The sequence below is a fragment of the Kogia breviceps genome, chromosome 8 (genome assembly GCF_026419965.1).
Source record: "Kogia breviceps isolate mKogBre1 chromosome 8, mKogBre1 haplotype 1, whole genome shotgun sequence".
Taxonomy (NCBI): Eukaryota; Metazoa; Chordata; class Mammalia; order Artiodactyla; family Physeteridae; genus Kogia; species Kogia breviceps.
In genome coordinates, this window is record NC_081317.1 from 112,154,858 (window position 1) to 112,299,036 (window position 144,179).

Below are 144,179 nucleotides of genomic sequence, written 5' to 3' on the forward strand. Positions count from 1 at the left end.
CAGCAAAATTTCAAGAAAAATTTTATGCCAGCCTTTGCAAAAGTAAGATTTACAAGATAGAATCAGGTAAGGAAGGACTAGGAGAAATTAGCTATATCAAGCAGATACTAATTAATTCAAGGACCAAATTATCCTTATCATTGCAAATTACCAACCCTCCAGAAAAGATGAAACCAGAGAACTTCATAAATTGCCTCAGTTGTTAACAGTGGGATCGGACACTAGATTAAGCTTGAGACAAGGGTGGGGCTTCCAGCTTGAGGAAAAATGTTGATATATCTCTTGGTATAGAGTTATTTTGATTGATTTTCGTTTCCTTAAGAATATAAGGGGACTTCCCTGGTGGTGCAGAGGTTAAAAATCCACCTGCCAATACAGGGGACACGGGTTCGAGGCCTGGTCTGGGAAGATCCCACATGCAGCAGAAAAACTAAGCCCGTATGCCACAACTACTGAGCCCACATGCCACAACTACTGAAGCCCACGCGCCTAAAGCCCGTGCTCCGCAACAAGAGAAGCCACCACCATGAGAAGCCCGTGCACCTCAACAAGGAGTAGCCCCCGCTCACCACAACTAGAGAAAACCCGTGCACAGCAACGAAGAACCAATGCAGCCAAAAATAAATAAATTTTTAAAAAAGAGAGCCAATTGCTCCACCTCCTATTTAAAAAAAAAAAAAGAGTATATAGCCTTAGACAATGAATGTACTCTGATCTATGTGGTAAAATATTTATTATTATAATTTGTTTCAATTTCTTGGAATAAGCAGTTCTCTGAGAAGAGATGATGAATTATTTTAAGTAGTGGTTTGATGTCAAAATGGCTTAGTATTTATGGAAAATGAGGCTTGCCTTTCTCCTAACGTAATTTTATTAGTAGCCCAATCATCTAGGCACCTCAGGATAGTGGTAAAATCTCTAGATATAAATATATTAGGGTTTATAATAAAAACCTTTATGTTATTTTTTGACAGTATATTTTTTTTTTTTTTTTTTTTTTTTTGCGGTATGCGGGCCTCTCACTGTTGTGGCCTCTCCCGTTGCGGAGCACAGGCTCCGGACACGCAGGCCCAGCGGCCATGGCTCACGGGCTTAGTTGCTCCGCGGCATGTGGGATCTTCCCGGACCAGGGCACGAACCCGTGTCTCCTGCATCGGCAGGCGGATTCTCAACCACTGCGCCACCAGGGAAGCCCGACAGTATATTTTTAATTTATTGAAACTTGTATGTATAAAGCATGCCAGTAAAATAAAGAAACAACAAAACAAAGATTACACACAACAAAAAGGAGTGGATTAATTCTATTTAATTACATTAATTTTAAGGAAAAAAACTATACCAACATATCGGTCTCTCACAGTCATATTATGTCACCTGAAAAATGAGTTCATCAAAAACTAGGTTTGTCCCTTGGTGAGTGTCGAGCCAAGAGACACAACCAAACCAAAGACTGGGAAAAGGAAGGCTTTATTACTTGCAGCAAGAAAGAATATTGGGGATCTTTCCTAAAAGCAGTGTCTCCAAAAATCTTTGTTTTATTGACATCTGATTGTTTTTTTCAATCAGGTTTTACATTTAGTACTATAATAGTCTTTGAAAGGTCTCTAAGCTTTCAGTCACTCACTTTGGCTGAAATAAATTTTTTGAAACACAAGACACCAATATGATCACGTCCCTCCCCTCAACTGTGCTTTGAAAACATTTAATCTGCTTCCCATTGCTAAAATAGAGTCTTAACCTTGCAGTGAGGTTGCAGCTTTACACATGCTACATGCAGGTGTGTAAATAAAGCAGAAGAAAACCTTTTTTTTTTTTTTCTATTAACTGCTCTTATCTTAAAAATTCCCATCCTGAGAGGTAACAGAGGAAAAAAGAATCTGATGGAGAAGATGTGGTACATCTATACAATGGAATATTCCTCAGCCATAAAAAGGAACAGAGCTGGGTCATTTGTAGAGATGTGGATGGACCTAGAGACTGTCATACAGAGTGAAGTCAGTCAGGAAAACAAATACCGTATATTAATTCATATATGTGGAATCACAGCTGAACCAGTTTGCAAGGCAGAAATAGAGACACAGCTGTAGAGAACAAATGTATGGACACCAAGGGGAAAAAGCAGCAGTGGGAGGTGAGATGAACTGGGAGATTGGGATGGACATATATACACTAATATGTATAAAATAGATAGTTATTAAGAACCTGCTCTATAAGAATAAATAAGTAAAACAAAATTCAAATTAAAAAAGTTAAAGATACTATTAGAGCAAAACAGAGTATCCGAAAAGTCAAATGATGGGAAAATGTTGACACATAGGCCCAAGTACGCAGTTTCCAGGCAACTCAGATTTTAGATGAGCCAGCTAAATGCCAAACCGGACTTTTATCTGTTCCCTTAACCTGCCTCCTGGGTGACAATCAAGTTTATGGAGGAAGTAGAGGTAACCCATGACATGCTGGGGGTGAAGGGGACCTGGGGATAAGGTTGCTTAAAACCCCTCAAGGTTCTCCGGGCCCTGGCTGGTCTGTGCCACGAAGCGGCTGCTCTGGGACTCTCTCAGCACTGAAAATGAGTGCTCGGCTCTCATCTGTCTCCTCTACAGGTTCTTTGCTAGCCTCATCCATCCTACGTCCCCATACACTGTGCCTTCTTTGGTCCATGCTGGGTTCTCCAGGCCCCCCAGCCTTCAGCACTGTCTCTTACCCTTAACGTAGCCTATGGGTTCTTCTGTGTCCCTTGCCTGTCACATGCCACCCCCAGGTCGATGATGCTTTAAGCTGACATGTCCACGTTTGCACATGAAAGGGCAGAAAAGAGAACGGTGCATTAATATTTTTTGAAATTGGATTGATACAGTCGGTCCTGCTTGCTGCCTGGAGAGGCCTGAACAATGAGAGAGACGTCTTTCCTCTTCTCCTTAGTCGCCTCCTTCTCTTCTTTCCACAAGTCTTAAACCGTTTTTAATGTGCCAAGTACTGTGCGTGGCACTGGATATGATAGTGAACAAAATCAAACGTGTCTCATGTCATCACGGTGCTTGGAATAGTAATGGAGACGAGGAATCTATCACATAATCACCTAAATAAAGTGAAATTATGTTTATGATAAGAACAGTAAATGGTTGGTATTCGGAGCTGCAGCACCGTGCAGCTGCGGGATGAGGTCTAGTTTGGAGATCAGGCAAGTTTTCCCTGAGGAAGTGGTGATAGAGATGCAATGGAAGACAGAATAGCTTTCAGAGAATGAAGTGGGAGAGGAAGAGTGTTCCAGAAGGAACAGTATGTGGTACTGAGCAGGAGACAGATGGGCCCTCAGGGCAAACGGTTGGAGTTTGTCCCCCGTGGACCGATGCTCCCAGAACAGACTATCAGGACAATTGAGAGAGGAGGCTGGGCCCTGCCCAGAGAGAAGATAAGAGACCACATATTCCTCATTCTCGAAGTCAGGAGACCTCCCCGACTACACATGCGCAGAAAGGCTCCTTGGGGGTCAAAAGGGGAGTGATGTTAAGTGGCTAAATCTACCCACAGGCCTCTTCGGTAGAATCCACCTTGGCTAAGGGATGCATGCACGCCCATGGGAATATCCTGAGATGCACCAAACATGGACTCCGAACTAGGCAAAGCAAAATGATTGTTCAAAGGAAACACGGAAGAAATGCCCCCTAAAAAGTGATTCAAACTGCCATGAGGGTGAGACACCCTCTCTGAGCCCACCCATATGTCTATCCACATGTACTGTACTTCTTTTTTTCCTAATAAATACTTTACTTCTTTCACTACTTTCCGTCTTTGTGGGAATTCTTTTTCTGCCGGGGCCTTGTCACCGACCACTGGTCTAGTGGCTAGGATTCAGTGCTCTCACAGCCACGACCCAACCTCAATCACTGGCCAGGAACTGGAACCCTGCTTCAAGCCGCTGCAGGCCGAGGCCACCCAAGATCAGCAAGGGTTTCTGTTCAGAAGATACTCAGACATTGCATTTTTCGTCTCTAGCAATTTGTCTTTTTTTTTTAATGTTTAAACCCAGAAACATTATATATGTCATAGAGCAAATCCAAAATTGCAGACTTTCAAATTTGGTGGCCCAAACATACAGATCTTCCCCCTCTTGCACCGAGCTGATCTCCCTGTGCTATGAGGCTGCTTCCCACTAGCTATCGGTTTTACATTTGGTAGTGTATATAAGTCCATGCCACTCTCTCACTTCATCCCAGCATACCCTTCCCGCTCCCCGGGTCCTCAAGTCCATTCTCTACGTCTGTGTCTTTATTCCTGTCCTGACCCTAGGTTCATCAGAACCTTTTTTTTTTAGATTCCTTATATATGTGTTAGCATACGGTATTTGTTTTTCTCTTTCTGACTTACTTTCATCTAATATTCTTACCATGTGAAGCCATTTGTGGTGAGGTGGGATAAGGGGTTGGCAAAAAGCTCATCTCGAAATATGAAAATTTCTTGTTTGCTAGGAAATCATCCACTTTTACCTGACCGTCACATTCATGGTGTTAAACTTAATTTAAAAATAAATCTTCTAATTTATTTGTAAAAAATTTTAAACAGAAAAGAAAAAAACTCAAAAAACAAATATACAAATCTTGATTAATATATAAATCTTGATAAGAAAAAGACAAGTTTGGGGCTCTTCTTTAGCTATAGTACTCAAGAGACACATAGAATTAGACATCTGGTTCTGACACAGATATCCCTCATCTTTACTCCTATAGGAATACAATAAAAATTGTGGAGAAGTAATAATGACATTAAATGCCCTCTATTTCCCATATTAATAATTGCACTGGGGGTTTTCTGAAATGCTAAATACACTTGCCACAATGAAGAGAGCAGACAACATGCAAGTGTCACAGAATGCCATAAGAGAAACCTCTATATAACAGTTAAAAATAAATTAGTTCCAACTGGTTTAGCTTGAATAAAACTATTGAAAAAAATATTTTACAACATCAGTGGGATACTTGCAGGTATTAGATCTTCACTGGCTGCTTTGATTTTAGTTAGGACCACAGATGGTAAGTAGTAGGGAAAGCTGGTGGGGCCTCTAAAATGCACTGTTTGTAGCAATGAAAATTGAACCAATTATATCCCCAATTCTTGACTGTTATGGCGGCTACAATCTCAGAATATCAAGGCAGAGAGAGAGGGTGCATAGTTCTGGGCAATACGGAGGTAAGGCCAGCTTCTTCGGTTTATACCGTGTCTTCAGGCAATTACTTTCTTGAAAGATAATTTTAGTAGGTCTGATTATTGTCGAAAACCCATTTTCAAGAGATCAAATTTTGTATGATCATAAATTGAATATTCAAATGGGATGAGCCTAATTGATTTTAGGGTACATCGTCTTTTTGAGATAATATAACAGCTGCCAGTGTTGGCTCTGCTACTTAAAATGTATGATTAACGGAAGGATTCAAATGTTTAAACACTGGAGTTGGAAGTTAAAGACGTATTTAAATTAAGCAAAGACAATATCTTGGGTAGTCCTGAGTGTCCCGTAAGTGAAACGTCATCAGTTAGCAGCATGAAATTTTAAGTGGTGACTTTTTCCTCTTAAGATAAGACAGTCCCTTTGATCTGTCTGTCATCTGATATGCCAGCTAGAAAGATGGGTTGGTCCCCTCCTCTTTCCTAGCTGTAAAGATGATCCCAAACTGAGAGCCCCTGACTGTCAGAATACACCTTCTCCATCTTTCTGACACCGGGAAGATAAAATTGCTGATATCTGAAAAATGAAAGTGTGTTGTGATGTATCTTGTGCAAGTCTTTGTATTAGTTGAGAGAGGGGCCGTTATGCTAAGGTAACAAATATTACACATCATTTTCACCCACAACTATTGGCCACAACTAGTCACAGAGTCCTGGGTAATCGCAAAGAGGCTGACAAATGTTAGCACTCTGTCTCCAGTACAATCCTTAACACACTCTGTAAGGACAAGACGCGTTCCTTAAAGAAGGATGCCGGAGGGCTTCCCTGGTGGCGCAGCGGTTGAGAATCCGCCTGCCGATGCAGGGGTCACGGGTTCGTGCCCTGGTCCGGGAAGATCCCACATGCCGCGGAGCAACTAAGCCCGTGAGCCATGGCCGCTAGGCCTGCGCGTCCGGAGCCTGTGCTCCGCAACGGGAGAGGCCACAACAGTGAGAGGCCCGCATACCGCAAAAAAAAAAAAAAAAAAAAAAAAAGTAAAGAAGGATGCCGGAAATAGTGTGTGTGTGTGTGTGGTGTGTGTGTGTGTGTTCACTTGCCCCTCTTGAATTACTCTCTCGTGGTGCCACAGAAATCAGGAACAAGGTTTAATAAAAGAAGACTAGTGCCTCAATGGTACTGCTAAAAGATAAACTGAGACATATTAACATTGCTAAGAGTTTATTTGAGCAAACATCAGTGTGAACGGGGCAGTGCCGACCCGGAACTGGTTAGGAGTACTCCACAGAGAGGAGCTGGGGCAAGGGATTTGTGGAGAAAATGCAGAAGCAAAGTAAATAACTCATCTGACCTGCTACAGCTTCGCACTTGCATTATTTGGGAAAGCAGAGCTCGCAGGTTGCGAATGGTAGTTCTTGCCCTGCAAGCATTCACAGGAATTGCTGGTGGCTTAGGTCTTGGTGGCTTACAGAGGCTGCTAAGGCATTAGACACCCTCATTCTAATGGTTTCCTTGTTTAATTAATTTAACAGTACGACTGGAAGGAATCTTAAAATGTCTGGACAAATACTTTTTAAAACATTCTTTTTTTTAAAATTTAAGTATAGTTGATTTACAATGCTGTGTTAGTTTCAGGTGTACAGCAAAATGATTCAGTTATATATATATATTCAGTTATATATACATATACATAACTGAATATATATATATATATATATATATTCTTTTTTCAGATTCTTTTCCCTTATAGGTTACTACAAAATACAGAGTATAGTTCCCTGAAAAAAAATTCTTAGTTTTGAAATAAGAAAAGAAAACTAGAATGTGCTCAAAATAAATAATCACACTTTATCTTATCTTCCCTTTTATAAATACACATATTTTATATGTTTATAAAAATTAGATTCAAAGTTCTCTGTACCACACAAGCACATGGCTGTGATACTGAAAATCCCTACTTGGATAATGGAAATCCTTTTCCAGCAAGAATCATAATAAATGAGAATTCTGACATCAGCTTTTGTGGGTGGGAAAGCAGGTTGCATATTTTCTCCACAGTATTTAAAAAATGAATTAGGGCTTCTAGATACTCAAAAAATCCCAGATAAAATTCTTTGCGTGATTCTCTTCTTGTTTTTGCTTTAATTAACCCTATGGCTTTTCCTGAATCATCCTCTTTCAGTCAGACTGACAGTGCTGATTCCCTGCATGTAGTAGGAGTTCAGAGTTAAAAATAAGATGCTCTTCATTTTCGAGTGTAAACCAATACCTTAAAATTTCTCAGGGGAGTTAATGAAGATTCCATGAGCAATGACAGCCCCTAAGACTTTCCCACAGCAGAGAGAAAGAGAGAGAGCGCGAGTGTGTGTATATACATGCAGAGGGCAGGGAGGATGTGATACATGAACAGTAAGTTTGGGAAATGTTTTCACAGGGTTTGTAAATTTATTCCAGAGACCAAACAGAAACAGAATGACCTCTCCCCAGCCCCCTTGCTCCTCATTGACTGGGTGATATAGAAAAGGTCTGGACAGGTTCTCTGTCACTAGACCCCGTGTCCAAAGATTGAAGGCAAGCAGCCATTGTGAAGGGCTTCCTTTAACAAACAGACAAAGGGGTGAAGATGTGCTTGGAGAGAATTCATTCCAGTTAGTGTAGAAGCAATCTGTTAAAAACAGACCGCTAGGATTCTTTTGGGTAACTGGGCCTGACTTCACAAAAGAAGGGCCTGAATATGTATATGTAGGTGTATTATATATACATAACTGAATCACTTTGCTATATACCTGAAACTAACACAACACTGTAAATCAACTATATTTCAATAAAAATAAATTTTAAAATAAATAAATAAAAAGAGAAGAAAAGAAAGAAAGAGAAGGGCTCTGTGATGGCGGAGAGGCAAGCTGGACCCCAGGGATCAGCCGCACCCGTCCTCACCCACCTCCGGGTCACCTCAGTGCCCCACTCTCACCTCATATAGGTAGGTTTTTCCATGTGAGACACACATGCAAGTTTCTATTTGAGTAGCTTGGAAATTGTACTTTGTTAATTAAAGGTCTTTAAGTTCATGGATTTTGTTCATGAAGAAAAAGCCTAGCCAAGAAGGAACACCCAATCAAAATGACAGTTTTCCAATAACAGTAAATTAAGTGAAATGTCCCCAAACTGGCACTGTTATGGGTTGAATTACGCACCACCCCCCAAGTTCATATGATGAAGTCATTGTTCCAAGAGCTCAGAATGTGACCTATTTGAAAACAGGGAGGTTGCGAGTGTAGTTAGTTAGAATGAGGTCGTACTGGAGAGGGGTGAGCACCACCCAATGTGCCCGGTGTCCTCACAAAAGGGGGAAATTTGAACACAGACACACACAGGGAGAACAGCACGCGAAGATAAAGGCAAAGATTGTGGTGAGGCTTCTGCAAGCCGAGGGACACCAGTGATGGCCAGCAAACCAGCAGAAGCTAGAAAGATTCTTCCTCTCAGTTCTCAGAAAGAACCAACTCTGCTGAAATCTTGATCTCAGACTTGCAGCCTCCAGAACTGTGGGATAGTCAATCTTGGTTATTTACGGCCCCTGATCTATGGTATTTTGTTGTGGCAGCCCTGGCAGACTAGTGCAGGCCCTGGGAACAAGCATGCCATGTGTCTGCTTTAATCCTGTGTTTTCCACAAAACAACCTACATCCCAGAGGATAGCCGCAGACACGAACGGCTGACCGGAGACACAGCCACTGGGATCCCTCAGTTTTGGAAGACATCTCACTTAAATACATCTACCGCCATCAGCATCGCACCCTAGAGCCATAACAAGGGTGTCGTGAAGAAACATGGATTTCTAGAATCCTGGCAGGTTAAAACAAGGTGGTTTTCTGAGACGATGTTATCAAAAAGAAAATCGTTAAGGAAAGAAGATGTGGAAGAGTCTTGGGAGAAAAGAGTCTTGTCTCCATGGTTACTTCACTACGTACTGTCTCTGTTGCACACGTTTTCCTCCATCACTGACCCCTCAGTCCAGACGAATCCCTTCCCCTACCAGCTCATCCAACAGCTTTGGCTCTGCAGTCCTTCATACTTTCACCAGCTTTCATACACTTCTTGCTTCTTGTAATCGCTTTGTCTTCCTCCACTATTCTCTCACACAGTTTTTAAGCAAACGCTTTTCCAAGGCCGCAGAAATAGCTGCTATTAACTTCGGAGGAGGTCAGGTGTATGCAGAAGCGGCTGTAGGGTCAGTTTCGCGGCTCCCATTTAGCTACTGGATTTCTAGCAGGTCGAGGAAATGATGAAGGAGATTTGGGGCTTGGTTTCTGGCAGCAAACTCCACAACCATAACTCTTGCTGCATTTAGTGGAGCAGAGGAGCGTGACTTCGTTAAGTCAGGCTGCGATCAAGTCTGAGGAAGATTAGATTAGACCAAGAAAGAAGTGGATGGAATCGGGAGGAGGGGGTGAGGAATGAAGGTATTAAAGATGTTAGATTCAACTATAATGACGATGATAACTAAAACTGACCTCTGTCATGCTTAGTACATTGTCTCCATAAGAACCTAGGACATCAATAAGTATGTAAAAAACATTGGTAATATTATTTAAGGGCGTTTCTGCAACCTCTAGAAAATGGTTTAAGTATGGACACGAGATTATTTTATTTTCCTGATTGTTCGATAAACATTTCGCTAAACAATTTTTTTAAGGTATTGAATTTCCCTAAAGTGATCTCTTCTAAACACTATTCTACTCATCAGACAAAATGCTTTAAAATTTCAGGCATTATCAAAAATCTTTTTCTTTTTCTTTTTTTGTATGAGATACTTTGATTACATGCTTCCCCACACTGATGCAAATGGAAGGACACCAAAGCCATGGCCTTATTTTCAAAATTTATTTTAGAAGTACTTAACGGGAGGACGATGAATTTGACAGTAAGGTTTTTATAAGCTATCAGCCTCTGCTTCTGTGCTATCAGCCTCTAGCTCTTCCAGGCATTCCTGCTTATATCAGAATTCTCCCACCACAGCAGCTCTGTGGTCGATGTGCCGTAGTCACAGGGAGCTAAACTAACCAGGGATGTCTGGAAGAGGGGGTGTCTGAGCAAGCTGGAAATTCCAGGAAAATTACCAAAAAAGAACACATTAAGTGCTCGTTAATTCAACCAATATTTCATGGACACCAGCATTCTGGAAGATTCTTTGTTGTGCTTGAGGGTAAAAATGAGTAAGATACCCCTCCAGCCCTTGAAGAGCTGATACTCTGGTTACAGCCCAGAGAGGGTGAGCTGCATTCCTTAGAGCACGCTCTAAATCAACACCTGAAAATACTTCTCAGAAAGAAAATGCTGATTTTTCTACTCAGGGCTCACTCTTTTTTTTTTTTTTTTTTTTTGCGGTACGCGGGCCTCTCACTGTTGTGGCCTCTCCCATTGCGGAGCACAGGCTCCGGACGCGCAGGCGCAGCGGCCACGGCTCACGGGCTTAGTTGCTCCGCGGCACGTGGGATCTTCCCGGACCGGGGCACGAACCCGTGTCTCCTGCATCGGCAGGCGGATTCTCAACCACTGCGCCACCAGGGAAGCCCAGGGCTCACTCTTTTATATTTTTATTTCTCGTAATTGAAGAAGGTTCATTAGAAATTATCTGGGAAAAAGAACAGGCTTATTTCTCTGGACATGTTATCCCTCTTTAACTTTTACTTAGCAAACCCGTAGCTCTTACTAGGTTCCAAGCCTTATTATAGTCACTTTTTGAAAATTAACCCATTACTTATGATAACAATCCTGGGAAGGTATTTATTATTATTTTCTCCTATTTTATAGATGAGGAAACTGAAGCCCAGAGCTAGTAAGTAGGCTGCTCAGGTTTACATAGCTAGCAAGTAGGTAACCTTTAAGTAAGATAATCAAAGATTAAAAATTGTAAAACTATCAAAATAAAGAGGAAAAAAATCATATTCTATATTCAGGATTTAAAGTAAATCAGGGGCTTCCCTGGTGGCGCAGTGGTTGAGAGTCCGCCTGCCGATGCAGGAGACACGGGTTCGTGCCCCGGTCCGGGAAGATCCCACGTGCCGCGGAGCGGCTGGGCCCGTGAGCCGTGGCCGCTGAGCCTGCGCGTCCGGAGCCTGCGCTCCGCAACGGGAGAGGCCACAACAGTGAGAGGCCCGCATACCGCAAAAAAAATAAATAAATAAATAAATAAATAAAGTAAATCAGAACAAGTTTCTCTAACATTTTTCAGTGCCATACTAATTAGGACAAAATGGTCTGTCCTTGATATCTAAAGATGTGTATGAGAGAATAATATGTGGAAAAATAAAATATCCTCCCCCCAAAATCAGGTTATCTTATTGTCCTTTTCAGACTGGGTAAAGAGCAATTAATTAATCTATGTGAATCTTTCTTGGATCTATTAAAACGTTTGGCCTATGCACTCTCTACTGGGGAAAATATTTAATCACAAGCTCTCGTGATAAATACCATTAGGTATGGTTTACTCATCTGAAAAGTGTAGATAATACCTCTGATAAGTACCTACATCAGAGGATTATGAAAGGATTTCCCCTTTTGTGATGTGATGGTATGACATCCAGGTAGGACGCCTGGATACTGGAAAGGAACACTGCTCAGCACGGCCCTTATGCTGTGCTATGAACAAAGGATAGCTATAAAGTAAAAGGAAACCTTAACATCCACACAATCCAAAGTAAACGCCAACATGTAAATCAGCCGGTAAACCAATGTAGGCTCAAAGACAGCTTCCCAAACTCCGTCAGCCCAGCAAAAGGGTTACTTTTCTCAGGTTAGCAAATTGACTTCCTGATCACACTGATCTTATAGGCCTAAAAACAGCAACAACAAAACTTCTTGCTTCAAAGTAATATGAGACAAGGTCCTACTTATTTTGGAAGACCTTACAGAACTCGTTATGTACTTCTGACTTCTTGGTAAAATGACTAACTCAGTCCTTCTGGGATAAGAGATTGGGCTGTCAGACAGCAGAACAATCAACCCAACAATCACATCTACGAAGGAAGCTCAGGTTTTTAGCTTTATTACATCTTGGAATGGGAAAGTCATCCACAAATCTGTCTGATTATGATGTCCTGATAAATAAGCAAACCCGTAGGGATTTATTTATTTGCTTGCTTATAAATTAGCAAGCTTCACTTTAAGAGTTCTTAATTCCAGTATCTTAGCACAGATTAGGACAACAAGATATAAACCGAATCCTCTCTTGAAAAATTGATGAGTCCCTCGAGCTCATCATCAAAGCACACTTAATCCAGACCAAGATTCTTTAAGAACTGAGCCAAATGACTCAATTGATAGTCATCAGATTCACAGGATTCCCCAAACCCACGGAAATATATTTTTAATTTTAATTTTATAAGACCTTAACACTGGCTAAATTAGATGATCTCTTTGTGTTGAGCTCCCTACCTAATTGGCTTTCCGGTCCACAGTTCCCCTTTTTGGACACCCAGACTAGTCTGCAGTCCTGTTTCCGGGGGGCCTGCTGGCTCGGCCCCTTCCCCTGTCCCAAGCTCTTGCTGGCGGTGCACACAGGGCCTCCTCTTGGATACTCTGCGGTAACATTTCTTGGTCACTGCTGGTGTATTAAGGTGCATACATTTGTTTGTTATGTTTTGTGTCGATCCTCAAATCCTAAAAAGTTAAGCATATCGCCTTCTGACACACCTACTTATTTTATGTCTGAGAACGATGGTCCCAGAAACTGTAGATATCTACAAAGATGACAAAAATCTTACTAGAAACAACCTAGAATTACAAGGCCATTATGGGAAACATTCCAATTAGACAAGATCCTTTACTTAAGAAGTGCACTCAAATGCAAGGACTCCAAAATCAAGCAAACAGAATGGAATGCCTGTTTTAATTGGCATACAGAAGCCTCCAGAAAGGCTTCAAAATTCCAAAATAGCTTCATTAAAAATTTTGTTGCTGGGACTTGCCTGGTGGTCCAGTGGTTAAGACTCTGTGCTTCCACTGCAGGGGGTGTGGGTTCAATGTCTGGTTGGGGAACTAAGATCCCACATACGTCGCAGTGTGGCCTAAAACATAAATAAATAAAATAAAATAAAGTAAAATAAAAATAAAATAAAATAAAATTTTTGTTGCTAAAGGCTCATGAAAAATGAAAGACAAGAGGTTCCTAAAATGAAAGATTAAAGACTGACATAACTCCTACTGCACCCACTCTATCCTCTTGTGTTTAAGTTCTCATCCTAGTAATTCTCTGTCTGAATTTTCTTTCCACTCTGAAGAGACTACATGACAATAAACAGAAGTCCGTCAAGTTAGCGGTCTTACAGATGCCCCTAGATATACCCTTGAAGGAAGGCACTCATATGGGTCTCTCCCAGGGTTGATGGGACTCTGAGGAATTTTCTGGCAAGCTGTTACATTATTCCCTTAAATAGCCAAAGAAACTAAAATTAATGAAAAATCTTGCATATCCTTGGAAAGCTAGCAGAAGCCAGGTAAGGTTAAAATTCTTGCCAAAGTCAGCTCTCTCAGATGTCTGTCTCAGTGCCCAGTCTAGAGAGAAAAATAAAAATTTCCATTGTCCCTTCCTTTCCAAGTCCAGACCCATTGTGCAACTGAGTCCCCCTAAAACCGAGCTCCTCTGCTGAGTGTATGATTAACCTCTCCTTCTGTTATTCCCTTTCTTGTCCAACACTTGCTCTCCTCATGATTGATGAGTATCAAAGAAAAGGGGGGATTGAAACCAGACAGGACCCTGTGGGTCCCTCCCAGGTACAAATCCTTTCCTTGTCCCCCATTTCTTCTTTGGTCTGTTTTCCTCTCTCTGGCTAACACCCCAAACTTGGTGAACATTGCCTCTAGGCTCTATAAAAAGAAAAGGACCAAAAGACAAGAATAAAACTGCCTGTGTGGCCTACAGACCCTAAAATTTTGACTGGCATCCATGGCTGTCACTTTTTCAGTCCTGATTCCAACAGGAATTACCAGGAGGCATTTGTGATTCAGGACTCTCTTCCTCTGGCTGGGCCCTACTTCCCTGACCAACACCACCTGCTACTCCTGGATTAACATTTCTGGGGAAGTTGAAGCTCAATTACATAAGATCACTGAGCAAGCCACTGGGTTTAAAAAGGTGACTCCTACAATGGAGTCCTTCTTGGACTTACTTGATTTAGATTAGTTTGGGTCTTGGAGCCTATGTCTCTGACACGCACTCCAGACATTGGGAAATGTCCTACCTATAATAGTCCTAGTATTCTCCTTGGCATGCTAAGTACTCTCAAAAATTTCCAATGCATGTCCACAGCCACTAACCACCAAGCAAGTGATCTCCCTAAGACTGGAACATCAAAAAAGGAATGAAGAGAAAGACCAACTTAAAAATTGTGAACCCTGATGGTCCAGTGATTAAGACTCCATGCTTCCAATGCAGGGGGGCGTGGGTTCAATCTCTGGTTAGGGAACAGCCCACTGCAGGGAGAAAAAAAAAAAAAATTGGGAAGGATCAATAAAAACTGCAAGAACTTCAGAATGGTAGCTGGAAGTGGCCCTAATGCCATCTCTCAGTGAAGCTGAGAGTCTGATCAAAAGGGGGGAATTGCTAAAAAAAAAAAAAAAAAAAAAAACAGAAAGAGAAGCCCAGAATGAGGCCACTTACTCCACAACAGTAAACCAAGATTTAATATCCAACCTAATTACAGTTTCAGCCCCTCCCAGAAAAGTGACCTTTAACCAGTCAATCTGGAATTACCTGACCCGTACTGGTGAGGTCACCGGCAGGATAGAACCCTGCCTGTCTCCCAAAGGAAGGTGACCTTGCCTGAGACGATCCACTCTCTGTTAGAAACTTCCTCTTTCTATCCCCTTCTGCCTGCAAAAGGCTTCCATTCTGTACAGCTCCTCAGAACTCCCTTTTGCTTGTTAGATGGGATTGATTCATGAATCGTTGGATAGAGCTAATTAGATCTTCAAATTTACTCAGTGGGGTTTCATTTTTTAACACAACAAATACCTCAAACCAGTGCACTACAGAAAAGGCAGTAATTTACTTCCTGAGGAATACTATACTAAGCACTTCAGATACGTTTTCTTATACCACACTATCTTTATTCATTCATCTGTCAGTAGACACAGAAGTTGTTTTCATACACTGGCTATTGTGAATACTGCTGCAATGAACTTGGGAGTGCAGATATCTCTTTCAGATACTGATTTAATTTCCTTTGGATATGTACCCCAAAGAGGGATGGCTGGATCACATGTTAGTTCTATTTTTAGCTTTCTGAAGTATCTGCACACTGTTTCCCATGGTGGCTGCACCAGTTTACATTCCCACCAACAGTGCACAAGGGTTCCAAAAAGGGCTAGGTCTTGAGGCAGACAAATCAGGGTTTAAAACCGTGTTCTACCTGCTCCAAGCTATGTGAACTTAGGTCATATCACCTTTCTGAATTCCCGCTTCCTTGTGTGTAAAAAGAAATTTACATCACAGGGTTGTAAAGATTTGATGATAAAACAATCATGTACTAGGTATTGAAACAATTTTAGATCTTTTTTTTCTTTCTTCCTTTTTTCCCCTACCTTCCCTGATTTCCACCCAGTTGTGAATTTGGTAGCACAGATTAATCGTCTGCTCACAGAAGTAAATGGCACTTTGGTATGTATAGCCAAATGCTTCTCAAGGGTTTGGGAACCATCGACCCCAGCACCTTCTAACTCTCTGGTTTGATGCTGGCATTCATAAAAATGGAGTATCTACCTCTCGCTACCCTGCTGAAGAGGCAGAGATGAGGTTGAGTGTGTAATGCTGCTCAAAACCCGATCTGAGCAATTAAAGATAGTTTCCATGTAAACCACAAGTGATGGCAGTCAGGTCACTCTGTGGGCATGCTTGGAGGCGAGGACTGTAACTTATCTCTTACTATTTCAAAGCGTAAAGTATTGAAATTTGCAGTGAGATTTGTTCCCCAAAGCCTCTTCTTTATGATGCAGTGGACAATTTCTTTCCTACAGGACTGTGTTGCTTTGGGTATCAATGCTGGGCACATGACCCCAGTTCACTCCTATAATAAAACATTAATCGATCCCCCTGGTACTTTTCCTAAAAGTATTAAAAAACAATTCACTTAAGAGCTGTTGCTAGAAGGTTCTAGAGACCCACTTCAAGAAACAAAATTCAATTTCCAATCAACTGGGTAAGGTCAAAGTTTTATCTGAATGTGATGATATTTTACCCTGACAAGTTGGATATATATTCATCTTCATAAAATACAGCCCCGAGATTCTGAGCTCCAGGGCCAAATTCTCTGAATGCCTGTCTGTCGCTATCTGTATTACATATATCCTCCAAGAGATTTACTCGGATCAAGGATAGATTTTTCAAGTGGAAACATCATCAGCAAAGAAAAAAACAGAAAAATGCAGGGATTGAAAGGATTGGAGACAGTAGAGTGAAGAGAATTGAAAAACACATTTTATGCAAGATTATCAAGTGCCTTAGACTGTGTCACGTTTTTGAGAAAAATAAAACTGAGGGGAGACATGATAAAAAGTATACAGCCCAGTGGATTTGTAAGAATCACTATTAATTATTGATCTCTATGCATTAGCCTCAGTAGCCCCAGAGAATTTTCTTCAGGAAACATTCTAATTTCAAAATCCAAGATCAAAGCTAAAGAAAAAGTAGAAAACTGATAAACGTTGAAGGGGTGATGACATTTTAAATCCTTCATTCATCTCATTATCAAACAGCTGTAGCAAACTCACTCATATTATTCAAGAATTAACTATTTTATTATTGACTTACAGAACTAAAGAGAAAATAATCTTATTCTTCTACTGAAATATAGACCTTACAGACCCCCACATTCCTTGGAAAGCTTGTTTTGCTATTTATACCAAAGGTGGGTATACAGAAGTACTACTATGTCATGAAAATCACAATTCTTAAGGTTTGTTGATGTAGATAAAGTAAATGAGAGAATGTTAGATATTTCCCTCTACTAAGGCATTAAGAATACCTCTTTAGGGCTTCCCTGGTGGCGCAGTGGTTGAGAGCCCGCCTGCTGATGCAGGGGACACGGGTTCGTGCCCCGGTCCAGGAGGATCCCACGTGCCGCGGAGCGGCTGGGCCCGTGAGCCGTGGCCGCTGAGCCTGCGCGTCCGGAGCCTGTGCTCCGCGACGGGAGAGGGCACAGCAGTGAGAGGCCCGCGTACCGCAAAAAAAAAAGAAAAGTTACCTTTGAGGGCTTCCCTGGTGGCTGGTGGCGCAGTGGTTGAGAGTCCGCCTGCCGATGCAGGGGACACGGGTTCGTGCCCCGGTCCAGGAGGATCCCACGTGCCGCGGAGCGGCTGGGCCCGTGAGCCATGGCCGCTGAGCCTGCGCGTCCGGAGCCTGTGCTCCGCAACGGGAGAGGCCACAACAGCGAGAGGCCTGCGTTAAAAAAAAAAAAAAAAGAATACCTCTTTATTTTTAAACAATCTACTGTGTTGAGAATCTACCATGAATTAACATCATCTGATCTTGCCCGGGTTCACAGCCAATAGGATTTAGTGATCACCTGCTCTGGGGTGGGAATGCCAGCCCTTTCTTTCCTGGCACTTTCACACTCCAACCCCACGATGGCGCTGTCCTTTGTTACCATCCCTGTCTCACTGTGGATGTCTCATTATAGAAATTTCACTCCTTCATCATCTAGCATCCATAAGATTTAGGTGACATTGTAGCAGGCAGACTAAAAGCTGCACCATTTGTTTGTAGAAATTGTTCTGATTCCTGACTCATGTGGAAATTTGCTTTGACACTTCCGTGAATATTCCACCAAGATTTTGAATGTGCCTCTCCTACACAGAGAGTCCCAGACATAATACACATTGTTTCATTTCATCTGACATTAAGGTGACACAGAAGAATAGTAACATATGCTAATAAATACCTCAGAAATATCTAAAAAAAAATTTTACTTATTTATTTTGGATGCCCCGGGTCTTAGTTGCAGCACAGGAGATCTTTATTGCAGCGTGCATGTGGGATCTGGTTCCCCGACCAGGGATTGAACCTGGACCCCTTCAACTGGGAGCACGAAGTCTTACCCACTGGACCACCAGGGATGTCCCCTTAGAAATATTCTTGATGACAATATATAGTTAGAATGAGAGGCATGAATGGTGTTAACGCCACCAATTAACCTCTAGGAAGAAAAGCATAGGATCTCTCTCTCTCTTTTTATTTTTAAACCTAGAAAACCTTTAATTAAAGACCAGGATGGACAGCTCTGGGGTCCCCTCTGCCCCCTCCTCCCCACGTCACTCCCCCCTCTCTTGAAACTTGATATTAAGTCAATGTTTCCATTTGTCTCTAGCAAGTAAATTTCACAGAAAATCCAGCAAATGATATAGAGATTTTCTCTCAGCGTTACCAAGATGAAAAGATATTGAGTATTTTGAAATGTGATAACAGAAAAACAGAATTTTGTTCTTCTGCCTCATACGGCTTTAATCTGTAATCTAAAAAAGGAAGACTTTCCCAGTTTAGAAATGATGGGGGGGGGGAATAAATTAGGATTTTAGGATTAACATACACGCACTGCTATATATAAAATAGATAATCAACAAGGATCTACTGCAGAGCACAGGGAACTCTACTCAATGTTCTGTAATAACCGAAATGGGAAAAGAATCTGAAAAAGAATAAATGTATGTATATGTACAACTGAATCACTTTGCTGTACACGTGAAATTAACACAACACAACATAGTAGCTAATCTACTATACTCCAATATAAAATAAAAAATTTTAATAAATTAAATCAAAAAGAAATGATGAGCGGCTGAATTTTGTGTAGTTATTAGTAGGAAGAGGCAGAAATAAAAGAGTTGCCTAAAATTTCTGAAAGCCATTAAGATTTTGAACCAGGAAATCCCAATTGCCATCACAGAGCTCAATGGCAAACTTTTTTTTCTCTAAAATTGTTCATTTTCATCCAGACTGTTAGCCCAAGATTTATTTAACAAAGTGTACTCAGCTCATGGTCTTTCACAGTGTGTGTTATTTATTGCAGGTTTTATTTATCTTACACCAACATTGATTTTTTTTAAATGATTGTATTTGCAGCTTAAACCTTGCTAATCACCAATAATGTCTATCATTACAGATTTTTTTTTTTTTTTTTGGTTCTGAGAGCAGAACCAAATTTGTCCCTTATTTTCTCAGCCTCCCCCAATCCCACCCTCCCAAAAACAAAAACAAAAACAAAAACAAACAAAAAAAACCACCAAGGGAACAAAACTACGAACCTCTACTGCCATCCAGTGGTGGCTCTGAATTTTTTCAAATAAAACATCTCCGGTGCAGCAAGCTATGACTAGCAGTTTAAAAGGATTCTTTCCTTTAAATTGCTAGAATGTTTTAGATATTTTAATCTGAAACAACTAGAGATAAAAACTTTAAAAAGCAAACTCTGCATGTCTATTATATGTACATTATTATCAACAATATCATGTTTACCACTTCAACAAGATAATGAATGCAGTGATGGCCTATTCCCATCTTACTATGTTGAACGTGTGGCTTCTTTAATTTTTTGTCATGGAATAGAGATTCACGTGAAGTTGCAATAACAGCATATAGATTCCCATGGGAAAACTGCCAAAATCTTTTCGGAGTGGCTGTACCATTTTAGATCCCTACCATCAGTGTGTGAGAAATTCAGGAGGTTCTTGGCATTCTGGCCAGCATTTGGTCTTAGTACTGTGTTTTATTTTACATACTGATAGGTGTATAGTGATGTCTCGTTGTGGCTCTAAGGTGCATCTCCCTAGTAGCTAACGATGCCAAATTTCTTTTCGTGTGCTTACATGCTATCTACATCTTCTCTTTGTGAAATATCTGTTTATATCTTTTGCCCATTTTCTAACTTTTCTTTTTTTGCTGCTGACTTTTGAAAGCTCTTTGTATATTCTAGATGTAATTCCTTTGTCAGATATGCAGTTTGAAAATATCACCTACCAGTGTGTAGCTTGTCTTTTCATTCTATTAACAGGGTCTTTCAAGGAGCAAAAGATTTTTAATTTGATGAAGCCCAATTTTGCAAATAATTTTTATGTATCATGCTTTTGATGTCATGTCCAAGGGCCCTGTCCAGCCCTGTGTCCTGAAGATATTCCCCCCCTGCTTTTGTTTCTAAATGTTTTATATGCTTACATTTTATATTTAAATCTCTGATCCATTTTGAGTTCATTTGTGAATGAGGCGTGAGGTTTAGGTTGAGCTTCACTTTTCAGGATGCTCGATTGCTCCAGTACCATTTGCTGAAAAGAATATCCTCCCTCCATGGAATTATTTCTGCACCTTTGTCAAAAATCAGTCAGAGTATTTGTGTATAACATAGGACTTTTATTTTGCTTTAGAGTTAAATATATTACATGAGGACTCCCAAGCACAATCTTTCGGTGAAACTAATACGAAAGAAGTGAAAAGAGACAATTTGATAAAAATGAAAAGGGAAGCTCAATAACATTGAATGACCTCGGCTAGGAATACACAGAAAATTATTCAAGATGAGGAATGGAATCTTATATAATCTTAACCTCACCAGCTGAATTAAAACCTAATTTTAAATGAAAAGCTGTAGAACAAAACAGCAGAGAGTGGGGCTTTGCAATGGCTTCCATAGTTTTAAATCCTGTAGAGGCCCTTTACCAGCAACAGGACCCTGAGGACCCAGCAACTAAACCTTTCAATTTCTGCATTTTTCATCTTTGAATGATAAGTAATAATCCACATCTCTCCTTGTGCTGCTGTGAGGCTGAATGAATACATGTGAAACACTTAGAACAGCATTTGACATACTAGGAATGCAGTCAATGTCAGCTATCATTAATCAGATCTGACATAAAAAGTGATTATTCTAGTAATGGCATGAGTCAAATCTATCTTTCAGGTTGAGCTGTATTAATCTTAAACCTAAAGCAGTTTCCCTACTCTGAGTTCATTTCTTCCTTGTAAAGTGGGATGGTTGCAAGAAACAAATGAGCTAAAGTAGCAGGAGATTGTATTACCATGGTCAGTTACTGCTTTAGTAAAGACTACTCCTAAGATTTAAAATACTGGTTATCACAATGAGGTATCACCTCACACCAGTGAGAATGGCCATCAGCAAAAATTCTGCAAACAAATGCTGGAGAGGGTGTGGAGAAAAGGGAACTCTCTTGCACTGTTGGTGGGAATGTAAATGGATACAGCCACTATGGAAACTAGAATGTAAGTTCCTTAAAAAACTAAAAACAGAACTACCATACGACTCAGCAATTCCACTACTGGGCATATACCCTGAGAAAACCATAATTCAAAAAGAGTCATGTACCACAATGTTCATTGCAGCACTATTTACAATAGCCAGGACATGGAAGCAACCTAAGTGTCCACTGACAGATGAATGGATAAAGAAGATGTGGCACATATATACAATGGAATATTACTCAGCCATAAAAAGGAACAAAATTGAGTTATTTGTAGTGAGGCGGACAGACCTAGAGTCTGTCATACAGAGTGAAGTAAGTCAGAAAGAGAAAAACAAATACCATATGCTAACGTATATATATGGAATTTAAAAAAATAGTGGTTCTGATGAACCTAGGGGCAGGACAGGAATAAAGATGCAGACGTAGAGAATGGACTTGAGGACACTGGGAGGGGGAAGAGTAAACTGGGATGAAGTGAGAGAGTGGCATGGACATATATACACTACCAAATGTAAACTAGATAGCTAGTGGGAAGCAGCCATATAGCACAGGGAGATCAGCTCCGTGTTTTGTGACCACCTAGAGGGGTGGGATAGGGAGGGAGACACAAGAGGGAGGAGATATGGGGAACATATGTATATGTATATGTATAGCTGATTCACTTTGTTATAAAGCAGAAACTAACACACCATTGTAAAGCAATTATACTCCAATAAAGATGTTAAAAAATAAAATAAAATAATAAAATACTGGTTATCATCATTTACTGTTATCAATAATATCAAGTGCTTCTGGAGCCCTGATGTGTATAGAAAGTACTGTGGTGGCTACTAGGGTTAAAAAGCAATAAAAGCAGTCATTATCCTAGATTGCATCTTACAGTTCACAAGCAAAAGTAGGCCATTCAAAATAGAAAAGGGAGGGAAGCTACAGCTCCCAGAGGCTTAGGAGACTAACCAGGTTCCGTATCCATCAAGTCCAAATGTGGCTGGAGGGCTGGGGAATTTCAATTCCAGCAACTCTATTGACCTAGTTTTTAAAGACAGGGCCAAGTTTGTGCAAACTCATGCAAAGGCAGTTTCTCTGCTCTCCTAAGAGAGAGGAACACAGATTAAGGAAATCTCCAGCTACAGAAGCGCAGCAGAGTTTGATCAACTTAATTAGCATACATGAGAATTAATCATCGACAAAGAAAACTCTGTATGGCGCGTTCAAGCACCGCAGATACTTATTTCTCATGAAGATAATGACCTAATACATAATATTATTTCTAAAATATATCATTATTTTGAAAGAAAGGTAGCCCAGGCTGCTTGTCTGCAAGTTCCTGGAACCTCTGGTAACATCCTAGTGTGGAGCTAAATCACTGTTCCCACAAGTGCTGCCTCCTGACAATGCACCAGTTTTCAGCAAATAGAGAGTGACATCTTGTCGATTCAGCCCACCTCACTGATGGCAAATACCTCCCTTGTCCAAAGAAGCAGAGCAGCCAACTGAACTCATTGTAAGCAAAGCCATAGCCCGCTCAGGGGAGCAGTCGCTGCAACAAAAGCATAAGTGGCTTAGCAAGTTTAGATTGAAAAAAAAAAAGTTGTTCGTATTCTTGCAATAAGTAGATTCAACTCGGAAATCAATGTCTCCTCTTGACCTTATAACATCACTCTCTCCATCCTAGTCTATTAACTTTTTTTGAAAAATCATAATAACACTGTACTTTTTCCTATGGATTAATTTGTTGTGTATTTAGTATTTTGAAGACAAGAAGTTTTAGCATTGTTATTTATTTATTTATTTTCAGGATCATGTCCATGGCTTTTCAAAAGAAAGTCCCAGTAACATAGCCAAGACCGGAATGGCTCCCTGAAGCTGAACCATTTTCAGCATGGGAGCAGGAAAGAGAATTCACTCAGTGGTGCAGTGCAGACCCTGAACTGTCCCGAAACACTTTGGGAGTGACCTGAAATGCCCGTGCATCTGTTTCCTTTGATCAGTGACAGCCTGTCTCTCTTTTTCTTTTCCACCTAAAGATAGTTTATGGACCTGAGGAAGCGTGATCATAACCAATTTGGAGGGAGAAGGGATGTAGGAATTGGATCCAAGATTGCTGTTACCCTGTGGGATGAAGGGGTATTGTTTGTTTTTGGCATTTTGAAAATAGCTCGTAAAGCAAGAGAAGGGACCAGCTTCAGCCAAGGGCCTGTGGGCGTTTTACTGCGATATCATCACAGGACTGTCCACGGGTAAAGGTTGCTCACGGCAGTAAGACTTACACTCTTGCAGCTGGCTCAGTCTGGAATTGCTCTGAATGTGAGCTTCTCCCACACCTCCAATTCTAATTACAAAGACTGTCAGAGAAGGAATCAGGAGCCTGGAGCAAAATTCAGCGGGGAGATCTCAGAGAAGAAGGGAGGAAAGCAGGCTAAATAAAAGACAGAACATCACTGGATGCAGGAAGAAAAGTTTTCCCTGAATGAAATGACAAAAGTTTTCCCTGAGGGGCTTCTCTGGTGGCGCAGTGGTTGAGAGTCCGCCTGCCGATGCAGGGGACGCGGGTTCGTGCCCCGGTCCGGGAGGATCCTACATGCCGCGGAGCAGCTGGGCCCGTGAGCCGTGGCCGCTGCGCCTGCGCGTCCGGAGCCTGTGCTCCGCAACGGGAGAGGCCACAGCAGTGAGAGGCCCGCGTACCACAAAAAAAAAAGTTACCTGTGAGGGCTTCCCTGGTGACTGGTGGCGCAGTGGTTGAGAGTCCGCCTGCCGATGCAGGGAACATGGGTTCGTGCCCCGGTCTGGGAGGATCCCACATGCCGCGGAGCGGCTGGGCCTGTGAGCCATGGCCGCTGAGCCTGCGCGTCCGGAGCCTGTGCTCCGCAACGGGAGAGGCCACAGCAGTGAGAGGCCCGCGTACCACAAAAAAAAAAAGTTACCTGTGAGGGCTTCCCTGGTGGCTGGTGGCGCAGTGGTTGAGAGTCCGCCTGCCGATGCGGGGGACGCGGGTTCGTGCCCCGGTCCGGGACGTTCCCACATGCCGCGGAGCGGCTGGGCCCGTGAGCCGTGGCCGCTGCGCCTGCGCGTCCGGAGCCTGTGCTCCGCAACGGGAGAGGGAGAGGCCGCAACAGTGAGAGGCCCGCGTACCGCAAAAAAAAAAAAAAAAAAAAAAAAAAATTTTCCCTGAATAAAATAAAAATGACAACACTTGACTTTATAGTTGAAGTGGCAAAGAACAGACCGGTGAATTATAACTTTAAAAATACCTGTGTGAGGATGCTGCAAAAGTAGTTTTATAAGGCATCTCCATTTAAAGAACATTATATCATCGTGATCCCTGGTAGAGCAATTTTACTTTTCTGTTCTGCAGACCATGTAGGCGAGAATCATAGATCCACTGGGATGTATTTGATTTAGGAAAGGTCAAGCTGAGGTAGTGTAGGTGAACAAAGAAGATCTGGAGTACGATTGATTTAAGTGGAAGGTTTCTAATTAGATGTTAAAAATAACTGGCCGGTAATGGAGCCAACTTCGAACCAATGTGAACTCTTTCCTGGTGTCTTTATAAATTGGTGTAAGTCGTGTGCCATACGGGAGTTCATCCGACCCTTGGTGAGCTGGGTAAACCTGGCCTTGAACACTGCATTTCCACTTGTTGAAGAAGTCTGAAGTCATTCTATGACCGTTGGCAAATGTCTGGACGTTTGCTCTCTCGTGGCTTCCTGGGCTCTTGTTCTGCACAGGCTGACTGGGTGCCCCCTCTTATTGACCTGGATATCAAACTGCTCCTGTATTGTCTGCCTCAAAATTTGAACCAAAGCATTTGTAAACGTGTGATTTTACTGATGATTAGGAAGGTTGGGGGACAAAAACACATCACTTATTATATTGCCCTGTTCTCCAGGTCCATTTTTACTGCTCAGCACCAGAAGTTTCTCTCCTGGCTTTTTCTCTGCACACCTGCTCCTCTGTTTTGCCGGCTTGTCTCTCCTCTTCTGCCCACCTTTTTACTCGCTCTCTCCCTGACCCTGTCCCTCTCGGTAGGAAACAGCACATTCTTCCCTCACCTCATGCATAGCAACCTCCCTGGCCTCTGAAGTCACCAGCTGGAGCCCTCCCAGCGTTTATGAACTTGTTTTCTGAGCAGAAAGGGCTCTTAGAGGCGAATTCTGGACCAAATGTTAGGATTATATTTTCTAACTGTATTGTGTTATGTCTGTATTTGAATGAAAGACATTTGGTGTGGTGATGTTGAAAATCATTAGAATGGAACACATGACTTCTCAACAGTTTAGCCCATTTAATCCTTAGCAAGTGTAAGGAAGGAAAACCTTTTCCTCTACCCTCCTGGGCTCAGTAACTGAGAATCTGTAGTGCACTTACTGGTTTAGACATATTCGACTACTGGACTGTAATCTTCTCGCACAATTGTTTTTTCAAAAACTATTTCTGGAATAATGAAGTAAGTAGCAATCTTATTTTAGTGAAATCACTAAAGAAAGTTCCTCCGTTTTCCTCTATAGGCTTAATATTCAACCAAAGTTGTTGGTTGAATGAATCAGAATGAGTTGATCTTGAGTCCAAATGGAAGAGGATGTGTCTATCTCACAGTCTTACATTCATGTTTCATTAAGTGGTATCAACTTACCCCCAAGGAATGTGAATCCTCATTATTTAGTAATAATTTTTCCCTAAATTCTGTCATATGCTCCCATAGCCACAAAAACTGTCTGTGTTGGTTGGGTTCGACTAATTTGTTTTCACAATAATTTCCTTGATCGATGTGTAGCTCAGAGAAGTAAAGTGAGCTTCCTAGTTCATCACTATGATTATCAAAATAATGCTCAGCTTTTCTAGAAAGAGCATCCCTGGTGCCGGCCAGAGTACCTGGGACATAGCTGATGATTACTTAAAATGCATTGAATGAATAAATGAACAAATTAAAGCACAAGGGGTTTAACTCCTAAAAATACAAACACTTTTTCATTCATTTAAGCCAATCTGGCCTCATCCTCCCTGAAACAGTGATAAGAATTAGTCAAAGTCAATCAGAATCAACCCCAAATCTTTGACCAGCTATGAAGGAGAGGAATGGGCAGTTCTCTGAGTAACTTTTTCTAAAACAAAGGCCCAAACAGACCAATTATCTACCTGGGTCTTTTTTTTTTTGGCTGCATCTCACAGCACGTAGGCCCTGACCAGGGATGGAGCTTTCAGCCCCTGCAGTGGAAGCCCGGAGTCTTAACCGCTGGCCCGCCAGGGAAGCCCCAAGCTTATCATTTCCTTAATTTTGACTCCAGACATCTCATCAGTGAACACTTGCCACTAAGTCTCCCTCGTGGGGAGGTTGTTCCTCAGTGGAGGATGTGTACTTTCTCCATCATGCCGCAGGGCACCGGACAACACCTGGGCCATCCCGATGCTTACAAAGAGATCGCAAGGAGCTCTCTTATCCTCACCTGATTTTCTGAGCTGAACTGCAAGGGTTGCAGAGCAAGTGATGAAAACGGAGAAAGGCTGTTGATTAGAAACATTCAGCCCCACCTCACACACAGGAGGCAGAGCTCAGCCTCCTGCCAGCATCCTTGCCTTTTCCCCAGGTGTGCGCTTCGTCCGGGGAACGCGCCCCTCTCAGAGCACCACTGGGAGGAAACGAGTCAGAGCAGGTTGCTGGGCTGACGTTCATCACTAACTTTGATGACCTCTTTCCAAGGCTGGAAAAGACAGCCATGAACAAGGCTTCTACGGGAAAAGAGAAGCTGCCGCCTTCTGTGCTCCCCATGCAGACCATCTTAGCCTAATGCCTACCTCTATTTTTTAAGGATAGGAATGAGGCTGATTTTCTCCTGCATCAGAATAATCATAATAGATACACCAGGGACTTCCCTGGTGGCGCGGTGGTTAGGAATCCGCCTGCCAAGGCAGGGGACACGGGTTCAAGTCCTGGTCCGGGAAGATCCCACATGGCGCAGAGCAACTGAGTCCCTGCACCACAACTACTGAGCCCGCGCTCTAGAGCCCGCGAGCCACAACTACTGAGCCTGCGTGCCACAACTACTGAAGCCCGTGCGCCTAGAGCCCGTGCTCCACGACGAGAAGCCCGCGCACCGCAACGAAGACCCAATACAGCCAAAAATAAATAAGTAAATACATTTTAAAAATTAAAAAAAAATAGATACACCAACAGAATAGGCAGAATTTGGAGCAAACATTTGGATCTGCGGAGAGAAGTCACATTTATGATAACTGGTTAACAACTATTGGCCACTGGGGTAGGCAAAGAACTCAAGTGAAGAGCCGTCGTGGGATGAGGTTCTGTCTGCCTTTGACAGGAGAAAGAGGATGCTTCAGAGTCTGCCGGGAAAGAAGTACTGTGCTATCCGGCCTCAGGGGCCACCCTGGCAGGTCCAGACACATGAGCAGCTGACGTTTGGTGTGGTGATCAGTACTGATCTTGATCAGTACCTCCAGCTGTCTCCAAATGCGTCCTCTTCCCAGCTGCTGTGGCTCCAAAAGCTTCAGTTTTATGTATTTCTTTAAGGACAGATCCCCTGTTATTATCTTGAAATGGAACACCAGAAACACATCAGTTTTATGTCTCTCACTCATCTGGAGTTCAAAGTATTGCAACAGTTCTGTTTCTTTTCTGTAAGAAATCACGGCAGGTGACCCTGAGGTTTCCCGACTTGAAGTAAGTGCATTGAACAGTCAGGGGTTTCGAAGATTTAGCTCATGAACTAAAAGTCCACACTAACCATGTATCAGGTCAGAATGACTTGCTGTTGGAAACTAAACTGCTATAATAGCTCAGAGCGAACACTGAGTTTTGTCAAAAATCTGTCACTTTCAATGACAGTGAAGATTGCATTTAAGAAGTCACTCTGCCTCTGCCTTTGCAGATGTGGTTTCCTACATGTCCTATAAAATGAATCTGTGGGATTAATCAAGGAATATCCACTACGCAATGATGAAATAAAAAGATCACTCAAGAACTATTAGCTTATTTTTTTGGTTAGATATTAATCAAAAAATTCCAACCTGCTTTATTGATCATTGATATCATCTATTTTGACTTAATTCTTTAATTTCATTTCTTGGAAACAAGGCCCGTGATTTTCTCTGTCAAAGTTCAAGTACCAGTTGAAACTGCAATAAGTTTTTAAGCTACTGAATTAAATTAGGTGCTTTGATACAGTAATTGACTGAACAGTTTAATGTCAAGCTATAAGAACACGGAGACATTCACAATGAATCAGTAGGATTGGCGGAGCCACCTCCCAGCTGACCTGCAAATAGAAAAGCTCAGCTCCCATTTTGTGAAAACGGATGTATTTCCACACCTAAAGTTGGCTCTTTTTTTTTTTCTTTTTTCCCCAAATGTTCATCTTAAGGAATTAAATCTGAGAAAGGGGGGAGGGCTGTGTTTTGAGGAAAGAGGTCACCAAACAGACTCCAAACCCTGAGGTGGGGCAGTAAGGCCTCCTTTGCTCAATTCCTTCTCTTCACCCACAGTGTCCCCTCATCTGAGAACAGAAATCAGATTTAAAACAAGACAAAACACACAAACAAATGAAAAAACCAGGAGAGGGAATTAAAATAGCTGCAGCTAAAGCAATAGGATTTTTGAACAGTAGAGAGAAATCACTGGGAAATATTATTATCCTTGTTGTCAGAAACTTGGGGTCGCATAGGAAGTTGTATCAAGGGGCCTCTGGGCTCCAGGGATAAAGCAGGGCTAGAAAAAAACATTTGGCAAGAATGTGGGAGGAATCAGGCTGCCACTCAAAAAATTACTGTCCTTTTATGACTCAAGTGGCCCAAATAGGAAACGGATTCCTCTGATATGTGATAAAGACCTTTACAAGGTTGTAATAGCGGCCAGGTTTCTTGGTTACCATTACCGTACCGAGTAGAAATATTTCATTTCAAAGATATTTTTCCGACTGTCTTAAATCCTGTGTGTAAAGAGGAAGCAAAAAAAGAAGAGAAAAACAGAAAACGGTAAGCTAGGCCACAAGGGTAAAAAAGACAACAACAAAAAAATGATCTGTGTATGTACAGAGCACACAGTCTTTGGAGGAAAATATTATAAAAATAAATTAAAATGTAACATGGTAAATGCTATTACAGAGCTGCAGATAAAACGCGGATGGAGGACAGGGCAAGGTCAGAATCCTCACGGCATCTGAGATGGGAACTGAAGAAATAACAGCAGTTTGCCAAGAAGCAAGAAAGAGGCAAGTGTGGTATTCCAGTCAGGAAGAACAGTGCTGAAGCCTGGCATTTCCAGGATGAGATAGTCAATGAGAGAAGAGTATACAGTGCATGGAAGATACAAACGCAAGAGAGGCTGCCAAGTCTGCGAGGAGCCAGAACCAAAGGCCGATCTCCCAACCTGCCCAGGCAGTGCTTCTCCCGCTGTCACTTGAACCTGAATCACCTAGAGGAGGGCTTCATCCATCACAGGGCAGGGGAACTTTGCTTTCAGTAGGTCGGTGGGAGAGGGGGGGGGTTAGATGGGGCGTTTGGATTGGAGGTGAGGACGGGGGTGAGGCAAGACTTTGCTAATTCTGCAGAGCCAGGGGCCACGCTGCCAGGTAACACTGAGATAAGGTGCTCTGATTTCATCCAGAGGGCGCTGGAGCGACCACAACGACGGACCACAGAGCTCTACGAATGGAGAGACACGCGTATCGTTGGCTTTGGCTTACAGTGTGGCGTTTTACCCAAGCATGAAAGTCTGGTAATGGGAAAATCAATATGGGATTACTAAATATTCTAATCGGGAGGTAAATAAAAATCTCAGTTCCCTGACCAGGGATTGAACCTGGCCAAGGCAGCGATTGTGCCGAATCCTAACCACTAGATCACCAGGGAACTCCCGAGAGCTTCCTATCCTGGTAGAAACTGAAATAAAGAGGAATGGCAAAGAAAGATGTCTTAGGTAGAAGCAATAGGATTGGACATCCTCTTGGATTTGAGAGTCGCCATAAAGAAAGAAATGAGGAGGGACAAAATAAGTCTTAGCCCAGGAGAACAGGAGCATAATAGAGGCATTAACGGTAGCACAGGTCTCAAGAAGGTGGGGTACTGTGACTTCTATTTCCAGCAGTATTGCTTTGTTTTTTAAAGATATTTTTTGATGTGGACCATTTTTAAAGTCTTTATTGAATTTGTTACAATATTGCTTCTGTTTTGCATTTTGGTGTTTTGGCTGTGAGGCATGTGGGATCTTAGCTGCCCGACCAGGGATCAAACCCGCACCCCCTGCATTGGATGGCGAAGTCCCAACCACGGGACCGCCAGGGAAGTCCCCCAGCAATACTGCTTTATAGATAATTTTAAAAACATCCTGTACAGTGCTGGATTAAAAAGCAAATCCTTTTTAGGGCAGTGAAAATACCCTACATGATATTATAATGATGGATACAGTTCACTAGACATTTGTGCAACCCATAGAATGTACAACCCACAGAGTGGATCCTAAGGTCAACTACGGACTTTGGGTGATTATGACATGTCGATGTAGGGTCATCCATGGTAAAACGTACCATATGGTGAAGGATGTTGATAACAGGGGAGACTGTGCATGTGTGGGGCAGGGAGTACATGGGAATCTGTGTACTTCCCTCTCAATTTTGTTGTAAGCCTTAAGCTGCTCTAAAAAATATATAGTCTTTTGAAAAAACCAAATCTTTTTGACATTTAGGAAGGCACACAGTGTCTGATGCTGCTCAAAGATTAAATAAGATTTAAAAAATGATTAAATGGAATACAGAACAAATCTTTTTAGATTTGGCAGCCGGAGATCATTCATTATCTTCCTAGTGAAAGTAGCTTCCCTCAACGGGGAGAGAATAAGCCCAACGGTAGTCAGTTGAGGGGTGCATGGAAGTTCAGAACATGGGCACACCAAGTGTGACTGCACTCCTGAGAAACGTGATAGCGAAGAGAAGGGAGGTTACACGAACTTGGTGGAATGTTTGGATCGAGAGAAATTGGTGGTGGTTGTTTAAGGATAAGAGGAATTGTTAGCCTGTTTGCAGGCAGATGCCAAGGAAAGGAAAGATCCAAAATTCTTGAGATTGGCGATAACTGGTGAAGCAAGGCCCACAAGTAGGCAGGAAGTATTAAGAGATGTCAGCCAGAGGATGTTCCATTTTCCTCTTTCTTCCATATCAGTAAGAGCTAAATAATTGTCACTGATGACACTTTCTGAGTAAGTATTAGATGTGAATCTCATGTTACCAGCTGAGTTGCACATGCTCTATTTATTTTCATTATTTTTTTTTTATAAATCAACTTAATTTCAGTTTCCAAGCCCCACTGGGCTACTGTGAAACTTACCGGTCCTTCTAAGAGTCCTTCCCTGCCCCACCCAGAGTATTACTCTGGTTCTGGGGTCACGTGAAATGATACTACAGGCGCTGGCCATCTGCGGCCATCCTCCCAATGAAAAGAATGATCCCCTGAGCCTGTCGGTGTGGCTCCTTCAGCTTTGGCCAATCTTTACTATTCTTCCTCATCCTTAGGAGCCCACTGTGATCCTGTCCAGGCCCCCCTGCCCGAGGCTGGGTCTTCCCAGCTTTCCAGGCTCTGCCCCGAAGCATGCAGACACCTCTGCTCTCAGGATTCACAGCCCCCTCCTCCTCTCCCTCTGCTTGGGGACCTTCTGTGTCCTCTGGAGGAGCATGTGTTCCTTTATGCTTTTTCAAAGCACTCTATCTCTGTCTTCAAATTACACCCCCCCCCCGACCTCACTTCCTGCTTCCTTCAAAACCTAAATTCTCGGAAGGTTTGAGCCTTTGAAGAAATAACAGAATGATTTTCAAGCCAGTTGCACTTTTCTGTCCTGTTGGCGTGGTGGGTGGAGGACCGCAAGAAAGTAGAAGATACGGAGGGGAGATAGTCATACACACGCAAGCGCAGTGCACATCATGTGCCAAACATTTTACATGTATTGGTGCATTTAAACCTCATACAACCACCCGAGAGAATATTATCTCCATTTTACAAGTGAGAAAACGGAGCCTTTGGGAGATTAAGTTATGTGTCCAGGTTTTAAAAAAATAGTACATAATAAAAGTAAGAATTCAACTAAAAAACCTCATCCCCAAATCCACCCAATTAATCACTTTACTAACCTCTGCCTAATGATAAGTTTTCTAAAGATAAAATAATATGGACCTTTACGTAGATCTACTGAACCAGCAAGAGGCTTCAGAAAGGTTTGCCTTTTATTTATTGTTACGTAGAGTTTAAAGACATGATTAGCCCCATTTCCCAGAGAAATATATGAAAATGAACTTTAACATGGATATAATAACATCAAATATTTATTTAAAACTTAGCCTTGACTTTAGACTTTTTGAGGATAGGGTAAACACTTCTATCTCCCCTCAAAACGCCTAACACATTCCCTATAAAGAGTAAATGATAAATAGTAATCTATATTCCCACCTATAAATAGATCTGGCAGTTGCTCAGCGAGGCTCATACAGGGCCCAGGGAAGAATAACTGTCCTGGGAAGGCAGATCTTTAGATACTAGATACTTCCTGCCAGGAAACCTGTGTTCGTCTTGAGACCCGAGTGCTTTTTTATTTTAGGGGCCCTCTCAATTGTGTTATTGATTCAGAGTACCGTAGGGTAGGCAGTCTGGTACCTACCCCAAGAAAATGCAGGGAGAGAGTGGCAAAGGATAGGAAATTGTGACCACCCTTTAGAAAAGGGATTTAAATATATGTATCAGATTTAAAAAAAAAAAAAATTCCATTCCCTTTGACTCAGTAATTCTACTTCTGAAAATTTAACCCTGGTGGTCTTTTGATGGGTCAGCTTCGCTCAGCTACAGTCCCAGTTATTCATGAACGCTTATCTGCTATGAAGGTATGTTTTGTAGATGTGATTAAAGTAAAAACTCAGTCGACTGTGAGTGAAAGAGATTATCCTAGATATCCTGAGTAGGCCTTATTCAATCAGCTAAAAGGCCTGAGATGCGGCTGAGGCTTCGCAGAAGAAGCAGTTCTGCTTGTGGACGGACGGCAGTTTCAGGCCAGCCCCGAGGGTACTGGCTGCTCTTCCTGGCGTCCTGCCCTGAGATTCCATGCCTGCCTCGCAGGCCTCCACGAGGTGAGCCAGCCCCCTGCGCTTTCTCTCTTAGCACACATCTCCGGCTGCCTCTCTGGGTGAGCCCTGACTGACTGACACTCGCAAAAGAAATCGTCTGAAATTTGTGAAAGTTTCATGTAATGAGGTGACCACAAGAGCATTTTTATAATAGCAAACTTAAACGTGCACTCTTGTGAGTTCCGCTACTGTAATTATGGCACAGTCGCTGGTTAGATGTCTACACTTGAAGTTTTGGTCATGGTATAAGAAAAGCTTATGTTTAAGTTTAAAATGTAGGATAGATTACTGAGCCATAAAAAGAAACGAGGGCTTCCCTGGTGGCGCAGTGGTTGGGAGTCCGCCTGCCGATGCAGGAGGCACGGGTTCGTGCCCTGGTCCGGGAGGATCCCGCGTGCCGCGGAGCGGCTGAGCCCGTGAGCCGTGGCCGCTGAGCCTGTGCGTCCGGAGCCTGCGCTCCGCAACGGGAGAGGCCGCAGCGGTGAGAGGCCCGCATACCGAAAAAAAAAAAAAAAAAAAAAAAAAAGAAACGAAACTGAGTTATTTGTAGTGAGGTGGATGGACCTGGAGTCTATCATACAGAGTGAAGTAAGTCAGAAAGAGAAAAACAAATGCTGTATGCTAACACATATATATGGAATCTAAAAAAAAAAAAAAAAAGGTCATGAAGAACCTAGGGGCAGGACGGGAATAAAGATGCAGACCTACTAGAGAATGGACTTGAAGACACGGGGAGGGGGGTAGGGTAAGCTGGGACGAAGTGAGAGAGTGGCATGGACACATATACACTACCAAACGTAAAACAGATAGCTAGTGGGAAGCAGCCACACAGCACAGGGAGATCAGCTCGGTGCTTTGTGACCACCTAAAGGGGTGGGATAAGGAGGGTGGGAGGGAGGGAGACCCAAGAGGGAGGAGATATGGGGATATATGTATATGTATAACTGATTCACTTTGTTATAAAGCAGAAACTAACACACCATTGTAAAGCTCCATACTCCAATAAAGATGTTAAAAAAAATGTAAGATAGAAACTATAGAGAGTATGGTCCCAATTATGTAAAAGTGTATCCAAAAAAAAGCTTAGAAGGGAACTTGTATTAAAAGACATTGTCTTTGGGAGGTAGAACTATTTATTATATTTTAAACTGAAAAAAGGCAAAGTAAATTTTAATACTTAAAAAAAAATCTAGCAGTTTATGTGGCACATTCTTTCAGAATTAAGGATATTTCCAAATATACATAATTTTAAAACTACTGCTTTTAAATTCATGGGCATTTTTCTAAGAAATCTGGTGCTTTAAGATTTTATGCAATGATAATATATTCTTACATAATACATAAACTTGAATAACTATTGCAAATCTGGTGAGCTGCTTGATTCTAGGGCCAATGGCATAAATAAGATGAAGCCAGGAATCATTGCAAAGGAAAGAATGAGCACTCTGAAGTTTCAAATACTTTGAATAACAGAGCAAAGCAAGTTTGAATAACTTGTTCTTATTCAAGTCACAAGTTGTGATACATTCTGTACAGCGCTAGTAAAGGCTTACTATACCTAGCACAACCTGTCAGAAACTATGCACATAAAAAGTACAGATAAGGGCTTCCCTGGTGGCGCAGTGTTTGAGAGTCCGCCTGCCGATACAGTGGACACGGGTTCGTGCCCCGGTCTGCGAAGATCCCACATGCTGCGGAGCGGCTGGGCCCGTGAGCCGTGGCCGCTGAGCCTGCGCATCCGGAGCCTGTGCTCTGCAATGGGAGAGGCCACAACAGTGAGAGGCCGGCGTACCGCAAAAAAAAAAAAAAAAAAAAAGTACAGATAATATAGTTATTCTGATCCTGCTTGCTGAATAGTTGCCTGAAATTAGATTTTGAGCTCGACGGCTTTCTATCAAAATGAACCATAATTTTAGCAGTTGTTATAATAGGCATATATTTTAACACATATATCTGCTTCTATGCAAAAAAGAAAAATATGACAGCTGCTTCTCACAAGCCCACGCTTCCCTCACCACCACCACCACCCTTACCCCACCGTCTGCGGTGCACACGTGTCTGAACACATCGTTCCTGTCCTAAGGCACCTTTGAAAATCAACAGCTTTTTCAGAAAAGGAGTCAGACAAAAGAGATAGAAGGAATCAGGGCTATAGACCCATGAGATATTTTACGTAGTTAAATCTGATGTGTGAGCAGAAATGAGGTATAAAGTGAATTTTCTGTCTTCTAGGATTTGTCCAATGAGGATAAAAACTCGGTACTGTTCCTTAGTCCTAGCTGCCACATTCAGTAATTGACCACCTAATCTATTATTATTTCTTTTTTTTTTTTGAACATCTTTATTGGAGTATAATTGCTTTACAATGGTGTGCTTGTTTCTGCTTTATAACAAAGTGAATCAGCTATAAATATATACATATCCCCTCCCTCTTGCATCTCCCTCCCTCCCACCCTCCCTATCCCACCCCTTTAGGTGGTCACAAAGCACTGAGCTGATCTCCCTGTGCTATGCGGCTGCTTCCCACTAGCTATCTATTTTACATTTGGTTGTATATATAAGTCCATGCCACTCTCTCACTTTGTCCTATTATCACTTCTTAAACATATTTTATACACACATTTAAACAGACTTTAAGTCTAAAGCAAATACCTCTAGAGCAGCAACTATTTTTTTGTACGTTATTTTGTTTTATGGTGTGTGAGAACCCATCGTTTCTTATACAGCATGAATGCATTTTTTGTGCTAGTATCTGTATATTCAGAGGACTATTGATATTTCAGTAGGTTACATTCGAAAATATATACTTTAAAGGCACAAGAATGTGGATACTAAATACAGGGTCAGTGGGTTTCCTTTTCTGCTTGCCTTGTGTCTCTAGATCTGGCGTGACTCCAGATTCTCAGATTTGAAAGAAGTCAAACTTTGGAGATTCTGAGATCATACAGCAGGCTTTAGGTTCGGGACATCCTCCAATACCTGTGTGTGCTCCCCTCCTCCAGCACTCCTGGGGGTACCAACTTCTTTGAAAAAAACATCCTGGGGAGGCATGCTCTTTAGCCAAAAGTCCTGAACTCTATGAGATCATAATCATAATTTCATACAGAAATTTTGGAAGATGTCAATAAAGTTTGGCAATGTGCTGTGGGCATATGTGCTTGTTAGAGAAAACATGCAGTGACTGTGAAGAGGTGATGACAATTCTGGATCCTTTTCTTTGAAGCATCTGTTTTCATTTACATTCAGTTGTTCATCTGTTATTCATTCAGGAAGATTTTTAGTAGCTTAGACACATATAAGCAGTTGAATAGTTGAATCTATATGGAAAGCTAATAATACACTCAATGATGAGAAGAGGTTAACACAGAATTTATTATATGTGTGTGTGTATACAAATATATATATTTGGCAATTTCCCCTTTTATTTGTAGCCTTATCGCTTTTATTTGTACTAGAACTTATTATGAATGATAATGTTGTTAGTTGCTGAGGCAAGTGGCCATTCAGATCTCTGATTCTCAACCTAGAGTTCTTATGTTCTGAAGATGTGCAGTTCTGTGCCATGGAATAAACGTGGGTTTCTATCCTGGAGCATTAGATAAGCCCTCTCTTATGTAAGGCATTATTTTTATGTGAAGGCAAGTAAGATTACTTTATTAAGTAGAATGCAAAATTCGTTTATTTATTTATTTATTTATGGCTGCGTTGGGTCTTTGTTGCTGTGCGCGGGCTTTCTCTAGTTGCGGCGAGCAGGGGCGACTCTTGGTTGTGGTGCGCGGGCTTCTCATTGCGGTGGCTTCTCTTGTTGCAGAGCACGTGCTCTAGGCACCCAGGCTTCAGTAGTTGTGGCACGTGGGCTCTAGAGCGCAGACTCAGTAGTTGTGGCGCACGGGCTTAGTTGCTCCGCGGCATGTGGGATCTTCCCGGACCAGGGCTCGAACCCGTGTCCCCTGCATTGGCAGACGGATTCTTAACCACTGTGTCACCAGGGAAGTCCCCAAAATTCATTTTTAAATAAAGCACTTGGACCACTTAAAGCTATACCCTTAGACTTCTAAGGCTACACTTCTCATTCACACATTCTTAAACAGAACACCAAAGGCATAAGACATGAAAGAAAATAATTGGTAAATTAGACTTCATTGAAATGAAAAACGTTTGCTCTTTAAAAAAAATCGCCATTAAGAAAATAAGGGAAAGCCAAAAACTGGGAGAAAATATACATAACACATATGCCAGACGAAAAACTTGTGTCCAGAATATAGAAAGAACTCTTACAATTTAATAACAAGAAGACAACTCAAAAAATGCCAGACTGTTTCCCAAGGCGGCGTACAGAGCCCCCCTGCAGTGTATGAAAGTCAAGTTACTAACTTGTGTGATCTTTGGCAAGTCATGACACATGTCTCAGAAGCAGCAGTAGAATGCAAAAAGAGTCACAGTGAAGCTCCTTCCAAGACGTGGAGTCTTTTCCCCCAAACTTTGAAACCTGGCAGGCTTTGTGACTTGCGTTGACTAGAAATGAGGCTGAGCTAGTTCCAAGCCTGGGCCCTAGGAGGTCTTGGAGTTTCCACTCTGCAGCTTTTAGAATCTGGAGGGCATACCATGAACAAGCCTGGGTTTCTAGGCTAGAGAAGAGCCCTGTTGTCTCAGCTAAGGCCCTTCTAGACTAGGAAGCCTCAAAGTGACTTGTGATCACAAGTTCACAGCTCTGCCAGATCACCTAGACCAAGAATCAGGTCAAGATCAAGAATCAGCCAGCAAAGCCCCGCATAAATCACTATCCACAGAATCACATTCAGGGTTGATAGTTTCAGCCGATAATTTTGGAGGGAGTTCGTTAATCACAACAGATAATTGATAGAGATAGCTCACCAGTGAAATGGGATAACACAAGTTATCTACCTAATAGGACTATTGGGAGATTTATTTATTTTTATTAATGAATTTTTAAAATTGGAGTTTAGTTGATTTACAATGTTGTGTTAGTTTCTGCTGTACAGCAAAGTGCGTCAGTTATACATACACATCTATCTACTTTTTAATTTTAATTTAGTTTAATTTAATTTTTTTTCTGCGGTACGCAGGGCTCTCACTGCTGTGGCCTCTCCCGTTGCGGAGCACAGGCTCCGGGTGCACAGGCTCAGCGGCCATGGCTCACGGGCCCAGCCGCTCCGCGGCACGTGGGATCTTCCCGGACCGGGGCACGAACCCATGTTCCCTGCATCGGCAGGAGGACTCTCAACCACTGCGCCACCAGGGAAGCCCTATCCACTTTTTTAGATTCTATCCTCATACAGGTCATTACAGAGTAGTGAGTAGAGTTCCCCATGCTATACAGTAAGTCCTTATTAGTTATCTATTCTTGGGAGATTTAATGAGATAATATATATAATCCACTCTGGCCGGTTGGAGTGAGTACTCAGATAGGTTAGCCATGATTAGAGTTACTGTTATTATCATAATCTTTAGCTTGAGGGAGAGGGGACTTTTTCAAAAGTCTGACACTTCATGTGGCTAATATGTTATTTCATAGCCTATGAAACTTCCCACTTTGAAAAAATATTTACATCATGAGCTACAGTGTAGCCCTCCTACTACACTGGCTGAAAATTACCCTTCCTGACAAGAAAGGTGGAGGCGCTTGTCCAGACCACGGCTGTTAATGCAAATATGTTGCTGGTTCAGAGAGGAAGAAACTTGATGGTTCTTCTCCCTACTAATCTATCAGCTCCCGTTCTTCTATCAAATTACGTGAGCTTTTTGTCTTGTGTGGCGTCCCACTGGACCCATTAGGTGTAAGGGAGGGAGAAAGGAGAGCGTCCAAATGCTATCAAAGAGACAGAGGTTCCAAGAGGACCACACAGAGCAACTTGAGTACGATAATCTCATCGACTGTTGCTTTGACATTAGCTGCGACGCTGAGCTCCATTCCATGAATATTACCACAAATGATGACGCTCATCTGAAAGTAAGATTTAGGATTTTGTTCCAACACGTGTTGTCTTCATGTTCCCAAGCCCCCAAGTATAAAAGATGTAAATATTTCTAAAAAATATATTCTAAAAAGTATTCCTAAACCTACAGAGGCTGATCAAACAGGCTAATCCTTTTTCATCTACCCTGTAATTCTTTGGCATAATTTTCAAAATTTTTACAAAATCTTCCTCAGAAGTATATTAACTGTTACGCTAACAAGTGTTAATGTAGTTCCTGTCTTTCCCCGAAAGGACTATAAAACTGCAAGGCTTTTAGGATTTAAAGCATGGATAGAAATACTCAATCCAGGTGTTTCTAAATCACCTTCCACAACCCCAAACAATGCTGTACTTGAATAGCTCTGGCAAAATGTCTTAGAGCGTCGTCTGTGTTACGTAACATCAAGTTATGTTACATCCAGAATAAATGCATAAAATAAAGCAAAGCCTGCTGACATATTTATTTTCGGGACACTCTGTCATATGAATTTTATAATCATATTTGGAAATCCAGCTGTAAAGGTATGTGTTCTAGATAAATGGCTATTGGGCATTTGACAGGGCCGCAAAATTGAACTGTATATAATAAAGAAAAATTCTAAACCAATGTTGGAGCAATTCATCCTTTCAAGTTAAAATCTTCAATTAATCACCTAATTTCTGTCAATATCAATATAACAATCCTTTTTATGCCTATTAATAACAAAAAGAGATTACAACATTTTTCTGAAATCTCCCTGAAAGTGATTTCTGGCTTTTAAAAATTTTATCTAAAGTGTTTCTATAAATATAAATGTCCTCTGTGCCCAGTGTAATCAATTTTCCACTTTCAGTAAATTCCAGAGAACTCTGCCCTCTGCAGGAAGTGTTGGCTGGACATCCCGGTGGACTGCTTGTTTCTATTAGCGACTGTGTTCTTTAGAGAGGAATGTCTCCATGTGTGCTAGACTTCAGTTCCAGGAAGGCAACAGGTTCAAGCCTAAGCATTATTTCTCTCCAATTAGGAACAAACTTGTGTTTATTACCCCCAAAATACATTGCTTGAGCTGGAATTTATGGATCTGCATAACTGGCAGAATTTTTTTTTTTTTTTAGGCTGAGGCACTCTCTGATGGTAGCTCTATGCTCTGAGCAAACATCTGAACAAGAACTCCAAGTGGTCGTGATTAATGCATACATCGCGGGAGATCCTTGGCAGTTCAAACGGGAAGCACATAAAATCTCTGCCACTTTGAAACCCAAGACTGCTTGGGGAGATATTTGCTGTTTTAGAAATGGTCATAAAAATGAAAGTGAATTTTATTTGATGAAAATGATGTGAAAAAAATTATACGTTAGCTATTTGAGGAGTCAAACAAGGGGCTGAATGGAACCGAGGCCTATTACATGTGGTCTCTGGAAATGTGTTTACAAGATGCAGTTGATGCAATTAATAGAATGAATCGAGTGTCGCCAGTGCCGAAGGCTCACACAACGAGCAGGTGCTACCCCCGTTATTTCCCCTTCTTTCCTTTGCCACTGCTTTCTCCTGCTCCGCTGAAACCAGAGAGGTGGTGCAGCTTAGAACACACAATCGACCCAGGAGTAGGGACCTTAGATACAGGAACTCAGGTGTCTTCTCCTTGTTGCCCCCAGCTTATGTGAACACTGTGCCCTTAGGCTACCAACCCTACAGAAAACTGTCCTCTTTGCCCTGCCCAGCTCTTTTCCTAGTTTTCACTGTTGAGCTACGTCTCAATTCCTACCTCCTCAGCCGATGTTTGTCCCCTTCGCTATTCTGGGGACATAACACTTTACCTCTTCGTGGACTTCATCAGTGATGAGAGGAAAGTAGGGATGGGCTACCTTGGCAACATCTGAATATTTCTCTAGTGATCTTGCACTAATTTTGTGGGCTTTTTTTCTAAAGTCAAGGAAAATATTTAAGTTGAACGAGGCAGGTCTTCTATTTTCAGAAAGCATGTATTTTTCCGCCCTCTATAGCCCCCATTTACCACGACAAAGGGATGTGAACGTTATAAACCCACATGAAGGGTGTGGGCGAGGGGCTGTCAGCAGAGGTTTTAACAAACTGCTGGGAAATGGAAATCAGATGGACGAGTGCTATGCAGCAGGAAGGAAAAGCCGTGGATGGAGATCCACCCAGTGAGAGAGCTGCAGCTGAAGAGGAGCTCTGGGTTTAGTGGAGGAGCTCCACTAAAACATCCGCGTGCAGCAAGGAAAGGGGGACATGGGATCCCAGAAATGAAGACGGAACCCAGGAGAGGGGCCCAGGAGAGTCCAGGATGAATGGGATGGAGCAGGCCTAGAGCGCAGCCGGCCCGGGTGGGAACAAGAGGATGGGACACTCCAGCACGTGGGAAGGTTCTAGGAAGAAAACACAACATGATAGATTACAATAGTATATAAGCAGATTAGTAGGATGGGTACATAGGAGTTAACGTGCTAGTTCTTCCTTTTCCATGACAGGTGGTACAGAGATAATGCCTAAAATAGACCAAATTTTAAAAACTAACCATATTATTTAGAAATACACAGTTAGACACCATAGAAACAGTTAAAATGGTCAAGATTTTCTCCTCTGGGGAGTGGGACTCAGGTGAAGAGCTGTGGGGATAAGAAACCTCAGCAATTGTCTTAATCTAACAACAAAAAATTAGTAATAAATACAATGATGAAATAAAGTAGTTACAAATTAGTAGAGACTTACAAAGTGACTGTATTCAATCGTGGCAAGTGTATACTTAAAGACTCCTGCAGAAGGTATAACTTTTGTGGACATAAAGTCAGAAATAGATACCAATTACCTTAATCACTGCATACTTTAAAAACATATCCTAAGGAAATAATACATATCATCAAAGATTTACATGTAGGAATGTTTATCATTGTACTTTTTATATTTAGGAACTTTATAAACCAGTAAAATGCACAATAGAGAAATTATTTAAAAGATTATGGTGTCATGCCTGGCACATTGAAGAAGGTCAAATGACTATTAAACTTCTAGGAGAGAATAGTGTGTAGCTCTCAAAATCCAGATTTTGCACTCGGAAACGTATATAATGACATGGCAAATGCTCGTGAGTGCCATGAAAAAATTAAAATTATGTCTAAAATATAATCTCCAGTTTTTAATAACCCACACAACCCACTTGAATGTGCACGTAGATTGAAAAATAAAAAAGATAACATCAAACTATTAACAAAGTTTATTTCTGGGTGCAATGCGCTCTTTGCACTTTTAAAAAATTTCAAAATGAAAATAAAATGAACATGGGTTGCTTTGAATATGTTAAAAAGGGAGAGTGGTATATATTCAGAATAAAACCATAAAAGATTGTATATATATATATATTCTTACATCGTCATTTTAATAGTAAGCATGAAAGTTGAAACTATACTAAGTATTCTTATCTAAAAAATTTGAGTTTACATATTCTTTTTGACCTCAGGGTAAAGGATGTTATTTGTAACTCCTCCAAACTCATCTTTTAAAATTTAACAAGACAGTTCAGTAGTCTATTTTTACCATAAATCTATCTGGAGCAAGAATGTTGATAACCTGAAGGTTAACATATATTCATTAGCATTTGTTTTTACTAAATCAGAGAACAACATAATCCAAACAGTCTTATCCTTTTTCAGAACCTAAAAAAAAAAAGTCATGGACTACCTTTTGAACTTTTTCCCTTCAGTTTCTCATAACAGCCTTCGTTCCCATGAGTAAAGTACATTCTTAAAGCTATAAAGTGTGAGAACATTATCCTGGAAGCAAAATGTTATTGCTAAACTACCAAATATATTTTAACACTGACTACTTTATAACTTTGAAGATACACCACAAACAATTAAAAAACACATGTCTCCTTTAACTTTAGCTTTTACAACTTAAAAATCAACTAAAACGGTACTAAGAGGGGAAGAGGTAGCGACTTTTCTGAAAATTCTTATGACCAGCTCTTGTTAAAATGTAATTTTTTTGTGTTTGAGCAAAGTGATTTCCTGTGTATTTTCCTACTCATCCTGATTCACTTTGCTAATAAAACGGGAAAGTAGAGTTGCCATTACTCTTTACATCCTAACCTTAAATGCTAATGGTTCACTGTAAATTTTTCTATATAACTTCAGATCTTAAAAGCCATTTTAATTTTTTTGCTGTTCTTAAATGATGGTTTGGACCTGGAAAGTTAAGAACAATTGATACCTTCTATGTAGAATTTAATTAGCTTGAGTTGTATAATAATATCTTTTCATGTGTCAAAGTATTACAATTAAAGAATCATGTGTATCGAATAGTTACGGGACTACTGTCAACAACCTCTGGTGTCTATCATGTATCCAAGACAGAAACATCCCTTCTTTCTCCTTTTCTGTCCCCTCTTCATCTCCGATGCTCTTTCTTTACCTTGAGCCTCGTTTCTCTCCTGGACCCTATGAGGTTCCCTAGCCAGTACCCCTCCCTCCAGCTTTGTCCTCTTCTACTCCCCCCTCTAAAACACCACCAGGGTAATCTTCATAAAACGGAATTCTGGTCCCCATGGCTTCCCAGTGTTTCACAAGGTAAAGCTCCTTAGGATGATATACAAGATTCTACCTCTTCAGCCTCAATTCTCACCAATGGTCACTGACCATTTTTGTTGGCAACTTCATGCAATGCTGTTATAAACACTATGAATATTCTTGGGTTTTTTTAAACATTTATTTTGATGTGGACCATTTTTAAAGTCTTTATTGAATTTGTTACAATATTGCTTCTATTTTATGTTTTGGGTTTTTTTTTTTTTTTTTTTGGCTCCAAGGCACGTGAGATCTTAGCTCCGTGACCAGGGATTGAACCTGCACCCTTTGCATCGGAAGGCGAAGTCTTAACCACTGGACCGGCGGGGAAGTCCCTATCAATACTTGTGAGGGAATTTATCTAAGCGTGGCGTGGCTACTTCTTAGGATACGCACACCTTACCAGATCTTTGCCAAATTATTTGCGAAGTCGTTGTACCGACTGCACTCCAGTAAGAAGTATTTAAGACTTCCTGTTGGCTACAACCTTAACAAAACTTAATATTGACTCTGAAAATTTTGCCCTTCTACTGGGCGTCTCAACTGTATATTTTCATCGTATATTGCTTACTCAGGATGCCTTTTCTCAGTAACTCATTATCTTTCGTATTCTTTCTATTGGATTATTTATTCATAGGTGTTCTTTTTATGTTCTGAATACTAACTTGTTGGTTATTCCTATTGAAAAAGAAATTCTGCTTTGTCTTCTCACATTTTCTTTTGATGGACTGAAATATTTTTTAAGGGATGCTCAAATTTTTATTTCAGTGATGAAATCACATGGGGATAAATCATATAAAAGTAAACTTTACAAACGGGGAGTGAGGCATCAGCTGGGAGTCATGGGGGATGAGTGCTCAGAGCCCCTGGGGTTCCTCTGAGAACTTCCATGCTTCCTACGGAAGCCCTCCAGTAAGTTCTGGCACCTCCAAAAGTTCCGTGGTGCCAGGTTTGAGGGCCAGCGCCCTGGGCCACACTTCCCTGCACAGGGGGAGAAACCAAGCTTAGAGGTTGAGCTACTTGCCCCCAAGAACCCTGGCGGTGGCCCCCTCCACCACTGCTATCAGGAAGGAAAGGATGGGGAAGTATTCTGGAGTGGCAGGGTGCTTGGATGGTGGCCTCGGTCTCAGAGGACTTGTTCTCCTTCTCCAGCATGGCCACTCCGGTTGTTTGGCTCCCAGATGTGCAAATCGAGGGTCTCAGCCGGTACCACCCCGGAGCTGACCTTGCACCCTTGGCATCCAGGTGGCCAGCTCACCTTTGCAATCTCACTGGCTCCACTGTGGACATTTTAAGCGACATCAGAGAAGACACATGAGCGCTGGAACCATTTACTTCACGCGCTCTGTTGGGGACGATCAGGGCTCACAGAGTGGGTGGTGGGGCTAAGGACAAAGTAGACAATATAGATGTGAAATGGCCGTCCTCCATGACTGGCAGTTTGATCTCTCGCCGGTTGAGGTGGAAGGGGCTTTTCAGGTGCGTCTCCAGTTGGTGTAAAGCAGCTGAATAGCTCCCTGCGGACGGAGGTCTGGCTTAGACAGTCAGGCCAGAACCATCCGCACTAACTCATGCCTCTTTGAACTCATCCTGTGTTCTGTCCACATGAACAGCGAAATCATCTTCTGAGACACACAAAGGGTGCTGGTTTGGGAGCCATTAAACCCCTCTAATATTGACAACGTTTCCTCAGACAGGTCTAGACGGTTGTTCCTCAGCATATATACCTGGGCTTTGTGGGCAGACGTTCCGTGGGATGGTGGGGGGTGGAGGGGAGGCGGTGAGGCAGTCACGAGCCCCGGTGTCCGATTCCCATCCCCTTCTGGACTGGGATGGCTGCATGGCCACAGCTGTTTCCTCCTCCTTCTTGGTGAGATCTCTGGGCTCTGCCACGTCTACGTTTCCCTTTACCCATCACACCGATGAGCCAGTAAATGCCCTTTCCTGCTTAAGCCGGTTCAAGTTAAGCCATCTGTGCAGGAGATGCAGGATGCTGGGGCTGCTCTCCAAGCACCTTCCAGCAGACGTATTCGCAGGCAGGGCTACCTTCAGCGTGAGCAGCCAACCCTTCAGGAAGCCACCATCTTTCTAGCCAGTAATCCAAGTCCGGTATGCCAAATTGACGTTTTCTTTCATGGCTTGTGCACTTTGAGTTGACAACTGTTTCCCCAAAGATCATCGCCTTTACCAGCGTTCCCCCAGTGTTTGTATGCGTATTTTTTAAGGCAGGTTTAGCTCCTGGGTGATGCTGGTGCTGCGGCTCAGACCTCACTTCCATTTCTATTTCCATATTTATGTCTTTAACCTGCCTGTAAATGATTGAGTGGTGTAAAATAAGGCTCTAAGTTAATCCACCGCTACCCCCCCCCGCCACCGCCCGTTGACAGCCAGGTATTCCTAGAACTATTTACTGACTAATCCACCCTTTTCCCACTAGTCAGCAATGCAGTATTTGTCATACTCCTTATTCTATGTAGAGTCCAGTAGGAGGCTCTCTACTCTGCTCCAATGGCCTATGTGTCTGCCCTGCACTATTGCAACTGCTTGACAATTGTAATCACTGTTATACTACTACAATTTTATAATAATTTCATATATCTTATAGGAAACATCTTTAAAAAATAAAGGAATGTTTAAAGCAAAAATAATGACAATGTTTTGCGGAGCTATAACATACGTAGAAGTAAAATGCTTAACAAAAAAGGCTTGAGGGGGGATGGAAATATAATGTTACAATGCTCGTATACTATACTTGACGTGGTATAATATTACTTGAAGGTAGCCCGTGGTAAGTTAAAGATGTATACTGCAAATCTGTAGCAACCACCCACGTTATAAATATAAGATATAACTTAATAAGCCAAGAAAAGAGTTAAAAGAGAAATACAAAAAATACTCAACTAATGCAAAATAATGCGTAAAAAGAGGTTAAAAAAAGAACTAAGGCCAAACAGCAAAAAGGAAAACAAATAGGATGTAGATTTAAAACCCAACCACGTCCATAATCAAATTCAATGTAAATGATCTAAACATTCCAGAGATTTTCAGATAGGATGAAAGAGCAAGGCTGAAGTATATATTATCTTCAGGCAACCCACTTCAAATACAGACACAGATATATATTTTTTGTTGGTTTTTTTTTTTTTTTTTTGCGGTACGCGGGCCTCTCACTGTTGTGGCCTCTCCCGTCGCGGAGCACAGGCTCCGGACGTGCAGGCCCAGCGGCCATGGCTCACGGGCCCAGCCGCTCCGCGGCACGTGGGATCCTCCTGGACCGGGGCACGAGCCCGTGTCCCCTGCATTGGCAGGTGGACTCCCAACCACTGCGCCACCAGGGAAGCCCAAACACAGATATATTAAAAGTAAAAAGATCGGGAGTAATACCATAATAATACTTCCTGAAAGAAAGCTGGAGTGGCTATATTAACATCAGACAAAGTAGATTTCAGAAGAGAGAAATTATTTGAGATAAAGAGGGCCATTTCATAATGTTAAAGGAGTCAATTTATCATGAGGAAATAATAGTCCAAAATGTTTATGCATCTAATAACAGATTGAAAATACATGACAGAACTGAAAAAAAAAAATCAGAATTTTTTGTGGCCTCCAACTACAATCGTAGTTGGAAATTTCAACACCCCTCTTGCAACAACTAATAAGTTAATCGACTGGACGTTATTAAAATTTAAAATTTCTGCTCTTTAAAAGTACACAGTGAGGGAAATGAACGGGAAGTCAGAGAGTGGGATTAAATCTTTGCAAAACACGTATTCCAACAAGGGACTCTTTCAACTCAATAGGAAGACAAACAACCCAGATCACAAAATAGGCAAGAGCGCTGAACAAACCTTCACCAAAGCAGATATACAGATAGCAAATAAGGACCTGCTGCTCCACATCCTAGAGAAATGTAAACTTACACCACAACGAGATACCATTACCCACTGTCACCTCCTATTCACTATTCACTGGTGGAGAGCAGAGTCCCACCGTAGGGCGATGGGGATGGCTGAGCACAGGACAGGTGAGATCCCTGAACAGTTTATAAGTTGCATGTACTCACCACCTGTGGGGGGATAATGCTGCAGGCCAAGCAGGGCCACGTGGGGGCTGCACTTGGGTACGGTGGCCAGCTGGGGACCGTAAGAAGCATGCTTTGCAGCATTAGGAGGGCGAGGTGAGCCCTGGTTGCTGCAGGAAGCTGGGATCGGTTTCTTTGAATAACTCTGTGGCCGGATGGAACTAAAAGCAGCCACTCAGGGACAAGCAGGAACTGTGCCTGCCCCGCTGATAAGGAGGTTCGTTTGGCTAGAGAACCTTTTCTGGGGCAGCAGAATGGGGAGAGGAACTTGTGCTGAGGCCGTGCGAGACGCTCCCAATCTTACCAGGCGTCAAGGCAGCACGTAACGTTAAGCCTTGACTTTCCGTCTTTCACCACACACACACCCACTCAGAGACTGACACAACCGAGCGTGGGTGGGCGTGCAGAGCAAGTGGAACTCTCAAATGACTGGTGGGAAAAGTAACGGGGCACAGCCGCTTTGGAAAACCGTGTAGCAGCAGCTCCTCGTAGAGTTAAACGTAACCTATCACGTGACCCAGCCGTTCCATTGCTAGGTATTTAATATTTACCCAAGAGAAGCACGAGTGTATGTTCAGATAGACTTGCATCCTAATGTCCACGGCAGCTTTCTTCATAACATTCCCAAACCAGAAATAAACCAATGTCCATCAACTGATGAGTCATAAAGCAATTGTGGTATTTCCACATAATGAAATATGGCTCGGACGAACTAATACAACGTGGGTGAATCTCAAAAGGAAGATACTTGTAGAGATTACATTTACATGAAATTTTACAAATGGCAACCTTAAAATGACAGCATGTAAATCAGTGGTTGTTAAGGGGCCAGGGATGGAGGGGGAAGACTGGGTGCAGAGGGGCACGATCTAGATCTCAGATTAAGGAGGTCGTTCACATGAATGTGTGTATTTGTAAAAACTCCCTGAATTAGGCGTGTAAACTGGCGAATTTATTGTATGTAAATTATCCCACAATAAGGCTGAGGGAAAAACTGGGAGGAAAAAAACCTCAAGGCCTCGGGTTCCTACTGTGAGCAAACTACCTCAGGGCAGCTGCAAGCTTAACTACTTGGAATTCTGCTTCCTCTTCTTTCGGTCCTTCGGAATTTCTTTTAATTTCTTATGATAAGTATTTAGTGTATTTCCTCCAAAATATTTGATGATTTGTTGCAGGAGTTCTTAAAATTTTTGAATAGACTGTCTGCCGTATTGCTGCAAGCGAAAAACTCATTTTCTGTAAAAATTCGCTGGCCTTTAGTGCTTTAAACGAGACCTAGGTAGTTTTGGGCCAACTTTTAAGAACGTGGTAGTTCCTAAAAATTGCTCACTTTTTTTATTGGGAGAAACTCACTGTATTAAGGCTCAAAAATATTATTGCTTATAAAGTATGGGAAATTACGTTAAAAGTTACCAGCTTAGACATTAATGCTACATATTTTTTCCACATTTAAATATATTACCAGATAGAGCAATGTGATATAACATCTAAATAAAGAGTTGATAGTAATGAAATTAATTTAGGATGTCGGATTTAGAAATCAATAAAAGGTGCCTCCAGTTTCAAATTATATAAATACGGGGGGGGGGTGCGGTTAGAGGGGGGTCTTAAAGTGTTCATCTATCAAACCACAAAATGAATTGAGGATGTCCTATGTAGCAGGTGTTGTGCTGGGGATGGAGGACACATCAGTAAACAAAACTCACATCCCTTCTCACGTGAAACATAGCAGGGAGGAGAGACCCCATGCAGTAACTGCAAATAAGGGCTTTAATAATGTACACATTGAAATGCAGGGAAATTACAGGGTGTTTTAACAGTATGTCATAGGGAGTCTAAAATATGCTGGGGAGGTAGGGGATGTGACCGGAAGGAAGTTATGTTTGCTCTGAAAGGCGCGGGATGAGGAGAAGTAAGCTAGAGCTGGTGCAGAGGGCAGGAAAAAGAGAGGCCCCGGGGCAAGGAGCGTCTCGGGTGGAGGAAACAGAATGGGTAAAAGGTCGTGGAAAGCCCGGCACAGTATGTGAAGAGGGAAAGTAGAGGAGAACACGGTGATTCAAGAAAGTTGCAAATTTGAGAAAAGAACAATGCAATACCGAGAAGCTTTCAACTTTTAAACACTCATTGAAGTCTTCAGCTGGGGTGTTTACAGTTTTCTAGTTTGAACATCAACAGACTACCACTTAACAGAATTTGAAAACACAAACGAGACCCTAGACTAGTAAAGTTGATGAACTCCTAGTGGCTTGCACCTTCCTTTCCTCTCCTCTCCTCAGACCCGATCCATCGATTGAGACTGCTTCCTAAATATGTTTCTTAAATCTAGATCTGCATCTTGTTCCTCTCTCATTTTAACACTTCTCAAGTTGGGCTGTCCTTAATCAATTTTTTCTTTTTCTGAAGCATTTGTAAGGGAATTCCCTGGCGTTCCAGTGGTTAGGACTCGGCATTCTCAGTGCCAGGGGCCGAGGTTCCATCACTGGCTGGGGAACTAAGATCCAGCAAGACACGCAGCGTGGCCGAAAAAAAAAAAAAAAAAATTCGAAAGACCATATATCACTGAATATAAATTTACGTGTAAAATATAGATCGCTAATAATCACTTTCCATGATTTCAAAAAGGTGACTCTGTGACATAATACTGAAAAGTTTCTACGTATGCAGAAGAAGATTGCCCATGACACTTTGGGCAACATAATTAAGGTAAAAAACTAGGAATTTCTCAGCATACATGCAGATATTTCAGACAGAAGATACTGGTACGTCCCACACATGCTTAGTGAGGGACCACTGCTGCTGAGACGCCAAACGTTAATTTGTACGAAGTTTACACCTAATTTTAGAGAAAGGATGTTTTAACTCATAGCTATGTGTAATTCAACTGAATTTTTAAAAATCCTTTCAATGAATACATCCAAAAGCCTAAAGACATCCATTCAAACGGGAAAATGTCCAAGATATTGAACACGGACTATAAAAAGTCGTGTTTAGATGAAAGCAACTCAAAAGAATCTGAATTTAAGGCTGAGACCAAATGGTCATTATGATAATGAAGCAAAAGCTCTGTAAATGTAAATTCGTGTTCCTCAAATTAAAGGTCACTACAAATTACTTTGGGTTCTCCGTGCAGTGCAGAATTTGACTCAGCGCGTCGGGAGAGAGGCTGAAGACTTTGTATTTCTAGTAAGATTGCAGATCCAGGACTAATGAGGCAAAGTATTAAACTAAACATTAGCGTGGTATCATCCCCCATCCCCCATCCCCCAATGCAGATACCAAATCGGATAGCCCATAAATTGGACTTATTGAGCTTCTGATTTAAGACAGCCTTCAAGGGAAAAAAATACATTCTCTCAAACCCCATTATGTCCCTCCATCTCTTCTGCCTTCATAATCTGAGTCACGCTTACCACGCTTTCTTAGACTGCCGCAGTAGCCTCCTAAATGGCTCCTCTCCCTCTGGGCCTGCCACCTCTCCTTCATTCTCCACACCAAAGCGCTAAATCAAATCCTTCAAAAACCCAACTCCGGTTGATATTCTGCCGGGGCCTGGATAAACCGATCTTCTGCCACTGTACCGCTGCCTCCCACACCTACGCACACTCCGCGCCGCGGCCCTAGTGGACTTCTTCCCAGAGGCCTCCCTCGCCAGCCTTTGATTCTTTTCATGCTAGCCCTTCTGCTAACCCCTTCTTCCCTGGCTAGCAGGACTCGGGTTAACGCCACTTCCTCTACCCCAGATTCCTCAGATGCGTGATAGTTCCCTTTTAGAACTTACTGGACACTGTTGTTGCTTCTCTGTCTCTCCTGCCCAGCTGTTAGTTCGGGAGAACAGGAATCATGCTTATACCTGTACTCTGCTTATGGCCGGTGCCTGGAACCCTATCTGGCACCTCAGAAACACTTGAAGCGTCATTCTAAATGTATTTATCAGCATGCGTATAAGGTATGATAACCCTTGTCTAGAAGGTGTACTGATTGTATCTTTCCTCTGTCAATACATTCCTTCCAGAGAAAGGATGTAGCAGGACTGACCAGACAGCAGCTTCAACCTGATAAAAATCTTACTTGGGCTTCCCTGGTGGCGCAGTGGTTGAGAGTCCGCCTGCCAATGCAGGGGACACGGGTTCGTGCCCCGGTCCGGGAAGATCCCACATGCCGCGGAGCGGCTGGGCCCGTGAGCCGTGGCCGCTGAGCCTGCGTGTCCGGAGCCTGTGCTCCGCAACGGGAGAGGCCACAACAGTGAGAGGCCCGCGTACTGAAAAAAAAAAAAAAAAAAAAAAAAAAAATCTTACTTATCAGGAAACCTTGATTATAATTTATAATTTCATTATAATTTGATATTAATTTGGCCACCAGATAAATATTAACTACCACTTACTTTGAACAAATGCTAGGCCCTAAGGGAAATAAACATTGGAAGAAAGACTGAAAACCCAAACCCTCAAAAACAGAAGTAATGGATATTAACTTCTGTAATAAACAAGTAAGAGCTTGTAACATATAAACAAGTAAGAGCTATGAAATTGGTGTAAAAATAAGAACTATAAACAAGGTACTCTAAAGCAGCAAAGAGAGAGAATATAATTTGGCTTCTGTAATTGTGAAAAGTCTTTCCAAGGAAGGTACAGTGTCTTAGAGGATAAGCAGAAATTTTCCAGACGGAAGGGGAAGTCACTCTCAGCAAAAGCACGATTTAAGAGAGGCCAATCCACAGGATCATTTCTACAAATTAGGACTTACTAGGTGCCAGATAGGGTTCCAAAATATTCAGCCTTCCTATCACTGGAATCCCCACCTTTCAACCTTCCTGGGTAACTAAAATTACGATTCTCTCCTTTTTCTTGACACCCACCTATAACGTATAATTCAAATAACTTATACATTCGGGATACTTCTTGAATAAGTGCTCTGGTTCTTAATTTTAAAATGCTGAGTTGAATACTTTGCATTAAAGAATTTTTTTAATCGAATAATTTCTATTAGTGATTTAGTGGACTTCAGAGAAAAATACACACTATACAGTACCCATTCCTACATGTATTAGAAATAAATAAAAACCATGATAAAATGAGTATGGATTTTTAAAAATCCCCTCCCACCCCAATAAATCTGCACGTTCTCAGTGTCGCCACTGCTTTCTTCACTCTCTGAGTGAGTAGTGGAAACAACCTGACATTTTCACTAGGGGAACCTTGGGATTATTAAAAAGTAAAAATAAAATCTATAATGTTACTGGAGCTCAAAAAGTGTTGTAGCTTGTAAAATTGACAAGGTTCTTTTGGTCTTTAATGCTTCCCCAAGGGCCTGTCAATGATGTAAAGCCGTGAGGAAGGAGTAGCATGCAACGCAGCTCCAAAGGCTTGAAGTTTTATTTTTTAGGGAATGTATTACGTTAAAACATTACATGTTACAAAGCGTTAAAGTAAAACAAACAAACTAATATAGAACTACTTTTTCCAAATTAATAGTCCTTGGCTTTGCCTAGAATTTTCATACAGTTGACCTTACTTCTTCTTACTTCACCTTATGCATTCTTAGTGTTTCTATTTGACCTCTGTGCAGCTGTATTCACAGCGCACAGTACAACTAGGGCCACACCAGCTGCTGATGGCTTTGTGGGCAGTATAATACATTAGCTTTCATCCCACTTATGGGAGAATTAAGGGGATGGAGTTAGTGAAAGTTCCAGTTAACTACGGGTTTAATTATGTAGCTCCAAATCTCTCCAGGACCCCCCTCCCTTACTTTCTCAAGACCTTCAAGTTAATCAAAAGGGGCGGGCCTGTGGTTACCAACTACTTATTACCTAAGAGGAAAATTTTTTTCAACTATTTCTAAGAGAGTTAGAATAATAAATAATTGCTCTCTCTTCAATAACTTCAGTGAAGTCAAATTTGCTTTCTTTTTCCCCAAAGATTACATTGTCAAAGTAGTACAGTGAGATTCTTTGTAAGTATAAATGTCTGGTGGTGTTATGTGCTGATTTCATTAGTTCCTGTTTAAGTTGTTAGATAAAAGTATGAAAAAAATTTGGATTCCAAATTTCCACTAGATAATATAAGACATCTTTTACTGTATTTTCAATAGAAACTTATACTTGGCACACTTAATGTATATCAGGAAATTTAAAATGTTTAAAATCATCTAATTGGTATGTATGTACACTAACATAAAGGAAAAAGGAGAGGGAGGGGAAAACGAGACCGTGAGAAAAGAAGATGATTTTTTCTTCTCTCTTGCACAAAAAAGAAAATTTCAAAAACACTTCTTTTAAAAATTGGGGGCTTCCCTGGTGGCGCAGTGGTTGAGAGTCCGCCTGCCGATGCAGGAAACACGGGTTCGTGCCCTGGTCCGGGAAGATCCCACATGCCGCAGAGCGGCTGGGCCCGTGAGCCATGGCCGCTGGGCCTGCGCGTCCGGAGCCTGTGCTCCGCAACGGGAGGGGCCACAACAGTGAGAGGCCCACATACCGCAAAAAAAAAAAAAAAAAAAAATTGGAATTGAGTTTTTCAAAAGGGAAAATATGATCCTATGTTTTACAGGAAACCACGTATCTTAATAAAAGGTAAAATACTGGCATGTACACCACAAGGTGGTGCTACAATTCCATGCTGATACTGAATTTTTATAAGTTTAATTGACAAAGTAGTTTCTTTTATAATCTCTCGATTCATAATTTTTTACAATTGAAAAAATAAAGCTAATTCTAGAAATATTTAGTGAAACTACTAAATTCAAAGTTGTACGCTAACTTCAAAAGTTCATAATTTTCAAGTATGATGACTACACATGTACCTGTAGCAGAATATTAAAAATGCCTTCTTAAAAGTTATCTCTACTTAGAATTTTAACTTACTATTAATGTTTCATAGGTGACAAATATCAAATTACATTTATATAAACACAGGAATAAATAAAAGAATTTATCTAGCATTTTAAAATGAATTTCATTTTTCTTTTAATTTAACTTCCTCTAAGACTTTCTCTCTCTCTAGAAAGATATATAACTTTCCCATCATTTAAAAAAACAAGACACAAACCCTCACTGTGCATCTTGTAATACAGGAACGGCCACCATCTGGGTCTGAGCTGCTGCTCTTAAAATGTGTTACAGAGCAGAGCACTAAAATACTCCATTGTCACCACTGTCCGACCTGCTTTCAAATACAAAAGGAGAACCATGCCCTGACTCCCTCAACGTTGACTGAAAACGTGTTGCTGCCCTTTGACTGAGCGTGAAATAGCTGTTTTTTTTGTTGTATTTTAATCTCAACGAGCATACCTAACTTTTCATTGCAAGATATTCGTCAGTACAGATGGCAAGATGGTATGTATGAGAGCCTCCGGGGGACAATATGCAAGTCCTAGGTGGAGTGTTTCCAACAGGATGTAAAGCATGGTCCTCAAGCCTGTACTTTAAAAAACTACTTTGCGCGCTGCCAACAAATGTCAACACAAAAATACGGTGCTGGAATGACCTCACACTGTAAAAGAAATGTACTGGCACCTAAGTTTTCCTAAGAATAGTAAAACAGTAAAGCGGTATAATCACAGCATAAAAATATTTAAGTATTTATTCAACATTGAATGAAAAGGCTAATATACCAAATGGAATTCAAATTCTAATAAAAATATTACAGTATATTAAAATTGCATAGAGAACTCTTTAAAATATACAACATGTACAGGAGCCAAAGTCCTAGAGAAGTTCATGCAGAAAATTCTATAATTAGTGATTTGGACATTTCAGTAACTCTGCAGTTTCTTCAAACCTGGAATACAATACATAAATAATATATTAAGTAAATAACAAATTCATAGTGAGGCATAGGAATTAGGTTGCTGCAGTTATGCTTTTGAGCCTTAAATAAATTTCAGTGCTTATGTATCGGTAGTTGCTGTTAGTAAGTATACTATGGCCAGAAGGGGAGGAAAAACAACTAGAATCAATTATGCATTTTTAATTCTTGAAGTATAAGTTATTTCAGCGCATCTGAAATTTCCAAAAAAAAGAAAATTATAGTCTTTTAAAGTAGTACGCTGCATGATAATCTTATACAATTTCATTTCATATTTTCTTTCAACTTTTCTTTAAAAAAATCATGTAATTTCATAGTTGTACTAGATAAAAGTATCGTATTTAGTACTACCACACCAACAATTTTCTGAAAAGGACTAGCAATACTTTCGCAATACTTAAAATGTCTCCGAACCATCCATCTACACACACAATTTAATATTTTGATAAAGCAGTTATCAAAAATAGATAACGTCTTGATTATCGACCAAAACTATCACTGCACTCTTTAATCTGCAATTAATTCCATTAACAGTGTCTTACATCACTTGTTGGAAAGAAAAACAGTGACTCATCTCACAGACACATAACTGGAGGTGGATTTATTATCCACTGGAGTCTTGAAGGAAATTCCACACCTGATTGAGAGACCTTCAAGGTTTGAAACACACACGCACATTCTTTATATACTGTAATCCAACAGAATTCCCTATAGAGGAATGAATTTCTGTTGCCCCTTTCTGTTACTTACATTTTTTTCATCCTTTCCATTTTCTGGATTGTTGTTTCCTTTAATTTAAAAAGCAACAAATTTAGGCCATTTCTCAAAGTAAACCATAATCAGAGATGGACCGTGAACATATCAAACACAGTCTAAAACACTGCATTAAGTACCGTTTATTTATCACCAAAGATTTTTATGAGATTAAGATTTACAGCTTCACTATTTTTCTTGCCCACAGCTTCTACAACTAAAGCTGATGCTTGCTTGCTCTCCTGACCTTACCAAGGAAATCACCGAAGTAGTTGCCAGTTCTTCTTACCTCAGAAATCTCTTTCAAACCACAGTAATTAATAGTTGAGGTTCTGGGAGTTGAATCGGATGACACCATACTATAACCAGAGGACAAAGGAATATTTGCTTGCCTTTCCTCTTTGCTTTTTCTATCTGTGGAGAAATTAATTTTTAGGTTAACTTTTCCTTTCATAGTAGAGTCAAATATCTAAGATTTTGTGTATACAGGGAAGAAACATAAACATCTCAATAGAAAATGCCTACTGGTATAGGTCTAGATGAGTTTTTAATATTCTTTTAGGATAATGACCTGCATATGGAGATCTGGATGTTAAAAACTGGTCAATAAAAATCACAAAAAGTAATATTATCTTTATCATGATAGCAATCAATTGAATATGCAGGTTAATGTATTTTTAAATAAGCTACTGATCCGTGTATATTCTTTTCTTAAAATGGTGGCAACTCTTACTAAAACTGACTATATGTACTTCCTAAAAATCAGGAAACATTCTACCCTAAGTTGACATGTATGGAAAAAAATTGCTTACAATTCAGGTTCACAGATTTATTACTCTAAAAACTGAACAACTTCCCATTTCCAGTATCCTGATATTATTCAACAAAATGATGGCAAGTCTTTCCTACCATCAAATTGAATATAGAACATCATAGATAAGACAAGTTCCTGTCCAACCAATCTCATAAGCCCTTTGTTTTTAGTCACGGTACATTTGGCTGCAAAAGCAAGCCCCCCCCCCCCCCCCCCCCCGCAAAAAAAAAAGAAAAAGAAATCAGGTACTCAGTAAGCCTACACAGGACAATCTCAATCAGGGAACAAAGCGTTAGCAAATGAGGACTCTGGTCTCTCATGGAGCCACAGTCTCTCCTGTCTCCTTCTCTTGCCTGTTTGCTCCATTCCTCTACTTACTAATGGGCATGAACCTCACCAAAAGCATTCCCAACTTAACATGATCCTCAGATCAGACTGGTGAACTGTTGCTCGCAACATCAAAAGGAATTCAAACCCTCTGCTTCCAGGTAGCACGGAGAGAGGTAAGGTGTAATGTGTCAGGCTTCATAAATTTGACTCAATTGATCAGGGTCAGATTATACATTTTTTGAGACGAGGTATTCAACTCATTCATAATCTATAAGCCATTTCAGATAGTGGTCTATCTGCTCAACACTCTTAAGTCCTAGCATAGGACTAATGTGTTAAAAGTATGTTCTGTAGCCTGTTATTTAAAAAGTACTAAGCCCAAACAGGTGAAATTGAACTTGGAAAAGGCAACGTTTGTTTTGCAAAGAGCAGGCTTCAGTATTCTTTCAATGCATAAAAACTTGATTTCTACCATATACAGATAGATACTGGTGACAGAAACACAGACATTGTGGTAGACAGACCATAAGATAAAGTTCTTGCTCTCAGGATCTTAGAGTTGAGCTTTGAAATTTGTTGAGTAATGAATGAAGGATAAATGGAAAAAAAGTCACTTTTACCAAATCTGATATTTGTAGTCTATAATAGATCTACTGCCAGAGCGGCATCTCAAATAATTTTATTTAATAACCTCATTATTGAACTTGTTTTCTGTGCAATGAAACTGGCACGGGCACGGAATATGTTGAAGAGAAAACGTCAAAGCTGTTTTGCCTCTTTTCAAACATGTCCCATCATTTCAACAGCTGTGTGGCCTCTGGCAGTTGTTTAATCCTCTTCCTCATCTGTGAAATATGGATTATAATAGCACTTATCTTGCTTTGAGAATTAAATGTTTTACTATCGCAGTTAGAACAGTGCAGGCCTGTAGTTACCACTACAATGTGTTGTTGTTAAATTGTTATACACATAGTAGCTGAAAGATTTAATGAGGTTAAACACCCACAGATTTAAAAAGTTAGCTTCATTTTGAATTCTCAACTAGACAAAACATCTCTTCTGCAAATATGATTTAATTACAAACACGACAAAATTTAGACCTTTGTCTTTTCAAAAAGTGTAAGAATCAAAAAAAAATTAAAGCTTTAACTGAAAAGCAGCTCAGAAATCTTATCCCTGCTGCTCCGTCACAGTGAAAATGTCAGTAGCCTAGTGAGGTTAAGTGACACGGAGAAGATTTGTCCTAATTTTAGGTCCTTCTAATTTTACCACCATCAGTGAACTGCTGAAATGCAAGAGGTCTGTAACACTTTACAGGTTACTGACAAATGTGTTTTTTTTTCTCTTACATATATTATTTACATATGCAAAAGCTACTACTTAAGTTTAAATTAGAAACTTTGGAGGTCCATTTATTATTCTAAAGCACTTTGCAATTAAAAGAGTAAAACATCTCTAAAAGTTTGCAATTTTGTACACTGGAATTTATTCAACTACTACATGTAAGACATGTAAGTTGGCTTTTCTAGCAATCCTTGACTTATAGTCTGTAAGTTTGATATTTTCTTTGTTCTTAGGAGCTTTGCAATCTCTAAAAAAATAAGGTTTGAGGATAATTAAAATGACCAAATACTATAAAAACATTCTTGTGAAAACTCCTTACCATATCACCAATTCCAGTACGCCAAGAACTTACCCGGATTGAGACTATCCATGTCGCTACTAGAAGCACGGTCTTCACTCATCTCATTAAACTCTATATATTCATCATTCTGGAATGATACAGTTTAGTATTTAGAATAAAATAAAAAGATATGTTCTCATTTTATGCTCTTACTGCTAAGCATAAAATATATAGATGACATAATACTTACTTTTGATTATTTTATTTACAAGCAAAACATAAATATCCCTACAAATAAAAAATGATCTTTTAAATGTGGAAGGAGAGAGAAAACTTGAATCTACTAACTTTCTAGGAAGGAAAGACAGACTAGGACCAGAAATGACATAACTGCCTCTAAAAGCTCAGCTTACAAGTTTGTCAGATTCCCTTATTTGATGAAGAGAAAAGCAATAGTCACAACAAGCATCACCAAACGGGGTGTTCCTAAACAGGACTTCATCCCAACTGAACACTTCCCATTACTTAAGTATTCTCTTATTTAGCATTCCAAATAAGAGAATAATAATGAACAAAGGAATTATTTTATTGTATCTGAGATATTCTATAAATGTAAAGGAAAGAAAATACCTTTTTAGATAAAAGCATTTCTGTTTCAAGAAGAGTGACACGACTTAGAAGATCAGCCCAGGTTTTTTCATTCACCATCACTTTCCCTTTCATTTTTTCTTCCAAAGATTCTAATCTACTTTCTATGCAAGTCAGTGTCTTCAGCTTTTCTTGGCATTCAGCTAGCATAGTCTGTAGTGCAATAATCTCGGGATTGACTTCTGTATCCTAAAATGATTAGAAAGATTAAAAATATTATGCAGATTAAAATGCCTGCAATTCAGTGTATTCCCACTTCCACGTGTTGTTTCAATAGTTGCAACAGGCAGAACAGCATGAGAGTTGAGTGCTACTTCTGGAGCAGGCATCTTGGACACTTAGACTGGCTCATGTGAGATGCCTGATGCCTCAATTTCCTTAGCTAAAAAAAAAAAAAAGATGACAAGACTGCCAACTTCATTTGGGTCTTGTAAGATTAAATGGATTAATTTGTATAAAGCTCTTAGAACAGTATCAGTTTGTACAATAAAACTGTAAGTGACTAGCTTCTTATAACTAGATCTAGCAGAAAGCTGAGAGGAAATGACCGAGAAATGAGATTGTTCTGTTTGCTATAAACAGGAGTAAGCCTAATGGTCGTCTGGTAGTTTTTAAATGCCAACTGTATATCAAGATGTATAGAAGTCCCAAGACATAGAAGACCGACAGAAAAAGAAGTTTTAACAGAAGCAGTAGAGACGAGACACTATAATGGGGTCTGAGGCAATAAAGTAATAGCAATGATATTCCAAGACAGAGAGAGAGAGAGAGCAAAGGACAGCAAGGGCCCCAAAAGGAAAATGAGGTGATAAAGAACCTTCACTAAACAAAGTAGTATATCTCTATCTTTCACCACATTGTCAATTCCTTGAAGTCAAGTCCTATGTCTCATTCATCTTTGCATTACCTATGACATCTCTCCTAGTACACTAAACATAAGCAGCAAATAATATCTTTTGAATGATATTCAGTAAGACTTATTGATTCTTAAGTAATGGTAACAGAGGTAACATGTCATGATCAATAATTTAAAAGGCTAGAAATGTTCCAAAGAGTAGATGCTGAAATAATCATGTATATCAAAGCAAGAAATATCGGCATCTGTTAAAGAAGTCCCAGATTCTTACTTGCTGCTCACACTTAATTTCAGGAACCTGTAACAGAGGAATCTTTATTTCAGCAGCCTTTAAGTCACAAATATCAAATGCTTCATTAACATCTGTTACTGTATCTTCAGGAATGTTAGCACCATCTTCATTGTACAGGTGCCGGATCACCACAGCTTTCTTCTGAACACAGAAAAACATGTCAGAGATGCTTCCCTGTTCGCCACAATTATTTTAAACATACACGTAGTAATTTTTCAAAAGAAACATCCTATCTTCCATTTAAGATTTACAGAAGTTTAAATTACCACATATGCATACACCAAATATTACACACTTATTAATAATATTAATATTTATTAATATTATTTTAGGTGTGATGATACAATTGTCATGATTTTTAAAAAGCATTCTTATATTTTACAAAAATATTGAAATATTTATTCAATGATGTCTGGGACTTGTTTCAAATGGTTTCAGGTTTGGGAGAAAAGATGTTGGGAAAAGTGGTTACAAGATGAAAGATGAAACAAGATTAGCAAAGAGTTGACAAATTGCTGAATCACAGAATGGATACTTCTGTACAGGTTTGAAATGTTCCCTAAGAAGAAGTTATTTTTAAAAGGTTAACACACTAGTCACATGTAGATAATCGAGAACTGGCTTTATGAGTAGGACTCATTACAATGTTTTTTTTTTGTATTAAACAAACCACAAAACATAAGACTATCAATAACAATTCAAACTAAGGGAAAGTCCTGAGAGTAAAGGCACCAGGTCAAACCGTATTTACGTAGGACTCTTCTGCCTACTTCTTTTTCTACGGGCAATCTGCGTTGGAACATGAACTCAGCACATGTGACATGGAAGTCACAACTACCACCGTGGAGAAGGCACTGGGGAGGAGACAACTTGCTTCAGTATTGACTCCGTTTTTCATGTAAACAAAGGAATGCACTTACTACTCCAACTTTTCTAAACTGGAATACTTTTAATAACTATTCAAATTTCTGAGAGTTAAGAATTTGATGTAATTTACAAAATTTTGATGGATAACAGGAAACTTTATTTTACGAAAATTAAAAAATCTAATGTCTTCAGATTTTGTATCTTTCTTTGTTAGGACAATTTAGATCACCCCTCAGCCCCCATACTGAAATAGAAAATTGAAAAATGCATTCAGTTCTATCAACTCATACTTAGTAAGTCCTTACAGTGGACCTAATCCTGTGCTAAGCACAATGAATATAAAAAAAATCAGTGTAAGAAAATCCCTGTTTAGATAAATTCTAGTTGGGAAAGGATACAAGACACTTACATTCCTTTTCATATTGCCCTCATCACCTGGAGCAAAACAGGCATATTTTTTTAAAAAGTTACTGACATAAGAGCCTTTTTCTTACAGTTCAATGTCACTACTTTTTATAATGGCATAAAGTATAAATATCTTCACAGATTCTGTTTATATAACTCATATTTTGAAGTGGGAAAAAATAGTTCCCTAGATTTTACTTCAGCCAAAAAATACTCACATTCCTTTATCTAAATGACACATCGGTTATTCATCTGGTAGTCTATCCTTCAATCTCAAAGGGCTTGCCCAAGGTGGAAGACAGCTGAAAGTATATTTACCATTATAAAATTATATTTTGGCTTCATTTTCCCTTGGAGATGGAAAAACTATCCCTAAAGGCATTGGACTCATTCAGCCACAGGTGCTTGAAGCAGACAAGGGCAGGGAAGATATCTACCAACAAAGAGAAAATATTCAAAACACTACCCCCAAACCAGATTACAGATTTAAGGAACTATATCAATCATTGGATAATTCACAGTCCTGGTATAGAAATACGAAGGTATGTAAATCATGACCTATCACTGTAAGTAAAGGGAGAGTCTTTAGGAAGACTAGATACGTAATTAAGTGCAAATGTTCATGATCGCAAGAGGCAGAATTAAAGATTAGAAATATAAAGAGAAAGGCTGTTCAGTTGTACGTTTCTACCCTCTTTTTACAACTTTAGGAATGTTCCCAGATAATATGTGATATGCACTGTTAAAAATCCTTACACTCTAATGTCTAAGTAGAATGTTTTACCAGATGCTAGTCAGAAAAGTGAACCTTATATGTTGGATTGACTAGGTAGGTAACCGTTAACACTACACGACACATTCTCTTTGTACTTTCCCACCTTCCCTGAAGTCATAAACCTGCCAATGACGTCAATGGCCACAGGTTCAGCTGATGTCTTCTCAGCGCTTGAACAAGGTTCTGACTTAGCAGAACTGATTTTTTTTCTTTGTTGTGATGGAGTCTAAAAAAAAGGTATTAAGATGTCATAAGTTGTGTGGGAAAGCATGATGTATATATTAAATTCCTCTATCACTTAAATTTTCATATGAAATGTGACTGCCAAATAATGCCGAGTCTAAGGAGATTACACGTCTTTTGAAAACTACAGAGTGATGAAAATGTATTATGTTTGAACTATTAGTTTAGGACTAGCAGCTCCAAGTCGCAAATGTGCAAAAACAAGTCACTAGTATTCAAAGCAAACATCAGGCATTGTAAGGTTACCCAGACCTGTGAATAGTGCAGTAACTGCACTATGCATTAATTTGCTGACTAGGGTATTGACTTTATACATTAAAATACAGCAACTCAGCCTAAGTTAAAATCTATTAGTAAAATTACCTTCTCAAGACCACTCAACTCCTTGTGCTTTTTCATCACACAATTCAAAATATCACATATAATTTGGATTTTCCATTCTGCAAATCCACATTGGCGAAACTGCTTTTTCGTCAAGATTGGTTTATAATTAAACTGATCACGAAGAAGCTGTAAAGAGGAAACAGATCAATGTAATAACTGGGCGCGATTTCTTTCAAAAATCCCAAATTATAAATGACCACCTGGTCAGGGATGTACTGACATTTTTGAGAGGAGAGAGGGGAGGATGAAGCCATTATATATAGGGCGCTAAAGAAACCTGTAGGGGTGCTGTGAGTCCTGACCAGGCAGGAGAACAGGCAGGAAACAGTTAGCTAGGGAAGTACCAGAGTATAGATAGCTGTCCAGAGAGATGAAAAAAGATACAAAAAGTTCAAATATCTTCATAGGTACTAAAAAAAAAAAAAAACTCCTTAGCTCGCTGAACAAGATTACTATAGCAGATATCAGAAAACCACAGTTCTATTTGTTTATAGAAATCATGACTTGATTTTTTTAGACAAGTTGGTAGGCTACTGAGTTTCGATTTCTCATGTATAAAATGAGAGATACAGATTAAACCAGTAATGTTCAAAACCTACTCTGTGGACCCTGGGATTTCCTAGAAGTGCCTCTCAGGCTTCCATGGGAGCTTTCCGGGGTGAGAGACAAAGAAAGGGAAGGTTAAACAGAGACTATATTTAAAGGCTACCATTTCATCAAACTCTACCTAAAAAAGAAAAAAATCAAGATTTGATTTGATAAATGGGCTTTACTCTTTTTAAAAAAAGGTTAAGAAAACCACAGTACGTGAGCAAAAATTAATGATACAAAGTAGGGTTCTGAAAAATCAAACATGAGATTAAGTTCAGGACACATATAGTACAAGTGCAGGTACTAGAGTAGATAATAAGACATGGTTTCAGACCTCAAAGAACACAAGTTGTTCCAACATAAGTTGTAGTTCCTTCTTATAAACAACTAAATTAACTCACAATTTTCTGAACCACAAACTTTACTCACTAAAATCACATTTCTCTCTAACTTCTGCCAGTATACCAAATTTTACTAAAATTTGATATAAAAAAGGCAAATGATAACCAATGACAATTACCAGTCCTCATATTTATTAAGAGTACAAAACATACAGCAAACTTGAATTGCATCTTGATTGTAACAGGGACTGCATTTACAGGAGATAAATGCATCTGAAAATACTCTGTCAACTATGTATGCGGCATATATTTGAGTTATAATGACATTAATTTTAAGAAAACCATTCAATGACTTCTAAAAGAACTATTGTTTCATAAATTCAAAATACCTTGTAGAGAGCATCTATGAAGCGTGAGTCATTCTTTGCTATGAGCTCTGCATTGGAGTCCACCAGAAGCTCTGCTACGAAAGGTGAATACGAGGTAAGGGAGTAGCTGATGATAGGCAGGGAGGCCGCTGTGTCTCCCTTCACCAAACTGTCAGGAAAAACAGAAAAAGATTTTTAATAAGCTGAATTCCACAAAGTTGGATAGTCAGGGAAATAAAAGAAATGCTGTCAAAAACTCATAATTTACCACAATAGCCATAATAATTAGGTGATGCACAAGACCCTTTAGAGTCCATCCCCTACTCTAAACCAGTGTAGGCAAATTAACTATGAAACAAAAACTCTTTAGTACCAACAGTCTATTTACCACAGTATTTACTGATTTTCCAAAGCTTAGCCGTACTCGATCTAGTCCATTTTCTCCTACTAATAAAACAAATGTATGGTCTTAGAGTACACAAGTAGGCTTTACGCTTTTGCAAACACTTCTCACATTACCTCACTTGCTCTTTATCATAAAGCTGCAAAGGGAAAATATTAGGAATTCTAAGTTACAGATGAGGAAAACAGGGCTGGAAAAGGTATCAACTGTGACTAGGCTGACGAGTTTACTATCTTCCCCGACATCAGGCCCATTTGACATCTACCTTATTAGCTCACGCTAATTCCTCCAGCCTAGAAAGGTATCCTCCTCTTCTGTTATGTGTCATTCATTCTTCACGAATCATCGGTCAAATCTCAAGCCTCCCAGGAAGCCATCTTTCTGATCCACAAGGATCTCTCTCAGAACGACTCCCCCGGTGTTCAGTATCTGACACCTGATACTCTGCCTTGTACTGTTGTCTAATTGTCTCCACACACAGATCTTGTCTCTCAAGGAGAAGTGCCTTCACTGATTCTCTCACAACAAGGCACAGAAAGTATTTGTTCAACTGATGCGATAACGTACTTACTTAGAACATTTGTTTTCCACAAAATTCACACATATACATAAATCTCCCCATCCCTGCCCAATTTTTTTCAATAAGGCAGGGAACAAATATGATAAGATTATATTTTGTTTTTTGCAGGACAAACATAAATTGTTTCCCTTTTATGTTTATGGGTAAAATTATAATTTACCCAATGAGAAAACTGCTCTAGCAACCTTGTCTCTCTGTTAAGACAGTTCAAAACAGGAAATGAAAAAGTACTTTTTTAGAGCAAAGTGTCCATTTTATCCACATTATGAATAGAAAAAACAGCCAGGTCTGCATTTAATACCTCTTATGTTAAACAATCTCAAAAATCTTGGTTACCTAGTTTCTAAGGACTTAGACTAGAAACAGTAAGAGAAACAGATATTATAAATTGACAGGCCAACACGAAAAACAGCAGATGTCAGGAAAAAATTTTGAAATGAAAAAAAGTATAAAGAATCAAAATACGCAGAGGGTGTATTTGTATGTGTGCGTGTCGGATCGGGGAGAGCCATCTGAAGCAGCAGCAAGTAGCACTACTCGTCTCAATAAACCCTGCAGACATTACTATCTTATAAGATAATCTAAACTTGTTCTTAATGATACTCTTGGGTCAATACGAAAATCAAATGTTTTAATGCTGTATTCAGAAGACAGGAGAGTCCTCAGTATATTTTAGAATTATTCCTATCCAAAATGTCTGTTAAAGTGTTAATACTTAAAGTGGGAAGAAGAAGACGTGGCTACTCAAACGGATTCAGCCCCTGCCAGTCTGGATAGTAGAGATTTCCCTGTCTTGAGGAACCAACACATGACTGGTACGCACTGTGGGCGCCGACTAGGGAATCCCTTCTGCTTCTTACATAGGATGCTCGTAATAACAGCCATCAGAGCTAAACCTTCCCTGGTCTCCTCACTCTCCATTCACTCGCAGCCTTCTCTTGGTTAGCTTTCCCTAGTTTACAAGACTATCTAGGATTCTACTGGGTTAAACCAACCCAGTTTCCCTCACTACTTGAACATATGCCTCATCTGGACTTGTCCCTCGACACGGTCATTGAATACATGTCTAATTAGCTTCTAAGATGTGCCAGGCGGTTCTAGATGTGGGGGGCTGCAGTGAACTAAACAAGAAGCCCCAGATGTCAGGCTGCATTCTAGTGGGGGGAAATATTTAACCAGTCAGCCATCCCAGGGAGGAAGAAAAAGAGGTATTAAACGATAAGAGGATGATGGGAGTAGCATATTAGGTTGGCAGAATTAGAGAAGAAATGTACCTTGCGACATTCTACGAGTAAGTCACATTTGGAAAGTGGAAACTAAAGCAAAAGGTTTAAGTGAGATAGCTTAACAACAATCTTCAAGCATGGTATAAATTGTCGTAAGAAGCCTATTAACTAGAATCTTCCGAATCAAAAAGGAATACACCCAACTAAATGTGCGAGGGTGGTAAATTACAGAACTAATGAAATCCATTACACTTCTGTGAGATTAAACGTTGTACAGAGACCACACCTGATTCTAACAATATTGTGCTTCTACTTCTAAAAATTGTTTTAAATCTCTTGAGCTGGACTTTTTCATGAATTCCTGCTTAGAAACAAACTCCTAACTGCTTTCTAAAATCTCTTAGTCATTTCAAGGGAAAAATTTAAAGGACCCAGATAAAAATCTAGATTTTTATTTAGATACTCCCCTCATGTCAAGCATTACCTCACATCATTACTGAAAATAATACAAAGAAGTTTGATATTGTAGCTCACCCTACACAATCCACCTCGCTAGGATAATTGAGCGAGCGAAGCACTTGTTCTAGGTTCCGTAAGCTTCTTTTTAAGTCACCTGTTGCCATTATTTAACATTCGATTCAGCTCCAGCTCTGGAAATTATCTATTTTTTCACCTAAAAAAAAAAAAATCCATGAAACACTGCTCAACTCTTTGTATTTTTGAAGCTTCTCTAATCTCTTTTGTTCAACCTCATATACACTTACCATATTTATCTTAGCTATTTCTCCCCTAATTTATCTTCCCTACTGGTGTAGTACTATCTTGTATCTTCCATGTGTTTCTGAATGTCAGGTGCACGTTTCCCCTCAATATTTTTTCACTAAAAAAAAAGTTTGCCTTATGTTCATCTTCTAACAATATGCCTGATATTACATGACACTCTCCCAAATACTTAATGGCAAAACAAAGTACAATTTGGGAAGACATATCACCCTAAAATAATCTCCATCAATGACTATTTTGGATGCTTATAAAGGGTACATAATAAAAATCAGTAAGAAATGGAGACAAAGAAACGTAGCACAGATTTGGTCAGTATTCCCAGGGTTCTGAACTTACATAGTTGTAAATCAGATCATTTGCTTAAAAAATAAAAATAGATAAGTTTAAAAAATTCAGAATTCAGCTGGTTAAATTATGGCAGCTGGTTAAATGCATGTTACCTTCATTCCCTTTTCTAGACGCCACTAAAATGAAAGTAAATGAGTAGAAACCACGTATACTCAGCAGGGTAAAGAAAAATAGAGGGGATTCCACATGACAAAGGAGGTGTCACCAGAATGTTGGAAGATGGAAGCCAGATGGATGAGTGATAACCAACCTGGCGGAGCAAAGGTAGGTCAATCCCATCCTCCTATTTAGGAGGAAGCCAACAACAGCAACAGGGTCCGAAATGAGGGGACCTGATACTCCTGAAAGGCTGAAGGGTAAGGCCGGGGCCTTGAAATAAGAATTATTATTTGAAAGTCCGTATAAGAAGCTGCGAAACCCTAGATTTTTACTTTCCCTCTGCTTCCCCTCCCACCCCCGCACCCCCAGTCACATATAACTCGCTCGGCTAGGCAACTACCTCTGATTCCGAAGGTTTAGCAACGAGTGTTTAGAAAACACCAGCACAACCCATAAAAAAATGGAGTTGGAATTCATTAAGATTAAACTTCTGTTCTACAAAATACACTGTTAAGAAAATGAAAAGACAGGCTGCAGACAGAATATTTATAAAACACATACTGGATAAAATACTTGTTTCCAAAGTATACAAAGACTTCTTAAACGTAAGAGTAAGAAAACAAACAGCCCAATTTAAAATTGGGCAAAATATCTGAAAATCTCATTAAAGAAGATACACAGATGGCAAATAAGCATATAAGATGCTCAACATCAAATGTCTTTAAGTAATTACAAATTTAAACAATGACACCACTGCGTATCTATTACAACGGTTAGAATCCAAACAACTGACAGTACCAAATGCTTACGAGCGTGCGGAGCAACAGGAACTCTCATGTCTGGTGGGGGGGGGGGCGGGGGCACGAACCGCACAGCCATTTTGGAAGACAGTCTGGCAGACTCTTACAAAGCTAAACACCATACAATCAGCAATCGTGCTTACAGTTATTTACCCAGGTGATTTGAAAATTTAATGTACGTACAAGATCCTGCACGCAAATGTGTACAGCAGCTCTGCTCCTAGTCACCCCAAACTGCAAGCAGTCAGGATGTCCTTCCCTCGCCACATGAATTTTAAAAAACGAACACATCCATACAACAGGACATTATTCAGCAATAAAGAAAGAGCTATGAAGCCACAAAAAGACATGAATGAACCTTAATGCACATTGCTAAGTAAAAGGGACCGGTCTGAAAAGGGTACATATTGTTTGGTTTCCATTTTATGATATTCTGGAAAAGGCAAAACTGTAGAGACAATAAAAACTATAGAGATCACGGCTGCAAAGATTCAGAGGTAAGAGGGAGGGTCACATACAGTTAACGTGCAAAGCTACCTCACAGAGGGAGTGGATGGAAAAGCTGCTGATTAATTTGAAATTAAATGGTTCATTTTTTTAAATCTCAAAGAAAATGATACCATGGAATTATATTTTTAAATGACTCATTTTATCGCATGGGGTAGGGCTTTCACTAGATTCTCAAAGGAGGTTATTCCCAAGGGAGCTTCCTAACCTAAACAGGGTAAATAAATGGTTAAGAACTTTTGCTAGAAAGAGACAAAGGGCCTCTAAACTGTAAGTCAATCAGCCAGTGAGGCAAAGCTCAATAACACACTTAAAAATAGCTAGTATTTGTAACTGTCCATGGACACTTCATAGAAGGAGAATAATATACAACAATACCTCGAGTATTGAATCCTCTGGGAATGAAGCTTCCTCTAAAATGAAGTCGCTGACATTAAAGACAAAACAGAACAACCCATAAATCAGGCGAAGTAGACTTAGTATGGTCATTTCCCCCTAGTCAACATTCCAGCAGCTGCCTAGGATACAAATCACCTTCTTACACACCTTCCCTATATCTATACATAACCAGAGGTGGGCTAGCAATTTGCAAAATCCTAAATTTAGTAAGTTTTCTACTTTAAGCCACTGGCCACCCAGCTCTGTACCCTTCAGATGCGAGGGAACTAGAAAAAAGAGGACGTGATCCTAAAAATCACCTTCTACAATATACTGGCCAAGAAGGGTCAACCTTCATTAACATCTTTTAGGATTACTGGGGAGCGGTTAAAGATGACTTCCCAAGACCAGCCTTTATTTTCCTGGGAAAGACAAAGTGGGAACTAATCTGGCTGTTGAATGCAAAAAATATATATTCTTGGGTGTTGCCCCTGGCCAATATAGTAGGTGTTAGCTTGTTTTAAGTTCCAGACCCACATTTCTTAACACTATTCTTCTAGGGGGACGCTTTTCTCCTAAGACATTCTATAACTTTAATATAAATTTTATCTTCCCACAGACTTCCTTTAATCCTTTCAGATGTATGTTCCATCTTTGCGGTACATGGAATTTTTGTTTTATTTAAACTTTATGGTATCTTTCCGTCCTTCCTTTCTCTGAAGTCCAGTAACATATACCAATGTCTCATTACTGCTACCTTTGGTAATGGAATTTCTGACAACAAAGTATGTCCCTGGAACACATCCTCTTCAGTACCAGCAGAATAAATATTTTGAAGAAGAGTAAGATACAAGTACAGCTGGATCTGTAGGTGACGGAGATAAGTGATAAACAGGATAGAAAAAATAAAGGGGTTAACATTTTTTGAGTGTTATAGAAAAGAATTACAGCTACTGCTCTACATTTCCATGAAAGGCTTTACTGTTCTATTATAAAACTGAAAAAAACCCTAGAAATTAAGACATTTTTAAAAAAGCCAATTTAGGACTTGTGCACATTTTAACATAGTAGTTTCAGACATGAAAAATAACTTTTTAAGAAATCGCTTAACATTTTCGCTTTATAACCCTTATAAAAAGAAATTAAAAGACAAAAGCATATATCACTCAGCTTGTAGCACAGATTCAACCATTAAGATGGTCTCAATATTGCTTCCTAGCTTCCTCCAGAGAGTTCTCTGCTACTAGTTAGGTCTGCCCCACTGAATTTATTACAGGAGACATCGATGGTATAAAATAGCATTTTTAAGATTTTTAATCTAGTTGAATCTCACTGCTGTTAGAGGTCATTAAATGATGCCTCCCAATGGAATGCCATTGAACTCAGTGAGTTTTTTTCAGAATGAAGCAACTACACCGACTGGTGTAATGATGACGGTCATGGCTAAGAGTTTGTGACAGCTCATAACGCTAAATATTATCTATCAAAAATAGAGGAGAAAACTGGGGAAAACGGGGAGTAAGGGTCACGTATATAACTCTGTAGGATTGCTGTGTTCACATATACAACCGTTAAAACGTTTGTGGATAATTTTAGAAAAATAGTCTACTACAGCCCTAATTCCGGAATCCAAATTTCAAGATTGATTTTTTTTTTTTACGGTAAGGGAAAAAATCTATAGTCCTGTAGGAAGTGGAGAAACACTGAAACACTAGGAAAATGTAAAGCAAGGAAAACATCAACTATTCTCAGCTCTTCCTTCTCATCAGTATTTCCGAGGGGCCGGACTGCCCCTCAGCTCAGAACCTCCAACAGCAGGAATCGGTCCGTCTAGGACTTCCCCACCCTAAGTCACAACCTGATCTGAGAAGATGAGCTGTTCCCATTTCTTCGTTATCAAAAGGATATCCCAGTCGGGTTCATGGGCAAGGCATGTCTAGCGCTCTCCTCCCCTGCACTTGATTTAAAAGGATGAAAAGGCAGCCCTGGTCACTCGCCCCAGCCGGGGCCTCGGTTAGGGCAGCGGAGAGAGGCGACCCCCGCCCATCCCGGGGCACAGCCCCGCCTACACCCCCGCGCTCACCCAGCAGCGGCCGAGCAAAGGACGGGCTCCAAAGGCCTCCGGCCTCGCACAACGGGCAGAGGAGGTGGTAGTATGCTCAATCCCAGAGCCCCGGACGCCCAGCCTCCAGCAACGACTCCCTGCGGCCCGACGCCGATGCCGGGGCGCGCTTCTCCCGCCTACCGTTTGTATTCGGAGCAGCGGGTGGAAGCCCGCCACGCACCGCGGCAGGACCTTCCAAGCTGCCGGCTCCCCTGCGCTCCTGGATTCCCCGCTGCAGATTCCACAGCACGTTCGTACAGAGCCCTGGGAAGACTGACCCTGCTGAGAGTCTTTTCTACGTCCAGTCCGATCCCAAGGTGCAGATTCGAAGTCTGCCTGGTTCTGAGGCTCAGAGGGGCTCGGATTGCGAAGTGAGAGGCCGGGACTCTGTGGCGAATCGTAGGTCAAGGGGATAAAAATACTTCTTCTTGAAGTCCCACCCCCCCGAATACGGACGTCACTTCCGGCAACAATAGGAAACGTCAAAACTCGTAGAGTCGGCCGCTGAGGCTGCTGCAGCCCGGGGCACGCTGAGTTCGGAGGGATCAGGTGCTGTTTCTGGGATTCTCCCCGGCCTCACCTCCACCGGCGTGAACAAATAAAGTCTGAACCGGCTTCTCCATGGCCTGGGCACCCCTTCCCGGCTGAGCCATTTTCTTTTTGGCTGAAAGCCCCCGCCCAGAGGCCGATTCGTCGCGGCGGCGGTGGGGAATCGCAGGTCGCTCAGGTAAGGGTGTCACCCTAGATATTTCAGAGTTCTTGCCTCTCTTCCCTGTACACCCCTACTTTTCTTCTCGGAAATGATGACCACCGGTGCTCCAGTTGGCAGAAACTTGCCAACCAGCGAGACTTTGGGGCCAATGGCTGTGCGAAGCACCTTGAGTGACAGCGGTGCTGGCTAATTAAAATGAGGAATCCGTGTCAGGAGGCGGGAGTAGGTGTGCTCCTTGTGTTCCTGGGTCACTGGGGACCCCTAGGTCAGCTTGGGACCCCAGGTAGGACCCGGCTTCACTCTGAAATAAAGCCGGAAAACAGCAGAGGTTACGCTCTTCTAGCCCAGGTGTTGCTTTTCAAGTAGAATGTGTTTTTGGTGCATAGGCAGAGTTTTTGGCTCTTAACATACTTTTTACAGTAATATGAATGCAAACACACCCAGTTAAGGTCACGATGGATTGCCAGTTGCTTCAGCTGTTAAACTTTGGTTATAAACTCGGCACATTCTTAACCTGTCTCTTGCTTGTTTCTCTGTGACTAGGCTCTAGTTTCTTATATGGTGGGTGCTTACTTAATTATTATTAAAATTGGGTGAAATCACAAATGGATCCCAATCCTCAGTCGTTTAAGGGTTTTGTTTTATTTTTAGGTTCTGTATGTATTTAGTAATTTAATAATTGAACCTACTTCTTTTAACAAGTGGAGTTTATTTTCAAGGATACCAGGTATTTCCATATCAATAGATTATGACCTTTATTACTGCAAAGTGAAGCTAATTTACCTTTTCCATTTCAGCTTTCCATATTTTTTTAAAATGTGGCAGCTGGTGACCATATTTCTGGGATAGGGAGAATTTTTACCCCCTAAGAAAATGGTTCACAAACTTGAGCAGATATCAGAATTGAGAATAAATTTTATTCTCTTTTCAGGTTGAGTAGGAAACTCGCCATTTTTATCCAGTTAACTTGACAGTTTGTCCGAGATACTGTATACAGTATGGCAGCTGACTTTCGCTCAAGTGAGCAATCCAAGAGAGAGCACCCAGTCTTCTATAAGCTAATCTCAGAAGTGGCATCCCATCACTACTGCCATATTCTGTTGATAGGAGTCAGTAAATCACTGTGGAGAGGATTACACTAGGGCATGAATCCCAAGACGCAAGGGCCTATGGGAGCCATCTTAGAGGCGGCCTAACACAGACACCCTGGCTGATAACTTTTAGGAGTTAATAGATAGAAATAACTGAGCAAAAATATGCCTGATTGCAATGAAATAGACAAACTTATACATGGATTTTCTTTCTTAGGAAGTTGGGGTTTTTTTCCTGGGGGGGGGTCTTTTTTTTCTACTGAATGCCTGAAGAGAGGCTTATTATTTTTCTTGGAAAGCTTTGCTTGAGGAATGACATGTGTGAGAGGAAGGTTTGTGTTTTTAAGGTGTACACGAACAGAGCATATCATAACTGGAGACTGTGTATTCCTTACGCATTGCCATTTTATATGGTTGAAATGGTTTCAAAATAAACATGAGCAAAGGTAGCTTTTAAGGTGGAAAGAAGTTAGGAAAGGCTAGAGGTAAGCCTTTCTAGTGTAGAAAGAATGTGGCAGTCTCTGTGTTGGTATGAGAGCAAACAGGGGTGGGAGGGGTCTGTCTGAGAACAGAGATGTGTTTGTGTGTTTGCTTTTAAGCATTATTAGGTGTCAGGTACCACCTTCTTTCAGCATTACCCGGCTGCACATCACCAGCACCGCTTTTGTCAGTGAACCACATGAGCTTATTGGAAATGAAAGGTATGGGCTTCAGGGTTTATTGTGACACTGTTTTGGCCTTGACCCACTGTAAAATTGTCTATGCTTCTTCCAGGTTTGAAAGATGTTGTCATCTTTTATACCTCAGGTGCTTCACGCTAGCCCAACTGTGTCAATCCTCAAATTGTAGATTTGGCTTTTAACTAGGTACTCCCTATCAGGTTAACATTGTTCATTTATAGAGTTTACAGCCAATTAGCTAGTGTAGTTTTGGGCCCTTAGATGTCTGCCAGATTTTAAACAGGTGCTTGCTAAAATAACACAGTTGAAATACTTCATTCACAAAATATCTTATGGTAATAACTAGATAAGCTAAACCATGCCTTGTAATTTATTACACTTATTATCAGTTTAATAGGGAATGTTTTGTGTGTTTATTGTGCTTAGAATTGCATAAATTAAAAGATAGTTATTTTCCTTATTTCACAATACAAAAACATGAATTACCAAGAAATTACCTTTTCTTTGATCACAAAGCATTGAAATTAGTCATTCAAATTTATGATTTTATCATTCTTTACTTAACCAACTGCTATGTATTGATACAACTCTCATTTTTTTTCATTTTTTTTTTCATTTTGATTCAGATTTGGAAACTGAGGCTAATCCATTGGCTGACCTATGATAATGTGTCAAAATCATTAACATGAAGTCTATGAATTATACATCTAACTCATGTTGTATTTCCATTGAATTATTTTACTTACTATTTTAAAACAACTTTAATGAAATACATCCACTTCTAGAAATTTATGTTGCCCATTTCTTTATTTTTTTCTCGTGGTTTTGTTTTTCTGACATTTATCGACATAGATTCTCCGGTGAAACTTGAATGAGTTTATATTCTATTTAGGGCAAGTGCTTTTGCGATGTAGATAGAGATGAGAAAAGATATTTGCTTTCGAGTTTAGGCTGTTTGGGAGTTTAGCTCTGTGATCAGCAGTTTGTGTATTCTGCAAGAACAGATTGCAGGGGATTTCATAAGCTATTTGAAAGAAGGAACAAGATTTTAGCAAGTGAGCCATGCTTGGAGAGCCCCTATCTGCTCATCCTGAGCAGTGATTTGTAGAAGTCATGGACATGGGGGGAAAGAGATGGAAAACAGATGCTAAAATACACATACACAGGCTCACACACGTCCATTTCCATCACCTCTTCCTTTTATTTTAATTTTTTAGGATTTTCTCATTTTTATAGGATCATAGAATTTTATAGCAAAAAGAGAACTTAGGGATCATCAAGTTCAAAGTCCGCTTTTTACCGGTGAGGAAAGTGAGGCTTTGAGTATTGTGCCCTCTACTCACAACTAGTTGAAGGAGCCTGAATCAAGCGCATGTTTTGTGTCAGTCTGTTTTCACTGTTAGATGTTTTCTCATCTCACTTCTGACTTTCCTATTGGCTCCTGTCAATATTTATTTTATGTTAATACCTTGTCTTATTTGTGTAAAAGCAATTCAGTGAGAATTACAGTTTTTGTTTTGTTTTTCTTTTCCCATCTTTTTTTATTATGGTGAAATATACATAACATAAAATTTACCACCTTAGCCATTTTTCAGTGTACAGTTGAGTGGCATTAATAAACACATCGTTTTGTTTTCTAATTCCACAACTCTCATAGGAAAGGCCTTGCAGTCAGTGGGCCTGGAGTGCGGTGTGCCCTGAGGGGGTCGGTTGGGCTGTGCTGCCATGACCACTGCTGATTGCAGTTGGGTTGAGTAAAGAGTGCAGTTAAAAGAGTCAGTGTAATTAAAAATAATGCCAGTGAGAAATTTAATAAGTTTATTTTATTTGAAAGTTAAAACAGACTGTGGAACATCTCTTGCAAAAGACGCTGAAGAAATAAGTGAAATTAAATAAGCCCCCAATTCTCTGCTTTTGGGTTACATTTTAAATGACATCTTAATGTTTACATTTGTTTAGATGCCATTTGGGAACACTCATTACAGAATCAAATTAAGGAACAGGAAAAAACCTTCAGAAAACAAAGTAATATTATAAATCTTTTTTGAATTTAAAAAAAAACCCTACAAATAGTATGCTTTTTAGTAGCAAAAACTGCTCTTGCAGGACCAGATCTTTAAATTTAAAGACTGGGTTTTTTTGTTTGCTTGTTCGTTTCTTTTGTTTTTTTATGTGTTTAATGTACCCTGTGACTCCTTAGTACTCAGTTATTTCCCTTTTCTCCTGAAAAAGACCTCCTTGTGGACTTACCCTTCCTTCATTTCTCTACAGTTGTTGCCTTTCAATGTTAGAAGTGTGATTTATCAGGTTTTTTTCTTTTCTTTTTTTCCCCTCTACTCAGTCTGTTCTAAACTACTTTGGTGGTCTGCTCTTTTGGAAGTAGAGAAGTAAATGTTGGGCTGCCAATTTGGTTATAAATGTATAAAATATTTTCTCACAGAATCTCCCATGTTCTTATGCCTTTGAGTAATATCACATGATAACACTTAAAAAGATTTTTAAAACCTAAAGTAACCAAAACTCTAGTTGTTACTTTCTCATTGGAAAAAAGTTGAAAATCTCTAAGAAGATATAAAGGAGTGAATTTCCTCATCTTTAAGGCAATGGAGTTTGCGTGTTAGAGATAACGCTTTTGGTACACATTTTAGATCTTTATCTGAGACAGGAAATTTCTTATTTGTAAACCCCACTATTTAGACACTTAAGAAATAGTGAAGAAAACTAACCATTTATATTGAGTTTTTAAAGTGGCTCATTCATGTCACTCATCACAAACCCGTGATTGAACGCTACTTGCTCAGGAGGAGACTATGGAATCTCATTGGCTTCAGACACAAGTGTTTAGAGCAGAAGCTGTCCTGAGACCCACGCTGCTTGGTGCTCTGGCCGTCTTCCACTGCATGCCATGCATCCATCTGAACGGTGCCTAGTCCATTCTTAATCACATATATTTGTTTCCACAGCATGTGCTGTTTGAATGCTTAGTGCCATAAAATTGCTAAAAGCGGTGGTACAATGTGTTCTTTTGGAAGAGTACTTTATTTGATGTTTAACTTGTTGTTACATAGGGATGTTTTGATTAAAGCTGCTTAATATATTTTAAAGATAATTTTATATTAGATATACCAACAGGTATTAATAAAGCAACCTCTATCATTCTTTTGTGGAAATACTCTAGTCTTTTGAAAAGAGAACAAGACAGGGCTTCCCTGGTGGCGCAGTGGTTGAGAATCCGCCTGCCGATGCAGGGGACACGGGTTCGTGCCCCGGTCCGGGAAGATCCCACGTGCCGCGGAGCGGCTGGGCCCGTGCGCCGTGGCCGCTGAGCCTGCGCGTCCGGAGCCTGCGCTCCACAATGGGAGAGGCCACAACAGTGAGAGGCCCGCGTACCACAAAAAAAAAAAAAAAAAAAAAAAAAAAGAGAACAAGACATTACAATAACAGAAAAGGATTGTTCTCATAAACGTTAATAATTAACTTGATCGAGTTCTTGGTAATTAATCTAATCTATGCTGCTTCCTAAGGGGAAGTGCCTTTGTGCTATTTTACAATAGATTTGTTTAGACTACCACTGTATTTCTTTTTTAAAAAATTAGAAAAGTACATCCAAAATATGTCAGAAAAATATAGCTGTCTCTCAGATTTTTGCATTAGAAAAAAGGAAATGAGTCAGGGCGTACATACTGCTTTGCCAATTAAAAGATGCTTTTATATATGTTATCTCAGTTAAGGCTCATAGCAATCCTGTAAAATAGATAGGAGTGATTTCCCCTATTTTGTAGGTAACTGAAGATCAGAAACCTCGTTTGAAATATCTAAGGTCATACAGCATATGGCATAACTGGAACTCCAACTTCAAATTCACTCTCCAAAGTAGCAGTGTCAAGAAAACCTACACATTTCTCTCAAGCACACATCATAGAGCCCACATTCTCTAGTCTCAACATAATAAAGCTAGATATTAATTTTAAAAACCAAAAGGCCTAAATACTTAGATTTAAAAAAAAACAGACTTCTAAATTATCTGGTCAATGTGTAAAAAAAAGTACTATTATTATTGTCACTGTTATTTTCATAGAAACAAGGATATCTAAATAGTAAGGAGATTAAACAACTTACTGATTTTTAAAATACTTTTACCAAATTAGATCATTATTCCCACAAAGCAGAAATATTATAAATTGGAATTGAAGCAATCCAAATTAAATCACATTAGTTTATGTACTTTGATTTTTAATGAGTAGTTAAACCAATTTTGTTTAATGTATTTTGCATTTATGCTGGGATTTTTTTTATTAGACCAAGTAACAGGCACACATCAATCCTTTTGCATTTATACCATTACTCAATTATTGATACTTCCTAGGTAAATAGTCAAAACATTATTATAGATCTGTATTCTTAAGGATTCGTATTCCTTGATTCTGTCTTCTTTTAATCTATACAGTACATTCCACGAAGTCAGAGGTGATTCATAGGTCATAGATTTTTAATAATTAGTGGGATATCCTTAAATCTGAAATAGTTACTATTTGTCGTAGACACTAGATTTGCTGTGTCCTTTGTCACCCTCTTTAGAGTGTTTATTAGAGTCTGTAGTTCTTTGAAGAACTATACTGTGGTATCATTTACATACCATAAAATTCACCCATTTTAAGTGTACAATACTCTGTCCTTTTTTTTTTCCAGTTAATTGTAGATACATATGCAGTTGCAAGAAATATACCAAGAGATCTCTTGTACACTTTGCCTAGTTTCCCTAGGCAGTGACATATTGTATAACCATTATATACTATCACAACCAGGATATTGACATTAATGCATTGCACTGATTCAGAATTCCCCAGTTTATTTTTGCTCAAATGTGTATCTGTGTGTATGAGATTCTGTGCAGATTCACATACCCAGCACCACAGTCAAGACACTTAACAGTTCAAACACCACCGGGATCCCTGGTGCTGCCCTTTTATAACTACACCCACCTCCCTCCTGGGTAATGATGCTGAACGTCTATCATGTGATTGTGTACCATTTGTATGTCCTCTTTGGTGAAATATCTGTTCATGTCTTATGTTCATTTTTTTCTTTTTTAACATCTTTATTGGAGTATAATTGCTTTACAATGGTGTGTTAGTTTCTTCTTTATAACAAAGTGAATCAGCTGTATGTATACATATATACGCATATCTCCTCCCTCTTGTGTCTCCCTCCCACCCGCCCTATCCCACGCCTCTAGGTGGACACAAAGCACCGAACTGATCTCCCTATACTATGCGGCTGCTTCCCACTAGCTATCTATTTTACACTTGGTAGTGTACATATGTCCATGCCACTCTCTCACTTCATCCCAGCTTACCCTTCCCCCTCCCCATGTCCTCAAGTCCATTATCTATGTCTGCATCTTTATTCCTGTCCTGCCCCTAGGTTCTTCAGAACCTTTTTTTTTTTAGATTCCATATATATGTGTTAGCATACGGTATTTGTTTTTCTCTTTCTGACTTACTTTACTCTGTATGACTGACTCTAGGTCCATCCACCTTACTACAAATAACTCAATTTCGTTTTTGGCTGAGTAATATTTCACTGTATATATGTGCCACATGTTCTTTATCCATTCATCTGTCGATGGACACTTAGGTTGCTTCCGTGTCCTGGCTATTGTAAATATTATGTTTATTTTTAATTGAATTGTTTGATATTTTGCTTTTGAGTTTGAAAATTGTTTATATATTCTCGATACTAGTCCTTTGTCAGATATGTGGTTTGGAAATATTTTCTCTCAGTCTGTAGCTTGTGTTTTTGTCTTCTTCACGTGGGCTTTCAAAGAACAAAAGTTTTAATATTGATGAGGTCGACTTTATCAACTTTTACTTTTATGGATCATACTTTTGATGAACTCTCTACCTAGACATAGATCCCTAAGATTTCCTTCTCTGTATTTTTCTAAAAGTTTTTTTCTTTTATGCTTTACATTTAAGTCTATGATCCATTCTGATGATTTTTTGAAAGATGTGAAATTTAGGTCAAGGTTCATCTAATTCAGTTTTTCTTATTGTTTACCATTCATCCATTCTTGCAGTCAGCAAATATTTACTGAGTGCTTTGTAGGTCTAAGGCACTGTGTTTGGTATTGGATTTTTCCATGTAGCCTATTGTGTTGAATTAGTCCCCCATCTTAGTTCTTACTCGGCACAGTACCATGTAAACTGAAATGCATGAGTGTTAGAACTGTGGCCTTGCTGTGCACAGTCCCATGGAACTGTCATCCAGTAGTTAGCATGGTACTGTACAAGGCAAGGACTACCGGGATATATTTTTAAATTTTTATTTCTTTTAATAAACAAAAATAAAGCACAGTATGATAGCTGAGTTCCAAAATTATTGTCATCTTAAGGAACATATGTTTGAGTAATTTGTATTTTATTTTATTTATTTATATTTTTAAAAATTAATTTATTGATTGATTATTTATCTTTGGCTGCATTGTGTCTTTACTGCTGCGCGTGGGCTTTCTCTAGTTGCAGCGAGCGGGGACTACTCTTCGTTGTGGTGCGCGGGCTTCTCATTGTGGTGGCTTCTCTTGTTGTGGAGCACAGGCTCTAGGTGTGCGGGCTTCAGCAGTTGTGGCGCGCAGGCTCAGTAGTTGCGGCTCGCAGGCTCTAGAGCGCAGTCTCAGTAGTTGTGGCACACAGGCTTAGTTGCTCCATGGCATGTGGGATCTTCCCGGACCAGGGCTGGAACCCGTGTCCCCTGCATTGGCAGGCATATTCTTAACCACTGCGCCACCAGGGAAGCCCCTAATTCGTATTTTATAACCAAGAAATATGCTTTAAAAATATAGATCTCAACAGTTGTAACATTGATTTCAAAGTTCCAAGAAATTGACACTCTATCCATAAAGCTCTTTATAATTCAAGTTCCTGGGAATGTGAAGACATCATAAAGATCTAGAGTAGAATTTTCTTATTAATCGATTTATTTTGTGATACAGCCATAAGGACTCTTGATATGTTGAATCTTCCCAGGAAGTCTTAAAGTTTTCATTTCTAGAAACACGTCTATAGTGATTAAAGATGATGGTAGTACTTAACTGCCAAAAAGGTATCTCTGTTATCACTGACTGATAACTAAATATTTGACCTTATTGGCCAAGCTAAGAGTGTCAGCCTAAGCAAAGTTAGTTTCTTCTAACTTTATATATTTACTAGTTGTTATTTTTTTCTCCTAGCAAAGGTAAATGGCATCTCCGAATTCACAGATCCTCAATTAATGGAATATGGAACCAGGATTATAACTACTCAGATCATTAGGTCCAGAATAATCAGGTGTACTCTGAAGTGGGAGAACCAAAATAAATAAGAGTTATCATTTAAAGGGTACTGAGTGGTGACTACAAAACCACCTGTTATGATAAATTCCCTATGGCTTAGGTTCTCTTAACCCCTTTAATTTCCGTGGGATAAGACTTATTCACTGTTTATCTGGTGAGGAAAATGAGTACCACAGACTGTAAGCTAAACATTTTCTGTGTGGGAATTTGAACCAGATCTTTTTTCACGTCAAAGTGTACGTGCTTTCCACAAGAACAGTAGCCTAAAGAGAGGCTGCAGCTGGGAGCAGCGTGGGGGTAATAAGCAGTGACAGAGGGAGAAGAGATGAGAACTAGTGATGAAGAAGCAGACGGTGGATCGTCTTTGCCTGTTCTGGGCATACGGTTTGGTGGTTAAGACTAACCTTTGGACTCAGAGAGACCTGAGGTGGAATCCTAAGTTTTCCATTTGCCAGCTCTGAGATCTTGGGCAGAGTTGCTTAACCTCTCTGAGTCACTATTTCTTCAGCTATAAAATTAAAATAATATCTACCTATGAAGGTTGTTTGGAGGACAAAAATGAGATAATGTATTAAAACTTCCACAGTGCTTGGCATAGAGTAAGTACTAAATAAATTGTGGTTTATAGTACAAAAACAATATTATGGTTTAATATTTATATTATTAAATACTATGTTAAAAATATTGTGCACATAAGATTATGTATGAAAGGAGGGAACACAGCCAGGAATTCCAAGCCTTAATTCTGCATACACAAAGTTAAAGGGGTATTTTTCCCCTACTTTCTTTAAAAATACTTCTTCAGCCTTTAAAAGAAAATTTTCTCTCACAACTGGCAAGAATAATTCTTACTATTTTGATGTTTGCCTTGACAGGGGTCCCCTACTACTCTGAAACTGTGATGCTGAGCGTTTATCTCCTTAGTGATGGTTTTCAGTCTGTGTGACGCTAAGCTCTGAGGGCAGCAATTCTCATACTTAGTGCACATCAGACTCAGTTATCTTCAAATTTCACATGCTTGGATTCCTCAATCAGGAGATCTCTGTTTACAGAAAGGTTGTACAATTAATAAAAATAACTGGTGTGTACCTTTTACCCAGATTCACCAATTTTAAACATTTTGCAACATTGCATTAACATTCTCTCTGTATAGAGACAGATGTTTCTCTTTTTCTGAACCATTTGAGACTGTCTTATACATTATGCCTTAATAATTCAGTTTTTTCCCTAAAGAACAAGAATATACTGACAAAACCACTGTACAGTTATCAAATTCAGAAAAGTTGATATTCGAAGAAGTATTTTTATCCAATCTACAGCCAGTATGTCTAGTTTTCAGTTATCCCAATAATGTCCTTTCTAGCAGTTTTTTTTCACTCTAAGATCCAGTCCACACACTGCGTTTAGATGTCATGTTTTTCAGTCTCCTTTAATCTGGAATGATTCTTTTCTTTATCTTCACAGCATTGGCAATTTTGAAGGAAAAAAAAGATTATTTATAGACTCTTGGGTTTCTCTGATATTCCTCATGCTTAGATAAAGGTTATACATTTTGGGCCAGAGTACTGTATAATTGTTATATCCTTCTCAGGGTATCATGTCCAGAGAGGCATATATGTCCTTTTGTCTCTTATTGGTAAATGTTAAGTTTGAACACTTGGTTAAATACTGTCTGATTCCTTAATTTCTTTTTGTAATTAATGAGTAATATATGTGGGGAGGTACTTTGAGACTCTGTAAATCTTCCATTCTTTATCAAACTCCAGATTCAGCACCCACTGATAATTTTTGCCTTAAGAATTAGTTTTTCTATGATGATAGTTAAATGATGGTTTTTCTTTTTTTTTAAACATCTTTATTGGAGTATAATTGCTTTACAATGGTGTGTTAGTTTCTGCTTTACAACAAAGTAAATCAGTTATACATATACATATGTTCCCATATCTCTTCCCTCTTGTGTCTCCCTCCCTCCCACCCTCCCTATTCCACCCCTCTAGGTGGTCACAAACCACCTAGCTCATCTCCCTGTGTCATGCGGCTGCTTCCCACTAGCTATCCACCTACGTTTGATGCCACTCTCTCACTTCGTCACAGCTTAACCTTCCCCCTCCCCATATCCTCAAGTCCATGTTCTAGTAGGTCTGTGTTTTATTCCCGTCCTACCCCTAGTCTCTTCGTGACATTTTTTTTCTTAGATTCCATATATATGTGTTAGCATACGGTATTTGTTTTTCTCCTTCTGACTTACTTCACTCTGTGTGACAGACTTTAGGTCCATCCATCTCACTACAAATAACTCAATTTCGTTTCTTTTTACGGCTGAGTAATATTCCATTGTATATATGTGCCACATCTTCTTTATCCATTCATCTGTTGATGGACACTGATGTTGCTTCCATGTCCTGGCTATTGTAAATAGAGCTGCACTGAACATTGTGGTACATGACTCTTTTTTTTTTTGCGGTACGCGGGCCTCTCACTGTTGTGGCCTCTCCCACCGCGGAGCACAGGCTCCAGACGCGCAGGCCCAGCGGCCACGGCCCACGGGCCCAGCCGCTCCGCGGCACATGGGACCCTCCCGGACCGGGGCACGAACCCGTGTCCCCTGCATCGGCAGGCAGACTCCCAACCACTGTGCAACCAGGGAAGCCCCCATGACTCTTTTTGAATTATGGTTTTCTCAGGGTATATACCCAGTAGTGGGATTGCTGGGTTGTATGGTAGTTCTATTTTTGGTTTTTTTAAGGAACCTCCATACTGTTCTCCATAGTGGCTGTATCAATTTACATTCCCACCAACAGTGCAAGAGGGTTCCCTTTTCTCCACACCCTCTCCAGCATTTATTGTTTCTCGATTTTTTGATGATGGCCATTCTGACTGGTGTGAGGTGATACCTCATTGTAGTTTTGATTTGCAATTTCTCTAATGATTAATGATGTTGAGCATTCTTTCATGTGTTTGTTGGCAATCTGTACTATCCAAAGCAATCTACAGATTCAATGCAATCCCTATCAAACTACCACTGGCATTTTTTACAGAACTAGAACAAAAAATTTCACAATTTGTATGGAAACACAAAAGACCCCGAATAGCCAAAGCAATCTTGAGAACGAAAGATGGAACTGGAGGAATCAGGCTCCCTGACTTCAGACTATACTACAGAGCTACAGTAATCAAGACAGTATGGTACTGGCACAAAAACAGAAATAGAGATCAATGGAACAGGATAGAAAGCCCAGAGATAAACCCACACACATATGGTCACATTATCTTTGATAAAGGAGGCAAGAATATACAGTGGAGAAAAGACAGCCTCTTCAATAAGTGGTGCTGGGAAAACTGGACAGCACCACTGTAAAAGTATGAAATTAGAACACTCCCTAACACCATACACAAAAATAAACTCAAAATGGGTTAAAGACCTAAATGTAAGGCCAGATGCTATCAAACTCTTAGAGGAAAACATAGGCAGAACTCTCTATGACATAAATCACAGCAAGATCCTTTTTGACCCACCTCCTAGAGAAATGGAAATTAAAACAAAAATAAACAAATGGGACCTAATGAAACTTAAAAGCTTTTGCACAGAAAGGAAACCATAAACAAGACCAAAAGACAACCCTCAGAGTGGGAGAAAATATTTGCAAATGAAGCAACTGACAAAGGATTAATCTCCAAAATTTATAAGCAACTCATGCAGCTCAATAACAAAAAAACAAACAACCCAATCCAAAAATGGGCAAAAGACCTAAATGATGATTTTTCTAACTCATTATTCAGAATTTTACTATAAGGAAGAGCTTTCCTTTCTTTATGTAATATTTAGTGATCATCAGTGTAGACTCACTCATGGATTTCTTTTTTTATGTGATAATTGAAGTATCATTCAATAAGTTTTACTGAAATGCTCATCATTTTCACTCTGTGAAAATATGCTTTTGTCAAAACAAATGAGCTAACATTTTATTATTAGCTGTGAAGTGCACTTTATATGTAATATTTAATACAACAGCCCTCTGACCTATATGTATTACCACTATATTATATGCAAATTATCACCTTAAATATGAGGAAACCAAAGCTTAGACGAGTCACGTAAATTCCCCAAGGTCCTGTAAGTGCTCATCAGTGAAATCAGGATTTGAACTCAAGTCTGTTCAACTTCAGAGTCCACAGCACTATGCTCCCTCTGTGACTTGCTTCACAACTTCTGTAGTGGATCTCATGTCTTTTTGAGAGTTTTATCACTTTTCTGATAGCTCTATCCACATTCCACACCACTATTACCCTAAGGAAGACTGGGAGTGGGGTGGAACACTGTAGACACCCTTTCCTTTCTCCGAAGGATAAATATATGATAGTAATCCTTCTCAAGTGATTTATCATACTGTGTTCTTGCTCCGTATCAAGAACTGCTTTAAAGGGAAAAAGACATCCCGCAAGGGTAATTTGCAGTATTATTTAGCAGCAGAAGAATAGAAAATGCAGTTTTCTTTGTCTGAATCATGTGTAGATGAGCCTCAAACCTCCACCCTCCCCATCATCTTTTTTTAATCCTAAGAACCAGCTGTTAGCTTAACCTCTTTTCTACCTGCTGGATGCTTTCCGAATCACTTTATCCAGTGCTCTATTTAAGTGATCCCCATTAAAGTCCAGGGCCTAGGGAAATCACCCTGATTCTGTGTTCCCTAGCAACATCCCTGAGAGTAATAACAGCTGCCTAACCATATGCCACTAGAAAGATGTTGTGGGGAAAGTACATACAAAATTGATGTTAAATGCCTTAAATCTTGAGACTTCAGACATCACAGTCACCATGTTTGATTATTTACCTTTAGTGCTGCAAATGCAAAAGAGAAGAATAAATATAATTATCTAAAATGACAACAGATATACTGGGTGAGCTTAGCAATCAATTCAATTTCTAGATATTTTCTTGCTAAGATAAACAGTGAAATGGCTATGATAAAAATTTTTAAATGTTTATGAGCCTTTTGTGTCAAAATTAAGTTGTACTTATGTTGTAACATGACATAGCCTATTTAAACATTAAGGAAACTTATAGCTCTTTACAAATTTTTGTTGATATTCTGTATTTTTTTCTGTGTTAATTTACTGTCTGTAGTTTTGCCTTTTCTAGAATGTCTTATAATTGGAATCACATATTACATAGCATTTTCAGATCAGCTGCTTTCACTTAGTAATATGCATTTAAGTTTCTTCTATATCTTTTCATGGCTTGACAGCTCATTTCTTTCTAGCACTAAACATTCCATTGTCTGAATGTACCACAGTAAATTATCCATTCACCTGCTGAAGGACAACTTGATTGCTTATAAGTTTTGGTAATTATGACCAAAGCTGCAGGTTTGTATGCAGGTTTTTGTGTGGACATGAGTTCTCAACTTATTTGGGTAGATACCAATTAGCGTAAATGCTGGACCATATGGTAAAAGTATGTTTATTTTTGTAAGAAACTGTCAAACTGTCTTCCAAAGTGACGGTACCATTTTGAATTCACACATCCTTACCAGCATTTGATGGTGTCAGTTTGGGATTTCAATCATTCTAATAGAAAATAAAAATTTAATTATTAATAGCTTAACCACTACTTCAGGAACTGCTACCATTATGGTAGTATGTATGTGTCGTAGGAAGGAAAAGTTACTACCTTTTGTGGTTTCTTTGCAAAAACAAATTTCCCCACATTTAAAAATTATTAATATGTTCCTTCTCTCTGTATCCTCCCTCCCACATCTCTTTATAGCTTAAGCTTTTGGATTTCCAAGCAGTTCAAGTAAGGACAAAGAGTGAAAAATTATCCTGGACTGTTTTTTTCTGTTTTAATCAACAAGTAGCCTATTACAGTGGCCATTATCCAACTAATAGACAATAATTCAATAAATATACATGCCTTTTTAAATACTGAAAAAATTATCTGTGAAATTCTTTGAAATTCTACTCAATTTTCAAATTATTCCTAATAATTTTCAGAATTTCTGGTCACCAGTGGGCTTGGGGAGGGGTTGCTTTTTTATTTTTTGATTATTACTCCTTATTGTAAGCAGCCAATTAAAACAAAACCATATTTTAAGATAAGGCCACGCTATGAAATTTATTTGAATGATTTTGAACAAAAATCCATTTCTTCCTCCAAATTTTTAAAACATGCACGTCCCAGTAGTCAACTTGGGCTTTTAAAACAAGAGTATTTTGTTTGTAAAAGATTATTTGTGTTAGTTAAAAGCTCATCCTGATTTCATTTTTCTCAGTGAATTTATTTGCCCAGGAAAAGTTACTTATTTGCAAAACAAAGTGAAATAGAAAGTCTAGGCCAATAGTCTTCTAAATATTTGCGTGTGAGGAAGTCTGATATTTGTAAGAGATAAATGTAGAGCTACTTTGTTTGGAGGTCAAGTGGAGAGAGAAGAGACTAGAGCACTCCCATCCCTTCTCAGAACTGCCTTTTCCCAGGCACCTCTGAGGAGTCCATAGGGCTCCTGGAGAAGAAGTGGAAAATTAGTCTAAATTATGATTTGTATTTAAAGCAGCAACAGAACCAAATAGTCATTACTGAGCTCTGTATCATGGAGTCCTACGTGTCTAATTTATAAGGTTTCCGAATTATACTTCAGGGCCTACGTTACATTTTATTACAGCCTACAACTTAAGAGCAGACTGGCAAGAATTAAACGGAAAGCCTGTTTCACAGCTGTTATGCATCTGGGAATTTGGTTAAAAGGGCCTAGCTTAGCTTAGCCTGGGTTGTGATAAAAAGCAGGGTGTACAGGTCTTTTAAGTGAAGTCCTGTGCTCTGATCAGAGTTGTATTTAATACTGGCCCATAAGTCCACATAATTATAATTTGTAAGAGTCTTTAAGACGTCAGTAACTTTTAAATCTTACCTTGTGAAAAATGATTATGTCACCTGTGGACTTTAAAAGTGGTTAGCAAACTGAGATAAAGGTGATAATCAAACTAAATAGTTCTCCATCCAAGTTTCATACTTACTATGTTCCAACTATTTGTAATTTCCTACTCCATTTAATATGCTTTAATGAGCAATGTTAATTCTGATAAATGAATGCTTCATGTAGACTTGTTGTACCACAGGGAAAGGTGGAATACTTTTTAAATGTCGCCTTCTTACTCCATTCTGGCTTCCTCCCAGGCTTGCAGATGGGTCAGGGGCTGTGGAGAGTGGCCAGAAACCAGCAGCTACAGCAGGAAGGCTACAGTGAGCAAGGCTACCTCAGCAGAGAGCAGGGCAGGAGGATGGCTGCCAGCAGCATTTCTAACACCAGTCATCGCAAACAAGTCCAAGGGGGCATTGATATATATCATCTTTTGAAGACAAGGAAATCGAAAGAACAGGAAGGATTCATTAATTTGGAAATGTTGCCTCCAGAGCTAAGCTTTACCATCTTGTCCTACCTGAATGCAACTGACCTCTGCTTAGCTTCCTGCGTTTGGCAGGACCTGGCCAATGATGAACTTCTCTGGCAAGGGTAAGTTCAGCCCTCCATGTTTGATCCAGATAGCTCTAAGTAGAATCTTGCCTACAGGTTGTGGGGTTTTGGTTTTTTGTGTTTGTTTGTTTGTTTTGTTTTTTTTGGGGGGGAGGGATGCTGCTTGTTCGCATAAACTTTAACTGGTGAATATTTCATCTACTTTTTATATTTTCTATCCACTATTTGTTCAATGAATTAGGCAAATATTAGAAAGCAAAGAGATAATCTACTTGCTGAAGTGAAAGTAGACTGTAGAAATTTCAGCAGCTATTTTACCAGGTTAAATTTAAGCTATAAATCTAAGAACTTCTGGTGCAATAGAATCTATGGAACCTAAGTTACTCCTTAATAGATTGTATACATGAGTCATGAAAATGAAAGAATCATTGAATCTTGGGTTTTCTAGCATTCTTTACCAAAGTTTATTTAATTCTCATTATTTTAAAATGAAACTTCTGAACAGAGTAAAACATGTCTAAAAACAAGTTTTTTGAGACTTTAAAACCATTTTTCAATGAAAATCTATGGAGAGAATCAATTATCTAAATAGCCAAACTTTATTAAAAATGTATTACCAACAATGACATTTTTAACTCAGGCTTCCCGATGCCACAGAATTATAGTATTAATTATGTAGTTCATTTCTCAACCTTCAAATAGCTAAAAATCATCAATATCATCTTGTTATTCTTCCCTTGTCTTGTCATAATGAAGTTACTGTGGAAGTGAGAGGAAATTCTATTAGTAATGTTTAAAGTATAGTTATTAATTTTTAATTGTTCAGTGTAAGAGGAAAGAAAAGTACTTTAAAACCGGCTCACTTTTATTTATAACCTCTTTTCTACACTTTAGTATTCCCATCAAACTTAATTTATGATTCTATATTTGAACTTTGTAGAAGACTTTACTTCTATGCTTATGTGAACTCAATCAAAATGTAGTTTTCATTTGGGATTTAAATTTGGATTGTTCATTTTTAAAAGAAATGCTTCCTTTAGTGTTTACCACATAATTATGCCTATACATCTTATGCTTGGATTTTTTTTTTTTTCTTAGTGATAAATTAAAGGCTAGCTTAGTTTTTAGTTTTTAGTTTTTTTAATTTGGATGTTGAGAGGTTCTGTTGCTTTCATGTAGCTTAGTAATAAAATCAAAAGCTATGGGACTAGATTAAAGAGACTGCCAAAATATTGATAATTTTCTAAACAAGTTACTAAACTCATTGTTAATGAAATCAGTGATTTCATTTGGTTGGTAAAAATAATGCAAGGATATAAACTAACTATTAAGAAGATATTCCCATATAAAATTAGATATTTTACCCACTATCCTCAGAAATTTTGATGTTACAGGCTGAGACGGTAACTTTTTTGTTTTCTTGTAAGCTGTGTGTGTGAGAAAAGAAGGAAGTTTGAGCCAAAAATCAATTGAATATCAGAAAGTGAAACTATGTTTCACATTCTGGATGAATACATCCAGAATTTCCAAGCATTGTAATAAGATGAAACAGTTAGCTTTCAAATAACAACCAGTAGCTAATGCCTCAAACAGAGTTGGAAACAGGTATACGAATGTGTAGAAACAGTATGTTTTGAGGTATGAACCATTAGCATTTTAAGTATTACCGATTTTGTAAACAATCATATATAGCTGTGATAGTAAAGAACCAGCATTTTGAAGCAGTATCGTAAAAACTGGTAAACTTAATGTTGCAACTTTTTATTTAAGTATTGAAGTAATAGCATTATGGTTTCTCCCTCTGCTCAGCAACCTTTCTCCTTCCACCAATTCAGTTATATTTCGCAATAGAGCACATAGTTGCTTAATTCTGTTTAAACTCTTGGTTAAGATTGCAAACTCAGGAGGAAGCTCCTTGGATTCAGATCAAGCTGTGTTTCCCTGGGCAGCTTTTTTATGGTGTCTGTTTCTTTATCTGTAGCACCACATCATGAAGACGGAGCAAGTGAATACTATTAAAATGCTTTAAATCGTGCCTAGCATCTAGTAAGCGCTTGGTAAATGCAGGCTGTCATCATCATTATTTATGTTTAACTTCAGTAGGACTCACAAATATTACTAGTCTTTGTAACTCACATTTATTAAGTGCTGTCAAAATTGCTAAATTGAAGGCATTTGTCTATCTTACTCTGGTAAACAAATAAAACAAGTATAAAAGGAAACATTTTATCCTTTAGAGCTGTAAAATCCAATTTTATGTTATTTCATATCACTATTTTATCATATACATACATGTTTAACTTAGAAAAATTCAATATAGTCATGTTTTCGCGTCTGATTTTATCTTACTTACAGGTTGTGTAAATCCACTTGGGGTCACTGTTCCATATACAATAAGAACCCACCTCTAGGATTTTCTTTTAGAAAATTGTACATGCAGCTGGATGAAGGCAGCCTCACCTTTAATGCCAACCCAGATGAGGTAAGTGAAGAATTTGAATATTTGTAACAGTTGAACTTTATTGTTATCTTGCTGCAGCTTTCCAACATAATAAACTTGCAAGTAAATTACAAGTCACTGAACATGACTTTTCAATCACTGCAAAGCCCGGGTTTGAAGTTATTGTTATGTGACTTAGTCATTTCTTTTTACCTTACCACGTCATGTTCTAATCTTGCTACCTGCTCACTTTGTATGGCAGCTTCCATGACATAGATGCAGCCCGCCACTGGACTTGGTTGAGATACTACTACATTATAAGTTGAGAGCACAAAATATGTTCATCAGACTTTTATCTGCAGCATTTTCTTTGTTTCATCATTTCCATTTAGTAACAGTGCTATTTTTATTAGAGATAATCACAAAGGATATTTTTCTAGTTTGTGACACATCAAAAGGTCTTTAAATAATGCCTTTAACAATCTAATACATGATGGCCTAGAAACAACTTATAGATTCTGTTATAAAACTGAATAATTTTGCATTACTTCTTTAATTCTTCTATTTTAAGACAATAAGCAAACAGCAATAGAGAGCAGGGAGAGTGGGAGAAGCAAAAAGAACTGTTTGAAATTAATTAATTATTTAATTATTTCTTAACATAACATATCAGTGATCAAAATGTAAAGACAATTCTTTCTCTGATTCCCCCTTACCCCTGTTCTTATTTTAATATATTTTGGAAAGATTCAGAGTTTCAGAAATGTTTAAGTATCTACTAGGCTTACTCTTAGAAATCTAATAGAAATTATGTAACACTCAGAACTAATACTTATGGGTGGATCATTTTCTATGGAAAAATTTATCTGGCAGTTATTTTAATTTAATTAATTTTCAAAAATCAACTTTCTTCATTTGTTGTAGAGGTATTAAGGACTCCCTAGTTACCTTAATATTAATATTCTTTAATGAATATTAAAGAACTACTGATCTTATAAATATGCACATAATAATACAAATGACATTTTGAAATTAAATTGACTTTTGCTTATTATATATGATTTCTCTGTTAAATTTTTCTTGTACATGAATAAAAATATAACACTGCTACAAAGGTTTACTAATACATATACATCATCAGTTAAGTCTTAGCCCAGATACAACAAAGTATGTGTTATAAAGCAAATATGTTATAAGCAACAAATATGTTATATTTGTTCTCTTTCACCAGTTTTTACTTTCAGTGACTAGAAGACTGATACTTTTAATGAAAGTAGAATGATTTATAAGAAGTTAAAGTTCAAATTACACATTGGAAACCAATATAATATGGATGCTGCTAATTACAACAGTTATATGACTAGTGTTATAAGCAGAAATATTTTGCATCAGTATCTTGAGTTAATTGAATGATGTTTACTGGAGAAGAACTGGGGCAGAGTAGTACAGTATTTTACTCCAGATACGCAGGAATCAGGAAAGGCAGCTATTACAGGCCCTGTCTTATGCCCAGTTTATCAAGGCCTACTGGCTCCAGTCATGAATTAACACCAATGTTGAGTAAAACTGTCATCTTCAATTCATATTACTTGCAAATGTTACATTCTAAGGAAGGTGTGACTTGGTAAGTACTGAGTTATAGATTTTCAGAGTCAGACAAGTTGGATTATGGTAAGTAGTCACTCCTCGCTAAAGGAGTACCAATTTTTAAACAAGTTATAAAGCATCCTTATTATGTAAAGATGAAACTGTAGCTAGGCCCTTATATCCTAGAATATGATATGGGTAGTTTTAAATATCTAAATTGGAAAAGCTAGATGTCAAAATATGTTTCCATCTTTGCAGCTACATATGTCAGACTATAGAGTTCTTGTTACACCTCCTCTAGAGTGTTTGGGCGGTGGGGGGCAGAGAAAAGAGGCAAAACTAAAGTCCTCTTTTTATCTGACAAAAAAACATTTAAAAATTTAAGTCAAATATTTACTTAAAGAGGAGATTCAATTTACTAATTGAAATAAGATTTTTTAGATCTTCAGATTTTTACTTATCCATCCTACCTACCATTGTATTTGAGAGTTGGCTGTATTTTTTTCTTTACACCCTGGCCTGATTCAAGGATATCCTGGAGCATTCCAGAAGTATTGAATTTACTGTTTTGAAAGGGGCACACACTGCTGCCAGGCGGCATGGAACTGAACCATTCGAAGTGACTTTTGGTTCCAGAATTCTGCTTCTTTGCTTTTATGAACATCAGTAACTCATCAAGCAGCTGTCGCCTAATAACAAAATAGAATTCTCTCTTTACCAGAATATACTTAGGACATAAATAGGCGTGAAAGGACATTGAAGTACACTTGTAGGTGCAGGGAAATGAAAAGTATTTTGATAACTATTCCACACTTGCTTTCATTGACTGATAAATAATCAATATCAATTTGGTTGTTTATCCAACCAAAATATAATCGAAAGATTATCCTAATAGGTGTTTTTATATAGAACTTAGCTGCAACGAGTCATACTTTAGCCAGGTCTCAGAGTGACTCTTGCCGTGATTGTTTAGTGCTAGCAGTCAGGAAGTACTTTATGGAGGTTGATTTTTTCCCCCCCTTACTGGAGCACTGTCATCAGATGTGTTATTTGGGTTCATTTAAGCCTGAGAAGCAAATTATTTTTGATGATATGTTTAAATGTAAGTGGTGTTTATTGTAAGTACCTGAGGTAAGATGTATATAATTGTTCAGTATTGTAACAAGTCTACTTTTCCATAATTTCTAGTTCTGTACTTAACATTTTGATAGCAAGCATCATTAAAATATTATAAAAATAAGAATACTTACAGCCACAGGGAACGAGATTCTCCAAAGGACATCGTTCATGTCACGGATATGGGTAACCAAACTCCACAGCAGCTGCTGGCAGTGGCTTATGGGGTGGGGGAGAACTTCCGCACAGTTTTTGGTACGATTGTCTAGCACGCTGCTGTTATATGCATGACATTGTGATCTCAGCTGTATGTAAAGTCTTGATCTTATGCATGAGCTTGTGTACTTTGTGGCAGGTGACCACATTCTAGTAAAGGAATGTGCTAAAAACCATCTGTTTACATTAGGCTGTATTTCCCCTGCATGTACAAGCTAACGTGTGTGATTTTATTCCACAGCAGTATTATAATAAAGTAATTTTACTTATCAACCAGTAAGCTATATTCCCTGTGCTCCATTTAGTATTAAACTTTTTCTTGATATAGTTATTTTTAAAACTAGAGTTTCTGAAATTGGTAGTGAATGTGGTTTAACTTTATATTATAGGTTTATTTTTATTCATATTTCTATAAATATGTTTATAAATTTTTAAAATTATATCCTCAATGGGGTCAGGTAAAAGAAGTCTTTTTTAAAACTATGTAAGCACATTTTTCCTGTGTTCATATAGAAAGACCCACATGCATACAATTGTATGCATTCTATTAGATTGATCTGGAATAGAATCTATTAGAAGAAACATTTTAAATTTGACCTAAGCATATGTTTTAGATGGAAATGTATGCACAAACTATTTTTGAGATATCATCTTCTTTTGTTGTTGGACCAGCTAAAATATAAACAGGAAATTTGGAGGAGTTCTCCAATATAGAAAAGAACTCAGGTGTTTATACTCAGATTTTACAATATCTCATATATTAAATCTTACTTTTTGCTCCAGTGTACAGCAGCAAAATGTTCATTGCCATTACTTCATAGCATAGAAACAATGAAGAAAAATAACCTTCATTCCTGGAGATACAAAACCCTGATATCATCAGAATTTACACGTTTCCCAAATGTATTCTTTGTAATAATTATTCCACAGGATAATGGACATAGTCAAAGGATTTCCCAAGTCTAATAAATTTGACCATGATAGGTTGTGATTAGTTGGCTCATTTACAGAATAACTTGTCAAAGCCTCTAATATACTGATGCACATTGTGACTATCTAAGAGGAGGGTATTGTATGCCATATTATGCAGGTTTATTTGACATAGTGTCTCTTTGGCAGGTGGGCTGGGTGGGGGGAGTATAAAGTAACATTCCAGGGAACACATTCTGAGATATGCTAGTGTAGATTATCTGCAGTCTTTCTATGTGTAAATGAATATGTGTTCTTAAATGAATAGACACCTGGCTTGAATGATTGAAATATCCTGTTGTTCACTGACAGCTACCTGATGTTTATTTTACCTGTAATCTTCTTTTTGTTGAAAGTCTATGGATCTATAATTATTTGTTCTCTTTCCTTTGGTCTGAGAGTATTAATTACAAAAAGATAAAATAAAACAGAGTTGAGTCTTGACAACCAAGAGCTTTATTCATGTTCTGTATTTTGATTGTAGTCTAACATGTTAAGGAAAATGTTAGTTTGGAAAGTAGTAGGACAACAAACCTGATAACAATATGTATTCAAGTAACTACATGCAGACATTGATTAAGTATCCGTGTCTAGTAACTTGGAACAGATCATTCATCATTATATTCTTGGTATCTCGTTCTCTACACAAACTCTATTATGTCTCCTAAAACACAGGAGTATTCCCAGGGAAGGTTGACAGGCTGCTAGATGCTTTTTAGTTTGGCAAATGTACTGCCTTTTCAGGTTTTATCCTTAGTTCTACAGGTCTAGAAATTTGACTTTATCTTTCCACCGAAATTAGATCAGTCTCTCAGTAATAAACTTAAGCTGTAGATAGTAGAACCTGAGCCAGGTTGACAATAAAATGGATATACTTTGAACAGTGCCTCATAGCATGAAGAAAGAGAGAATGCCTAAGTTCTTAGCTAATATTATAAACTAAAATATATCTAGGACCTAAATGTAAGGCCAGGCATTGTAAAACTCTTAGAGGAAAACATAGGCAGAACACTCTATGACATAAATCACAGCAAGACCCTTTTTGACCCACTTCCTAGAGAAGTGGAAATAAAAACAAAAATAAACAAATGGGACCTAATGAAACTTAAAAGCTTTTACACAGCAAAGGAAACCATAAACAAGATGAAAAGACGACACGCAGAATGGGAGAAAATATTTGCAAATGAAGCAACTGACAAAGGATTAATCTCCCAAATATACAAGCAGCTCATGCAGCTCAATATCAAAAAAACAAACAACCCAATCCAAAAATGGGTAGAAGACCTAAATAGACATTTCTCCAAAGAAGGTAAACAGATTGCCAACAAACACATGAAAGGATGCTCAACATCACTAATCATTAGAGAAATGCAAATCAAAACTACAATGAGGTATCACCTCACACCAGTCAGAATGGCCATCATCAAAAAGTCTACAAACAATAAATGCTGGAGAGGGTGTGGAGAAAAGGGAACTCTCTTGGGACTGTTGGTGGGAATGTAAATTGATACAGCCACTATGGAGAACAGATGGTTCCTTAAAAAACTACAAACAGAACTACCGTATGACCCAGCAATCCCACTACTGGGCATAGACCCTGAGAAAACCATAATTCAAAAAGAGTCATATACCACAGTGTTCATTGCAGCTCTATTTACAATAGCCAGGACATGGAACCAACCTAAGTGTCCAAAGACAAATGAATGGATAAAGAAGATGTGGCACATATATACAATGGAATATTACTCAGCCATAAAAAGAAACGCAATTGAGTTATTTGTAGCGAGGTGGATGGACCTAGAGACTGTCATACAGAGTGAAGTAAGTCACAAAGAGAAAAACAAATACTGTATGCTAACACATATATATGGAATCTAAAAAAAAAAATGGTTCTGAAGAACTTAGAGACAGGACAAGAATAAAGACACAGACATAGAGAATGGACTTGAGGACACGAGGAGGGGGAAGGGTAAGCTGGGACAAAGTGAGAGAGTAGCATGGACTTATTATATACACTACCAAATGTAAAATAGATAGCTAGTGGGAAGCAGCCGCATAGCACAGGGAGATCGGCTCGGTGCTTTGTATCCACCTAGAGGGGTGGGATAGGGAGGGGGGGAGGGAGGGAGATGCAAGAGGGAGGAGATATGGGGATGTATGTATATGTATAGCTGGTTCACTTCGTTATACAGCAGAAACTAACACACCATTGTAAAGCAATTATACTCCAATAAAGATGTTTAAAAAAATAAATAATAAAATAAAATAAAATATATATAGGAATAATTGGGTCCTCAGTGCCCTGCACTAGGCTGCTCCACTCAGTATGATCTGCTACCTATAGTACCCACCTTCCCTGTATGTTTCATCTAGGGTGTTTTTGGCTTGAAAGAACAAAGAACCTAATAATGGCTTAAACCATATAAATTTATTTACTTCAGCAGACACCCAGAATGGGTATCCCAGAGTTATTTCAGTGGTACAGTGATCTCATCATGGGACCTCAGTGTGTTGACTTTTGCCCTCTCTTGATAACAGAGTAGCTGCCGCTACTCAAGATACCACATTCTCATATGAAAGTACCCTCAGCACAAAGAAAGGGGGCAAACTCCCTCCTCAAACTCCTCATGCTTATTAGAGAGAAAAAATTCTCTTCGGGAGCCTTCAGTTCACGAGAACTAAATCACATGAACACCCATAGACCAGTAGAGAACAGAATGGAAGGGGTTATGTGATTGGCTTAGACTTAACATGATTTAGCAACTGTGGCTGAGATGCTAGAAGCAGCGAAGGAGTGAAACGGCCTTTGAGAACGCATCCAAGCTTCTGCAACACTATGTTCACTAGTGAGAGAGCCACTTGAAAGATCGGTGATTTCACTTCCCTTATTTCTGCGGCTCTGCTGGTTCAGAGACCTTAATACTCAAGGCAGGAATATTGACACCAGAGGCACGACAATTCAAACTGCTTGCAGAGGCTACCTTCTTGCCATTTTAGTCCTCCTGCCACTGAGCAAACAGACCCAAAGGAAAAAATTGAAAAGGTGTGAGGGTAGATAATGATGTTGCGGTTGGAGTGACTGAGGCTGATTACCAGAAGGAAATAGTTAACTGCTACACAGTGTGGAAAAACAAAAGGATATAGGGTGGAACTCAGGAGATGTCTAGAGTTCTTCTAATTCCATTATATTCAACTGTGAAAGTTATTGTTGAAAAATCACAGTAGTCCTGTAGGGGCAGGGTTTAAATCCTATCACTTACACCCCTCACTAGATAAAGAACCTCGACCAGCTGAGAGGCTGGCTTCATTGCTCAAGAGCTAAATATAGATTATCCCAAGCTAATCATGTGACTTCCATTCCCTTGGCTTCCATGACATCCATGTAATCCAGTTCTGACCTATGACACAGGCCCTGTGACAAAAGAGCACTGTATATGCACACGCACAGTTCTGGACATCGGTATATAAGGGTGCAGTGACAGGAACACCCGCGGCCACCTTGAAGCCATGCAGGTTAACAGCACACCAAGAACAGCACGTTGGAAGGAAAGAATCGGGTCCCGTGATGCCGTGTGTGAGCCGAAAAACCTGGAGCCTTAGTAGTTTGGGATTCCTTATACAAGGTAGTGAATCCCTGTACTTCTGTTGAATTGAGGTTCCTGTGTATGTAATCAAAGCATCCTAACGCTGCACCGCCATCATCACTGCTGTTACCCAGACTCATAGGAGTTTGATGTGAGATCCTGAACAAAAATTGGTTCATAAAAATAAGCACTGCTAATTCTCGTTAGCAAGTTAATTTTATCTCTCGTTTGCTGATGAGAGTTTAGAGTAAAAAGAGCTAGTTGACAATGAGAGGAGTCCCTCACCAAATATAGCTTCTCCTCTGTAAAGATTATTTACCCCAAAGACCTAAAACACTCACGTTCATCGGCGAAGTCTCTCTCCCTTGATCATCCTTAGCGTCAAAGGGCAAAATTATGCCCCTCAGACACTGAATATTATCCTCTCGATAAGTTAATAACCTTCAGCCAGGTATAGCTGGTCAAGTCATACTGAACTAGAGGCCCTTAGCTCTCTTCAGTGCAGCGTGTTGTATGTGTGGGTATATATGGATGTATGTTTCTGTCCCTTTCAATCTGATCTGTCATGTGTTGGTTTTATGATTAAGAAGGAAACTTTATCCTGTGTCTATGAGGTCAACTTTATTTTACACTCTGCCCTGACCATACTATATCTGTGGTCACCCTCCCTTACCCTTCCTTGTCTGCAAGAGGCGTTCCAGCATGTGTTTTAGAATCAGTCCATAGAAAGACATTGGTAGACTCAGTATAAACCTTTCAGAAGTGTCAAAGAGAATCAATTTCCCGGGCTACTTGCTAGTCTGTATCTAATTGAAAAAGATTCAGGCCTGGAGTATTCCATAGTTTCAAACCACCTGATGGGTTTTGGTTTTGTTTTCCTAAGTATGTTATAGGAAATACAAATTTGCTACCTCATGTAAGTGTAAATTGTCTGGGGTAAAAGCATACTGAAATTAGTGCACAATTTGCTGATCTAGGACTTTGGTCTAGCGGAAAGAATAAAATTAGAATATTTTAATTGTAATATCTTAGCACCACAACACTCATACTACAAATTTTAAAATGTGAAATGCTGGGCTTCCCTGGTGGCGCAGTGGTTGAGAGTCCGCCTGCCGATGCAGGGGACGCGGGTTTGTGCCCCAGTCCGGGAAGATCCCACGTGCCGCGGAGCGGCTGAGCCCGTGAGCCGTGGCCGCTGAGCCTGCGCGTCCGGAGCCTGTGCTCCGCGACGGGAGAGGCCACAACAGTGAGAGGCCCGCGTACCGCAAAAAAAGAAAAAACAAACAAACAAAAAATAATAAAATGTGAAATGCTAAAATGAGCAAGATTTTTTCTTTGTATGAATTTTGTTACAAATTTAGATAAGTGTACCAGAGACTTTGCAGTATTGTATTAATATTTTAAGTACATTTCAAAGAAAAATCTGTTTGCCTTTTGTTTCCTTACTTCACCCTCTCTGACCACCTTGACACCTCTACCATGTTCTTCTTTATCTGATGTGACCACATTGTCAGTGAAACTTGACGTCACTTTCTAGATTTAAGTTCTCAGCTATAATGCCTCTCCTACATCGCTTTCCTGAATTTGAAATTGCTGCTGCCAGTGTCACAATGAGTGCTTTTTCAGTAATTGAAAAGACAGTGTTTCCTCAGTTATTGGATGTCATCACTTGTACAGCATCCATCAATTCAATTCCAGCTTTGAAATATGGAAGTTCCAAGGAAACACTGCATTAAATGCAAGTTTTTGACCAACTAATCATAGTGTACATTTATCCATAAGATTATGTCACCTTTTTTTCTTTCATATCAAAGTTTTTAGAGATGCCTTCTTTATAATCAAAATCTTAACATCTTTCTGAATCACTTATTAGCAGTTAAATACATCACTAGAATGACGTGTTGCTTTTTATTTTGGGAATGTTTACTTCGACCTTTGGGGTTTATAATTTGAGGCATTTACAGTGTACTCGTCCAACTCATAGGTTTTTATGTTTTTTTTGTTGTTGTTATGTTATTATTTTCTCTTTTTTTCCCCTATTTGAATTATATAATCCTTGTAAATTTATAGCTTCTCTTGAAAGTCATCTGGAAGCGTTATACAGAGAGATTCAAATATTCATTCAACAGATACTTATTAAGTATCTCTCCACTTGCTAGTTATATGACTTTGACCTTGGGCAAATTATTTACACTCTCCGTGCTTCAGTTTCCCCATCTCTAAAACGGGGACAATAGGGGAATTCTCCGGCAGTCCAGTGGTTAGAACTCTGAGCTCTCACTGCCAAGAGCCCAGGTTCAATCCCTGGTCGGGAACTAAGATACCACAAGCTGCATGGTGTGACCAAAATTTTTTAAAAAATGGGGACAATAATAGTACCTATATCATGGTAGTGTTGTGAAAATTTAGTGAAATTATATGTGTTAAATGCTTAGTGCTTCTAAGTGCTCACTAAAATGTAGTCTTACATTTATACTAGAGGTAGAGCTACACACACCACACACCACACACAGGAGAAGGCACTGCTCTAGGCTTGGAGCTTCTTTCTCTCCTGGAACTTTTGGATTGTAGTAAATAAATATTTGACACCTGAGTAATGGTCCTTCAGGAAGTATGTAGCAGTCACAGCAACATCTTCTAGCTTTAGATGGTGATACACTTTGCCTTTAATTTCGTTTTCTGACATGTGATGAGCAATCGTTGCATATACAATAACCTTTTGGTTCAGTGGTACTGTTTGGTTTAATCTTTTTGAAGACATTTTAAGCAATAAATCGAGGTCCAAAATTATGTTCAAGTTAAAATGTGTCTTGGCTGAAATGGTGGTAGGATGAACAGGTACTTTAATTACATGAAGAAGTATGCACATGTGTTGGCAGTGAAACTACCATTTAAATCCCAACTTCTCTGCTTGTCTAATATTAAGATTTGGGCTTTTAAAAAAAAATTTAATTTTAACCTCCTTTTGAAAGTATATGTTCTCAGTTAGGAGAACACTTAAAAAGAATTTTGTTTGTTTAAAAATTGATTCAGAGCTGTTAAAACATACTTATAAATGTACATTCTAGAATTTAGGTAGTATGATAAAATTGTAATTTTTATTTATTTATCAAAGTAGAGTCAGTCATTTAAATAGCCACATATGTAGGTGTGTACGTGTATATCTATAAATGCACATATTACAATGTAATATTTGTGTGTGATTTTTATAAAGTGGGAATTCTAAACTAACATTTGTGCTCAAATGTGTCACTTTATCATTAGTTTGAAGTGTTATTTGTCATACCTTAACCTGATAGAGTTTTATCTCCATATTTTGATTAGGATGCTGTGTTTTTCTAATTTACAGACAGATTAGAGATGGGGCTTTTTCTAGAAGCTTACATCACCTACCAGCAATTGTTAATACTAATTGCAATAATGATTGCTATATTTAATTATTAGTAGTAATTTATCACAAGTAACATCATCCTCATGCAGTGATCTAGCCCAGTTATGGCTGTGACTCCTTGGAGACTCTTAGAACTCACAGACATGGCTCGTTTTCTGTTTGAGGCTATAAGAACCAATTAATATGGACTTTTTATTGTTATTTGAAACCTTAGATGATGAAGTTCATGTTATCTTGTCTGATGTCGTTGCTGTCTCTCCTGTGAAAAAGAAGCAGAAAGATCTGTCCCACGCCTCTCCTCCATTTTTCCTGGACTCCATTAGAGATGATTTTCCATTTTTCTTCTGATTTTTTTTGAACTATCCCTCCTTTTTTGTGAGTTTCCTGTTGACATCTTCTAGCTACAAATAATTTAGGGTGTATGTGTGACTGTTCTTAGCAATCACTCAGCGTCGTGCAGTTCCACGTACGAACAGCCTTCCATAAATTGTTCTTGGAAGCTGAAAGCCTTGCCAATTCAAAGAGGTCCATGAATAAGCTGACTTCAGTCCATACTCATGACTTTTCATTATCCTCAAGACAGAATGTGGTGTTCTGACCAATTTCAGTAACTGAATCAGAGGGAACCGGCTACATGGGCCCTCTCTCTTCTCCCCACAACTGTCACTTCTCCATGTAAGTGTGGACAGCGTGTGCGCTCCGTTCTTCCCAGGGAACTGACAAGACTGAACTCTGCAGCTCAGGTTTGAAGCTGACATCAACATTAGCTTTATGTATCTTTCCCAACGTTTATTACCCCCCTTTTCGTCTTAGTTATAAGTCACATAGAACCTTCCAGTGAATAGCCTAGTTGTGGGTACCTCAGTCAGAGGAAAGCATTACTTATTACTCTTATAAAATAATCTTTCTACGTAGACAGCTTTAAAAACTTGGGCATAGTTTTTGCTTTCGTTTTTTGCAATCTAGTGACTAGATTAGGAATAATTAGAGTAAATTCCCATGAATAAAATTACCATGAATAAAAGTATTGTGTGACATTTCTGAAGCTGTGTCCTGAAGGTCAGTGTTATATACATAGGAGAGTTGCATGGTAAAACTTAGTGGGCAGAATGAAATGAAATGACAGCGTAAAAACATGGATACCTAGCGTTCAACTTGCTCATTAAGTAATCTTCTGCATTTATTTCACTTCAGCTAAAAAGCAAGGTGTTGATTTTTTTTTTAATTTGCAGAATACGTATCCCTAGAAGAATTTCACCTATTCAAGGTCTATGTGTTTTTTCCTTTAACTGTAGAGCACGTGTTCTCTAATTAAATAGGAAGAGTGAGAGCTGCTGGACTGGATAAAAATTAATAGATTTTACATTTTCCTTAGCACTATAAAAATGAGGAATAGAATCAGAGATGTCATCTTAACCACTGCTGCTGCTGTTTTCAAACAAGACAATGGGAGTACTCTGACCTGTAGAGGGCTGCACTCTGATGTGCTAACTTTTTAGAAATAATTAAGATTTTAAAATAAAAGCTTCCACAATATATATTGTATCTTATTTTTAACTGTAAAAATTTCTAGTACGAAAATGTGACATTTCAATTGTTCATTTCACTGTGGTTAAAATGTATACTTGAATATTAATAGATTAGAAATCTAGATTGAAGTATTTTGTTTTATAAATATTTATTGTTAAAATTTAAGGATAGTTATTCTAAAAGTTTTCAAATGTCCTTTTAAAAAGAAAATTAAATGCCGTGTCCAGTTCGCTTTCTATTGTATAATGTTCAAAGGACAGATTTATTACCTGAACAGCAGTAGCCATGGTACTTGATTTTTACGTTTTTTATGACGACGAATTTGAACAAAACTAGCTAAAGCAAAACATTTTTGTAACTAAATTTCTTTCCTAAGTTGTTCTTTAGGGAAACAAATTAAGGGTACTCCCTAGCATGTCAGTTCTGTTTTATTAGTGATTTCTTTTATTGATACCAACTGTTACACAGTGTGTCTGGGCCAGTTGCCAGTACTTTCAGTAGCAGTAGTCAGCACTTTAAAAAAAAATTAAGACTTTTTTATTAAGAGCAGTTTTAGCTTCACAGCAGAAGTCAGTACTTTACATGCCTAGTTTACTAGAATTCACTTTGTCCCCAAATACATATTTTTGGGTTCTGAACATATATATGGTGGATTTTACTTTTGAAGCACACTGTGGATAATAATGATTTGATTCCAAAAAATAGGCTTTATTGCAAGAGGAGAGAAAAACATGGGTATTTATATAATAAAAGAAAAGAAAGTAGATATGTCTTAAAACAGGAATTGCTGTTAAAGGAACCATTCTTAGCGTAGTAAGCAAATGGAGAGATACATTAGGTAGGGGACTAAGCTCCAACACATCCTTTTCTTCACTCTGACTTCCTTCTTAATATTGGCTTTAGCTATTTGCGTATGTTTTCTTGAATTATTTGTGTTTGCCACCTAAATAAACATTGTCTCTAAGCAGCTGACCGCTCTAATTGGAGTGTTTAAGTCTTGGTGCTGTCATTTGCACAACAAATTTTAGTGACATAATCCATGGAGAATGCTTTACAGAATTTCTTGATTTTTTTTGTCTTTGAATCACTGACGGCGTGTGTTCTATTAAAGAATACCTTAGCATGAGATGAGATGAATACACCTTAACTTCTCTTGGGTTTTCATTGCTGCTTGGCCCTCCTTTTCTTTATTCCTAGTGGATTCCCTGTTATACCCTGTACCACTGTTGGTAGGAATCTTCACCTTTTTGCTCAAGGAGCCAAGTCAGCTCTCTTTTTCAACTCTCTCCAGATGGCTCGTCCTCCCTAAAAAGAAAACCAACATGCACCCTGCTTTTGTCTTTTAACATTTTCTTCGTGCACCTGTCTCCAAACCAGTACCGCTATCCTGTCTTCCAGGCTGAGAAAGCATGTTAGACCCCACCTGTGTTTTCGTGCCTTTCCCCTGCTCTCCTCTTCTCTACTTGCAGCTCCAATTACCTTCTCTTTCTTATCTTTTTGCCCTTCAATTTTGCCATTTTTTCCTCCTGTATACTAATACATTTTTCAGGTGAGTAGACTGTCCTCAGTTTCCTTACCTTGCTCATCCCTTAGCTTTCTACTTGGACTTGAGTTCCCATAACTGTGGAAAGGGACCTCTTGAAAGACACTATTTTAAAAGTTTCTTAAAGCAGAACCCTTATACTTGTGTCTATCACTGTAAACCGGGCAGTGTGCATTATTTGGGGAAGAACTTCTATAGCTTCCATCAGCTTAAGGTCTTCACTCAAACCACACACAGTGTTTATTCCTTTCTCCTTGTGACACAGATGTCATAAGTCTTAATCTTTTCAGACGTCTAATGCCTTAATCTTTTCTTCTTTTCTAAATAGCTTCATCTTTAGACCTAACATCCCTGTATCCCTCAATTCTTCCTTACATAACATGAAGTCTAGACCCTCCAACAATCCAGTCAGGCCCTGGTTTCCTTTATTCAGATAGTTCTAATTTGTCAATATGCCCCATAAAATGTGACACCCAGAATTGGACACTTTTTAGTGAATCATGTAGATGATAATGAGCTACAACCTTCCTTTTTCTGGAAACTGTGTTAATATAGGCTAATATTAATGTTCATGATTTCCTCTCTGCCTGTGAGACACACAACGCGTGCACACACACGTACACACACAGAAACACACACATATACTGCTGAGAGTTTTAGTCCTGATTAATGACTATAATTAATGCTATATGATCTAGGGATTCCTCTGTACCATTCTTGTAAAACATTATTAAAAATCAAAAATACTCATACACGTATTAAACAAATACGTAGTTATTCAACAGATCTCATGCTATGGTTTCTTTCGTATTTTATTGCTTACAAAACAAGGTAGGAATTCGGATGGTTGGCAGCTTGCTTACTGAAGACAATTATAATCTGGTCCCATGTCCCTTTCTGTTTTGTCATCCCTTACTCTTTACTCTGAAAGCCCTGCTAAAGTAATCTTCCTTTCCAAAGGAATCCCGGGCTTGAAACGGATGCTGTCTTTCCTCAAAACCAACAGTGTTGGCTGATTTCAAGCCTGGGTAGCCGGTTTTCAGGACAGGGTTGAAAACCATCTGCTTACTCCTCTGCATCTGATTGATTTTGGAGAACTCAAGTGAGGTTACATATTAAATTCTCAAACATGTATTCCGTAAAAAGAGGAAATGACCAACAATTGTATGACGCTTGCATAAGGCAAATGCCAGTGTTCATTTACAACTAAGGAGCATCAAGCAATATTAACGGTGGCGTATATCATATAATTAGAGAAGTACATGCTATTTAACAGATCACATTAGCGTTTTTTTTACATCTTGTGAATTTTTAAAAAGTAAATTAGAATTAGTTTTGTGTCTCTTAAACACCGATTTACAAGTAAGCATGAATAAAGAACCTGTTAATCACTACTTAATTGACATTCCTTTGTCTTGGAATCACTTGGATTAAAATTCAGCACTGGAAATACTTCTAATATGTTGTTATGCTTTTTAAATGGAGGAGTTTTAGAAAAAGAAAATCAAAACCTGGCTTAATTTTGCAGAGTAGATCGATTAAATATACAGTCAACTCTCGATTGTTCAAACGAATGGAGGAAAGGATGGAACAAGCATTCCTGTTTCTCTCGTTCCTGCCCCCTCAGACAATTGCTGAGAGCCTCATTCCAAACAAGTTCTTTGGCTTTCCATCTTGATCGTGTTGCGTGCTCTAGCCTTGTATCCAGGGTGCAGTCTGAAATATGGCTTACCACTGAGTTGGCCAAGTTTCACGTTCTCACATTCTGCTCTTTGTATGCTTTTTAAAATCAGTGCTTTAGGATTATTTTTATACTTCTCAAATTCTTAAGAAAATTTGATAACATTGCTAATAGCCTGTTATCCTCATAAAATTAGTTGTATATAAAAATCTTATTTTGAATTACATTTTATAGAGATAATTATAACCTTTCAAAAGCATAACCTCATGGTACCAAATTGCTTAAAAAAATGTAATATAAAAATTTTATGAGTTTTTCTCCTGCGAGTTTTTATAAAAATTCTTCCCAATTTTTTGAATTCCTGCTGTATGCAATATTTCTGATCACTGTGTAAGTGTTTGTAAAGGGAAGAAATGCGGAAGGAATTTATGTGTGAAAACAGTATGTTGTGTGTATATAATATGTCATTTTCTTTACCAACTAACTGCACACATTGTGCTATTATCCAGACATGAGCATTCATGGGAATGCATGTATCTGGATAACTGTGAGTTGAAATAAACACACCTGCTTTTATTTCAATAACTGCACATTCAAATCCACATAAGGCATTTATTTGAATGTGACCTTCATATACATGAGAGAACATTGGTTTCAGTGTTTGACTTTTTTGTTGCTATTTTGTTGTTGGTGGTTTAAATCTAAAGTAGGGTACAACCTTATGGGTAATGCTTCTCTGGAAAACTTTGCATGCAGAGAAAAGGAAATTCAAAGATAAACCCTATGAAAAACACTGAAATTGTTTTGTCTTATTATGTTTAACCCCAGTGTGTATTGGAGCCAAATTCTTACAGAACAAATAGCAATGCTTGAAGCCAAAGCATATACAACCCATAAACCAGTCTGGAACTCTGCTCCTTTTACTTTAAGTAAATTTAATGATCATTCTTTCCAGAAAAAACCTGTTAGTCTTTGATCTGGAGAATCCTTTTTTCTCAAGAAGCTATTTCCTTGAAAAGTGTGTTAGAATATGTGTCTGAGCTTTAGGAAATCATGTTTCCCATTAGGCAATAGAAGCGTTCGTTGTAAGGCTTATTCTTCAAGTCTGTGTAATTGTTCTTCCCCACCCCCAATTTAGGTCGTATTTCTGGATAGTTAGTTTTAACTGACCTGAGCCAGAAAATTGAATTAGGATGTCTTTAGAAGTCTTAACTTTGAATTTCCTACTTTTCATTGCATGTAAACTATCAACCACGAATAACAGTTTCAGTTCAAGTTCTAGCTTGTATTTTGCATGTTAAAGCTATAAACAGTCTATTAATGCTGGAAAGAATCTATAGCTATTGTTCTGCTATTGCCTAATTGTTAAATTTATAAAGGAAGACTGATTGTATTCATGTAGACTTGTCTTTCTGCCTTAGGGAGTGAACTACTTTATGTCCAAGGGCATCCTAGATGATTCACCAAAGGAAATAGCAAAGTTTATCTTCTGTACAAGAACACTAAATTGGAAAAAACTCAGAATCTATCTTGATGAAAGGTAAAAAAAAAAAAAAATTAATTTTTCATCAGACATGAGTTAAATAATGCTTTTAATGAGTTAAGTTTTACCTTAAAAACTGTACTACGTAGCATTCATCTAGTTGCAACATTGAGTGAAGACAGGAAAAAGATTCCTATACCTTGCAAATCATTTCTCCTGCGAGCTGATGAGGAAGTTACTACTGTAAATGTAAAAAAAGAAGCCCAAGCACAGACACAAAATCGAAGTCCAGCATCTTTGTGATAGCAAACCAAAACCAAATATTTTCGAGGAAGTTGCAGCCCTTTTTTCTTAATAACTAGACATAAAATCTAAGTGTTTGGTAACTAAAAGTTGTGAATTTTGAAATTGTCCATATAAAAATCAAATGGACAAATTGTACTCATCAACACAAATCCTATAATATGTGTATATTTGCATCATACTACCCAAAAGTGTCATGTAAAAGCTTGAAAATTCCAGAAGTGTGATTTAACAGTGCGCTTTACAGAGACAGAGCCTAGTGTGCTGTTTTGACTTGATAGTCATTCATTAGTACTCTTTAATTCTGGGTATCAACAGACAGAAAAATACTGTGAAAATATTTTGATGTGACATCACCGAACTACCATTTTAAAACTTACAGATCTCACAGAAATCTAAAGAATGGCTCAAAAATGTGTTTGTCTTTTCACTGTAATTCTTTTTAAAAAAATTTCTCAGGATTTGTCAACAGCAGTTTGTATTTATTATATTCCAGGAACTTTGCTAGAGGTAGCAGTATGCAGTTGATTAAAACGTAATCCCTGTCCTTGAGGGGTTTATAGTTCAGCATATCGGTCATTGAAAGAAATTTCTTATGTAAAGACGGTGTCATTAACTCTTTTTGTCCTTAAATGTTAGGTACCTAGGGATCAGCAGTTTTTCTTTAAAGAACCAGATATTTCTGTGAACATTTTAGGCTTTGAAGGACATATGCTGTCTATTGCAGCTACTTATAACTTTGCCATTGTGTCATGAAAGCAGACATAGACAAGTGGGTATAGCTGTGTTCTAGTAAAACTTTATTTATAAAAACAAGCAGCGGGCTGTGGTATTTGGCCCACTAGCTGTAGTTTGCCTATCCCTGCCATAAGCAACTGGTAGAAATTAAGATTTCTATAATGATGATCATATAATCACGGTTGAGTTCAGTAAGGATTGAAGCATATTATAACAAAGTGTGACTATTAGAACACTATTGATAAAAAATAAGTATGTATGCACATACGTACACAAATATTTATATGATTGTAAACAGCCTAAATGTATATCATTAGAATTCTTACATCCATAAGATACGCTACTGTGGAGCCATTTAAATGAAAGAGTTAGATCTTTGCGTAAAGACACAGAAAGCTGCTCACAATATACTATATGAAACAAGCAAAAGCAAATTCTAGAACAGTATAGAGTATATGTAGACACTTTAAATAAGTCTACATAAACAGTTGTTATCTCTGGTGATGTGGATTGGTATGGAAAGTGAAGATTCTCCTTATTTTCATAATTAAAAAGATAAAGAATCCTGTTTGTCATTTGGATTTAGCCAAGAAACTACTTGAAAAAAGTTGCCATTTTTAATACTGAAAAATTCATTTTTCCTTCATTTTACATTTAGAATTTCTAGTTTCACCTTGTTTTGTTATTCTATTCATGAATGATTTTTAAATTGCTTAATTTTATAAATAATCATACTTCGATGTGTTAAAATTTTAAGACATATACTTTATAGGATTGCTGATGTGGTAATCAACAATAAAGTGTTCTCATTGCAAAAAATGAATAATCTGTGATTTTTCCCATCACTTTTTTAGTAGAGAAAAGATAACTAAAGCTGTACCTTTTTCTTTTTCTACTAGGAGAGATGTCTTGGATGACCTTGTAACACTGCATAATTTTAGAAATCAGTTCTTGCCCAATGCACTGAGAGAATTTTTTCGTCACATCCATGCCCCTGAAGAGCGTGGAGAGTATCTTGAAACACTTATAACAAAGTTCTCACATAGATTCTGTGCTTGTAACCCTGATTTAATGAGAGAACTTGGCCTTAGTCCTGGTAAGAATGTATATAGTGAATTCCTTCCTTCTCCCTTCCCCTCTCTAGGTAAAAATAGTAGTAGATGGGACATTTTTCTCACTATGGGGAAAAATGCTTCCTGTAGTTACAAATACTTGTCTTATTGCTTCTAGCAATAACCAGTTTGTCATAGCTATTATTTACATGTAGTAAATACACTGTTTTAGGAGGAAAGTTGGACTTAGGTATATAAATTCTTTAAAGTTCTTGTTTAAGCATTGGATATTTTTACTAGTCTAATCAAAAACTTGAGAAATTATTTTTAAAGCTTTTAATAATACACATATTACATAGGTAACACCTAGAATTTTTCTACTAAATTTTTTTTTTTTTTTTTTTTTTGCGTTACACGGGCCTCTCACTGTCGTGGCCTCTCCCGTTGCGGAGCGCAGGCTCCGGACGCGCAGGCCCAGCGGCCATGGCTCACGGGCCCAGCCGCTCCGCGGCACGTGGGATCCTCCCGGACCGGGGCACGAACCTGTGTCCCCTGCATCGGCAGGCAGACTCTCAACCACTGCGCCGCCAGGGAAGCCCTAAAATTTGTTTTTAATACAACTGGTTTTCACTGTTTGTGTGTATGTATATATGGGCGCGGTACAGCCTGAGTCACCTATGTATTTTTTTCATGTGATATAGATTTATTTCTCTTGTCATATCAAAAAATCTTGTTGTGCTTATCTTACTACAGGGATTACAAAGCCTTTTCCTATCATATGAAATTTGTTGAGCATGCTTGTGCAAGACAATCTTTATTAAGACTGCAATATGGGCTTCCCTGGTGGCGCAGTGGTTGGGGGTCCGCCTGCTGATGCAGGGGTCATGGGTTCGTGCCCCGGTCCGGGAAGATCCCACGTGCCGCGGAGCGGCTGGGCCCGTGAGCCATGGCCGCTGAGCCTGCGCGTCCGGAGCCTGTGCTCCGCGACGGGAGAGGCCGCGACAGTGAGAGGCCCGCGTACCACAAAAAAAAAAAAAAAAAAAAAAAACCTGCAATATTCTGAAAAATAAACACTATAGTAGTAGCAAGTAGTAGTAGCAGGTATCATGAGGTTTGTTACTGTTTTAACAGTAAACATCAACTATTGCCCTGAACAATATAAAGAAGAAAATTTTTTGTTGCGTGGGCTCAAGTTTAGCAATTCTTTCCATAAAGATTTACTTTGAGATTAATATGTAAATTCCATAGACCTTTTAAATACATATCTTAAATGGCAAGGGTAGTTTAATAATCTTGTGAGATGTTTACGTTTTATTTTCTAGTACCAAGTTACTACATTTTCTTGTCATTAAAAATGCTTTCTAATTAAATTAGGTTTTTGTAAAAGCGTTTGAAAATAAATATCCGACATTTTTTTTAATGGGAAGATATACTGACAGTACAAATGTATTTAATGGGTAGTTGAATGGGAATATCACATTTGAAAGCAAGAGACAAATTAAGGCAATTCTGAAATTTTTAAATTTAGAGTGACTTTTTACTATAAACTCGTAAACTATTTGAAGAAAATGCTCCCTGAATTGGTGTTCAATTAGGATGATCGACATCCCTGTTTGCCCAGGAGAGGAGCTTCCTAGGACACAGGACTTTCATCACCAAACTGGGGAAGGCCCAGGCATTTATGTTTAATTATAATCTAATCTTGAGCTTTAGAAATTAGGAAGTTTTGCCTTTGAGACCACACTTTAAAAACCAGCCAGTAATTCTAGGTGTTTCTTTTCCCTTCCAGATGCTGTCTATGTACTGTGCTACTCTTTGATTCTACTTTCCATTGACCTCACTAGCCCTCATGTGAAGAATAAAATGTCAAAAAGAGAATTTATTCGAAATACCCGCCGTGCTGCTCAGAACATTAGTGAAGATTTTGTGGGGCACCTTTATGACAACATCTACCTTATTGGCCATGTGGCTGCATAAGAGCACAATTGCTAGGACTTCAACTATTAACTTCAAACTAAAACTACCCAAGGACTTATTTAGCAGATATGGGGGTTACATTAGCGCTGGTCATTCTAGCCTCTGTGTACAATCAAGCTTGAGTGTACAACCTTTTCTTCTTTTACTCTTTTCATTTTTAGTAATTTCCTTGGGGAACTAAAGAATTTTGCAGAATTTTTCTTAATTTTGCTATCATGTTTTGCACAAAGCAGAGCCATTGTCTGACACAGCTGTTTAAGAATGTTAAACTGACATTATACTCTAAAAAAGATGGTATATTTGTGCAGTAGATTTGCCTGAAAAACTTTATTCATTTCCATTCTTTTTTAAAATACCATGTAATGTGTACATATTTAACTAAAAAGATTTATAATCATAATTATTTTATTGTAAAGATTTTAACTAAAGGCTTTCCTTTTTCTCTCAAACTGAGTTCTGAAATTTATTTGATTCTGATATGAAATTATTACTGTCTTCATAAAAGTTGGATCTGACTACAGTAGAAACCAATACCAGCTTCTCTTTCCTTTGAACTTTGAAAAGAATATTGATTTGTTACTATGCAACACAGGCACTTATTTTTATAACAGAAATTAATCACTTCCTTTTTTAAATTTCTGCGTTAGTTCTCAAGTCCTTTAAACCATAGCAAAACACGTTAAAATCTGTTTCCACACATAAGAACAAAATGTCATTAGAACTTATATCTGAAGTAGTCAAACCTTACTAGTCTCCTAATTTTTTTTTTATAAATTTATTTATTTTATTTATTTATTTTCGGCTGTGTTGGGTCTTCATTGCTGCGCGTGGGCTTTTCTCCAGTTGCGGCGAGCGGGGGTTACTCTTCATTGTGGTGCACAGGCTTCTCACTGTGGTGGCTTCGCTTGTTGCGGAGCACGGGCTCTAGGCACGCGGGCTTCAGTAGTTGCAGCACGTGGTCTCAGTAGTTGTGGCTCGCAGGCTCTAGAGCGCAGGCTCAGTAGTTGTGGCGCACGGGCTTAGTTGCTCCGCGGCATGTGGGATCTTCCCGGACCAGGGCTCGAACCCGTGTCCCCTGCATTGGCAGGCGGATGCTTAACCACCGCACCACTAGGGAAGCCCTTTCCTAATCTTGGTGATTTCTGTTCAGAATCAGTTGGGAAAGGAATATTGTGAATGATGGTAAACAGTCTTTACTCATTCATTCAGTATATATTGTGCCAGGTACTAATGATACCTGGATATGGGCTCTGCCTTCACATAAGTTACATGATTGGGTGATGAGAGGAAAACTACTGCTTATGGAGAGCAAATGTATGATGTATATCTTAACAGTTATTTAATCATTAAAACACTTAACATTGCAATGATAAAGAATAGTGTATTTATATGGTAAGTCACAAGTTCCCTGGAAATGCCTCTAAGTGAAAAGCATCAGCTTTAGAATGATACACTAAGTGATGGTGGGAGCTGCTAGTTCAGGGGGAGTGGGAAGTCCTTGCTAGAGGTGTAGAATCCCGACTTCCAGATCTGGCCCTAATATTACAACTGAACGACGTACTACAGAATTTTCAATGACAAAACATAAGGTAACCAAAACAACTTTTGAAAGTCAAAGGGACTTTCAGACTGGTAGTAAACAATTTCTAAGATTCTGAAGCAGATATCTAAATATATTTCACATGTGCATAATTTTGAATTCTATGACAGAATAATTCTAATAAGTGTACTAATCAATGAGTCTTCATAAATGCATACACCTGTGTAAACCAAACCCACATCAAGATATGCAACCATACACAATGTATATGCAGTTAACACTGTACCCCTTAGTAGAAAATATAAACTTTGTAACCATAGAGGTGTATTTACCCTGTTGGTTATCTTACAGTTGTCATCTGTCTTATATATAGCCTATGTTATAAACTCCACAATATAATGGTATAATTTGCTTTGGACAGTCATATATATTTTAAATAAAGTAAGAAAAAATGCTCTTTTGCATTTACCCACATTATCATTATATTTGAGGTGGCTCTTAGATGATCAGTAGGGAGAGTTTAGAGAAGGTCTTTCAATGTCTCATTTTGTGGGGCGCGGCAAAGCGTTGCCGCAAAGCAGGGTAGAAAAAGCTGAGTCATCCATCCTGTAGCCAGTGCGCATGCGTTGAGATATGCTAACAAGGTTTTAGAGCAGTAACCAGTCCGAAGGCGACGTGTAATTATGCCTTCGATATGAACCAATCAGAGACTTGCACAGTATCCCGAATCTTATATAGGCAGCTGCCGTTACGGCTGCGGGGTCTTCCTTCCATCTTTCCTTAACCGAGCTGTACTCCAATAAAGTGTGATACGAGAAGAATCTAGCGTGTGGCGACTGTTATTCTGCTGGTCAGACGCAGCTCGCCATAAGTGGTGCCGAAACCCGGGAATCGTTGCACCTCGCATGGAGGACCGATTCAGAACTCGACACACGGAGTGAACCGTCGGAGTGAACCGTCGGTGAGTAGTCCAGTCAGGTAAATTTTCGCTTTCACTTTTGTTCCTTTTGTTGTCCTCGCGTTCTTCCTTTGTGTGTTGTCGGCGTGGCCGAGTGCGCACCCCTGGTCGGTAAACAGTTCGAGTGTTCTCCAGCTGCTTTCAGTTGGAAACGGCGGTATGGGGAATAGCTCATCTGCCGAAACTGCCATTGAGTTTCATGAACCCATTCAAGCCTTATTGAGAGATCGGGGACTTAAGCTGTCACAGAAAGCCATAAGCAAGTTATTACAAGATATTGATGGCGCTGCACCCTGGTTTGCAGTATCTGGCAGCTTGACTGTTCCATCATGGGAAAAACTCGGAAGAGATCTAACTGAGCACAGTAAGCTGGGAGAGCTTTCTCGGTGCACCCTCCCGTTGTGGAGGTTGATACACTCGTGTCTCAAGGGGGGAGGATGTGAGGATATAATTCAACGGGGACGCAAGGCTCTTAGTATGTGTCAAGATAGTGCGTCAGAAGGCGAAAATGTAGGGACTACTGTAAATAGGCCTAAAAATCCAAGAAGAAGAAAAGAAAAACAAGCAGAAAAACAAGGGCCGGCGCCAAGATTGTATCCGCTCTTAGATGAGTTTAAAGCTTTACATTTATCTCAGGAAGAATTGAATCCCAAAGAAGAGGCAGCTTTAGAAGAGGCAGCTGCAGAGTATGAACGGGGACAGTATGGGAGTTCCCCGTGTGCTCGTCCGCCATTATATGCCCCCGCTGCGGCACGAGCTTCCGCGCTTGTATCACTTGCCTTATTTACTATAAATTTTTTGAATGTGCATGATGATGATAAAACTGCTGCAGAGCGTCATGTGGCATTGACTCATAAAGAATATAGTACAGTGATGTGGAAAGATGTGTTATCCAACCAATGGAAAGGCCCGGATCGCGTTATTGCTCGATCCAGGGGATCTCTTTGTGTTTCTCCACAGGATCAGGACCCGATTTGGGTGCCGTCAAGATTGACACGGAGCGTGGAAGAGAAACTCGAAAGGGATGCCGAGTGTCGCACGGGTGATGCAACAATGGATGATCGTAATGTTTCTTCCCTTGCTCACGGCAGAGAACCTGACCTTTTGGGGGATCAGCCGGACCTGGCCAGTTCCCATGCCGATGCACTCAATAAAAGCAGAGTGATCGGAAGATTCCTAGCGGGAAATTGGTCCCGAGAGGCGGAACGGATGATACTGAAACGGAAGATTCAAATATTGCGGCTTAATGCTACCAAACTGGAGCCAGTTACTTTCGGGGACTTTACCTCTTGGCTCTCCTCTGCTTTCTCCTTTTTCAAAGAGTGGGTGGGAGTAGCTACGTTTGCAGCCTGCTGCCTGTTTGGGATTGTGCTATGTCTCTGGTTGGTCTGTCGAATTCGTGTCCGAGCGCGTCGAGATAAGGTTCTGCTCACTCAGGCGCTTTTGGCTATCGGTGAAGGTGATTCCCCTGCTGCCTGGCTCTCTGCCCTGAATAATCCCAGATGACTGCCCTTGCACGGAGAGGCCTTGCTGCCATTGCACCTCCATAGGGAGCTCTGTTTTAGGTCTCGACAGCCCTTGCACCCTGCCGCCCTATGATGGCATTGCACGCAGGAGGGTGTCGTAGATGTGCCATCGACAGCCCTTGCACCCTGCCGCCCTGTGATGGCATTGCACGCAGGAGGGTGTCATGGATGTGCCAGTGGAGAACTGCCGTTGAACCGTGAGCACACCATGGTGTGAGCATGTGTACCGGCAAAACTTCACTGTGCTATAGTAAATAAATAAGGGGGAGATGTGGGGCGCGGCAAAGCGTTGCCGCAAAGCAGGGTAGAAAAAGCTGAGTCATCCATCCTGTAGCCAGTGCGCATGCGTTGAGATATGCTAACAAGGTTTTAGAGCAGTAACCAGTCCGAAGGCGACGTGTAATTATGCCTTCGATATGAACCAATCAGAGACTTGCACAGTATCCCGAATCTTATATAGGCAGCTGCCGTTACGGCTGCGGGGCCTTCCTTCCATCTTTCCTTAACCAAGCTGTACTCCAATAAAGTGTGATACGAGAAGAATCTAGCGTGTGGCGACTGTTATTCTGCTGGTCAGACGCAGCTCGCCATATCATTTCTCACTACAAAATTAAGTGTAGCCTCCCTAGTGTGGCATGTAAGACCCTTCACGATCTGGCCTCTGCTTACCTTTAAAGCCTCATCTCCAGCAACATTCCTCAAATGTGGTCTGGTCTGTCTTTGCCTTTTACAAGCTGTTCTTTCTGCAGCATCCTCCTCTCCCTCCTGTATCTGAAGTCCCCCTGGGACTTCCCTGGTGGCACAGTGGTTAAGACTCACGCTCCCAATGCAGGGGGCCCAGGTTCGATCCCTGGCCAGGGAACCTAGATCCCACATGCATGCCACAACTAAGAGTTTGCATGCCACAACTAAGGAGCCAGCAAGCTGCAACTAAGGAGCCCACCTGCCTCAAGTAAGACCCGGTGGAACCAAGTAAATATTTAAAGTCCCCCTACTTATCACCTAAGAGCCACCTCAAATATAATTTCTTGGCCAAAGCTATCAAAGACTGTCTCTATCACACATACCACTAGTGTTAATTAATTTTCTACATGTCCAACTTCTTTATCAAAATGTGATCTTCTTAAGGTCAAGGATTGCTCCCAGCCTGTCAGATTCTATTGTAAGGCCTGAACTAGGCAAGTGGCAGAGGATTTACAGAGGAGGAATGAATTTTTAAAAACAACTGAAAATTGATAGGATTTAGTGATTTGGGAGAAGGGTTTGTAATATGAGGATCTGGTTGTCCTATCATCAAAGGTAGCTCCTAGGAGAAGCAACCAATGGGATGAAATAGAAAAGATGATGTTTCCAATTTTCGGATGTTTTGAATTTGAAAGAATCAATAGAACGTTGCAGGTACAGAATAAGACTAGCTATGTAAGTTTGGGGGTCATTAGAATTGGAGTGCGTTATACGAGGTAAAGCATGGAAAAAGACACGTCCTCTAGGGAATACGTTGAGTAAAAAGAAATACTTGGGAAACACAGCTTTTCAGGTTTGGTAGAGAAAAAGAAGAAAGAAAATGAGGGTTATTTAAAACTGTAGAAGGACCAGAGAGCTAGGGAAGGGGGGTTTCAAGACGGATGCCGAGCTTTGCATGTGCGCAGTCCAAGCACATTGTTCCTTTCCCATCCACAGTCAGGCCTTTTCGAGTCTACCTTTTCCACTTGGGGCTGAGTTCTCTGAGGCTAGAAAATCACAGTAGCGCTAATGGCTTTTTTATCGTCTCTGCCCAGATACCTCCGTATTCAGTGTGTCACGTGAGCTCTGCGGAAACCCACAAGAGTACTTACGGTCCACTGCAACTCAGACCTGCCTACGCCTTCCTTCCCGGTAAGGGCCGTGTTGTTTCAAGCCCAGAACACACCATACCAACTGCAAGCTGCTAGTGCATCCTTTCTATACACCGTCATTACTTATGTTTTAAAAATACAGTGCAGATTATATTTTTTTAAGAAAAGGAAAAGAGAAAATGCTCGAAAACTTTTACGAGTCCTCCAAATTGATCATCGACAGGGTTGTTTCTAAGCGCGCTCTGTTCAAACGAGCACTCTCTAATCTCATCTGTGGTGCTTTCTCTCTGGAAAGCTTGTAACCTCTCCGCCTCTTTACCTGTTGAAATGTTATTTGTCCTTCAATTGTCCTTCAAAGTCCCCTCAGACTCTTTCCCCTCCAGGGCAGCTTTCTCAATTCTTGCAGGTGGAAATTTTATTCTTCTTCTGTCTCCCTCAGTACCTAACACAGACCTTGGCCCAAAGCACTTTCTCAGTAAACCTAACTGAATTATTTTAGCCCTGGTTTAGTTTCTAATATATAAGTATATAGAAAGATGACTTTACTATTTGCATTTCAAAAAAAAATATAACCAGACCTTTCAGGTGTACACAATTTACAAATCAGAATGTTTAGAGTTAACTCTTAAAAAAACGAATACAGATTCAACCTACGTTTTATTCTAGATGTAAATGCATTTCTCTGGGTCTTCTAATTTCAAATATTTGCATAAATTACTGCTACTTTGATTGTCTTTTTTTAATTTTGAGAGTTTAAGCCATTGATCTCGTTACTTCTCTAAACTGATCTTTTACGTGATTGGCACCGTTATTAACATGGCGCTCAATGAGAGTTAGCTTGTTCAGAAGTCTATATATTTAAAATGATAGCCCATCTATTCTCATTGGAGTCTTTTCCTGTGTTTAAAGTGAACTTTTTCTTTAATATGACTATTAATAGCTCAACTGCCTACAGTTGTTTACAAGCATTTGTAAGTGAATACGTCCACTTTGGGAAGCCATCCTAAGGAAATAATCCAAAATAGAGGAAAGGCAGTAGGTACACTCTTAGTCATGTCATTGTTTTTAATTGCAAAAAAAAGAAAAAGATAGAAACAACCAGAATGCCCCAAACCTGGGGCTGTTCTAAAAAATAACCAATATTTGAGTACACATGGGGTACCAGACAGCATGCTAAGCACTGGTCAAGTAGACCAGAACGCATCCTTGTGACCTGTTATTATGATGCCATGACGTTTACGAATAATGTGAGTTAACAGTTATAAATAATGATAAATATTAAAGAGATTAAATTGCATATATACACACATTACGGTTACTATGTAAAACAAAGCAAAAACCTATGAATGGAAAAAACAGACTGGGATACAATATACCAAAATATTATGGGTAATGGATTTTTTTTTTCTTATTTCTTCTTTCAAATGTTATTATTTAGATAGAACAAAATAAATTCATTGAAGTATTCAGAAAATAAAGATAAATAGTGTTCCTAATTTAACTCGTATTGCTTCCCCTCAGAATGTTTCCAGGTATCTTTATTCAAGATTTGTTTCATTTTTAAAAGACACTTGGCTGATCTGTTACATCATATCTGGACAAATGTTTTGTTTTCAAGCCTAGAGAAGTGGATTGTTTTATTTTATTTTTGTCTAATCAAATTAAAGACCAACAAGAGAAAGATACCAAATCTTTACAGAGGAAATTTTCATTTGTTTTAAAAAAAAAAAAAAAATTGGCTTTCTTCTCGGCCTGGTTGGACAGGAGGGTTGGATTTAATTTAAAATGATTAATGAGATTTTGTCAGGCCCCTTGACTTTACTCCACTGCAGTTTGTCAATGCAACAACCTGGGAAGCCAGGACGCCACTCTGTCGCCCAAAAGTGCTCTCTGGGGAAAAAATTAACTGGCTGAACTAGTGCCAGGTACACGTCAATGGCATCGTCTCTCGGGTATCGACAGTTTAAAAGTCTCAATCAGAAAATGTATGTTTGGGGAATGCACATACCTAGGATGTTTTCAGTCTCTTGCAAGTGGTTAATCACTTTTTAAATATTTAAGTTGTTGATGTTTTCCACAAGCAACTATTTAAAGACAAAATCTTTACCAGTATGTCCCTTCTCCCTAAATTATTTTAAAAATTAAACAAGAAAGGAATTCTAAGATCTCCGCTCACTTGCTGTTTTTCTTTTTCTTTTTTTTTTTCCTTAAAGAATTCAGGTGGAGCTTTTTTAAAAAGTAACATTATTTTTTACTTTCGAAAATACTTTTTTTAACCATTAGCATGACCTAATTTTGTCATCAAGTTTTTAAAATAAGCTATAAATTTGTGATCTGACATAATACACTCATTCGTACTTATGAACTTATATTTTAAAATGTTCAATGATATGATTAGCTAAAACAAAATTACTGAATGTGGCCGGTTATCAGGTGTAAATACAATATGTATTTTTGCTTTGTTGCTTAATTAACCACATAAGGAAACAATACTAATGTAGGACTATCTTTGTAGAAATTTAACATAATGTATGTTTGCCAATTGTTTTTAATCAAAGCAAAAAATTAGCAAAGAGCGCTTTCCTGTTAAACAGTATCAGGATGGTGGTCTCTTCTGAGCTGTGTGCATGTTCACAACCTGAAGAGAAAGACCCTCAGCCGGAGCTGGGCTTCCACTGACTGTCGGCTTTGTTCTCGTGGTAGGAAATCTGAGAAAAGCACAGAAAAGTGGAGAGGCCTAGAACAGTTGATCGAGGCTGCTGCTCTTACTGAGAAGACAACACAAGAAACAAAATAAGTCCCTGTGTGTATATACCAGCACCACTGTCACCTATCACATTGCCCTGCAGTGAGTTTCTTCCAGAGTATTTGCAATCTTGAGGCCATCGAATAGTTTATTGCATTTCTAAAAGTCTCAGAAACTACAGACACTATTTTCAAGGTGTGTGAATTTTCGTGTTATCGCGGTTTGGGTGCTGCGTTGCATATTTTTCCCCTAATGTAGACAATTGTGTTTATGAAGGAATTCGCAGTTATTTATTTTAGTTAACTTTGGAGATTTTTGTTCTTACTGACTTCATCAATCAAAAAAATATATATTTCTCTCCCTCCCTCAATTAATCTCCTTCCTTTTTTCTGGAACAAAGAAAATAAGACATCCAAAAAAGATTATGGCCATTGTCAATAATGAATCAGAGAAATGAGAAACTCTTGCATGAGGCCCAGTTCCTGCTGGGTTAGGTGAAGCCCATGGAAACAGCTCTCGCAGGTGGCGTTTATTACCAGGTTGAATTTGTATGTGTTCTTGGTCTGGTTACCCCCTCAGAAATCTGGTTTTATCAGCTCACCTCAAGCAAATATATTTTTCATGGCATTGATTTTTTTGTTTGTGTGGTTTATTTTTTCTCGCTCTCTTTTTTTTTTTTTAAATTTGGCTATTTGTGGCTTTGATTTTGAAATCCAGAACTAAAGGGAATGATACTGTCATGACTTACTGAATGTGATCAGTACATTCTCTTTACCAGCCTACAGAAAGTTGATTGATGATCATGGAATCAGAGCAAGGAAATTTACCAGAATCAAATGCTTTGTGTTTTGCATCAGACCGAAATAGCCAAATGCATCTCTCTCTCAATAGAGGTGATTTTTGCACAGCTGAAAGTTGAAAAAAAAATCAAATTAAAATTGAAAAATGTAAAATTGAAAAAATTCTAAGAAAAGTATAAAGGACATGACAGGGGGGACCCTGTCCCTCCCATCCCCTCCCACTTCCAGGGCCCCATCATTAGCTGTTTGGAGCTAGTGGCCCTGCCTTTTTCAATGTGTGTATGTGTATAAATGCATGTATCTGTTCAGAGGCTGGAATGCGTACGTCATGGAGATGTCACACCAGGTAAACAGCAGCAGCTTCTTCCGCTTTATACAAATACACTAATAAAATAATACTCACGCATTATAACACCCCCAAAAGAAGTAGCTCTCAGGCAGCTGGCAACCTGAGACGGTATCATTGGGACTGAAGCACAACTCCAACACGTATCAGAATTGCATTTTGAATACCGTGGGTTTTGTGGCAAGAATGGGATGGAGGGGGCCACAGATGTTTTGGGAAGGGCAGCAAAGAGCAAGCTACACTAGTTCAGGTTAAACTTCCTTGGCTAGTGCTATAGACTGAATGTGTCCCCACGCAGATTCATATGTTGAAACCTAATTCCCAGTGAGATGGTATTCAGAGGTAAGGTCTTTGGCAGGTGATTAGGTCTTAGGGTGGAGCCCTCCTGAATGGGATTACTGCCATAAACAAATAAACAGACATAAATGCATAAATAAATTTTGATAACTGAAGTCACTGGCCACCAGATATTGTCAATATTTGCTACTATGTGTCTCTTTATTTTATGCTAAGTGGAACAGTGTTTTGACCCTCTCAGCAATTTCCCTTGTCATCGACTCAGAATGTCTCTAATACTTTTGTTATTATTACATCAACTTATTTAAAAACCTTACTATAGCCAATCACATTTCGGGCATGGCCTGCTCTCCTAAAGTTCTTCTGATGCATTCTGTGCTTTTCTATTTCAGAGAAATCTCATTTCTCCCATATTCAAGATTACTATAGCCCCCAAGTACCTATAATATGACATAAAGTTAGGGCATTACATTTTACATGACAGTGAAGTTTTAACATAAATATTTAAGTAAGTATTCAAAGATGGCTCACTTCGTGCAAGGAAGGAGTTCACCAGATGGGGTGAAAGAGAATAAAAATGAAAAAAACTGCGCCCTGTCATACGAGACTTCAGTGGGAGGAAAGCAACCGTAATCGCATACAGTTCTATAATACTTTATATCTACCACAGCAACTTTGCAGAGGTCTGGAGATGCTATGTGAGCTTTGGAGGTTCCCGTGACCGTTTATAGGGATCAGGGGAGGCAGACCCCCAAGTACATTTGGTATATTACTAACCGTAATGTACAGCAGAGGAAGTGTGTTCAAAGAGCTTAAAACAAAACAAACCCTAGTAGTTTAGGGAGAGAAGAGTGAGCATTTAGTACTAACCAGCTGAGTATAAAGCGAGGAATGTGATTTCAGTAGCTGTCCTCCCGGGTAGGGCAATAGCATAATCAAAAGCCTGGAAACACACAAGTGTCTGAGGTCATGGAAGTGAATATTCTGCTGGAATTGGACGGTAAGGTCTGAGCAATGATACAGTGGAAGAAAGGGCTGGACAATATAGCTTGGACAAAGAAGATGCTAAAATGGAGAGTTGGGACTTTTTGTAGGCAATTGGAAATGTTCATGAACAAAGATGTAATTTCTGATCTGTGGTTTGGGAAGAACTTTCTAAAGCCAATCTAAAATGGCAAACAGGGCTTCCCTGGTGGCGCAGTGGTTGAGAGTCCGCCTGCCGATGCAGGAGACGCGGGTTCGTGCCCCGGTCCGGGAGGACCCCACGTGCCGCGGAGCGGCTGGGCCCGTGAGCCGTGGCCGCTGGGCCTGCGCGTCCGGAGCCTGTGCTCCGCAATGGGAGAGGCCACAACAGTGAGAGGCCCACGTACTGCAAAATAAATAAATAAATAAATAAATAAAAATAAAATAAAATAAAATGGCAAACAGAAATGCAACAGATTGTAGGATAAGGAAACCAGTGAAGAGGCTGCTGGAATTGTGCAAGGGAAATAAGGTGGAAATCTGAATTTTAGTATTGCTATTGGAGTAGAAATGATAGTGGAAAGATTTGAGAGGCATTTTAGAAGTAAACCCTCTTGGGGAAAGACTGAACGTTGGCCATAAAGATGGAGTTAAGTGTGATAAATTGGGAGATTGGGACTGACATGTATACACTAATATGTATAAAATGGATAACTAATAAGAACCTTCTGTATAAAAAAATAAATAAAATAAAATTTTTAAAAAATGACTCCAAATGGTCTGAAGAAGGCGTTGCTGTTATAAATAGAGAACACAAGTGCAGGACAAGTTGGCTTGGGTTGGCGGTAAGGGGGTGACGAGAGGGAGAGGATGAATGCCCTCTAGGTCAGTAGATTTAAAGTGCAGATAGGACAGTTACAGGAAGGAATTCAGCAGGTAGTTTGAAATGTAATCTAGCGCAGAGATTGGAGATAAATGCTGAGATTACATTTCGGGAGAGTCCTCTGCATACACATGACAGAAGAAACCACAGGAATAGATACATATACTGAGGTTGTCATGATCACTTCACAAAGGGCATGGAAAATAGTATGGTCTAAATAACTATTTGTTGAATGAGCAAGTTGATATTGATAAGTGTTCTCAAATATCCAAAAATCTCAAGGTATTTTGCTCTTTTTTTTTTTTTTTTTTTTTTGGCCTCTCACCGCTGTGGCCTCTCCCGCTGCGGAGCGCAGGCTCCGGACGCGCAGGCTCAGCGGCCACGGCTCACGGGCCCAGCCGCTCCGCGGCATGTGGGATCTTCCCGGACCGGGGCACGAACCCGCGTCCCCTGCATCGGCAGGCGGACTCTCAACAACTGCGCCACCAGGGAAGCCCTCAAGGTATTTTAATAACAAGCCTTGGATAGAGAAAGAGAGCATCCTGTTGCAATGGAAAGAACCTTTCACTAAATCACCAAGGTCCTATCTATTCAGAAAAGTTTCCTCTTTCCAATCCATGTCCCTGCCAGGATAAGAAGGGCTCTATTTATCAAATAGCCCTTTTTTTTTTTTTTTTTAAATGGATAGACTGCAATTGGCCCTATAACTGGAGGACTCAAAACTAAAATGATACTAAACCATGTTAAATCTTGCACTGATGATTAAGACCCATGCAAATCCATTACCCCCACCCCCAACCTGAATATTTCTCAGAATCCTTAGAAACTCAGGTTGAGTTGCTTTCACAGCTCCCTGAGGTTCAGGGTTGCAAAGTACCTTCGCGTTAAGTCTCACTGCCCTCACTTCCTTCGCCAGGATGCTGTTCCTGATACAAGTGTAACTAAGCTCTAAAACAGCCCAAATGGGGACTTCCCTGGAGGTCCAGTGGTTGAGTCTTCGCCTTCCAATGCAGGGGGTGCAGGTTTGATCGGGAAGCTAAGATCCCACATGCCTAGCAGCCAAAACACCAAAACATAAAACAGAAGCAATATTGTAACAAATTCAATAAAGACTTTTAAAATGGTCCTCTTTAAAAATAAATAAATAAATAGCCAAAATGGTGCTCTTCCCTGCAGTTTCCTTGTCTTAGATTATGATGTGTTCTTAGCAGAAACGGGAAGAGAAACTCTCTCCTCACAGGCTTAGACATAATCTCTGAGGCCCTCCTGACCCTCCTCCACTGATTCTGCCTTCAGCCTCCCGCGTGTCAGTTTCCCCTCAAAGTCCTTCTCTGCATGCAAATCGGCCAGACATCCCTGGGTCACCAGCCTCACCAATTTCTCCAGGAGACCCACACCCGGCTTAGGACCACCTAGCACTCCTCAGCTTCTCCAGCCAGGCACCTGCCTCATAGCCTGGGGGACTAGAGTTTATTGTCTCCACCAGGACACTTCTGAGAGTGCTAAAGTGCTAAACCAGATGGCCCCCAAGACGACAGGTGTAAACTAGGAATTGTGGTCGCTCTACCGGTGACTATAATACAATGTGATAAATGCAAAAATAAAAGTTTAAACACTCTGCAGGGGAAACATTTTAAATGTAATGCATCAGTGGGTCCAAATTTGTTTCCAGTCAAAAACATCTCTAAATTATTTTCCAGTCAGCATCCATGATAAAAACCATACCGTTAAGCGGGGGGTATTTGCACCAGGCTGCACAGCAGAGCTCTGGCTCTGGAGGGAAATAATCTTTCAGCTTGTTGGAAATGCATTTTGTAACTTAGAAACCCTGTAGAGGAGCGCATTTTGTAGTTTGGTCAAAACCCTAAGGAACTGTGTCTCGGAAATCTCTAGAAAGATTAAGGACATATTTATTTGGCAATGATCTTAATAAAATCAAACTTACCGATAAAGTTTCTCTGACTCATTTAATCTTCACAAGTGCAGGCTGAGAACATAAACGTGACATTGCTTAGAGGTCACAGGCTGGTGAGTGCTGGATATACTGGCTATAGTGACATATTTGCGTATCTTTATCTATCCAAATATATCTATCCATCCCTGAGCAGGTCTGGAAAAGGGTATGCCAACACAAAGGGAGCAGCAAATGCAAAGGCTGTGAGGCAAGAACAAGTTTGGTCCCTGTACCGTCAAATGGAAGCTTCAGGAAGGAAGATGGTGCTTTTTCTACTCCAAGCACCTAAAAAAGTCATGGAAGCATAAGAAAAAGTCGGTAAGTATTTAAGGAATGTATGAATGAATGAATGAATGAATGAATAGGAGAACCCGTAGAGGGAAATGGTCTTAGGGACCATTTCCATGGTCCCTATGACCATATGGTCCTTATGACCATAAGGCAGAAGTCACAGCTTGTGGATCTCGGCAGGCAGTAGTAACACAATAGGGTTCTGTCCCAGTGCAGCGGGATGTTACAGCAGGATTTCAAAAGAGGAGTGATGCGATGTGATTTATGTTTTTAAAACAATCATTCTGACTGTTGTGTGGAGAATGGACAATAGGGTGCAAGAAGAATAAATGTAAGGAGGCCAGTTTTCAGGCTTTTGAGGTTTTGCTCAGATGGGAAGTCACAGAGGCTCGGAAAAGGGCAGTGGCCGCAGAGATACAAAAAATGGAATGCTCCAAGATTTTTGGCTTTAAAAACTGGGTAGATGATGGTGCTATTTACTATGATGAAGAATAGGTTTAGGAAAGAAATTCAAGGGTGTTTAGCGACTAACCTAGAAAAATATAAAAACTAGATAAGAACAGAGGGTACTGTTTATAATAAAATAGTAAGTAAAAAACAACTTGTTGGAATGTATACAATAATTACAATTACAAAGAAGATATATTTGTATATTGAAAAAGAAAAGTTTAAAATATGGCTGCATAAAGACGTTGATTTGTTGAGAATTTTGTGTTTTAAACATTTTCATTTGAAGTTTTACTCTTCCTGTTATAATATTGTTTGTGAAATATAAAAAGCCAAATTCTAGTGAAAGGCCTATGAGAAAAGTCTAAAATGATTGCAATGCAGAATAAAATTTCATTGTAATAAATTCATTAAAGAATGTTGTACTGGAATTATTATGAAACCATTAAAAGCTGTCTTCCCAGGTCTTGAGATCCAAAGCAGAATTAATGTGGACAGTTGGGGAGAGCGAGAAACAAAAACAAAACAAAACAGAAAAGTCAAACCCAGATTATTGACATAAAATTTTACTGATAGTCCTCAAGAGAAGGAGATTCCGTGAGCTCCCATGATAATTCATTCCATGACTTCTAACCATAATTTCTTTCTCTTTAAAAAAAAATTATTTTATTGAAGTATAGTTGATTGACAGTGTTGCATTAATTTCTGCTGTACAGTAAAGTGATTCAGTTATACATATATATACATTATAACCTTAATTTCTTTAGAATTTTTCCACCTTTTTCTAACATAAGGGCCCCAGTCTCCCTATGTTTCACTTCGAGGCTTTTTCTTGTTTTGCTGTCAGTGGCAATGATTACAACTCACCGTCAGCTTCAGTGAGGAGCGCTTCATATATTTGAACACCTTTTAATTATTCCTTCTTTTGTTCAGACAGGTAAACCCGTTACCATGCTAAGTCACGTTAAGAATAGATTGTTCAGTAGTAATACCACACCACATCCTTAGCTTGGCTATACTGAGAGCTACAAATGGATTTTATACAAATGATTTCTGCATGAAATTATCATGATCAATGATGAAGTTGTTACAGTTCAACTTTCTGTGGGACGCCCAGGGAAGCAGAGCAGGTATAAATCGGTGCCTGGTGTGTATTGAAAGCCCTGAGCTTCACATGCATGTTTTCACTTCCCTTTAAACAGCAGTTACCCTAGAACTCCACGAACTCAAAAACAACCACATCTGCCAGAAAACTTACCCACACTTCCAATTTCTGTATAAAATAAGCTTTCCTTCTCATTCACAGCTGTTATCAAACCCGATGACCAATCTGATAAATTCTGCTGTGATCCATGCATTTCAAATGCATGAAGAACTCCCAAGGCCCAAGTGAAAATACAAGGAGAAAATTTTCTGCAACACTTATTAAAATGTGAATGTTCTACTAATTCTGTCCTTAGGAAAAGAACACACAGACTTGTTGGAGAGAGCATTTTTCCACATAGACATGTTTATCTCTAACATTTCATTTTTAGATTGAAAGAACACTCATCTGGAAACAAAGATCTTGACTTCACATAAGTAAAAAAGCTGAGAAAAATCTCAAGTTCTTCATTTAAACCCTTCTACAAGTGTTTCTACATCCTGTATAAACCATTTTTCTAAGAACAGAAGATTCTTTAAACATGTCTTTGGAAGATCTAAAAATGAATGCATACCTGATTTTATTTGGAACTAATATCTTCATTCTATCCCAAAGAAGAGATCTGATTAAATGAAGTCATTGCATTTCTTTAATGTAAGTGTGAGGTCTTACTTAAGGGGTCTCTGAATACAAAATCTATGCATGATTGCATGCGTGTATGTATATTAGCAAATGTGTTTGGTACTTGTCAGCATGAATGTTACGGTAAGATGTTAGTGTTTTGGACAGTAACTCCCCAAGTTAGCAAACTGTAGTCTAATGCCTGAATTTATCTATGTAAATTTGAATGAACTTGACCCAGGCGTTCGTGGGGCCCTAGGCAAAGCCAGATGTTCATATCCTTAGGCAAATTTCTATATGCCACCCACCTGAAGGCACAGAGAAATATGGGAAGGAAAAGAGCAAAATTTCTTAAGATAAGCTTCGGGATCTTGCAGACAGGAGTCTGGGGAAAGCAGCTGGCAATGCTTTGTAAACTGAACACAAGATGTATTCTGACCATTAGCCGTTAACCGTGGTGCTCAAAACGAGACATTTTAAACAAAATATGAATGAGAGTTTCAGAGCAATGCTCTCTTCTTTGCACCAAATTTTGCTCCACGTTGCGGTCGGTTTTTCACATTTTGCCACCTAGTGGACAACCTGAAAACTACAAGATTCCCCTCCCCCCACCCAGGGATTAATTTCCATCCTCTCCAGGAAGAATTGCCCTGAGCCAACCTAGGGCGAGGGTTTTGTATGTTTTGTGCATTGGCGCTCCTGGGACAGTGCCTGGCACTTAGCAAGCCATCAGTAGATAGCTGTTTAATAAAGAATCAGTTATCACTGGAGGTACACTCCATTCAAGGTTTATCAGTATGGAGAATGTCATCGAAAACACAGCTACAGTATGGTGTTGGCGAAATATGTTCCCTAACTGAAATAAAAATTCCAAATTATTTCAAAAGTAAAAGGTGGTCTGTAGCCTCAGGTTAGAGCAATATCTACATAGCTCAGTAGGAACAGGAGACGTCTTCATTGCTCTGTGTAGACAGATCATCCAGATGTTTCAATTCGATATGAGCACCTACCTCCTTCACCCCAACCGCTCCAAATAAAAATAAATTTAAACCTGGAAAATGCCCTTTCTCCTTTGACTAAAAACCATGACTGGCTTTCTTCTTGCTTTAGGCCGTGATACTTCTTATTCCCTTTCTTGTTACCAAAAATTATTATACCCATTTAGCCCTCTTTTTATAAAAAGAATACATATGCATATGTATAAATATATGTTTTTCTTTTTCAGAATAACATTCCATGCTTCTACTTCAATGAGACTAAAGTGTTAATGATTCTTAAACATATTTCTCCTGGCAAAGATTGGTAATTTTAAAAAAGCAGAATAATGATCATAACTTTAAAATTCAGTTTTCCTCTAATGTCTTTCTGATTTTTCAGACTATCTTTTGAAAATATTTTAAAAAGCAAAATACATGACTATGATTTAGTACCTTAACAGTTAGGTTAAAAAAATTCATAGGTAATCCACTTCAAGTTTCTTTCTCAGGAGAATTAATTTCCATGCTGAAATCAGCAAAATAAGTATACATATAATATATGCTAGTAGTTCATTAAAAGAACTTATTCTTTTTGTTTTCAAATCAGGCTGATCTTAGGTTGACAGTATCCTAAGATGTTTTCATAATATATTGTTGAGATACAAAGCTTGTTTTCTTTTTTAGCTGAAAGCATGTATATTCATTATGTAAAACTCATTTATGTTACATACTTTAAAAGTGAAAGTGGCAATGCAACTGCTTTCTAAGGTGATTTTTGCCCCTCTGAAAACAAAAGGTTTAAGTAGTATTTTTATAAGTAAAATCATTTCTTACATATTTGGGTGACCGAGTATAACAACAGATGTACATACAAAATAACATATGCAAGAAAAACAAAGTTTAGAATAACATTTTAATTATTTTTTAGTGTACGTGAAATAATTTGTTTTTCTCATCTCTGTCCCAGGGTCAAGGTCTATAGCATTTATTGGAACCAGCTATTTCTCTCGTTTTCATAAGGTCCCAGGAGGCAATAGTCATACATTGTTACTTCAGCCTTCAAAGAGGCAAAGCAGTACAGAGCCCTCTACTGTAATAGACAACACAAAACAGTCCCAATTTCAGTTCCTGTTATACTGACAAGTCTCCTTCAGGTAAGAGATGGAAACATTCTTTTATCATTATAAGGTTAGTGACAATTTTAATGGAATAAAAAGATTATTCTCACTGCATCGGGGATAGAAGTTTGGGGTGTGGGTATGGGGGGGAGATGTCTTTTCCCTTTTATGTTTGTGTTGTTCAGAAGTTCTCTTTAATTGGTTTAAAGCTAGCTCATAATCTCAACATTAATACTGACAATCAAAGCTATTGAGGACACATTATTTATAGAGCCTGACCAAAGAATTCAATGTACATATTTTTTAATTAAAAGAAGATAAGTAGTTGATTTTCTACCTGAGAGGTTTTGTCTTTTAACATCAATAATATAGTATTCCTTGCATTTGCTCTATCATTGTGACTAGAAATATTCTAAATTTAGCTTATTCGCCTCAAACACACAATGTGTAACATTTTTAAAACAAATAAGAGTCTGAAAATTAACTTTTCCTGCCTGATATGCATGACTTATGTGGGAAAAGATAGTGAAGATCACACAAACACATATTCACATAGAGAAGTTATGGAAATTAGAGAGAAAGAGGGAAAAAAAACCCCAACAAATATCTCTAAAGTTGTTGAAAGTCTTTCAAACAGACAATTCCTTCAGATTTTATATTTTGATATAATTTGCTGTTTAAACAAAAAGTCCTCTCATTTGGGAGAGGGGTTTTTTTAAAGATAAAAATAAATCAAGAAAAATAATAATACAATATGTGCTTAAACTAAACGACTTCTGTTTTGTTGTAAAAAATACATATAACATAAGTGAATTATGTTTCATAAAAGTGTAAAATTTATAAATGACAGTTTCATATGGGCAGAGATGAAATGTATGTAAATTATGTTTTTAATATGTTAATGTTTTATAATCTAGGAAGATTATACACTATTTTAATCTTGCTTTTTAATGATTTCTTGCAAATATTCATTTACTACTTTTCAATCCACACCTAGGAATTAAGAAGAAAAACCTTTTGAAACCAAGGAGTTAGTTGTTGTTTCTTGGTTTAAATGGGGGCAAATTCTGATTTCATAGAGGAGAACTTATTATGACAATTTCTAAAACACAGTGACGGTGTTTTTAGCGATTCGTGTACGTGCCAGATAGTTAAAAAACATTTTGCTTCAAAATAACTGTGTATGTTTAAAAAGCCAAAGGTACTATTTTTTTGTGCAAAGTCAAGTTTTATAATCAAACAGCATCAGCTTAGAATGACTGTGGAAACTACTAAAAGAACTACATTTTACTAAATCAGAGATGTATTTTCTTCATGGTAACTGTTCTCATAAGAATTATGTCAGCATTTTGTATGTGGTTATCTTAAAATGTTACGTGCATCTTTTTAAACACTCTTTTAGTTCCCTTTTTCCTTTCACTTTAACTGTGTTCTGGCGCTTGACGAGCATAAACCGTACCAGGTCCCTTTCAGCAGAGACTCCAAACAGAATAAAAGCCATTTAGGGTCTTTAATACATTTAGAGTGATATTTATGAATGAAGGAGGGTTGTCTCCTGAGCTTTGTGGCCTCGGACCATTCCTGAATCTTCTCATTAACATCTTCTGTGACCTCCACCAGAACTGGGCAAATCCCGTGGCCTTAGGAGAGTCTGATCGCCTGGGGGTGGCGGCGGTGGGGTTTGGGTGGGGATGGGGGAGGGAGAGTCTCTCCAGCCCCCCTCTCCATCCACTTCCAGCTGTGTGTGTGTGCGCGCGCGCGCAATGAACAAGAGGCACAGCAGGGAAACAGGGCGCAACTCCTCCAAGATTCCAAACCTCATCCCCGAAGAGCATTAAGGCCTGACTGTCGCATCCTGGTCTCTCCGTCTTCCCACCGGTGCCCGGAGATGCGCGCTTCTCCCGCATCCCTGCATCCGGGGCGGGGGGTGGGGTGGGATGCGGGTGGATTCGAGATTCCACACCTGAGCGAGGGACAGGAGCCGCCCTTTCCGCCCCGTCTGGTTCCAGACCGTGTCCACGTCTCTCTCTGGTACCAAGTGGACCGCAGTGTAGGAAGAAATAGGTCGACTCGTAAAGGGGGACAGCCCCTTGCCCCAGTCTCAAGGGAAAATCTCCCCGAAACATGGGTGCCTGACTTCAGTTGAACTCTTGGCAATCTTAGTCGCGCGCTTTTGTCCGGAGATGGTTATAAAATGAATTTTCGAATCCCTGCCTTGGTAAAGGAACCGGGAAGGGTCAGGCCAGCATCCAAGGAGCTCATCAGGTGTCTTGCGGCCCCGCCGGAGGCCTGCCCGGCAGAGGCGTTCGCTTCGTGGTCCCGGGAGGCCGCCGCCAGCCTCGGTGTTGCAGCTGCTGTGGACGCTGGCTGTAAAAAAAAAAAGAAAGAAAGAAAGAAAAAGAAAAAAGAAAAAACAAAAACAGTATATTTGCAACCGGATGGAACCGTCTCGCTGCTTCAGAGAGCGAGGTTTGGCCGCTTTCCTGGCGCTGGGGCTAAGGCCACAGCCGCTGTTGGGTTCCGCAGGAGTTCACATCTTAAAATAGATGATCGTTCTTCCCCTAGGCAAATGCTCGCCCTCCCTGCCCGCCAACATCAAGGCAATTGGCATTGAACTCTAGGGCGACTGGTTCCCACCATCGGCACAGGACCTGCCTCCCGAGCTGGGTCCAGAGCCACGGGGCCCGCGGGCGACACGTCCAGAGGTGGAAATGCCTTCAGTGAATCGAGGGCTTTGACCTTGAATCGAACGGAGCAGGAAGAGCTGCCATCTCCGCGCCCTGGAGCTTCCCGGCGGGAAGGCCCCGGGAGAGGCGTGTGGGTTGCAGGATCTCCCTCCTCCCTGCGCTGCGCGGTCCTCCCTTAACTCCGCGCAACCCCCAAGTACCATCCAACCATCCAGGTTCACGGCCAGCTTGTGTCACCGGCGCATATATCACTGTCAGCCGGGACAGAGCGGGCAGAGCTCTCTCACTCGTCCTGGCCTCGCCGGCTCTTAGGCTGGTTCACTGCCCCGGCTCAGCGCGAAACGCCCCGACCCGCGGTATTTGCCCCCAGACTTCCCGTCCGAGTCTCCTGGGCTCCAACTACGCGCTTGCACTTTATCAGACACGCAAAAGGGCGCGGGGAGATGGTTCTAGCAACCGACCGCCTCAGCACGCCAGGACCTGATTGCCGTCCAGTCAGAGAGTGCGAGAGCGCACCATAGATATCGTTTTGTGCACGGGAGAGCCTGAGCCCATCAAGGTTATAGTGACATTCTCAAGGTCGCGTAAAGCTCTAGGAAAACTGCTGCTTGATCCTAAGTCCCTTGATTCCCTCTATCACTGCCTGGTCCCTCCGCCGTCCAGCCTCTCAAGTTCATTGTTTTAGAGACAGCAGGATGTAAGGATGCTTGTAAAAGGGGAATCACTATTTGTTGTCACTGCAATGGATCAGTATAATTTTCAGTGTGATATTTCCAGTTATCGTCCCGGGAATGCACTTCAGATTTTTCCTCATTCTACTTCACAAATTCAGATACGAGGAATCTCTGGCGATCTTAGATATCAGGGTGCTAGATACCCAATTCACCTCCCTACAGCTTTGGCTCCCGGGCGGTGGATTCCGGGCACCCATCAAAGCCACGAAGAGGACTTCTGAGCAGAGCCAGAGGACTGGGGAGGTGGGCGACCAGGGGTGGGCGCGGGCGCAGAGAAATGCCGAGCGAGGCGAGTGGTCAGGCAGTCAGCTTTCACCTTCCCACAAGCTATTAGGGAGAGGACTGGTTTTCGTCCAGCAAACTCTGCCCTTAGGCGTTCTGGGCTTGACGCTCTCCTGACTGTTTCTCACTATTCGTATTAATTGTTTTAGCAAAGTACACATACACCCCTCCACACTTTGGGAAAGGCGAGCCATTTCAGATTCTTTGTCCCTGTGGCTTTATTTATTTATTCATTCATCCATCCATCCATTCATTTAAATGTAGGTTGAAAAGTTGGTAGTCCCCCAAAGCATTTATTTCTGAAGAGGCCACAGTGATGATCTCTTCCCTTTTATTCTCATTCAAATGACTCTCTCTCTCTCTCTCTCTCTCTCTCTCTCTCTCTCTCTCTCTCTGTTTTAGTCCAACAGTAGAAGAGAGAGAACCCCCAACCTTCAACTGTCAACTGTTTTCCAAACACGAGATTAACGTTCCCCAGAACTCAGTGGTAACGTGACCTTTCTGTTTTCAGATGTGTTTTTCAACATGTAATCGTTTGTTTGTTATGTCTCCCGGTGTGGACTCAGGAAAGCTGGGGGAAGGGCTGTGGCTTGCCAGGGGGGAAAATGGATTTGGAGCCTGTTTTTGTTCCCTCCTCAACACAGGAAAGCGCAGAGCATTTTATTTTTATTTTCCAGAAGATAATCCCCTAGAAGAAAAGAATCCACGATACTGGTACTGAAAAGAAATCTGAGCATGTAATGAGCAACTATTTAAAAATAGCATATCTCCCGGGCTTCCCTGGTGGCGCAGTGGTTGAGGGTCCGCCTGCCGATGCAGGAGACACGGGTTCGTGCCCCGGTCCGGGAAGATCCCACATGCCGCAGAGCGGCTGGGCCCGTGAGCCGTGGCCGCTGAGCCTGCGTGTCCGGAGCCTGCGCTCCGCAATGGGAGAGGCCGCGACAGTGAGAGGCCCGCGTACCACAAAAAAAATAAATAAATAAAAATAGCATATCTCCAAACAAAAAGCTAAAATATTTTTCTTTTAAGTGAGGGGGACTTCTGGGGTTTCTGATAATCCTTTTCTTGATCTAGGTAGTTACATAACATGCATTGTTTTAAATAATTTATCAAGCTTTCTGCATATGATTTATGGCCCTTTTTGGATAGTTATACTTCAATAAAGTTTTGAACATCTAAGATGTAGGAAACCTCTGGTATATGTGTATGTCACTAGACCTTCTAAAACTTATTTCTAATAAATTTCCAAACCAATATATTTGTTAAACTGTATTAAGAAATTCACCAGTTGACTTGATTTCTAAGAAATAGGTTCTAAATCAGATTGAGAACAATGTACTTGAATTAGTTATTAGGAAACCAGCCTAAAAATTGGATGACTTTCTAATATAGTAAAATATCCAATAAGCAATGAGAGTTTAAAGCTTGTCTTAAGAATATTCCTAAAGAAACAAAGTAGCTATTTGGTTAAAAAAAAAACTACAACAACCAGACTTCATACTTTAAAACGGTATTTAATTGTTTGAGACCAACTCTTATTAGAAAATGCTTTAACCCAAAGGAGAATTTTAAGAAGCATCTCAGCTATACTCAAAAGTGAATTTCTGTCACTAGAAAGGTGCCAGTCTGAAACGTAATTTCCCTCCCTAAAATATTATTAGGCTGCTTTCATGGTGGGTGACTATTTCACCAAGAACCAAAGACTAAATTGCTCTCCCCACTTAATCAATAGCTTGTACTGCTGGCATCAACCCGACTTAGGACCCAATGCTGCCCTCCACGCCCTTATTTCTTCCTTACTCGCCTCATTCCTTTCCTACTCACCCTAAATTTTCTGCTACCCCGTTCAGTCAAAGAAAAAATCGTGATTCCCTGTCTAGGAAGTCATTTTCCGACAAATGGCTTTGTTGTTGACTCCACGCCCCCCAAACCCCTTCTCTGTCTCTCTGTCTCTGTCTCTCTCTCTAATCGACCCTTCGTTTCCAGGAACGATGGCTGAGCCTTCACTGCCCACACCGAGGCTGGCTGCTGCCTTCCTTTACAGGCCCTTCCGCGGTTTTAGGATTGGTTGCTGTGGTTAGAATGTTTTTAGATAATAAGCCACGAATCCGTTTCTTGCCTAATGAATTGCCCCAGCCGCGCACCAGCTGATCGCCCGTAACTAGCTGCGGGGCCGAAACTACCCGACTTCGCCGCCGCTCAAAATCAAAGCCGAGTACCCCAAGGTCAGCAGAGGCGTAGTTCCCATTCCCCAGTTCCCCTGCCCCGCAGCCCACCTCCAGCAGCTCCACCCGCTCCTCTGCCCACCGGCGGAAGGGATGAATTCCAATGAACGGGGGCTTTCGTGGCGTCTGAAAAGCTGGCCGCAGATCCAGGGCCTGGGCGCACGCCCTCCGGGGACAGTGGCGCTGCGTCCGCAACAGCGCTAACGTGGCCGCGCCGGCGCCTCTGTCTTCGGGCGGCGCACAACCCACGGGCAGTTTGAATCGTCCTGATTCTGGAGGAGGTTGTGCCCGTGGAAGATGCAAAAGGCTGGCGTCGGCCGGGGCGCGCGCCCCCCGCGCCCCCGCGCGACCGCGGCTGGAAGGAGGAGAGGGAGCGAGTAGGAAGGGCGCAAAAGCTAGTTAACATTTTGCAATCTAGTCTGAAATCAAGAAAATGTCTGTTCGGACTCCCAAGAGACGCGGAAACCGTGGATGATCTGCCAAAAGCATCACAAGAACAGAGGAAACCAACCTCTGGGGTGAGATTCTTGTATATACACATTCTGGCAGCTGCACGCGGCCTCGGTCAGTAGCCGGGGGCAGGGGCTGTGACGATGGCGACGGGGGGCCGGGAACCGAATCTGGCATCTCTGTTGGCCTTGCGTCGAGGGAGGAGACTGTCTAGTTGGCTCTCTGAGCGGCCGAGAGGACACCGGTGTTGGCCACGGAGGATCCCCCTTCCGTAAGGACCCACAGGAGGGAAGCCGAGAGAAAGAGTCTGAACGGGAAGGTCCAAGATCAGCAATTCTCTTATCAGAGCCGTTTCCAAAAGGCGTTTATCAGTTAGCTGTATTTTGAATGAATACACTTCCTTTACGTAGTCGTTTAAAGGTCTGCAGTTTTGCGTTTATACATTTTTCATGTTTACGCTGCCTTCCATCTGCCCCCCCCCCACCCCGGTTCCCGGGATCGCTTTTCTCCAAGAATCCCAGGAAGGGACTTTAGGAGCGCTCACCTCCCTCCCCACGCCACAGCCCCCAACCCACGCGTGATTTTGCTTCCCTTTATTGTAACGAGTAGGCGAAGGTGTTGTTGGGTCAGGACCTTATCTTCCTGGGTGGCCACTGCTTCCCAAAACTGTGGGTAGAGAGCACTTCGGTCCCAGCGCCTTCCTTCTTTCACTGGTTTTGGTGTGTAAATCCCATTGTTTCATGGCGGTGGGGCGGGAGGGGCACTTCTGCTGTTCTACCACTCAGGGAACAAATATGTATTGGATGCCTACTGGTCCAGGTGTGCCGGACGCAGCAATTAAAAAGCAAAACAACAACAACAACAAAACCCTTTTCTAGAGCGTCCACTCTATAGCGGGGAGAGTCAGGTTTATATCAGGGCTCACTTGGGCTTGGACACTGAGAGGATGTGGTTTTGGAGAGCAGCGTCAGGTACAGTCCTAGCCATCTGGTTGGAACCTCTCTCCTTGTCGCCTAAGGTCTTTATTGTGTGCAGTCCTATTACATAATAAATCAAGTCACACTGCCTTTCTTTCCCCAGCCTTTCCACAACGCGTACCTGCCGTGTCACAGAGCAGATAGCAACACCCTCTACCCTCTTCCCCTCGATAAGCCCACTTCCATCTGTGAGGCAGTGGGGAGAAGGGTGTTGCTTCTCAGCTAGTGTTGGTCTTGACTCGAGCCATGGAGTCAACGGTTCAATATTTGTAGTGTCGTCTATGGAATCTTGGCCCCATGGACCTTCAGTGACACCAGGCCAACTCCAAGACAAAAAGCAGGTCATGTCCCTCGGTGACAAAGGGGGTTTTCTCCCTCTACCTACCTGGGATCTCACTGCCTCTTCCTCTCTGGGGACAGAGGTGTTGCCTGGGGAAGACTTAGCATCTCCTCAAGGGCAGCCAGAACTGACCAAGTTTCCAGGCAGTGTCTGATTTTGATGGAAAGTCTTTCAATCCCTCTCTCTTTCTCCACTGAAGGCCTCCCCTGGGAAGCTGCCCATTTAGTACCAAGGCAAGGCAGCCTTCAGGGCCTGAGCGATTTTGCCTGAGCCCGGGGCTATGGCCTGCCCCCCTTCTGGGGGCAGGGCTGCTGATTTAATTGCCCCTTGATGAAGAAGAGAGTTGAAAATGATCCACAAAGGAGAAGACTAAAAACAAAGGCAAAAAACCCTCCTCAAGCTGTGTGATTATTTTCTCTGTCTTTGCTGTTTGATTTGAACTTGCCTCATTAGAAATAAAAATAAATAAGAACACAAAACATTGATTGGTTCTCCAGCACTGAATGTGTGTGTGCATGGTTGATACAGAGAGAAGAGAAAATAAATCCTGGTTGCTTAATAAAAGGAAGAAGTTACTTATGTAAATAGAGCTTTAGAAAAAGACACCCAGAACGTTCAGGAAGAGCCTGCCGCGAGCATCCTACCGTCTCGGTCGCTTCACAGATGCCAGGGGACTGGGAGGCTGGGCGTGAATGACCAGCAGGGCTCCCTGGATGTAGCCGCACATGAAACAGCGGCGAGGAACAGGACTTGATTTTATCTGATCATCAAAGGACTGGATAAATCAGCAAGGCATCACTGTCTGCATCTTAGGTAGCGCTGAGAGCTTTAGAGGGGTGTTTGGACTTCGGTGTGGCTTCTGAATGTGATGGACAGTAGACTTTGCAGAAGAGAGGGCTCTTACCTGCAGGGAGGTACAGCTGTTCCTTGGATCTCGGCCACGCTACCTGCCGTAGAGATGGTGCACATACCAACACACGCTTAGTCCCGGGCCCCGTGGACCTTGGGGCGCTCCGGGTGGGTGTCCCTTCCCACAGGTGGTGCCTGAAGAAAGTCGAGGTCCAGAGGGCTCTTCTTTAGCCTCAAGTAGCATCCTGGATGACTCTTTGATGTCCAGGGCTTGCAGCCTGCAGAAAAGGGAAAATGCATGTGAAAGCACTTCTTCAACTGTAAAGGATTAGGTGGCGCTATTACTAGGTGTATCTGAAACTTTCATGTACAAATATGGGGACAATTGGTAAGAAAATTCTCGGTAGAGTTCTGGTTCCATTTCATTGAAGTTCTTTGCCACCCCTCCTTCACTTCCACTCTCATGCGAAGTTGACTTTTACTGAAACTTTACACAGTCTTTGCAAAATACAATCCTGTTACCTTCTTCTTCCATTGTAGAGTTAAGCTGCCTGCAAACTTGGCATTAGAATTAACCACGGCTCACCCTCAATTCAGAAGCACAACATTACTGTGTGTACAGGGGTATGCTTCAGGGAAACGTCCTCCAGTGCAGGCCTGGAGATGTGGGATAGCAATTTGCAGGGAGTGAGTCATGGCTAGAACTCAATTTTACTTATCACTTGAAGGTAATGTACAAACTAGACCCAGCAGGCTTTTCCTTCCTTCATTTTACAAATTGTGCAAGTTGAGTAAAGACTCTGCCCATACCTTGCCACAGGGAGAATGTGATTTAGGGAATTTATGGCATTACATCTTACCTTTGCACCCTAGATTAGTATTTATCCGTCTCTTCCTGTGCAAAAATAGGGGCACTAAACATCAGTGTGTATAACAAACCTTGTGCATAGATCTGAGAACTTTTCTTGCCTGAATTTGAAGAAGAATAGACAGGCTTTATGAAAGTAACAGAATTCAGGGTGAATATATGTTAGGCATTATTATTGGTATTGGTGACAACAGAAGCCTTTTAGAATAAAATTCAATTAAAACAAAAAATGTTAATAGTTGACACGATCAGAAGAATAAAGTACTTTTATCAGAGAAGAAAAGCTCTGTTGATTTGGAGAAAGGAGCTCCGCTGACCAAGGCAGGGGTGGGGAGGTGGGGACAGGAGGGACAGGTGAAGACCACCCCCTTCCCTTACTAGCCATCAGCCTTCCTCTCTGCTTGGTTCACAGATGTCAACTTCCACAGCCTAGGTTTCCTATCATAGCCCTCTATTGCTCAGGTTTCCAGTCCTTTCCTTCTTTTCCCCTCCCCTGAAACTTACCAGGTTTTCTCCAGACCCCATGAGGTCCCACGAATTCGTAAACAACCTTATACATATGAAAGTGCTAATGGATGACTTAATGTGTTCTCCTGGCCAATCTCTTCTAGTTCCCCTAAAACTGATGTTTTCGATGCCTTAAAAAAAGGGTGGGCCTAGAAGTAGAGCTTCTAGGCAGTTTTGTCACAAGGGGAGATGTTCTGGAGGAGGTTGCTAATAAAGACCCTTTCAACGACAGTGATGTCTTGTCCATCTGCGGGCTGAACTGGCCCGAGGACACCTACAGTAGTGAGTAAATTCAGTTACCTTCTAATTTAGTAGGGAAACCCTTTCTCCAAATGGAGTTTTACTTGGAAGCTCAATACATGAAATGCATTCAAAAAGAAGTGCCCTGGTTGACAGGGTGGTGCTGGACCGACCCATAATCTGACAACTAGACTGGAAGCAGCCCGTCCCTCACAATTCTTCCACTTCTCCCTGGGCTCTTGGGGAGAACAGTTTGAAAAGGATTACTTTGCCGGAGGTGGATATGGAAGCCATAGACATAAGAAACAACTGGTTGGAAGGAGAGAGAAATTGTATAGTTAGAAGGATTATCAGCGACCATGAATGAGAACAATCCTATATGTGTACATGCTATGCATAGAATGAATAGGTTCCATGGTCATAGATTCATAAATAGACTTATAAACAACGATTACTGGAAAGGGTTCCCTTTTATTTTAAAATTTATTTTTAACATCTTTATTGGAGTATAATTGCTTTACAATGGTGTGTTAGTTTCTGCTTTATAACAAAGTGAATCAGTTATACATAGACATATGTTCCCATATCTCCTCCCTCTTGGGTCTCCCTCCCTCCTGCCCTCCCTATCCCACCCCTCTAGGTGGTCACAAAGCACCGAGCTGATCTCCCTGTGCTATGCGGCTGCTTCCCACTAGCTAGCTATTTTACATTTGGTGGTGTGTATATGTCCATGCCACTCTCTCACTTCGTCCCAGCTTACCCTTCCCCCTCCCCATGTCCTCAAGTCCATTCTCTAGTAGGTCTGCGTCTTTATTTCCGTCTTACCCCTAGGTTCTTCATGACCTTTTTTTTTTTAGATTTAATATATATGTGTTAGCTAGCATACGGTATTTGTTTTTCTCTTTCTGACTTACTTCACTCTGTATGACAGACTTTAGGTCCATCCATCTCACTACAAATAACTCAATTTCATTTTTATGGCTGAGTAATATTCCATTGTATATCTGTGCCACATCTTCTTTATCCATTCATCTGTTGATGGACACTGATGTTGCTTCCATGTCCTGGCTATTGTAAATAGAGCTGCACTGAACATTGTGGTACATGACTCTTTTTTTTTGCGGTACGCGGGCCTCTCACTGTTGTGGCCTCTCCCACCGCGGAGCACAGGCTCCAGACGCGCAGGCCCAGTGGCCACGGCCCACGGGCCCAGCCGCTCCGCGGCACGTGGGACCCTCCCGGACCGGGGCACGAACCCGTGTCCCCTGCATCGGCAGGCAGACTCCCAACCACTGCGCCACCAGGGAAGCCCCCATGACTCTTTTTGAATTATGGTTTTCTCAGGGTATATACCCAGTAGTGGGATTGCTGGGTCGTGTGGTAGTTCTATTTTTGTTTTTTTTAAGGAACCTCCATACTGTTCTCCATAGTGGCTGTATCAATTTACATTCCCACCAGCAGTGCAAGAGGGTTCCCTTTTCTCCACACCCTCTCCAGCATTTATTGTTTCTAGACTTTTTGATGATGGCCATTCTGACCGGTGTGAGATGATACCTCATTGTAGTTTTGATTTGCATTTCTCTAGTGATTAATGAGGTTGAGCATTCTTTCATGTGTTTGTTGGCAATCTGGATATCTTCTTTGGAGAAATGTCTGTTTAGGCCTTCTGCCCATTTTAGGGTTCAGTTTTATATTTTCCTTGAACCCAGAGTTTAGTATTGTCCCCAACTGTGGTGAGGAATGAACATGAGAAAAGCATAAGGTGCAGTCTGAGAAGAGAGCCACGGGAATGAAATGCTGTGAAAGTCACGGAGATGCTTTTCTCTGTTATCCCCATTCACAGCAGGTCCGACTGCACAGATAGCAGCTGCAGAAACAATTGGGGACCTTATTCAGAAAATCAAAGGCATAATGCCGATGGCGAGCCACCAAAGCAAGGGAGGATGGAGAAGATTACAAAATGCTGGTGAAACAAGGTACGAGTCCTTTGAGGAGTAAACATCCCTGTGTTTTCTGCTAAATGTAGAAATCAAATTTTGTGTGTGAGCAAAATCATGATAGAGTATCAAATAAAAACTGTAAGTGTTTGTTAATTACAAAGTTTATCTGGGGAGAAAAAAAATTTTCTTAGTAGAAAGTTTGATGGGCTGTTTAGGCTCCTCTGTCGTTTTTCTTGTCTGTCTTCATAAACTCTATGTAATCCAGAAACAGCCAGTAAAA

General features: G+C 39.9%; 2 protein-coding genes across 13 annotated transcripts; one reads left to right on the forward strand and one right to left on the reverse strand.

Annotated features, from left to right (window-relative positions):
• Window positions 1-41,443: 41,443 nt before the first annotated feature.
• On the reverse strand, window positions 41,444-73,267 carry CEP44 (centrosomal protein 44). Of its 12 annotated transcripts, XM_067040037.1 has the most exons (12): window positions 72,604-72,836; window positions 70,359-70,407; window positions 67,978-68,116; window positions 65,256-65,403; window positions 63,914-64,060; window positions 63,411-63,533; window positions 61,240-61,401; window positions 60,095-60,301; window positions 59,537-59,612; window positions 56,986-57,110; window positions 56,694-56,731; window positions 55,696-55,916 (listed from the first exon to the last, which is right to left on the reverse strand). In XM_067040037.1, exons 3-12 carry the CDS (start codon window positions 68,064-68,066, stop codon window positions 55,874-55,876), a joined length of 1,158 nt encoding a protein of 385 aa, XP_066896138.1. In that variant the 5' UTR covers window positions 68,067-68,116; window positions 70,359-70,407; window positions 72,604-72,836; the 3' UTR covers window positions 55,696-55,873. The 12 variants fall into 12 exon arrangements, 11 of the variants coding, with proteins under 11 accessions (XP_066896133.1, XP_066896134.1, XP_066896132.1 ...); XM_067040035.1 differs by lacking the exon at window positions 70,359-70,407 and having other exon boundaries at window positions 72,442-72,836; XM_067040036.1 differs by lacking the exon at window positions 70,359-70,407 and having other exon boundaries at window positions 55,702-55,916; window positions 72,604-73,267.
• On the forward strand, window positions 72,920-114,957 carry FBXO8 (F-box protein 8). Its single transcript, XM_059071494.2, has 6 exons — window positions 72,920-73,189; window positions 89,447-89,783; window positions 92,100-92,226; window positions 109,223-109,341; window positions 111,225-111,421; window positions 113,167-114,957. Exons 2-6 carry the CDS (start codon window positions 89,455-89,457, stop codon window positions 113,352-113,354), a joined length of 960 nt encoding a protein of 319 aa, XP_058927477.1. The 5' UTR covers window positions 72,920-73,189; window positions 89,447-89,454; the 3' UTR covers window positions 113,355-114,957.
• The last annotated feature ends 29,222 nt before the right edge of the window (window positions 114,958-144,179 follow it).

Coding starts and splice junctions, on each gene's coding strand:
- FBXO8 (XM_059071494.2), top strand. CDS start 89,455: ATGGGTCAGGGGCTGTGGAGAGTGGCCAGAAACCAGCAGCTACAGCAG. Junction 92,227..109,222: donor TTAATGCCAACCCAGATGAG/GTAAGTGAAGAA, acceptor TTTCTGCCTTAG/GGAGTGAACTACTTTATGTC. Junction 109,342..111,224: donor AGAATCTATCTTGATGAAAG/GTAAAAAAAAAA, acceptor TTTTTCTACTAG/GAGAGATGTCTTGGATGACC.
- CEP44 (XM_067040032.1), bottom strand. CDS start 68,066: ATGGCAACAGGTGACTTAAAAAGAAGCTTACGGAACCTAGAACAAGTG. Junction 64,061..65,255: donor TCATAGATGCTCTCTACAAG/GTATTTTGAATT, acceptor TCCTCTTTACAG/CTTCTTCGTGATCAGTTTAA. Junction 60,302..61,239: donor AAATTAAGTGTGAGCAGCAA/GTAAGAATCTGG, acceptor TAATCATTTTAG/GATACAGAAGTCAATCCCGA.